Here is a 144,179-nt window from a genome sequence, read left to right on the forward strand (position 1 = left end):
TGTCTTGGCCGAAACATGTGAGCATGATTCTAGTTTTCTTCTAACAACTTAAAGCATGAACTTTTACACCATGCATAGTATAGCAAAATGAGACTCTTTGTAGACATAAATGAGATTCTAACCCTAATGTTCATTTCTTTGGCCGAAACCTAAAGATAAGGCTTTAGGTTTTTAAAGCAATATAAGGCATGGAAACTTAACCTAACAATATATAGAAGATCATACATCATGGGAAAGCATAAGCAACATAATTTAGGTCTAAAAACTTTCTCTAACCCTTTTCATTCCTTTTGGCTGAAACCTAAAGATAAAGTTCTAGGTTTTTCAAGTAATATAAGTCATGGAAACTTAAACTAACATCATATAGGAGATCATACATCATAAGAAATCATGAACAAGCATAGTTAGGTTTCAAAACTTTTCTCTAAACCTTTTCTCTATTCTTGGCCGAAACATAAAGGTAAGGTTCTAGGTTTTTCAAGCAATATAAATCATGAAAATTTAAACTAACATCATATAGGAGATCATACATTAATAGAAATCATGAACAAGCATAGTTAGGTTTCAAAATCTTTCTCTAAACCCTTTCTCCATTCTTGGCCGAAACCTAAAGGTAAGGTTCTAGGTTTTTCAAGCAATATAAATCATGAAAACTTAAACTAACATCATATAGGAGATCATACATCAATATAAATCATGAACAAGCATAGTTAGGTTTCAAAACTTTTCTCTAAGCCTTTTCTCCATTCTTGGTCGAAACCTAAAGGTAAGGTTCTAGGTTTTTCAAGCAATATAAATCATGAAAACTTAAACTAACATCATATAGGAGATCATATATCAATAGAAATCATGAACAAGCATAGTTAGGTTTCAAAACTTTTCTCTAAACCTTTTCTCTATTCTTGGCCGAAACCCAAAGGAGATGGTTTCTAAACTTTTTAAGCAACAAGTAGCATGAAACTTTTAACAACCATAGGTAACCTCAAATCCTTATCTTGGCCGAAACTTGCAAGGCAAGATCCTAGGTTTTTCAAGTAACCTTTAAGCATAAAGCATACGAAAGCTACTTGTACTGCAAGTGAGGGAATACTTACTTCCTTTCGCTAAAGAACAATACCTTTGTTGAGAAGTTTGCCTAGGAAGAAGACCCCCCTTTAGCTTGGTTTCGGCAAATGAAGAAATGGCTTGGGAATTTCGGTGGGAGAAGGAAGGAGGAGGAAGAAAGGAGAAAAAAATGAAGTTTTCCTTTCCTTTCTCTTATTTATGTAAAAATGAAGGAAGAAGGCAAAATCATCTTCTCGTTGAGAAGGAAGAAGGAAACTCAAACTTTTCCTTCTAAGTGAACGGCCTTCACTTTCACCACCCTTAACTACAATTTTCCTTCTCTTCTTAACAGCACACCCCTGCTAGGGCCACTGGTTATCACTTGCACCCACTTAACAAGAGGTTCAAGGTTCAAACCTTGGTTATGCCTCTTTTTGGTTCCATTTTCTTTTATTTTTGAAAAATCTACATAAAGCCTATTCTAATCATGGGAAAAATTCATATAAAATTGTTAGGGATCCTATGGGTGTTACAATCCCCCATACCTCATAAAAGTTCATCCTCGAACTTAAAATAACTCCGGGTACTTTTGTTTCATATCGTCTTCACGTTCCCAAGTAGCTTCTTCGAATCGTTGATTCTGCCACAGGACTTTTACTTAGGGCACCTCTTTGTTCCTTAGTCTTTTAACTTCTCGATCTAATATCTGGATAGGTCAACTCTCATAACTTAAGTCCTCTTGAACTTGTACTGTCCGTGGCTCGATCACTTGGTCTGCTCGGGTAATGCACTTCTTGAGCATTGAAACATGGAACACGTTGTGAATAGCCGACGTCTCCGGGGGTAGCTCTAATTCATAAGCTACCTTGCCAACCCTTCTCAGAATCTGATATGGTCCCACGTAGCGTGGACTTAGCTTACCCTTCTTTCCGAATCTCATTACTCCTTTCATAGGGGCTACCTTGAGAAATACTGAATCCCCGACGTTGAATTCCAACGGCCTACGCCGCCTATCCGCGTAGTTCTTTTGCCGGCTCTGAGCAGTTTCTATCCTTTGGCGGATGTTCCGTATAGCACGGGTGGTTTCGTCAATGAAATCTGTTTGGAGTCTCATCTCCTTCTTTTCACCACTCTCGTACCAGCATATAGGGGACCTACATCTCCTCCCGTATAGAGCCTCGTAGGGTGTCATTCCAATAGTAGCTTGGTAGCTATTATTGTAGGCGAATTCCGCCAAGTATAGATATCAGCACCAACTCCCTTTAAAATCTAAGGCGCAAGCCCGTAGCATATCTTCCAGTGTTTGATTCACCATTTCTGTTTGTCCGTCCGTCTGAGGGTGGAAGGCAGTACTGAATAATAATCTCGTACCAAGGGCCTTCTGAACACATTCCCAGAAATGAGAAACAAAGCGACCATCTCTATCCGAAATGATGGTCTTCGGAATCCCATGTAATCTGATAATTTCCTTGGCATATAATTGAGCCAATTGCTCAGTCGAGTAGGTCATCTTGATTGCTAGGAAGTGGGCGGATTTTGTCAATCTGTCTACGATCACCCATATAGCATCGTATCTGTTCGTCATGTTGGGTAGTCCTGAGATGAAATCCATAGAAATGTCCTCCCATTTCCATTCTGGAACCTGAATTGGCTGCAGTATTCCTCCAGGTCTCTGGTGTTCTGCTTTGACCCTCTGACAAGTCAAGCAGGTACTGACATACTGAGCCACCTCTCTTTTCATACCTAACCACCAGAATTTCTTTTTCAGGTCTTGGCTTGGTGGATCCAGGATGCATCGCATAGGGTGTTGCGTGAGTTTCCTCAAATATACTTTTTCGTAACTTCGGATCATCGGGAATATATAAACGATCTCTGAGGTATAGTACTCTGTTGTCAGCAATACGAAATCCCTCATCCTTTCCTTCTAGAACCTCTTGCTTGATCCTTTGGAGGCTTGAGTCACGAGCTTGCTTCTCTAATATATCATCGAACAGTGTCAGTGCTATTGTCAGGGTAGAGAGTCGCTCGGACATAATTTTGACCCCATAACCCATACTTTCCATTCGGTTTCCAACAAATTCAAACATCGGTTCTGCTTCCGGCCGGAAAACCATTTTTCTTTTACGACACTCTATGGAAGCACCGTACTTGCTCAGGAAATCCATGCCCAATATAACATCATAATTCTGCATGTCGAGCACTATCAGATCACAATAGAGCTCTCTGTCTGCGATTCTGATAGGTGCGGCTCGCAGCATATGAGTAGATGTCATCAGTTCTCCCGAGGGCAGTGTCGTTAAGAACTTACACTCTAAGGCTTGTGGTGACATGTCTATCTTCTTTGTGAAAGGTGTAGAGACGAACGAGTGCGTTGCCCCAGTATCAAATAGTACAGTAGCATGTTGACTGAAAATAATTATCTGACCTGTGACAACTGTAGAAGCATTCGCCACGTCTTCTTTGGTGAGGGAGAAAATCCTAACATTCGTTGTAACTGGCGGGGCTTCCAATCTCCCTTGGCTTATCGAAGTCCCTTCTATTGCAATCTGCATTTGGTGTAGCTGTGGGGGAGCACCTCTGTTCTGGACATACTGCTGAGGAGGTGTCTGAACCTGACCAGGGCAGTCTCTGGCTCTATGCCCTTCCAGTCCATAATTGTAGCACCTATTTGTGCCCATACGGCATACTCCAGGATGCTTCTTTCCACATATGGTACACTGAGGGTACATAGGTTGCTTGTTCGCAGGACCACCCTTAGTGGCATTCCCTTGCTTTCTCTTGCCACTGTGGTTTCCTTTCCAGCTGGCTCTGGTGCTTTGAGATTTCTGTCCTCCCGACTGGGCTTGACTCTTGCTCTCGTTCAGCGCCTTCAAGTAGTGTTCGGTGATCAGGGCACTGCTGATTAGCTCTTCTACAGTCTGCGGTCTATTAATTCCGCCGACCACATTCAGAGCTATCACGGGTCTGAGCATCTTCAGCATGAGTCTGACCCTTTCTCTTTCTGTACTGACCAGCTCTGGGCATAGGCGTGCTAATCGGTTGAATCTCTTCACAGCTTCATTAACTGATAGGTCACCTTGCCGGAACTCAGTGAACTCGTCATAGTGCTTGTTTGTCACACGCATGTGGAAGAATTCTTCGAAAAATTCAGTTTCAAAGTCTGTCCATCTCATTTGATTCACTTGTCTCTTTGCTTTAACTCTGTCCCACCACATTCTGGCATCTCCCATAAGGCAGAACGATGCACACTTAACTTTCTCGTGTTCAGGCCAGCCCAATAGCTCTAGTATACTCTCTATAGTCTTGAACTAGGTTTGAGCGTCCCATGGTTCACAATTTCCAAAGAAAGCTTCCGGCTTCAGCCTCTGCCACTGTATCAGGTATGTCTCCTGTCGGACCACTGGGGCAGGGCCCACGGTTGGTACTGGTGCTGGTGGTACTGGTACAGCCGTAGGTATGACTGGCATCGTATTCTGATTCACTGGTGGGGTAGCGGGGTTCCCCTGCTGATTCATCAGAGCAGTAATCACCTGTTGCTGTTCCGTAACCTGACGCTGGAGCTTGGTAACTACATGCATCAGATCAGGTGGGGGTATTGTCTCATCAGCTCTGGTATTGCACCTTCTAGCCATTCTTATCTTTAACAACAACAACAAGGCTAGCATAAGATTACCATTCTAACCCATATTCGTGCATACTTAGACTAAAGAAAACATATGCCACTCATATGGTTTCAAACTTTATCAAATGGATGTAAAATCGACATTCCTTAATGGGTTTATTAAGGAGAAAGTCTATGTAGAACAACCCCACCTGGGTTTGAAACCATAGCTTACCCAAATCATGTTTATAAACTTAAGAAAGTCTTATATGTGTTAAAACAAGCTCCCTGGACTTGGTATGAAAGACTCTCATCTTTCTTAATTTCCAAGGACTTTAGAAGAGGAACAATTGACCCAACTTTATTTTTAAAATCTAAGGATGAAGACATTTTTATTGCACAAGTTTATGTTGATGACATCATTTTTTGTTCAACAAATAATGAACATCTTCATGATTTCATTAAACACATGGAAAGTGAATTTGAAATGAGTCTAGTTGGAAAATTGAGTTTCTTTTTGAGATTACAAGTCAAACAAACTAGTGAAGAAACTCATGTCTACCAAACCAAATCGCTAAAGAACTTATCAAGAAATTTAGATTGGAAAATGTTAAAGAAGCATCTACTCCTATGGGAATTAATACCAAGATAGATAGTGATCAAGAAGGAAAATTAATAGACCCAAAGCAATATAGGAGTATGATTGGTAGTTTGTTATACCTAACCGCCAGTAGACCGGATATACTATTTATGGTAGGTATGCGTGCAAGATACCAATCTTGTGCCAAAGAATCTCACTTAGTAGCGGTAAAGAGAATCTTGAGATACATCAAGAACACTCTTAATGTAGGTCTTTGGTACCCTAGGGCTTAGAATTTTGACTTGATTAGGTACACCGATTTCGATTATGCGGGTTGCAAATTAGATAGGAAAAGTACTAGTGGTGGATGTCAATTTCTTGGATCCTCCCTAGTAAGTTGGAGTAGTAAAAAATAACCTTGTGTTGCCTTGTCTACCACCGAGGCCGAATATGTAGCTATGGGTAGTTGTGTAGCCCAATTACTTTGGATGATGCATACCTTAGAAGATTATGAGATTCACTACTCCAAAGTTAAAGTGTTGTGTGATAATGTAAGCATCATCAACTTAACCAAAAATCCGGCGCACCATTCTAAGACAAAGCACATTGAAGTGAAACATCACTTCATTAGAACTCATGTGGCAAGAGGAGACATTGTACTAAATTATGTTGACTCTAAGTCAAATCTTGCCGACATATTTACCAAACCACTATCCGAAGCAGAGTTCACCTCTCTTAGGAGAGAACTTAGTATGTGCTTTGTAGAATAATGAGTATAGCATTGCATGATCCCATATAACATCAAGAATATATACCTCAACGCATCTCACAAATGACCTAGGAAGCTCTGCTTGTGTATTTCTTCACTTAGACATTATGTGAGATGTTAGGATGATGTATTTGGTTCATTATGTTCATTATGGTACATTACCTTGAGCCAATATGACATCTAGCAACATTAATCCTTAATTGGACCAATCATTGGGAAGGCTTGTGCAAAATTAATGCGTACATAGCTCCTTGAATATGATTGGAAATTTACCTCAATGGCACAAGTTTCATGCATGTGAATTAGGATGAGATGCATAAATACCATACAAACAAATGCAAGGAATGCATTTTGCTCCAGTATAAATTGAGACACTATAAGGAAGTCCGAATTAGGATTTTTGCTCAAGAATATCCTCCTTAGCTAATTTTGAAACATTGTGTCAAGCTTGGGCGATTTTTAGAGGTCCATATATATATTTTTACATATATTTTTTTCAAATAGACACTGCTAAAACACACCTCTCCACAAAGTTTGACAATTTTTAGAGGTCCATAGAATTCTTGGTATATTTCTGAAATCATTTTCGTTTTACAGAGTTAGGCTGAAATAGGGTACCAGTCAACTAGTGCAGATATCAGTCGACTGGTAACAGTGATTTTTGTGAACAGAGGGCTTCTGTGCATTTTTGTTTCAGGTATCAGTCGACTGATAGCTACATCAGTCAAATGTAATCGCAATTTTATAACCTTCCGCGCGACAGGCGACCCGATGAAACCCCTAGTTCCACCAGCTGCATGTTGTCACCCACGACCCAGAGCGTCTCCTCACCGCCTCCAGTCACCTCCATCCACCTAAAACCCCTCTACTTCCTCGATCTACCTCCTATTTCCTTCTTTATCGAGTTTGGCTTCCCGTTTTGCTTCTCGGCGTCGTAGGCATCCGAGACACTGCGGCTAAGACTTTTTGTAGCTAACTCATCTCTTCTTCGCTTCTTCTTCTAGTGATGATTTTTAGACATGCTTCTTAGATTCCAGTTGGTGTCGAGATTTTTTTTTGGCATAGACATATTCTCTCTTGTTTATGTCGAACACTATTATCACTATTCTAGTATGCTATTTTTCATGACTGTGCTAGTTGTATGTTAGTTGTATGCCTCCTATGACATTGTATGATAGCTATGCATTGCGGTAGTTCTTATCATTTGCCTATAGTTATCTATATCTTTCTCTCTTGCTTATTGATAAGTACGCCTATTTCAGGATATGACTTATTTGGTTGTTTGCATTCTTTCTGACTCTTAATCTTGGAAGAAATTTTGGATTAAGGGGGAGTTTAGATTCATGCTGGAGTATGTTTTCTCTATCTTTTTGTTGTGTGTCAAAGGGGGAGATATGGATAGTTTAAGTTAGATACTCTATTATGCTTATGCTTCATGGATATTACCATATTACTATGCTTTATGGTTGTTGCATATTTAAAGACCTAACTTAAATAATTTGCCAAATATCAAAAAGGGGGAGATTGTTGGAGCAATCTTACTCTAGACATTGCTCACTGTTGATGTTTGGTTAAATAAGTTTAAGTTAGACATTATTTGTGATCTAACATAAATGTTGAGTAAGCAAGTACGAAGAAAAGACCAAGTATGAAGACTTGGCAAGGAAAGTCCAAGAAGATAGTCTTGGCAAATGAAGTCTCGGAGGTGCGACCTCTTGGCAAAAGGAGACTTAGCATGACAAAGCCGAAGGTAGCACTTGAAGGCAAGCACAAGGATGAGGAGCCATGGAAATGGAAGCATCCTAAGGGCGCAAGGCTGATGGAAGATGCTTGAAGGCATAAAGTCTAGGCTAAGGGAATGGTTCAAGTGTAAAAAATAAATATGTAAGTGTTGTAAATCTTAGGTTGTAAAATGCTGTAAATCTCAAGCTATAAGGTACCAGTCGACTGGTACCAGATAACAAAATGAATAGAGAGCAGCCAGACGGATTGCAGCCCAGTGCCAGTCGACTAGTACCGGTACCAGTTGACTAATAAGTGACCATTATGGAATGACAGTAGAAAATCTCACCAAATCTTAAGTACCAATGAAGCCCATCAGTCGATTGATTGGTACATCAGTTGACTGATGTTGGGAAAAACTATAAAAATAATTCTTATAGCTTGGAGAAAAGACTTACTGTTCTAATCGAAAGTGCTCTCCAAGTGATTCTTAAGCTGATAGAATCTTAGTCTCCTTCTCCTAAGCTTAGCTCTTATCTTGTAAGAGGAAGAGATAATCGTGTAAAGGTTTCTCCACCTTCGTTCTTGGTTCAAAAAGGAGAAAGTCTTAGTGAAGCTTGATCGTATGGATGTGTGCCTTGGATTAGTCATCTCAAGGAGGTGGAGACAAAGTAAATCAAGGAGTTAGCATTGTTTTCTTACTATTTCACTATTTCTATTCTATTCTATTTGCTTCCGCTAACAAGTTGTAGGTGAAAATCAAAGAAAAGCTATTCACCCCCTTAAACGGACGCAAAAGTCCTATCAGTTTGGTTTAAGCATCACACATGTACGAGAATCCGCAGGACAAGGAAGTATTACTTGAGCTAGGTGTAACATAGTCAGCCTAGTGGGGACTAACACACAGACCATGTCCTAAACTAAGTGGGTATAAGATCAGTGAAATGAATGAGACACAACTGACTGTAGCTGTTGAAGGATTCAGAAGTGGTTCTTGAATCAACTTAATTTTTCAATCAATTGGGGATCATAATATACTATTAGGTGTCACTCATGATCGTTTCATAATTAATGATTAATTATGGATGACCAATATAATCAGGAACATATAAGGTCATATGCACTATGGGTTTATCTTAGAGACTTAAAACGAGTTTGAGAATTGAATTCTCAAATTGAGAGAGAGAGAGAGAGAGTTTGGTTGGACTAAACGAAAAAGAAAAATATGGAAAGATATTTATTGGAACAGAAGCGCGGATGGCTCATGACTATTGTAGGAGATATCTATTTATTATGGTTTAATAATAAACCAAAAGAGTTTAGTTTAATTATGAACCAAGATGACTTAATTTTGAACCTAACTTAATCTTAATGGTAATGGATCGAGTTGGCTTTATTTATTGTGTTTGGGAGATGACTTGCTCCCCAAGTCATGTAGAGGTGTATAAATACCTCAAGTCGTCGGTCAAGCTCTTGCCGCCCAAGAGTTACCTTCGGCCATCTCCAGCCACCGAATTCGATGCCGACGAATTTGGTCCTGACGAATTCAGTGCCGACAAATTCGATGCTGATGAATTCAATGGTGATGAATTCGGTGCCGATGAATTCAGTGTCAACTATTTCAGTGCAGATGAATTGGTGTCGACGATTTCGGTGCTGTGCTGCCCACTAAATCGTGTCGTGGGAGTTCTCTTGGATTACTTCATCTTCAAGCCCAAATTCCATCATTTATGCATGTTTTGGAGCCTTCGAGTATTTTTTTTTACTATTTTTAGTAAGTTACGTATTTTGGGTATTTATTTTATTTTTGGTATTGTTATCTTGCAATTAGGGTGTTCAGTCTATTTAAGCGTCTTGTTTATATTTTTAGTTGTTGTCTCCTTTATGGAACAACGAGTTTTCCCTTCTTCCTAGTATTCTTTCTTCGAATGAATTGGGATCAGAAGTATCTATTTTGGTATTTGTGTGTGAATCAATGGAGTTGATAGTATTTGCTCATTCGCACACGAATATTGGAAGTGACTATCAATAACTATCGAATATGTTAATTCGCGTATGAATAATGAAAGCGATCTTCTAAACCTGTTAATTTATGCATGAATACCAAGAAATAGGTATCCAAAAACTAAACAAAGATTTGGGGAAAAGAAGAATAGCATGATTGAATTGTTATTATTGATCAAAAAATACCCTAAATTTCAAACTCGATAAAAAATAATAAAATCACATTTTCCATTCCTGCATTATTCTCCCCAAAATAGAAAAAAAATCATCCTCAAATTTAAATTAGTATTAGGTGGTAACCCAGGAGGAAGTTTATTTAGCCTCAACTCGACAAAAGTGAGAGAGCTACTATTAGACATTGATGCTAACTGATTCTGCTACAATAAGTGAGATCCATATGTAAAAAAATTCATTGCCTGATGAAATAACCCACACTTTACAAAATCTCAGCATATTTGTTTGTTAGCTTCAGATAAAACCTTCAAAATAAGCACAACTTTAATCTGAGATGGATATGGTTCAACATATGCAGAAAATGTTAGCAGCAACATCTTGTTTGTTTGAAACAATCTTAGGGTTCGGTGTAACCATGAGTTTTAATATTTGGGCAAAGAGTTTAAGTTAGGTTTATCCTTATATTTGATATGTGTATTTGAGTTGTATAGGTTTACAGGATACACATATAACTTAACTCGATGGCTTCAGGTGTGGTGAAGGATGGAGTATTGGTGTAGTTAGCACTAATGATCAAACCTAAGTTTTGATGAATGATAAGTGAATTAAAGTTAGATGTATTATTGATCTAACCTTATTACCTAGTGCACAGGGTTGACTAACTTGACGGGTCAAAAGGACCAGACACCAGATAAGAAGTCCAGTTGAGATGTGTGACTCCTGATTGACGAAATCCAGATGTGGGATTCTAGCAGGAGGTCGGGGTGTTTGATTCCTTATGGGTTGAAGTACAGATGTGCAATTTTGGTAGGAGGTCAGGATATTCGATTCCTGATTGGCGAAGTCCGGATATGTGATTCCAGTAGGAAGATCTGGTGGGTCAAATTGGATGTCAAGGATGTAACTTGGCATTTGATAAGTGGAGGTAAGTCACTAGAGGAGAGTGACTCAGTGAGGACATGCCCCATTTGAGGGGGCAGTAAGCGTTGGTCCAGTTTAGATCTATTTAGAAAACCTAAACCAAGACCATGACTAAATCTGGGTTTGGAGAACATGATCTAATTAATACTATTTTTATTATTCTAACTTCGTCTTGTAAGGTATACTATGTTTTGTCAGACTAACACATCTTGCAGGACGAAAGGAGCATAAAATACCTCGAATGAACAGTACCCGAAGCGTCTTCCATGCAAAGGAAGATGCCTTGAGTAGGGCTATGGAAGGCGCCTTTAGTTGAATAATGCAGAAGACCTCAGTGACGATAAGAGCTAGTTTTTAGGGGATAAGAGTTGGTATTGAAGGCGCCTTCAATGGTGTTGAAGGCGCCTTCCATCCCCTTTAAAAGGGTTATTCGACCAAGGCTTTACACACAACTCTTCTACAAGCTTCAACACATTCATTCAATGTTTCGACTGCTCCAACTTCATGCTGCTACTATGCTATGACACTACTGTGTCCGACTACCATTGAAAAGTTGTCCAATACCAAGCTCGATCCATAAAAACTACAAGTGTTGGGTAACAAAGTTTCCTTGTATACTTAATTACTGCTTAAAAGAAAGTATAACTTGTTATACTTTTCCTATTCTTTTTATTGTACTTAATCCCCTCTTTCGATGGTTCCATAAGAAGTCTTTAGTGGATTACCCGTCAATAGATTCGCGGGACCTAGCTCTTGGAGTAAGAGTCACCGAAGGCTTCGAACTAAGTAAAACCGATCGAGTTTACGTACCTGTATTTTTGCTTTCTATTTCTATGTTTAATTCTGCTACATACATTTGATTTAAAAAGAAAAAGATAAGTTTTCTAAAACCATGTGATTCACCCTCTCTCACATGAGTAATAATCCAACAAGTGGTATCAGAGCCCTGTTAGCACTGAATTGGTGCAACCACCAATCAAGGTGAGGGAATTGTTCTAGTTTTTGGATTTCACTTTTTCATATTGTATTTGAACTGGTAAAAATTAGCACTTCAAATAACTTTTCTTGTTCAGTTTTTACTCAAAATTGGTGTAACATCACTCGAGTCGTCAATATTTTCTTTTTCTTTAAACTCTACTAATCCAAGACCTAGCCTTGGGACATTCTTTCTGATTTTTTTTAGATATTTGAAATGGCATAAATTGAAGGGTTTAGTACCGCCCACCCACCTCTCTTCAATGGAAACGACTTTCTATATTGGAAGAAGAAAATAGAGGTCTATATGAAGACTGACATCGAGTACTGGTTCACCATCCTACGAGGATACAGGGTGTCGGTAGATGAAGCAACAAAAGTACCCGTCGACCCAAAAAGATGGAATCAAGAAGATAAGAAGAAGGCCTAGATCGACTCGAAGGTATGGAACACGATCCAGTGTGGACTCACGAAAAAAGAACTCAATTGTGTCGGCCCGCACAAGAACGCAAAGGAGCTATAGGACAAGCTCATTGAATTACACGAAAGAACCAATGATGCTAAGGTAACTAAACGAGACTTGCTTTTAAATAAGTTGTTTAACATTAAAATATTGGAAGGAGAAACAGTGAGTCAACTACATGCCAAGATCAAGGACATCCTCACCGGGCTCCACTTAATCAGCCACCAAATGGAAAATCGGGATATAATAAAGTATGCCTTAAATTCCTTTCCTCGAAATGAATTGTGGCATCTATAGTTGATGCCTACAAGGTTTCAAAAAATTTGTCTAAATTAAAATTAGACGAACTCTTTTGTGAATTTGAACTCCATGAGCAAACTAACTCCAAAATGTCCGAGAAAGGTGTTGCACTTCTTGCATGCCCCTTAAAAGAAGTCAAGAACAAGAACAAACTTGAGCCAAAATATGAGTCTGACCCAAACTCAGATAAAGAGGAACAACTGGTAAACATGGTAGGAAAGGTGTTTACCATAAGAAAGAAGAACTTCAGCAAAAAGAATATTCAGAAGATGATTAAGTCAAATAAATCAAGCATCACCTGCTATGGGCGTAACAAAAAGAGACATTACAAGCACGAGTGTCTGAAGCTGAAGGAAGACAAACCCAAGACTACCAGAAGAAAGAAGGCATTAAAAGAAACTTAGGATGAATCATCCTCCAAAGAATTAGACGCTGAAGAACCAAAGAAACAGAACTACCTCATGCTGATGGCATCCAGACCGGAATCAGAAAGCGAAGCTAATGAAGATGACGAGTTAGAATACAAGTGAAGCCACGAGTCCGTACTCATTTTCGAAGGTCTCAATGAGGTAAATTATAACCTAACTGCCAACATTTTCAAAATCATTACATGCTTAAACAAAAAATTAGGAAAATTAGAAACTCAAATTAATCAACTTCTTAAAAAAAATCAAAACCTAAAAGAACAACTTAAAACAAATCCAGTAGCTAAACCAATTCAATCTAAAATTCCAACTCAAGTCCTAAAACTTGAGGAGACAAAATTTAAATTGAAAAATAAAGTAATTGAACTAAAAGAACTTTTAGAAAAATTCACAACAATATCCAAGTACTTCGACATGATATTTGGATCACAACAAGTTATGTACAATAAATCTGGACTCGGATATAAGTCCAGCTCAACAAATAAAATATTTATATCACTTATAAGCCAAATTTCGAAAGCTTGTCTAACCAAGCAAGTAGGACTCAATCAATACTATATACCTAAAAATAAAATATGCTACCTAAAACCAAATAAAAATAAACTAAATAACTCAATCTTAATCTCAAAAATTAAACCTTTTAAGCTAACTTTAAACCTAAAAAATAAAATGGAATCAAATAAATCAAAAACTAAACTTAAATTAAATAAATATAATCAAGTTTATTATAAATATAAAATAAATCGACACAGACCTAAAACTTAAACCAAAGTTTAATAATTCAGGAGAAGACATCAAATTAGTTGACACCCCCAAAATAATAGTTTATCTCGCTGGATAATTATGACTAGTTAAATTAGAGACTAATTTAACTTGACAAATAGTACTAGAAAAGTTTGGGATGATAGTATGTCACGCCCCCCTGAGGAGTCCCTACCGAAAAATTTTGGCAACATCTCCCCTGTACCGGTGACAATCCAAAGCATACATACAACAAATATACATCAGCCACATACGGTTGGAACATATATACACAAAGGTAATCAACAACCACGCAGTTAATATTCACAGCCTACCCGGCTGGATCAAAAACACAACGGAAAAACGAAGAGGAAATCCGCAAATGCAAAGTCCACATAACATCACAGATATGAAATCCGTAGTACAAGTATCAAAACATAATCGGTACTCAAAATACAACGAATATGAAGTGTGGGTAGGGAGAAACAAAACCAAAACTCATCCCTCGGATATGACACGGGAAATAGGATCGGCTGGCAATATACTCCAAGCATCTCCATATCATCTATCTACTCCCTGAAAATCAAAATGGTATAGACGGGGTGGTGAGTACAGGTAACTCAGCGGGTAATAGACAGAATAAAGCATGGTCTACATAATGAGATAGGAATCAAAGAATACAGTCTCCATAAATAATGAATAAGAACATGTTGTCATAATATAACTCCTCTAACCATATCTGATAAAATAACTGTGCATGAACATACCTGACACAATCAATGCACATAACTGACTAGAATCAATGCTATGATACCCTAATCAGAAACTCACCAGATCAACCATAGATCTACTCGTGACACCTATGCAATATAAATACGACTGCATATACATGTAAAATAAATGACATGTATGCAGCACGACATCCATATGCAACAATCATATCTCAAACAAGTGCAACACATCACAATCACATGCAACTAGTATCTACTAGGCATGTATGCAAATATATATCCAAAGATGCACCGCGCATCATATGCAAAAAGTGCATGCATGCTCCATGGTCACCCCCGCCACCTCTCTAGACACCACGACCCCTGTATGGCCGAGAGGCTTGGGTCTGTGACGACTGTACTACCCTCCAGGGTCCCTGACTATTCACAACGCCGGATCTCACAAAACCTCATGACCGGGTGGCACAACAGGACAAGCGGCAACTGCTCCAGCTACCACTACCCATGAGTGGCTGAGTGTGCGGCGCTAAACCAAACCAACTGATGACTCTCTCAACCACAAGGGAGACAATGGTCATCAGATGCAATGAATGATGAACATAATATATATATATATAATCATCATCCACGCAACAACCCCAAACCTCATAAACACCTCCAATAACCACAACAGACATAACTACATATACCACTATGCAGATGGAATGTCAATCATGTAGAACCCACAACACATACCTATCACAACCTAGATAGATATAGACCACAAATATCCAATACAGTCATCCCTACAACACTCTACATGTGTATATACAATAGAATTCCAGATAACATGGATCGAGACTGTAACAAATTAAACTAGATCATATCAAAGATCAAGCAAAAGTGATAAGCAGGAAAGCAACAAATAATCAGATATAAGGAATGCAACCTAATTATCCAAATATAACCATGCTTTAAAGTTCAAAGAACTAAATAGAAATTAAGGAAGAAATACCCGCCTCAATATATCTCGTATCAACAGAACCACCCACGTCACGCGGCACATCGCCGATCAAGGTCCTGTATCACATATAAAATTTTATGTAACTAAATATGTGTACACTACAAATAGGTGAATTACCTATAAATAAATAGCCAACTTAAAAGTGATAGCTACTGTGACTACTACCCTTTTTCCATTAGTAAAGCTAGATTAAATTTTTAACCTAGCTGAACCCATCCAAGAACTAGATTCCCTTTAGATCCTTAATTATCCCTAATCCTTCCCTTATCACCTAACAAGAAGCAAACCTAAACATCATGGAATCCATATCAAATTTTAGGTTAATCTACATTTGCAACCTCTAATTAACCAGCATAGCAAATCTCACATCATTGTTAACTAATCTTGTTCAACACTGTCTACAGAAATTCCAGTAAACATAGTACACTCAAAGTCTTCCACAACTGAACAACACAATTCACAACTATTGATTCCATCATTGATCTAGGTCAAGGAATACACTGGACTTACTGCAACTAAGGTTAGATCAAGAGAATAGAACAAGAACTAACAGTGTATCAATTTCCTACAAGCAGTAAACTACACAATGCATCTTCACTGGTCGGATCAAGAAAAGAACAGTGAGAATTCCCTAAAAATCTATTAACAACAATAACCAACTGATCTTCTTACCTCTACTTCTTCAATCGCTGGAACGATGGAGGAAAGAAATCCCTAACAGAGCTGTGGTGGCCGGAAATCAACACCAGTCTCTGCTTTTCAAACAGATCACCTGTATCAACACTAGAAAGAGAATCGGAAACCCGAATTCACAACCAAAACCAACCGCTCACCTCCAAAACCCACGGCTAGGGCACGATTTGGTTCTTGGCGATGAACAAAGAAAAATATCGATAAGAAGCCAGTGGTCGTTACCTCACCCAATCGGTCGGCGCTGCCCAGATCCAACACCGGTGCCCTCGATTCCCTTCTGACAGCAGGCGAAATCCACCGATCGAGGATTCGTCGCCGCTGTTCGCCGAGACCAGAGAAGGGAAAGGTCGGGAAAAAGGGTTGGGTTGTAGCTAACCCTTTCCTCTCAACTTTCCCAGATCTGCTCCTCACCGGCGACACCGAGGGATGAAGGAGAGAATCGCCGATCATCGGGTAAGCGTCGGTGTCGGGGGCGATCGCGCGAGAGAGAAAGAGGAAGAGAAAAGAAAGGGATCGGGTCACTGTGCGCGAGAGAGTAGGAATATAAGAAGAGAGAAACGGGTTATCGGGTGCGGGTGAGTGAAGTAACCCTTATCAACATAATCCACTTAGGGTTAAGGAAAATTAATGTCACGCCCCGGAGGAGTCTCTGTCCGAAGAAATTTCCACAGCATCTCCCCTGTACAGCGGACAATCTGAAACTTTTCTACAAGCACTATATACCTCAGCCACATGCGGCTGGAATAATAACACAAATAAAAATAATCACCACGCAGTTTATATAGATATTCAGCCTCTGGCTGTCACAACCACGCAGTTAATAATAGTAATCACAAATAATAATACTCTGACTCGAAATCCACCCTACTCAACTACACTCGTAAAACTCAAATCCGACGAACTCACCTCTTCTGCCGTCCAGGCAGGCATGTAGTAGAATAAAATCCAAATCATACCAAAAGTCCATTAAACGAAAAGATTCCATACAATATCCATATGTAAAATCCAAAACAAGACTAAAACAAAGTCTGATAGAGAAAAGCTAAAATAACATAACAACTCAAAAACCAACAGATGGGGACCAGCACTACGGGCTGTGGGGACCAGCGACTGGAACTGCTCCGGACAACCTCAACCTGAAAATATATCAACAATGGAGGCGGGGTGAGTCCAACACTCAGCAGGTACAACTGATATGCATAATAAAACAAATAACAGACAACACTAATCATGCGTATAGTCTTCTGAATACGAGAAGGATAAATGCAACTGAAACGAAATCAGGAGATAACTGTACTAACCGGGATAAAAGTACAAAGGTAACAGGGTCGTTAGACCGGGGAAGTCATAATCCTGTATGCATGTCAATCATATGCATCCATATAAATGCAGCAAGTAAATGCAGCAATCACAAACAATAAATGCAATAAATGCAATGGTGACCGTGCACTCTAACATCACTGCTCCTGCAGAGCGACCGAGTGGGAGCTCAATGCTCTCATCTCCCGGTATACGATGACGGGGAGGATTTCTCTGCCGGCTACCACGCTGAGTCATCTGACCAACGGAACCAAACAGAGTCCACCATCTGCCGGCTACCACGCTGCTACACTAAATGCCAACGGAGCCAAACAGAACGGAACTGACTGCCGGCTACCACGCTGAGTCACCAGACCAACGGAGCCAAACAGCAGACCCGCCACACACCTGCCTGATATACCACTAATCCATGGGTGGTGGTGTGTGTAGTACATGTAACTGGCGATGCACTCACAATAATGGAGCAGACAACCGCACAGCATGCAATCATGATAAATGATGCATGACTCTAAACATGGCAATATCATGAATAGCATAGCAAGATCCATACATAAATAAAAGGTGTACCACAAGTCAATGTATCAGATGGAAGGTACACAAACAGATAGGGTATCATATAAACCCTAGGTCCTGAACATGATGTATCACGTGGTTGGGTCACTACCGAAAGCATGTATGGTCAGATAAATAATAACATGTAGTACATAATAAATAAACAAACAACATGTAACAGATCATGTAGTGACCAACCGAATCAAATGGAAAACACAATCATTGCTATATGTTAAACACTTTATTATGCATATCAAAAGACATAAGTCAAAGTACCCGCCTCCGAGAATAAAGATCCAATCCGATACCGAGATACTCGTCTCGCGTCAAGGTCCTGTAATACATATACAGATTTAGCTAATTACCTATAAATTAATTAGCTAAATCGAATCTCAAACTAAATATAATCCATACCTATAAATTACCACTAAATGATCAACACACTCTTAGCAATGACTCCTACATTGAATTCAATATCCCCCTAAGCATTCTACCATCAAAATGAACACAAAAACTCACCAAGAAATAGGGATTCCTCAGTTGATCAATGTCGGAGGTCTACGTTGTGATACCGATGTCCAATCATGGTTAAATGTCCAAAAATTAGCAATCCATCACCCAACACCCATTTCAGCAGCTAGGGTTAACGCTACCTCAACTCACAGCCAAAGTGATCGCTGCGGAAGAAGTAAATGTTGGCAACCCTCCTCACTCACTGAACCCTACTGAACAGAACGGAAGAAGATCAGGAATACGACCATAGTACATAGTTAGATCCCAAACTTCAACTAAGAAATCCTTACCTTCTTGATCGTCGGAAATCAGAGGAAGAGAAGGTCGTCGGCAGTGCTAGGGCACCGCAAAGAGATTCTGTGCGTCTGCGCGATGAAGCCAGAAACAAAGAGGAGGCTCGGCAGAGGAGGAAGTTGGCCGATGATTTAGGGCATCGGCGACGGCTCTATCGATGGTGGTGACAGTGGCGCTAGGGCCCGGATCCGGTGGCCGGCGCCGGAAACTCCACAGCGAGGGGCGCCTATGCACGCGTGGGAGAGGAGAGGAGAGAACCGCCGAGTGGTGGCGGTTAGGGCAAGCCGTCGGCGCCGGTTAGGAGGAGGAGACGGCGTCGAAGGACTTAGGGCATGACACGCGCGGGGAGAGGAAAAGAAACGGAGAGGAAAAGAGAAAATAAAGGAAAAAGAAAAAGGAAATATAAAATAAACATTTCCTCGCTTAAATGGGTCGCCTAAACAGGCTTTTCCCCGGACCCCGTTTTCATCCCCGTTAACTCGTCCATACGAGCTCCGAAAAATTCCCGAAAAATTTCCAAAAATTCCAGAAAATTTCCTTATTAATATTCGCCTATTTTCCGGTATTTTACATTCTCCCCCACTAATAAAAATTTGGTCCCCAAATTTCGTTATCTACCATCAGCAAGTACTAACAACAGATATATAGTATAAATGCTGAACGATAAATAAATCATATACCTCAAGTGAAAAGATGGGGATATCGAGCTCGGATAGTATCCTCGAGCTCCCAAGTAGCCTCCTCATCCGAATGATGCTGTCATCCGACTTTAACCAGCCGGATAGTCTTGTTCCGCAATTAACGCTCTTTCCGGTCTATAATCCATACCGGAATCACCTCATAAGTTACGTCAGGCTGAACGGGAACTGAGATATCTGTCAGCACATGTGTCGGGTCAGGTACGTATCTCCTCAGCATAGATACCTAGAATACATCGTGGACGCCTGCCAAAGGCGGCGATAGTGCCAACCGGTAAGCTACCGCTCTAATCCTTTCCGAGATGTGGAAAAGTCCAATATATCGCGGAGCTAGCTTACCTTTGAGGCCAATCTCTTCACCCCTTTTGTGAGTGAAACTCGCAAAAATACATGGTCGTAAATGGAGAACTCTAAGAGTCTCCGACTCCGGTCAATATAACACTTCCAGCAGTCTTATGCCTCTGTCATCCTCTGTTCGATAGTAAGGACCACTCTGCCTCGCTGAGCTCTATGAGGTCCCAACAACTGGGCCTCTCGGATTCTCATCCTGATCGACGACTGAGCAATTATGGTAACAAGACTACCCTGCTCGGTCTGTCCCTGCTCCTCAAGGTCTAACACAGAGAAACCCTGAATCAAGTCTATAACCACAACTCGTAGCAAGTTAAAGTCCCTCTGGACTTCTGGCTAAGTGCATCGGCAACCACATTAGCTTTTCTCGGGTGATAGCTAATGGTACACCCATAATCCTTCAGGAACTCCATCCATCTCCTCCGTCGAAGATTAAGTTCCTTCCAAGTAAAACAGACATTTGAGATTCGATGATCAGTGAGAATCTCAATGTAATATCATACAGGTAATGCCGCCAAATCTTCAGGGCAAAAATAATAGCGGCCAACTCCATATCATGAACTGTGTATTTCTTCTCATGCTCCTTCAACTATCGAGAAACATATGAGAATACTCTACCGTGCTGCATCAGAACAGCACCCATACCTTGTAGAGACGCGTCGGTGTAGAGGACAAATCCGTCCTCTCCAGAAGGTAAAAACAAAAAAAAAATCAAAGCCGACACTAGTCTCCGCTTCAGCTCCTAGAAGCTGGTCTTGCAATCCTTAATCCAAGTAAACTTCACGCCTTTCATGGTCAAGCGTGTAAGTAGCATAGCAATCCGTGAGAAACCCTCAACGTATCTCCGGAATATCGAGTCAAACATAGGAAGTTACGAGCTTCTTCTATAGACTCCGTCTACTCTCAACGGTAATAACCTCGATCTCCTGTGGAACTACGGTATACTCCTACTGGTGACCGTATGTCTCAAACATCTCACAGAAGACAACCAAAATATGCACTACTGATCTTCACATCTAGACATTTCCATCGAAACACCTCTAAAACTATGCAAAGATGATGTGAGTGACTCACCGCTGATCCGAAATAGATCACAATATCGTCAACAAAGACAATGAAAATCGATCCCAACATCCTGGAAATACCAAAATCATCAAGTCTCTGAAAACATCTAAGACTCTGGAAGCCTATATGGCCAAAACCAAGACACATAATGTCCGTATCACAGACATTTCTAACCATAAGATCTCCGATAATAAGTCGTAAATCTGATCATCAATAACATAAATCACCAAAGAATAAATCCTCCCGTGTGAGAGCAACGCTCCATCACAGAAAACACCACATATGTGGGAGCAACGCTCTACCACAAGAAATCCTCAATATGTGGGAGCAACACTCCACTACAAATAATCTGAAATATGTATCGCAATAAATATATGAGCAATGCTTCGCTACCAGCAATCCGTAATATGTGGGAGCAACGCTCCACCACAAAATAATACATAAGTACCCCAAGGCACCTAACTATCCAGCTAGAGACTGTACAAGATCTCTCTATCATAAATCACTGTGGTTAGCCTAGGCTATAACAACCTAGTAAACTAATCAAATCCATCATCAACTCTATCAGCATCCTAGTGGGTCTTCCACTGATAGGAGAATTAGTTGATGAGTTAATCCAACAAATGACATAATGCAGTCACTCCACATTCTGCATTCAGCATAAGTAGAATTATCATGCTGCTACCAATATATACTTGGCACACGTGCTCACACAACATATGTATGATCGACATAATCCTCCAATTAGTACACACTAAACATACTCACAACATAGGTATAAATCATCGTGATATCTCCAACAATGCATACCGAACCCGTGTACAAAATCAACATAGGTAAAATCAACAATACACCTCAAACCACACTCACATGACATATCTTCACCTATGCCAAGAGTATATCCAACATATACTTCCAATAAGGCATACTAAACCCAGGTGCACTCACAAATCAAACATAATCAAAAAGATACCTCAGATACCACACCAAACACATATGTACATATCACAACTCAGATTAAATCAACAAAATGCCTCCATCAAAACACCACCGATGTACTTATACTACAACTCGGATTTAATTGACAAGATATCTTCAATAATACATCCAGATACATACACCGAACTACATATCTATGATCCACAAGGAACCTTCAAACCATATCAGAACATGGACACATATACTACTTGCAAATGGACAGTCTACCATAGGACTCCCACAACACATAACAAATCATAATATACATGCAACATAGACATGCAAAATCAACATACCAGCTCAACCAAAGAGACCAACCTTATGCTACCAACACTCATGGGTTACAGGTATATCTAAACAAAATTCATGCATATGTATCAAGCATGAATACATCAATCAAAAGCAACCCAAAATAAAGCAGTCTAACCATCCAATAATAACCCTGCTCCAGGTTCAAAGGAACTAATATCGGACAAGAAAGATATACACACCATGGTATAACATTGCAAGTCAATGTCATACACTACCAAGACCATATCTAATGGGAAAAATTTTATCATCATAAATCCAAATGTACTCTCCCAGTATACACTAGTAACGATTGTATCCCATAAGTGTTAAGCAATTAGCTCTACACTTCCTTACATCAGCAGGGTCACATATCCCAATGCACCCTCTAAGTTATCCCACCAGGTATATACAGTCCACGGTCAAAGTCTTCATGGAATATGATACATCGATCCTCTATAACCTATCCAAGCCGTCAGTGATATATGGCTAAATCAGTCCTTTCCACGTCAGTACAAAACATGTACTCAAATGTGCTTTAGATACATAACTAAGCACAAATATCCTAAAGGTTCGAACCTCTAAAAATAGAGTATGGCAATCCTCTACTGATCAACCAACAAAACTAAATCATTCATCTACTAACTAATCAAGAATACCTTAATCCTCCACAAGCAACTAAGGTATATCAAACCACAACTACCCAACTCGACAAACATAAATCAGTCTTCTACTGACCGATTTAACAAGAGTAAATCGATATTTACTGACGAAAATTAACTAAGATAAAATGGTATACAACATTGTCAAATAACTAAATCAGTTCATGGGTCAATTCAACACTAATTACATCAACTCAAACTAGAAAATGTCAACCTACATAATATCATATGTATAAATGGGTACGACCCAAAAGACAAAAGTCAGAATTCAAGAACATCAAAACACCCTCATTTTTTTTTATCCTCAAAAATATCAGCCCAAACAATATCAGGTGAATAAGTCTCTACTCCCCATAAGAGCATATTAGCATTCAAAACATCGATCATTATTTATCCACATAGTCCAATATCAGAGGAAGCATATATCAATTTTTATCATCCTGTTAACTAACCACAACTAACCAGATTCATTAAAATTTCATGGGCACACTCAACCGTAAACTCTCTAGCACCCAATTTATAATCTGAGCACCAACTATAATCATCAAACCTGTAAATATCATACATGACACTCATTATGTCACCATCAACGACATCCTAAATATAAATCATCAAAATAGTTATCCACTAATAGATCATCAAAACAAATATCTAGTAATACTCATCAGACAACCACATAACATTTATCCTCATAAATCATTAGAAATCAACATATCACAATACCTAATCTCACAATATCCCTCAACCTCAAACCATTCTCAACAATGATCAAACATGATAACCCCCAATGACCAATACCCATCGTATCGGGTACCCTAAAATCCAAAAGGTATGAGTATAAAAACTCTACTGGCTAAGTCAACAGGAGTCTGTAGGTATCATCCACTACTCAGCTAACAATAGAAGAGGCAAGTATGTGCCTCCATCTCCTACGAGTAGTAACAGAAGCTAAAACTACTTATGGTATGATATGAAAAATCACCAGAGACTATAATCCTTGATCTCTATTAGGGTCGACCAAGATCAGTGGCTAACCCATCACATATAATATGGCTACAACAACCAGACAGGTAATAAAGATAAAGTGCTAATAGATGTCCTAACTATCATAAAATAAACATCATACCTATTTGCCGTCTGGAGATGTTCCATCGCTGTCCAGTCCCCAACTTCTGACCTCAAAATTCCGAACGAGAAAATCGCCGGAAATCCATATAATCCGAAACGGAAGTCCGAAACATAACCATAACGAAAATCCGTACAAACCGAAATAGACATCCAAAAATTCAGAACACCAAAAGCAGGTATCCATGACCTGCTCTGATACCAAATAAATTGGTATCAGATAAATCTCGAAAATCCAAAACACGAAAATCCAACAAGCGTCGCCGAACTTTGGTGCTGTGATACCAAGTAAATAAATTGGTATCAGGTTATCCCAAACATCAAAAATACGAAAACAAAAGATCGTATAACTTGGCTCTCAAAAATCCAGAACACATAGCAAGTATCGTAAACCTGGCTCTGATACCACTAAATTGTAACGCCCCGGAGGAGTCTCTGTCCGAAGAAATTTCGGCAGCATCTCCCCTGTACGGCGGACAATCTGAAACTTTTCTACAAGCACTATATACCTCAGCCACATGCGGCTGGAATAATAACACAAATAAAAATAATCACCACGCAGTTTATATAGATATTCAGCCTCTGGCTGTCACAACCACGCAGTTAATAATAGTAATCACAAATAATAATACTCTGACTCGAAATCCACCCTACTCAACTACACTCGTAAAACTCAAATCCGACGAACTCTCCAGGCAGGCATGTAGTAGAATAAAATCCAAATCATACCAAAAGTCCATTAAACGAAAAGATTCCATACAATATCCATATGTAAAATCCAAAACAAGACTAAAACAAAGTCTGATAGAGAAAAGCTAAAATAACATAACAACTCAAAAACCAGCAGATGGGGACCAGCACTACGGGCTGTGGGGACCAGCGACTGGAACTGCTCCGGACAACCTCAACCTCAGCTAGCACTAATCATGCGTACAGTCTCCTAATACAAGAAAGATAAATACAACTGAAGAATACAGGAGAAAACTGTACTAACCAGGACCAAGGTATAATGATAGCAGGTCGTCAGACCGAAAGTGTCATAATCCTGTATGCATGTCAATCATATGTATCCATATAAATGTAGCAAGTAAATGCAGCAAACACAAATAATAAATGCAATAAATGCATATGGTGACCGTGCACTCTGACATCACTGCTCCTGCAGAGCGACCGAGTGGACGGGATGCTGTCGGAGTACTCCTGTCCTCTGACCCCAAATCATAAATGGGGGAGCTCAATGCTCTCATCTCCCGGTATACGATGACGGGGAGGATTTCTTTGCCGGCTACCACGCTGAGTCATCTGACCAACGGAGCCAAAAAGAGTCCACCATCTGCCGGCTACCACGCTGCTACACTAAATGCCAACGGAGCCAAACAGGCGGCTACCACGCCGAGTCACCGGACCAACGGAGCCAAAGAAACACCGCCCGATATACCACTAATCCATGGGTGGTGGTGTGTGCAGTACATGTAACTGGCGATGCACTCACAATAATGGAGCAGACAACCGCACAGCATGCAATCATGCTAAATGATGCATGACTCTAAACATGACAATATCATGAATAGCATAGCAAGATCCATACATAAATAAAAGGTGTACCACAAGTCAATGTATCAGATGGAAGGTACACAAACAGATAGGGTATCATATAAACCCTAGGTCCTGAACATGATGTATCACGTGGTTGGGTCACTACCGAAAGCATGTATGGTCAGATAAATAATAACATGCAGTGCATAATAAATAAACAAACAACATGTAACAGATCAAGTAGTGACCAACTGAATCAAATGGAAAACACAATCATTGCTATATGTTAAACACTTTATTATGCATATCAAAAGACATAAGTCAAAGTACCCGCCTCCGAGAATAAAGATCCAATCCGATACCGAGATACTCGTCTCGTGTCAAGGTCCTGTAATACATATACAGATTTAGCTAATTACCTATAAATTAATTAGCTAAATCGAATCTCAAACTAAATATAATCCATACCTATAAATTACCACTAAATGATCAACACACTCTTAGCAATGACTCCTACATTGAATTCAATATCCCCCTAAGCATTCTACCATCAAAATGAACACAAAAACTCACCAAGAATTAGGGATTCCTCAGTTGATCAATGTCGGAGGTCTACGTTGTGATACCGATGTCCAATCATGGTTAAATGTCCAAAAATTAGCAATCCATCACCCAACACCCATTTCAGCAGCTAGGGTTAACGCTTACCTCAACTCACAGCCAAAGCTGACCGCTGCCGGAAGAAGTAAATGCTGGCAACCCTCCTCACTCACTGAACCCTACTGAACAGAACGGAAGAAGATCAGGAATACGACCATAGTACATAGTTAGATCCCAAACTTCAACTAAGAAATCCTTACCTTCTTGATCGTCGGAAATCAGAGGAAGAGAAGGTCGTCGGCAGTGCTAGGGCACCGCAAAGAGATTCTGTGCGTCTGCGCGATGAAGCCAGAAACAAAGAGGAGGCTCGGCAGAACCTAAGGCAGAGGAGGAAGTTGGCCGATGATTTAGGGCATCGGCGACGGCTCTATCAGTGGTGGTGACAGTGGCGCTAGGGCTTGGATCTGGTGGCCGGCGCTGGAAACTCCACAGCGAGGGGCGCCGATGGCTAGCTAGGGCTCGGCGCGCGACCGTGGTGGCGCCGTCACTCGCTTATGCACGCGTGGGAGAGGAGAGGAGAGAACCGCCGAGTGGTGGCGGTTAGGGCAAGCCGTCGGCGCCGGTTAGGAGGAGGAGACGGCGTCGAAGGACTTAGGGCACGACACGCGCGGGGAGAGGAAAAGAAATGGAGAGGAAAAGGGAAAATAAAGGAAAAAGAAAAAGGAAATATAAAATAAACATTTCCTCGCTTAAATGGGTCGCCTAAACAGGCTTTTCCCAGGACCCCGTTTTCATCCCCGTTAACTCGTCCATACGAGCTTCGAAAAATTCTCGAAAAATTTTCAAAAATTCCAGAAAATTCCCTTATTAATATTCGCCTATTTTCCGGTATTTTACAATTAAACCCTAAGTAACTTTCTAATTGAATTCCGATAAAGCGTATTCTAAACAGATCCCTACTCCTATCCCCTCGAAACTAGTCATACGACCTCCGTAAAAATTCAGAAAAATTTCTAAAAATTCCAAAAAATTTTGTAAGGTTATTCCATGATAACCCTAAGAATAAATTCACATATCTTACATAGTAGGTTAGTGAAGCTCTGTCTATACATATCTAAGAAGAATCATATGTGTTCGACCTGGTACATTTGGCTTAGTGGAACTAACTAAAACTACCTCTTATCAATCTAAACTGGTTATACTAAAGTTTTGTACTAAATTCTTTAAGCTGGACTATTTGAAAAATCTTGAAGCACGTGGTTACTCTAATGATGCCCGTGTGACTCACCACAACCTAGAAATTTATTCAAAGAATATCTACTTGATTAACCTAAATCTAAACTTGAATCTAACCCAAGTTAAACCAACCATTAAAAATCTAACTTAACTCATCTCATAAAATGATAGGATATCTTTGTCTAAAAACTTAGACTGGGTAAAATGATTAAAAAATTAAATTAAATTAAACTAAATTAGAATTAAATTAGAATTAAATTGAATTAAAATAAAATAAATTTAAATAAAATTAAAATTAAATTAATTTCAATTTCAAATCAAAATTAAAATAAATTAAAATTAGATTAAATTAAAATTAAAATTAATTAAAATAACAAATTAAATTAAAACTAAAAAAAATTAAATTAAAATTAATTAAATTTAAATAAAATAAAATAAAATAAATTGAAATTGAGTTAAAATTTAAAATAAATTAAATTAAAATAAATTAAAATTGAACTAAAAGTAAAAGTAAATGTAAAATATAATTAAAATTAAAATTAAAATTTAATCTTAAAACTAAAATTTAAAATTTAAAATTAAACCTAAATTTAAAATTAACTTAAAAATTAAAATTTAAACTTAAGTTAAAATTAAAATCAAAATAAAATAACTTAAATAAAGTTATGTTAACACTTAAGCTAAACTTTTTTTCTCCTACTCTTTGTAGGAATCTAAATGGATATTGGACAATGATTGCTCCCTACATATGTGTTGGTGCAATTTGTACTAATGATCCAACTCATGTTTTGATGAATGACAAGGGGTTTAAAGTTAGAGTATTTTATTGTCTAACCTTTCTACCAAGTCTGCAGGAGTTGACTAATTTGAAGGACCTGACACTAGGCTGAAATCCAACTAGGTCTGCGGGATCGAATAGCTAGTACGAAGTCCAGATATGTCAACGGATTGACCGGATATCTGGTAGAAAGTCTGGTTAGGTCTGCGAGACCGGACAACTGACAGAAGTCCAGTTGGGTATACGGACCGGACAACTAGCATGAAGACCTGGTAGGTTAAGAGGCTAGTCAACCAACAATAAATTGGTAAGTAAAGGTAAGTCACTGAAGGAGAATGACTAAGTGAGGGCGCGCCCCGATTGAGGGACAATAGACGTCAGTTCAAATTAGGTCCATTTTGGATTCCTAATCTGAGACCTTGACTAGTTCCTGGTCCTGAGCGGACAGGAGCTAATTATTACTACTTATTATCATTGTGATCATCTTATTTTGCAAGTTAGATATTTTAGTTTTGGACTAACACAACTTGTAGGGCAAAAGGAGTGAAAATTCTTCGGATAAATAGTACTCGAAGGCGCGTTCAAGCAGTGAAGGCACCTTTAATGGCTTGAAGGTGTCTTCCAATGGATAAAATTTGGACATCATCACAGATAAGGCGCAGCGAAGTCGACATCAGATTTCTCACATCGAATGCACCTTCAATGCCTATGGAAGATGTCTTCCATGGCCTTTATAAGTCAGTCTTGACCAAGCTTCTCATTACAACTAATATACGAGCTATGTGCATCCATTTGAGGTTCAAACTGCTCCAACTCCCTATTGTGACTCTACTGCGAAGCTGCTGCGCCCAATAACTGCTTCGAGGACTTTTGATCGTGGCCGACAGATCGACACGGACACATGAGCGCTTTCACTTTGATCCCTAAGTGTCGGTAACGAAGTTATTTTTTTGTATTTAATTACTGAAAAGGGAAGTGTAGTTTGTTACACTTATCCTACATTCTTTGTACTCGATTCCCTCTTCTAGAGGTACCGGAAGAGGAATTTTAGTGGATTATCCATCGATAGGTCCGCAGGACCTGGGTCTTGGAGTAGGAGTCGTCGAAGGTTCCGAACCAAGTAAAATCGACTGTATTTTCTGGTGTTTTTTTACTTAATTTTTGTTTCGTACTTATCTTTTACAATTCAAAAAGAATGAATTTTTAAAACCATGTGATTCACCCCCCCTCTCACGTGCGACTCGATCCAACAACATGACCGGGGATCAAACAATGTTCACAAAATTGACATTCGAAAGATTTTAACTTAGAATATAAAAATGTAAAAATCCTTATTGATAATATCAATTCAATCAACTTAAAATCTAGTGCATCATTCAAGAACCAAACATATTGAAATCAAACATCACTTTATTAGAGACCACGTAGCCAAAGGAGACATTAAACTCAACTATGTTGAGTCCAAGTTAAATCTAACTGATATCTTCACTAAACTACTGCTAGAATATGAATTTAGTAACTACGAAGATGATTGGGAATGTGCACGATAGACTAGGACTCTTATTATCAAATAAAGTTTCAAGTGATTTTCAAATTCTAGGAAAATTTATTACTTATATTTTCTAAAAATCCCTATTTTCCTAGTATTTTAAAATTTATTTTGGCCTTAGTTTAGGATAAATCCCTAGGAAGTGTGGTCCTATAGATCTAGATAACAAGTATCTCACAAATACACTAGGTTTACCTTGATTATGTATTCAAAAAAACTTAGAATGTGGTGAGATGCATAGGCCTTTTGCCTAGACTTCAGATGCTTATATTAGTGCATCATTATAAATCTGGGGGAAAAAATATAATAGTACATTGATTAAGTTAAGTAGTAATTTTTCAATAAATTTCTAACTGAACATTATTACTAAACTTGACTAATCAAGTGAACACTGCTATCTTCTGATAGTTAGTTAGTAACTAACGATTAAATATTTAAGGATAATTTTTAGATGAATATTATTTAAAAAAAAAATAATATTAGGTTCAGAGGGAGGATATTTGCAAATTACTTTCAAAATATCTTATTTCAAAAAATTTTCTCTTCTTGTTACTTTTTGCTAACTGGTAGTTTAAACAAAAAATATTTTGAAACTTACTTAGTTTTTTTTATTTGTTTGAAAAATATTTTGAATAGATATTTCAAAATTTACTTTAAAAAATCTACTTTCAAAAGTTGCATTGAAAATCAAACTTTAATAATTACATAACTTAATCTTTGTGAACAATATTTTGTAAACTTTCTTTTAAAACTTTCAAAAATACTCTTATACTTTTTCAAATGTCTATTTTAAAAAATAAATAAAAATGTTTTGAAAAATACTTTAAAAACTTCTTTAGTAGAAAATATGTTGCAAAAATATTTTGAAAACTATTTTATCACCTTAATTTAAAAAAAAAATACTTTGAAAATATTTTTTAAAAAATAATTTAAAAAAACTATTTTCAAAAGTTGTTTTGCAAAATCACACTTTAAAAGTTACTTTTGACAAGTGTTTTGAAATTTTTCTTGAAAAATGGGTTATAGAATTCTTGTAAAATTTAGCTTTTAAAATGTTTTGTTTTTACAAAATTCAATTTTCAAAATTTTGAAAACTTTTTGTAAATTTTGAAAATTCCTTTCAAATTACTTTGAAATTTTTTCTTATCATTAACTCCTCCCTACAATAAACCTACAAGTTTTTATGCTTACTTTGACACATTTATTACTTGATATACTTACTTGTGTATTTCAACATTTCGTACTTTGGTGCATGTTTTTTTATGAATGCCAAAGGAGGGGGGGTTTAGTGTTTAAGTAAGAAAAACAAACAAAAATCTGAAAAACTTAACCCTAAAATGATCAGGAGAATAAAACTTACTTGTTTCATGTTAGATTTCTCTTAAAATTAATTTCTATATATGTTTGTATATTTTTTCTAACTTTAACACAGGTTGTCATTGCATCAAAAAAGGAGATTACTGGTGCAGTTAGCACCAATGATCAAACCTAAGTTTGATGAATGACAAGTGGATTAAAATTAGATGTGTTGTTGATCTAACCTTGTTACTGAGTACGTAGGGTTGACTAACTTGACGGGTCAAGAGGACTAGTCACCAGGCAGGAAGTCCAGTCAGGATGTGCAATTCCTGATTAACAAAGTCCAGATGTGGGATTCTGGCAGGGGGTCAGGATGTTCGATTCCTGATGAGTTGAAGTCCGAATGTACGATTAGCAAAGTCTGATGTGTGATTCCGGCAAGAAGACCTAATGGGTCAGATTGTATAAGTATCCCATGGTAGTTTTGATATAATCAACCAAGCCAAGTTAGGATCTATTGTCTTTTAATCCTTGTATCTAAGTATATAGGAACTTAGGAGTACAAGAAGTCAAGCGAAAGAAGTAGCTTTTGAGAAGGATGACACGGGAAGCAGTCGATAGGCTTGGTGCGTCCGAGGGACGAGGTGCTGTAGAAGAGTATGCTAGCGGACTAGAAGAAAGCGCGTGATATTTCTGAGGGACAAGAAGCCGAAGTGGAAGATTGATCGAGAAGGCTGAAAAATAAGTTCGAGTGAGCCCAATTCTAGATGGTCGAAATCACCCAAATAAGCAAAGCCAGAGCGGAAACCCGAATTAAAAAAGTCAACTATGAATTGACTCTTGTCTAGACACCTGGAGCTATTTCGGGTGCCCGGACCACTTTGGTGCCAGCTAGGGTGCCTCGATGTATAGATGCTGTGGATTAGCATCGGCAACAGTTCGAGTTCCCGGAGCGAGACCGGGCACCCGAAGCAGGATAAAATTTTATCCTTTTGCCATTACATAGCCATTTGTGAGAAGATAAGATTTGTCATGCTGGGGGCGCCAGGAGAGGGTCTGGGCACCCGGACCATGCCACGTCAGCAAACGGTCAGTTTCTACTAGTGGACTATAAATAGAGCCCTAGTCTTCTCATTTTCGAATAACACACTCTGTACTTTGAAATCTATTTAGTCTTTAATTTCCGAGCTTCATTTTCTTACGAACTTTCTCCGCCTCCAAAATTTTGTTCGAGAAGGAGATCTTCATAGTAAGTTTATTTTCCTTGGAGTAGCAATCCTCTGATTACCAACCAAGTAAATTATTTGTCTCACACTCCTTTTAATTCTGTAATATTTCTTTAAGTGTGTAATCGTTTAAAGCCCGATTGTTTGAGAAAGGTGTTCTATTTTATTTTATTTTGTAAGGCAATTCACCCCCTCTTATCGGTCACAAGGGACCAACAATTGGTATTAGAGCCCAACCACTTCTGAAGGACTAATCGTTGAATGAAGCACAAAAGACGATGGATGGAATAAGCATCCACCTGCCGAAGTTCGAGGGAGACTTCACCCACTGGAAAAATAAAATAGAGGTATATTTTAAAACTAATTTTGATATATTTATAATCTAAAAAAATGGTTTTGTAGTACTTACCAACAGCAACGGTGAGTTAAAGAAAGAATAAAACTGGACAAAAAAGGAACAAGCCAAATTTGTGGCAAATGGAAAAGCAAAATTCCATCTACTAAGTGCGCTGCCACCACAAAAGGTAAACAGAATCAGAGTCTATAAATCTATAAAAGATCTCTAGGAGAAATTTCCGGAGCTTCACGAAGGATCTTCTGAAGCCAAGCTCGCAAGAGAAAATCTACTTCGGAATCAACTAACGAATCTGCGACTAAAGGAAGGTCAAATAGTCCCTCGACTACACGCCAAGCTAAAGAACTGATCACCGAACTCACAAATCTCAGAAAAAGGTAATCAACCAAGATTCATTAAGGTATGCGCTTAACACTTTTCCTAGAATACCTGAATAGTCAACTCTAGTAAATGCATATTACATCTCTAGAGACTTAGAGGTAAGTAATTTATAAGAATTATTTTTTACTTTTGAAATTCATGAGTCTAGATGTGTAGATCTAAAGAAGGAGTCAAAGTAGAATATTGCCTTAAAGGTAAAATTGGATGAACCAAATTTCGAAACATCTCTCAATGATGATAAAATGATATTTATGGTAAGAAAGTTTAAAAAGTTTTTTATAACTAATAAATTCAATCAAGTGCAGGACAAAAGAAAAAAAAAGAAAGTGAGATGCTATCACTACAATGAAGAAGAGTATGTCAAAGACTATTAGAACTCCAAGGTTATTTTAATGTGATCAACAAGTTAAGTTAGGTCCTGTGGTGTTTTAACCTTGTGTCTAAGTGTGCAGGAGCTTAGGAGCACAGGGAGTCAAGCAAAAGACGTAGCTAGCGAGAAGGATGGCACTGGAGAGAGCCGACGGACTCAGTGTGTCTGAGGTACGAGGTGCTGCGGAAGAGTACGCGGGCGGACGAGAAGGAGGCGTGCGGCGTTTTTGAGGGGCGAGAAGCTGGAGCGGAAGGTTGCTCGAGAAGATTGAAATTAGGTTCGGGTGAGCCTTATTTCGATTGGCTGAAATCACTCAAGCGACCTGAGCCGGGGCAGAAGACCCGGACCAAGGCGAGCAGCACTGGAGTAGAGGGTCCGGACCAAAAGTCAACTAGGTTGACTTTAGTGGTCCGGGCACCAGGACCCATGGGGGCCCGGAATTGGATTTTGACTGGATCGCAGTCAAATGTGATCCGTTATGAAGGGGATAAAATTTTATCCCCCCTCCCTGGCACCTAGAACCATCCAGGTGCCCCGACCAAGGCTATAAATACAGCCTTAGTCCAGAAGCTATTCATTTCATTCAAGCAATTCTTGCATTCAACATTTGTGTGCTTCCTTGTTAGTTTAGCTTCTTTCTTTTTGCGCTTTCACTGTTGTAAGAGGCTTCTCCGCCTGAAGGAGATCTTTTAGTATGCAATTCATTCCTTGGATTAACAACCTCCTCGGTTGTAATCAAGTCAAGTCTATGAGCCTCTTCTTTTAGTTTATTGCTTTCTTTATTTAATTATATGGAAGTGTTTAAGTTATAAGTTCAAGAAGGGTGTTTTGTGTTTGTGATTTTTTAGGGCTATTCAACCCCCTTCTAGCCGGCCAACGCGCCCCAGCAAGTGGTATCAGAGCCAGGACGCTTCAGGAGGACTAAGTGCTGATCGAAGCACCGAACAAATGGTCAGACCAAGCATATACCCACCAAAGTTTGAGGGGGAGTTCGCCAGCTGGAAAATGCGAATGCGGATATTTTTCAAAACTGACTTTGATTTACTTTTAATAATGGAATTCAGTTTTGTAGTACCGGAGGGCAAAGAAAAATACAGTGGACGAAAAAAGAGCAGGCCAACTACGTGGCAAACGGCAAAGTAGAATTCTAACGAAGGGACATCCGAAGCCAAGCTCGCAAGACGGGATTTACTTCGCAACCAGCTCACCAGCCTGAGACTTGAAGAAGACGAAACAGTTGCGCATTTACGCTCGAGAATTAAGGAGCTTATCACCAGACTTTCGAATCTCAGAGAAAAGGTAAGTAATCGAGATTCGCTAAGGTATGCACTCAATTCATTTCCTAGAAATACTAAATGGGCATCAATAGTAGATGCTTTTTATATATCTAAGGACTTAGAAACTATTTCCTTAGAAGAATTATTTTCCACATTTGAAGTGCATGAATCAAGATGTGCATGTACGAAGGAGCCGAAGCACAACATCGCCCTAAAGGCATCGAGAGAAGAACAAGAGTTAGAATCCTCTCTCGACGATGAAGAAATGGTAATGATGGTAAGACGATTTAAGAAATTATGTAAATCTAGAAAAACTAACCATCCACAGGGTAGAAAGAAAAGGATGATCCGATGCTACCACTGTAATGAAAAAGGGCACGTTAAGGACAACTGCCCCAAGCTAAGAAACAAGGACAAAGGAAAGAAGCCTATCCAACTGAACAAATTCAAGACAATAAAAGCGACGTGGGACTATACGTCATCCGAATCGGAAGTCAAGACCTTCTCCGGACTTGCATTAATGGCAAGTCATCAAGACGAGGACTACGATTCAAGCTCGTCCGAAATGAGCATCGAGAGCATCGATGAAGGGGGAGCTACATCAGAAGAAAATAGTAGTTCAGGAGGAGACACAGATAACGAGATCGACAAGGAAAGTTAGGTACAATCCCTTTCTCCCGATAAATTATTTAAGTTTGTTAAATTGTTAACTAAGGATCGCTGTAAGTTAGAAAAAGAGATTAAAAATTTAAAAGTAATTCTAGCTAAATCTTGCCCATTAGAAGAATTAGACAAGTTAAAATTAGAAAATAAAAATTTGAAAAGATAAGTAGATAACTTAAAAAATCATACTTGTTCATCAAATACAAGCTTTAGAAATTCACTAATCTAAACTGGTATTTAGATATCACAAGGGACAAATTAGGAATATTTCAAAAAAGTATGTCCCTAAGAAATTCTTAGTTAATTCAGTTGGCTCGAACCTATATTGGGTTCCAAAGTCTTATTTGAACTAAACTCTAAATTAGACTTAGCGCTTTTAGTGAGAAAATTAGACATTAAATTTCTTTATGAGTCTTTATCTAAGAAAGTGGTTATTGCTCCAATAACCAAGAAGGCCTATTGTCTCGCCACTGCTTGGAAGCCAAAATATTGAAATAAAATATTTAATTAACTTTTGATAAAGCATTAAAATTGAAAATAAATAATGCTTTAAAAAGTTATTTTTCAAACATTTTTTTCTAAAAATTTCTTAAAATTCTTTTTAACCGTAGAATTTTTAACTTAGAAAATTTTCTTGCTTAAATTTTTTTTTTTACTTAGAAAAGTTCTCAAAAATATTTTAATTTTTTTTGCTTAAGTTATTGCAAATTTGTGATGATATCAATAATTTTAAAAAATTTTATTTTTTATAACCCTTAGATTTTTCTAGGAACCCCATTTTTTTATGTGATCAAAGGGGGAGAAAGAAAAGGTTAAGTCTAGGGAAAGGTAGATGATCAATTTTTTATTTTTTTTGTACTTTATTGCAATATTATCTGTTTTACTTTTATGTCTATTTACCCTAGCTTAACTTAGGTTGCTTACATCAAAAAGGGGAAGATTGTTGGAACCCAAGGTTGTTTTGATGTGATCAACAAGTTAAGTTAGGTTCTGTGGTATTTTAACCTTATGTCTAAGTGCGTAGGAGCTTAAGAACACATGGAGTCGAGCAAAAGATGCAGCTAGCGAGAAGGACGGCACTAGGAGTGTCAAAAATGAACCCGACCCGACGACTCAACCCGAGTTAACTCGAAAAAAATCATATTCGGGTTGAGCATTTTTGGGTTCGGGTTGGAGGGTTTGAGAGTTAAAAATTTTCGGGTTGGGTCGGGTCGGGTTCAGGTTGACCCGGGTTGACCCAAGTTGACTTAAATATAGGGTTTAGTGGGTTTTTTGGGCTTAAATCGAATTTTATTTTGAAAATTAAGATATTTTTATGTATATTAACATCATGTTTGTATGGTAATGATAGAGTATTGAGATAAAAGTGAAGAATTATAGAAAAAATAGCCCAAAAAAGTCGTTTTGAATTGGATTTTTGGGTTATCTGGGTTGGGTTCAGGTTGATCGGATTGGTCGGGTTCGGGTTTAGGTGTTTTGGGTTGAACTCGGGTTTGGGTTAGGTTCAGGTTGAGTTAAAAAAAAACTCAACCCAACTCGACCTACCCGAATTGACACCCTTAGACGACACGGGAGAGAGTCGAAGAGCTCGGTGCATCTGAGGTACAAGGTGTTACGGAAGAGTACACGGGCGGACGAGAAGGAGGCGCACGACGTTTCTGAGGGACAAGAAGCTGGAGCGGAAGGTTGCTCGAGAAGGCCGAAATTAGGTTCGGGTGAGCCTTATTCAGTTGGCTGAAATCACCCAAGTGAGCGGAGCCGGAGCGGAAGCCCCGAACCGAGGAGAGCAGCACCAGAGCAAAGGGCCCGAACCCATTTCGTGTAACGACCCAATTTTCCCTATTTTGAGTTCTGAATATCAATAAAAATATTTGAAAATACTTTTAAAATATTCTAGAGATTTTAAGGGATTTTTAGAGTATTTTTATGCAATTGTTGGAGTCCGTTTGGTATTTTTACCGAGTGGAGAAAGTTTAAAATAAAAAAAGAAAAAAAAACACAAAGTGCAAGAGCTAGGATTCGAACCCAGCTTCTCGGGCCCAAGCAGTAATCGGGCCAACCAACCGAGCTGAGCTCGTTTTATTAACTAAGTGTGTGAACAAATATATTTAAGTTATAGGTGGAACCGAATCACCTAGGTTATTAAAGGAGGTTAATTTCTTTCCCAAAACTTAAAAACCCAAATCTCTCTCCCTTCTCACCCACGCGGCGCTGTCTTCTCCTCTCGGGTGAAACCGCAGCCAAGGCTAGGGTTTCCTCCTCTCGACGTCGGCGAGGTGTTTTCCGGCCGGTCTCCACTCGTGGGTGATCATTCCGGCAAGGGGAGCTCGGGAAATACAAGGAAAAAGGTGGAATCGAAGCTCCACCGAAACCCTAGAGCATTTCTCTTCGGTTGTAAGTCCAAGAACCCGATGTAAGTGCTTCTCACCTGCGGTAGGAGTAGCTCTCGGGTTTTTATCTTGCGTTTTGTTGTAAAATGATAACAGTAGCCTTTCATCCTAGCATATGGTTTCGGATTTGACCCTTGTTCTAGCCAATTCGGTTTAAGCTGATTTCAATCTGTTGATGTGTTTTATTTAGGGCACGAACAGAAGTTTTGAGGGTTTTCCTTGATTACCACAGCATGCTAGTTAGGTGTATTTACCTTACACTTCAAGCATGTTTAAGTAGATATAAATTTCTTCAAGTTATAGTATGATTGCATGATTTTTAGGAGTCAAGAATAAGTTAGTTTATACAAGCTTGAGATGTGAAAACTTTTACTGCCATGAGCCTAACTAGGGAAAACTTTTCCATGCAGTTTTGTTATGGACTGTTAAAATTCGGTCTGCAATATACCATGTTACTTACCAGTAGTGCAGTTGTTTTTAAAACTCTGTGGAGATTAGTTTGAATAAGTACTGGCTTATATTAGTGATATATGCTTTAGAATCTCTTGTATAATGAATAAGTGAGAGAAGTGCAAGTAAAGAAAGACTAAGTCACAATCTGATCCTAAATTCCAGAATTTAGAATCAAAGCACACTAAGTGCTTAAATCAATGCCAAGGCATTTTATTACAAGAAGTATTTTAAGAAGGATATAAGGAAAAGTATTTTACTTTTAAAGGGCATGTACCGGACACAATGTCCAAGGGATGGGCTCCAAGTTGCCCCTAGACATAAGGTCTAGAAGTGTCTTAATGGTTTTGGGATTAGCTACCTCGATTCTCATTAAGAAAGGCGTGCAAAGTGGTACAATGTCGGGCCCAAGTAAAGTTGAATATTATTTTAAAGTATAAAAGTATTAATTTGGAAACAAACAGAACAAGCTCTTTTATCTCAGTTGCAAATTCTAGCAAGTTAAATGGTTGTTTCCTTTAGAGATGCATGATGTAGTTCTATTTTCTATTTTCATGTTGAGCATGTACTCCCTGTTTTCTGTTATGCTTATGCATTCCTTATCGGATTTTGTGAGTAGAAAGCACTTACTAAGCTTTTAGCTTATAGATACTACTTTACTCCTACTGCAGATATAGATAAAAATAAAGGAAAAGCTAAAGTGGTGTAGAAGAAGGCGACAAGGAGACGTTGATGATGTGTGTGTGTGAGGCTGTTTATGGAAGCTTGGGATTTTTGCTGAATTGTTATTTCTGCTAATGTTCTTTTAGTTTCAAAAAAAAAAAAGAGAATTATTTTGAAATGCTAAGTTGTGTTTAAATTGCTTCATTTATGTGTTAGAATCAATAAATTGGTAAATGCTTATGCTCATTACCTCTTCTTACTCTGCTGAAATGTTAAACTGCTGGAATGTTAAGTTGCTGGAATTATTCGGATGGTTAAATGCTCAGAAGTCTTTATGCATGCTGGAAATTTTATATAGGTTTGTTTTATGGAAGAAAATACATATGAAAATTCGGTTTTGACTGCTCAGTAGCCTTATGTGATTGCTGGTATGTTGTATGAGTTTGCTCTATGTAGGAAATTGGCATGGGATGATTCGGTGGATATAAGATTAGTATTTTTATGTGCATATTGGTATCTGATATGAGTTTAGCTTGAATGGAAATCTGCCATTAGCAATATTCTGCTGTAGTATTAACTTTTGCTATCCAGTATTTATTTCTGCTGTAGTGAAGATGATTCAATGTGTGCTGTTCGGTTCTTGTTGAAAGGAATGAGAAGTAGGGTTGATTAATTCCTTTTCATTCCTGTTAAGATATAGAATGAAATGAATGCAAGATAATTAAGGAAGTACAAGAAGTAGAGATACTTAAGTTTCATTTGTCTATATGTTATACTTGCTTGATGCTTCACTTATTTGTATGTTTAAATAGTAAAAAAAAAAAAAGAAAAAAAAAATTAAAATATCAGAGCAGTTTAAAGTTCTATTAGATATGTGATATGTTTTATACAAATGGATTAAAGCATTTCTAGTGTTAAAAGTAGGTAGTACCAGTTATGTGTAGATAGTAGAATCAGTAGCGGTCACCCTCAGAGTAGTAGTAAGGAGGGTGGTCGTTACAGTTGGTATCAGAGCAGGTCCATTCTCCACCAACACACACACATCAGCATCTACCTTGCCGTCTTCAAGTAAGAAAGTATTTAAGTTCTTTCTTTAGTGCTTTCCTAAATTATTATTATTTGCAGTATGGATTGATTGTTTATAAGTGATTAAGTAAGATAAGAGTTTTTAGCTATTTCCTTTCTTAATATATAAATGTGTATGTTTAGAAAGGGTAGAGAAATTATTAAATTTTCTTATTTGTTTAACTAGATGTCGAGAAGAGGACGTCCCCGTACTGCTCGTACTGAGGACCAAGTTCAGGAGAAAGAGGGGCCAGACTCAACTGAGCCCAATCTTTCTGAAGTTGTTGCCCAACTTCAGAAACAAGTAGCTGATCAGCAGCAAGTAATTGCCAATCTGATGGCAAATCAACAATCAGTTCCTCCCACACCTCAAACAGTAACTGTGGAGACTCCAGTGGTAACCAAGGTTCCACCAGCTGCCCAAGGAGTCGTCACAGCACCCCAGAGACAAGAATCCTACCTCATTCAGTGGCTGAAACTGAAACCAGAGAGTTTCTCAGGCACAACTGAGCCCTGGGATGCCCAGGCTTGGTTCAAAACACTGGAGAGCACCATGGAGCTTCTTGACTGGCCAGAAGTCGAGAAAGTTAAGTGTGCCTCCTTCTGCCTGACTGGAGACGCACGCATGTGGTGGGAGAGAGTAAAGAGCAAGAGGGCAATCAATCAGATGAAATGGATTGATTTTGAGACAAAATTCTACGACGAGTTCTTTCGCCAAAAGATCACCAACAAGCACTACGAGGAGTTTATGGAGTTCAGACAGGGGGATCTGACAGTGGAGGAAGCAGTTAAGAGATTCAACAGGCTAGCTCGTCTCTGCCCAGAACTAGTAAGTACAGAGAAGGAACGAATCAGATTAATGCTCAGGATGCTGAAGCCTGTGATATCACTTAATGTGAGTAGTGGGACTCATCAACCCCTGACTGGAGAAGAGTTGGTTGGTAGAGCCTTAGTAGCTGAGCATTACCTGAATAGCATGAAGGCACAACGAGAGCAGCACAAGTCAATCAAGATAGAGACCAAGACTGGGGGAAATCAGAAACCCCAATTGAATAATCAAAACTGGAAAGGCAAGGGTACAAAAAGAAAGCAGTGGGATTCAGGAAGTAACCAGAAGGGAGGACCAGAAACCAAACAGACTAAGCTCCTTCCCTGCCCTAAATGTGGGAGAACACATCCAGGAGCCTGCCTCTTGGGTAAGACTGGATGTTATTCTTGTGGTCAAGAAGGATACATGGCCAAACAGTGTCCTAACAAGTTCAAAGCACCCCAGCCACAGCCAATACAATATGGAGCCAAGCCTCAACTACATTATATGCCTGCAACTCTGGAAGGACCTCAGATCAGTCAAGGAAGGTGGGAAGCTCCACCAGTTCCAGCCTTTGACAATGCCAGAGTATTCTCCCTTACCAAAGAGGAAGCTGCTAGTGCCTCCACGGTCGTAACAGGTCAAGTAGTTATTTTTCAGCATATAGCTACTGCACTATTTGATACTGGGGCGACCCATTCTTTTGTATCCATACCTTTTGCCAAAGAATTACAGGTACCTACAGAAAGCATGAATTCCAAGTTCTTGACAACCCTACCTTCTGGGGAAGTCATGGAATCTAGTCAGTGGCTTCGGTCTGTACCAGTCAGAATTTCAGACCAAGAGCTATGTGTTAATCTGGTAGTCCTCGCTATGCAGGATTTCGATATCATTTTGGGTATGGATTTCCTTAGCAAGTACAGTGCTTCAGTGGACTGCCGCAGAAGAAAAGTGATCTTTAGTCCAGAAGGTGAATCATCCTTTGAATTTACAGGAGTGCCAAAGAGGAAGACTCAGAAATTTCTCTCTTCCCTCACAGCTCACCAGATGCTAGCTAAAGGGTGTGCTGGTTTTCTTGCATTCATTGTGAGTACAGAAGAAGAAGAAAGACCTAAACAGGAGGAAGTTCGGGTAGTCTGTGAGTATCCAGAGGTATTCCCAGAAGAGCTACCTGGACTACCTCCCAATAGAGAAGTAGAGTTTGAGATTGAACTGGTTCCTGGTACCGGTCCAATTTCAAAAGCTCCATACCGCATGTCCCCAGCGGAGTTGAAAGAGTTACAAGAACAACTTCAGGAGCTGCTTGACAAAGGCTTCATCCGCCCTAGTCATTCACCATGGGGAGCTCCTGTGTTGTTTGTCAAGAAGAAGGATGGATCTATGCGGATGTGCATAGATTATAGGGCTCTGAATCAAGTGACCATCAAGAACAAGTATCCACTGCCCAGGATCGATTTATTTGATCAATTGAAAGGTGCAACAGTGTTCTCCAAGATAGATCTGCGCTCTGGGTACCATCAGTTGAAAGTGAAGGAGAGTGACATACCCAGAACAGCTTTCAGGACCAGATACGGACACTACGAATTCGTAGTCATGCCTTTTGGTGTGACTAATGCACCTGCAGTCTTCATGGACTTGATGAATAGAGTGTTCAGAGAATACCTCGACAAGTTTGTCATTGTGTTCATCGACGACATTCTAGTCTATTCCAGAACTTCAGAGGAGCATGACACGCACTTGAGAATAGTCCAGCAGACCCTTCAGCAAAAGCAGCTCTATGCTAAATTCTCAAAGTGCGAGTTCTGGTTGGAGCAGGCGGCGTTTCTAGGTCACATCGTTTCTAGAGAAGGCATTCAAGTGGATCCAACCAAAGTAGAAGCGGTCAGCAAGTGGAAGAGACCCAAGAATGCCAGGGAGATCAGAAGCTTCCTTGGTTTAGCTGGGTACTACAGGAAATTTGTGGAGGACTTTTCCAGGATAGCCTCTCCACTTACAGCCCTCACCAGGAAGAACAAGAAGTTTAAATGGTTAGACAAATGTGAGCAGAGTTTTCAAGAACTCAAGAAGAGACTGACCAGTGCTCCTATACTGACTGTTCCAGAGAGCGACAAGAGTTTTGACATCTACAGTTATGCTTCCAAGATGGGCTTAGGAGCTGTACTCATGCAGGAAGGAAAAGTTATAGCTTATGCTTCAAGACAACTCAAAGACTACGAGAAGAACTATCCCACTCATGATCTAGAGCTGGCAGCTGTAGTCTTTGCACTGAAACTCTGGCGACACTACTTGTATGGAGTCCAGTGCAGAATCTTCACAGACCATCAGAGTCTTAAGTACTTCTTCACTCAGAAGGACTTAAACATGAAACAGCGCAGGTGGTTAGATTTGGTCAAAGATTATGACTGTGAAATCCTCTACCACCCAGGTAAAGCTAATAAAGTAGCAGATGCACTAAGAAGAAAATCCAGTGCATCCCTGATGTCCTTGACCTCATTAGCCCTGCCACTACAGAAGGAGTTGTCAGATTTCGGACTTGAAATTATTTATGGGCAACTTTCTGCATTGACCCTAGAGTCAACCCTGCTTGAGGATATACAGAAAAAGCAAAGCGAAGATCCAGATATTCAAAAGATCAAGCAAGGGATACAAGAAGAAGGAAGTTCAGAATTTCGAGTATCAGACAGTGGAATTCTTTATCAGGGAAATCGCCTTTATGTTCCCAATGATGAAGAGCTGAGAAAGAAAATTTTAGAAGAAGCCCATAGTACACCATACTCCATGCATCCTGGTTCTACCAAGATGTACCAAGACGTGAAACAGAAGTTCTGGTGGTCTGGACTCAAAAGAGATGTAGCTAAATATGTCAGTACCTGCCTGATATGTCAGAGAGTCAAAGCAGAACACCAGAGACCAGGAGGAGTTTTACAACCTCTTCCAATACCAGAGTGGAAGTGGGAAGACATATCCATGGACTTCATAACAGGTCTCCCAAGAACCACAAATGGATATGATGCGATATGGGTGATAGTGGACAGATTGACCAAGTCTGCTCATTTTCTAGCCATCAAAGTGTCTCACTCTATAGAGCAGTTAGCACAGCTGTATGTTAAAGAGGTGATCAGACTTCACGGAGTTCCCAAATCTATTATTTCTGATAGAGATGGGCGCTTCACCTCTCACTTTTGGGAGTGTGTACAGACTGCACTAGACACCAAGCTCAAGTTCAGCACAACCTTCCATCCTCAGACTGATGGACAGACAGAGCGAGTAAATCAGATCCTAGAAGATATGCTTAGGGCTTGTGCATTAGATTTTAAAAGCAGTTGGTGCAAGTATCTGTGCTTAGCTGAGTTTGCCTACAACAACAGCTACCAAGCCACCATCAGGATGGCACCATATGAAGCATTGTATGGCAGAAAGTGCAGATCACCTATCTGCTGGCAAGAAGCTGGAGAAAGAAGAGAAATGGAAGTAGAGCTGGGCATTCAGACTGAGATGATAGAAGAAACCACTCAGGTTATTCAGAAGATTAGACAGAGGATTGAGACTGCCCAGAGTAGATAGAAAAGCTATGCTGACACACGTCGAAGGCCACTGGAATTCCAAGTAGGAGATTCAGTCTTTCTCAAGGTTGCTCCTATGAAGGGAGTGATGAGATTTGGCAAGAAGGGCAAATTAAGTCCTCGCTATGTAGGACCGTACCTGATTTTAGAAAGGATTGGTAAAGTAGCTTATAAGCTGGACTTGCCACTGGACATGTCAGTAGTACACAATGTGTTTCATGTCTCCATGTTAAAGAAGTGTCTTCATGATCCTAGCCAAGTGATTGAACCTCAGTCAGTGCAGATCCAAGAGGATCTTAGTTATGAGAGTAGACCTACACAAATAGTGGACAGAGCAGTCAAGAGATTAAGGAACAAAGAAGTGCCACTAGTGAAGGTCGTCTGGCAGAACCAGAAACACGAGGAAGTCACTTGGGAACGAGAGGACAGCATGAGGCAAAAATATCCAGAACTATTCTAAGTTCGAGGACGAACTTTTTATAAGGTATGGGGAATTGTAACGACCCAATTTTCCCTATTTTGAGTTCTGAATATCAATAAAAATATTTGAAAATGTTTTTAAAATATTCTAGAGATTTTAAGGGATTTTTAGAGTATTTTTATGCAATTGTTGGAGTCCGTTTGGTATTTTTACCGAGTGGAGAAAGTTTAAAATAAAAAAAGAAAAAAAAACACAAAGTGCAAGAGCTAGGATTCGAACCCAGCTTCTCGGGCCCAAGCAGTAATCGGGCCAACCAACCGAGCTGAGCTCGTTTTATTAACTAAGTGTGTGAACAAATATATTTAAGTTATAGGTGGAACCGAATCACCTAGGTTATTAAAGGAGGTTAATTTCTTTCCCAAAACTTAAAAACCCAAATCTCTCTCCCTTCTCACCCACGCGGCGCTGTCTTCTCCTCTCGGGTGAAACCGCAGCCAAGGCTAGGGTTTCCTCCTCTCGACGTCGGCGAGGTGTTTTCCGGCCGGTCTCCACTCGTGGGTGATCATTCCGGCAAGGGGAGCTCAGGAAATACAAGGAAAAAGGTGGAATCGAAGCTCCACCGAAACCCTAGAGCATTTCTCTTCGGTTGTAAGTCCAAGAACCCGATGTAAGTGCTTCTCACCTGCGGTAGGAGTAGCTCTCGGGTTTTTATCTTGCATTTTGTTGTAAAATGATAACAGTAGCCTTTCATCCTAGCATATGGTTTCGGATTTGACCCTTGCTCTAGCCAATTCGGTTTAAGCTGATTTCAATCTGTTGATGTGTTTTATTTAGGGCACGAACAGAAGTTTTGAGGGTTTTCCTTGATTACCACAGCATGCTAGTTAGGTGTATTTACCTTACACTTCAAGCATGTTTAAGTAGATATAAATTTCTTCAAGTTATAGTATGATTGCATGATTTTTAGGAGTCAAGAATAAGTTAGTTTATACAAGCTTGAGATGTGAAAACTTTTACTGCCATGAGCCTAACTAGGGAAAACTTTTCCATGCAGTTTTGTTATGGACTGTTAAAATTCGGTCTGCAATATACCATGTTACTTACCAGTAGTGCAGTTGTTTTTAAAACTCTGTGGAGATTAGTTTGAATAAGTACTGGCTTATATTAGTGATATATGCTTTAGAATCTCTTGTATAATGAATAAGTGAGAGAAGTGCAAGTAAAGAAAGACTAAGTCACAATCTGATCCTAAATTCCAGAATTTAGAATCAAAGCACACTAAGTGCTTAAATCAATGCCAAGGCATTTTATTACAAGAAGTATTTTAAGAAGGATATAAGGAAAAGTATTTTACTTTTAAAGGGCATGTACCGGACACAATGTCCAAGGGATGGGCTCCAAGTTGCCCCTAGACATAAGGTCTAGAAGTGTCTTAATGGTTTTGGGATTAGCTACCTCGATTCTCATTAAGAAAGGCGCGCAAAGTGGTACAATGCCGGGCCCAAGTAAAGTTGAATATTATTTTAAAGTATAAAAGTATTAATTTGGAAACAAACAGAACAAGCTCTTTTATCTCAGTTGCAAATTCTAGCAAGTTAAATGGTTGTTTCCTTTAGAGATGCATGATGTAGTTCTATTTGCTATTTTCATGTTGAGCATGTACTCCCTGTTTTCTGTTATGCTTATGCATTCCTTATCGGATTTTGTGAGTAGAAAGCACTTACTAAGCTTTTAGCTTATAGATACTACTTTCCTCCTACTGCAGATATAGATAAAAATAAAGGAAAAGCTAAAGTGGTGTAGAAGAAGGCGACAAGGAGACGTTGATGATGTGTGTGTGTGAGGCTGTTTATGGAAGCTTGGGATTTTTGCTGAATTGTTATTTCTGCTAATGTTCTTTTAGTTTAAAAAAAAAAAAGAGAGAATTATTTTGAAATGCTAAGTTGTGTTTAAATTGCTTCATTTATGTGTTAGAATCAATAAATTGGTAAATGCTTATGCTCATTACCTCTTCTTACTCTGCTGAAATGTTAAACTGCTGGAATGTTAAGTTGCTGGAATTATTCGGATGGTTAAATGCTTGGTTAAATGCTCAGAAGTCTTTATGCATGCTGGAAATTTTATATAGGTTTGTTTTATGGAAGAAAATACATATGAAAATTCGGTTTTGACTGCTCAGTAGCCTTATGTGATTGCTGGTATGTTGTATGAGTTTGCTCTATGTAGGAAATTGGCATGGGATGATTCGGTGGATATAAGATTAGTATTTTTATGTGCATATTGGTATCTGATATGAGTTTAGCTTGAATGGAAATCTGCCATTAGCAATATTCTGCTGTAGTATTAACTTTTGCTATCCAGTATTTATTTCTGCTGTAGTGAAGATGATTCAATGTGTGTTGTTCGGTTCTTGTTGAAAGGAATGAGCAGTAGGGTTGATTAATTCCTTTTCATTCCTGTTAAGATATAGAATGAAATGAATGCAAGATAATTAAGGAAGTACAAGAAGTAGAGATACTTAAGTTTCATTTGTCTATATGTTATACTTGCTTGATGCTTCACTTATTTGTATGTTTAAATAGTGTAAAAAAAAAAAAAAAATATCAGAGCAGTTTAAAGTTCTATTAGATATGTGATATGTTTTATACAAATGGATTAAAGCATTTCTAGTGTTAAAAGTAGGTAGTACCAGTTATGTGTAGATAGTAGAATCAGTAGCGGTCACCCTCAGAGTAGTAGTAAGGAGGGTGGTCGTTACATTTCGAGCGTCGGGACCAGTCCGGGTGTCCGGAATGATTCCGGGCGCCCGAAACTGGATTTTGATTAGATCGTAGTCAAATGCGATCCGTTGTGAAGGGGATAAAATTTTATCCCCCTCCCAGGCACCTGGAACTATCCAGGCGCCCCGACCAAGGTTATAAATACAGCCTTGGTCCAGAAGCTATTCATTTCATTCAAGCAATTCTTGCATTCAACACTTGTGCGCTTCCTTATTAGTTTAGCTTCTTTCTTTTTGCACTTTCACTGCTGTAAGAAGTTTCTCCGTCTGAAGGAGATATTTTAGTGTGTGATTCATTTCTTGGATTAACAACCTCCCCGGTTGTAACCAAGTCAAGTATGTGAGCCTCTTCTTTTAGTTTATTGCTTTCTTTATTTAATTATATGCAAGTGTTTAAGTTATAAGTTCGAGAAGGGTGTTTTGTGTTTGTGTTTTTTAGAGCTATTCAACCCCCTTCTAGCTGGCCAACGCGTCCCAGCAACAACTACCCAAAACTGAAGTACAAGGAGAAGGACAAAAAGCCAACTTAGACAAAGCACATAAACCTAAAGGCGACGTGGGATAAAACGTCGTTAGAGTCGAAGATTGAAGCCCACGTCAGACTTGCGCGAATGGTAAGTCACCAAGAAGAAGATGAAGTAATTAAGCTTTTCTGAAATGAGCATTGAAAGTATCGACGAAGGGAGAGCAATGTTAGATGAAAGCAACACTATCGGGAGAGTGTCAGATAATGAAATCGACAAGGAAAGTCATGTACGGTCTCTACCTCATGACCAATTATATAAATTTATTTAAATGTTATCAAAAAAATTCTGTCAACTAGAAAATGACAATAAAAGATTATTAAAGGAAAACAAAGAGTTAAAAGGAATTTTAGCAAAATCTTGTCGACTAGAAGATTTCGATAAAGTAAAAATAGAAAATTAAAAATTAAAAGACCAAATAGAAAATTTGAAGAATTCTGCATGTTCAAATATTACTATTTTAAATTTTAGAAATTATCAATGATTGAATTGATATTTTAGATATCATAAAGGCTAATTTAAAAATTATCATGAAAATTTATTCCTAAAAAGTATTTGGTTAATCAAGTAGGAAGGAACCTATATTGGATTCCAAAATCATGCTTAGATTAAAATCTTTAGGCATGTTTTATTTTTTTTTAATTTTTCTTGCTTAGAAATGTCTATATAAATTGTTTCACATAATTTATGTTTGAAATTAATTTGATTTTAATTTTTCAAAAAAAGAGGATTTCATTACTTATCTGTAGAAAAAATTTTAAAATTTTTTTATCCATTATATTATTCTTTATGAATTTTCTAACAAAAAATATTTTTTTAAATTTAAAATTATTTTACAGAGTTAAATTTTTTTTTTGTGATAAAAGATCTTGTTTTCTATTAAAGAAAATATTTTCGAAATTTTCTGATCGTTATTGAATTTTCTATGAATTTTTTATAAAAATACTAATTTTTAATATTAAAAATTCTTGAACATTTAAGTTTTGAAATTTTTTTTTTTTTTGCAAAAATACTTACTCTATTACATTCTCAGAAAATTTTTCAAGATTTTTTGAGCTTAGAAACTATTTTTAAGTAATTTTTAAAGAAACTACATCTTGCTATAGAAAATAATTTATTACTGCTTAGATTATTTTCATTTTTTGTGAAAATTTTATCACTACTTTGGGCATGTCTGTTTAACCGTTATAAAAATTTTTTAAATTTTTTTAGAAATTAAAAATAATTTTAAAATTATTTTGTCCAAAACTACTTTATAAATTGAAAAAGTTCAGATTTTTGAAATTTCCACTTCATTATTTTTCTGGATGTTAGTCAATTGTGTTCTTTTCTTTTATAAATTATTTTAGATTTATTTCTTAATTCTTTTCAAAGATTTTTCTTATTTTTAATGTGATCAAAGGGGAAGAATTAGAGATTAAATCTAGGGGAGGGTACATTTTGATTTTGCATTATATGTTATTAATTGCAAATTCTGTACTTTTTATTTTACTATTATTTATTTTTGATTTACCCTGACTTAACTTGGGTTCACTACAAGAAAAAAGCTGATAGACAACACTTTAAAAGTGTTGTCTATGTAGCTGAAAAAACGTTGTTAAAAGCACTGTTGTTAAAACTCTGCTTAAAGACAACGCTTTAAAAGCGTTGTCATTTGTAGCAAAGACAATGTTTTTGCAACGCTTTAAAAGCATTGTCGTTTTTTGCAAAGACAACGTATAAAAAGCGTTACAACGCATAAAAAATATTGTCTTTTTTAGTAAAGACAACAGTTTCACAACTCATAAAAAAACATTATCTTTTTTAACAAAAGACAAGAGGTTTTAAACTATTATCTTTTAATACCAAAGATAAATAAAAGATAAATAAAAACGAATCTATTTCAATCAACAACATATTATTAGATAAACAACCAAGATAAATATACAAATTATTATCCTTACACTTCTATAACAAACATAATTACTCGCATATAAAGAAATTTTAATTAGGAGACATTCAAAGCTACTCCTATCGACTACATCTTATTACATGAACTTAAAGGATCTTGATAGATGTTACTTATCCTCTTGATTTGAATGTTCTTTACTTATTGGCTTTAACCATCTTCTCGCTTAAATCATAAAGTCTTCTTGATAGTTCTTCATCGAAGTACTTCTCAGTCACACTCCTGAGGTTCTAATGCAGTACCACATAGCATGTAGTTGTTGTTCTTGTAATCATCCATACCCGAGCTATTTAGCTGGAGTTCCTGAATACCTCCATTCACCTTCAAAATATCTGAAAAAGGTACTGCATGTAAAATTTTTACAATCTCAACATTTAATGAAAGGCAACATGAATAAGCAAACGACATGTAAAATTTCCACAATCTCAACTTCTATCATCAAAGAAAACCTTATTCTAAAAAAGTCAAGAAATTGATGCATAAGAACAGAGTCAACTGAAATAAAACTATCAACTAAACATAAAGATAAATGATCCTGTCCGAAGGCTGAATCAATGAACGCTGGGTACGGAGCGCTCTTCGACTACTGACGTGGCTCTTCAACTGCTAGAACGAAGCTCCGGCGAACCTGCACAGAAGTCGAGCCGGGAAGGGGGTTCCCGGCGGCGACCCTCCGACGCTCAAGTAAGGTAAGCAACGATGAAAAAGGTGGCTCCCAAAGTCTCAGAATGCGTACCTCCGGCGAAGTCTGAGGCTCTTTATATAGAGTTGTGAAGGGTTAGGGCACGCATTCCGAGGTGCATATGTGTCCTCTGTCCTTTCCTCGGTATGCGGTTGTCAGAAAGCTCACCTGACCCATACCGCTACAGTCAAAGCATGTCCTCGATGGGACAGCAGAATCCCCTGTCACAAGATTTGGAGCATGGCCTACACGTGAAACATACCTGCTGTCAGAAAAAGACCTCCCTTGTCCTTTTCCCCTTTGCTCCAAATCTAGCGTCCGGGCGGACAACTCCCTCAACATCCGGTCGGACATATGCGGTGGTTTACTTGGGGAGATTCTCCATCACATGCTTTATGGGGACTATTAGCAGTGTTACCTTATGGCTTTGGCCGAGCGTGGGGTCCGCTCGGCCCACGACCTTTTCCCCTAAGCGCCGGAACCCTGCTTTCGACAGGGCGCCTTTAACCATCAGCCGTATATCGTCCGGTCGGCAAGCCGATCGGACCCATCCCTCTCCGGGCGTTCGATTCCATCGGCCGGTCGGACGTCCGGTCGGACCCTGCCCTTTCCGGACGGACGACTACCACTATGGCTTCCACGTGGCGTTGACTTCCCATGGCGGGGCCCCCTGCTCTTACTACCGGATCACTTGCCTCTCCTTCAAGTCTAGTCGAAGGAGGCGAATTGTCCGACTGACTGGACTGCGAATCTAGCCGGGCAGCTCCTCCGTGCTAGTATCCTCCGATCGGCCTACCGCAGAGATGGCCTTGAACAAATCAACAATGGCATTCGCCGAATCTCCTTGGGTTTTGCGCCAATCTCCGACATTAAGGTTGAGCATGCTTTCATTAAATGCTCTGAATGGTAGAATGCCACGTGGCGCAATGCCATCAGCCTACGACGGCGGCGGCATGGTGTTTTGATGCGATCGAAGCGATTCGAAATGGACGACGAGATGCAATCTTTGATTCCCGTGACCTGATCCACGGTTCGGCCGCTCGGCCCTATAAAGCCTTCGTCTTCTCTCCTCATTTGCTTCCGTCCCTTCATTTCCTTTGGAGTAGATCTTGTCTTCCGACGCTCTCCGGCGCCTTTTTCGCGATCCCTTTCCTCGCAGAAGATTTTATATCTTTCCTTCCTCCTTTTCGGTGTTTCCTCCGCGTTTTTCCTCAGTTTCGATCCTTGAAACCTCCTTTCGCTTTTCTCCTACCTTTTGCCTTTTGATTCCTTCCGATCGCCCATGGCTAGTTCTTCAAATCCCGAAGACCTCCCGGCCCATGGTACACCACCATGCGCCTCGATTCGAACGGGACTTTGATATTTTGATCGACAATTTCAAATCCGGAGGATTTCAAATTGCTTAGGGTCCTTCCGCCGGCCTCATAGACGCGGAGCTTCTGTGTCTTCGAGACCGCCATCACGGCCTCTTGCATCCTTTCATCATAGATGTCTGCAATTTTTTGTGCCGCTCGGCTCTAGTACCCAATACCTTCCGTCTCCTTTGCGGTGTTGTCGCTTTGTTTAAGATTCACAACATCCCCTCCGACCGGAGGTCTTCTTTATTTCTATTACCCCAAGCAAGCCGAGCCAGCACCTTCATGTTCCAAGCTCGACCCGCCTTGGTCTTTTTCAACAACTCCTTCTTCCAATAAACATTGGAAGGATTATTTTCTACATCCGCATGCCCGATCGGGCACCTTCCGACAGTGGCAAGTCAGTCTGCCCCTACTCCCGAGTGAAGAAGTTCAAGACCGATCGACTACCTCCACCATGCAAACATACTAGCCGGTCCGCAACTCGACATCAATAAGCTCCTTCATGAAGGAGTGATGTATATCTTCGAGTCTAATCCGACCGTCTTCGGTAAGAACTTTACTTGGACATTTGCTTTGATCGCTAACCGATTTCCTTTCTTTCTTTTGCAGCGGACATCGCCATGGATTCGGTGACCGAGCGCTGAACGACCCAGCCGTGCATGGACGGGTCAGCAAGCTGATCTCAGAGGCAGAGCGGAAATCAGCTGAGTCGGCCGCTCAGGCCTCTCAACAAAATGTGGCCAGTGGAGCCACCCCTCCCCAAGAACGAACTGCACCCGAGGAAGGTTCCGCTCGGGAGGAGGAGCAGCCTCTACAAAAGAGGCGCCGAGTGGAGACTCCTCTGCCCTCGGCCACGTCAACGGTCCAACCGTCCGAGCGAGCAACCGCCGCCGCTCGAGGCAAGGCGCCAGAGGTCGAAGCCATTTCGTCCGACCGGACTCCTTCTGAATGGGACGAGCCGGAAGCCCCCATTGAGGCTATTCCGGTCAGCACCCGCTCACCCGCTCGGCATTCGGTTAAGAGCTCAACTATCCATTCGCAGTTTTCTGCGCCGGCTTCTGATCCCGGTCGGACGATCCCTGGTCACGGCCGCACAGTACGGGTCACCCTTCATCTCCCGACTGAAGAATTGCTACCAGAAGCCGACCGGCCAACCGCGCCCGAGCATACCATCACCTTGAAAGGGCCCCTGGCCGAGATGTGGGCTGACGCTCGGGCGCGCATTGCAATGATCCCCCTCCGGAACTTGGCCAATAGCCATATGCAGGAGTCCACGGGGGTAAGTTTTCTTTTATTAATCTTCACTTGCATTTTTCCGCTCGGCCTTTGACAATTTCGCCTTTTTGCCTCAGCGATGGGTGGAAGAGATAGCCGTCTCCAACCGCCTGGCTATGGTGGACGAGGAGCTGAGGCAACTGAAGGCGGCAGGCGGTCCGTCCTGCTCTCAGGGCCCGTCTTACTCCGAGCTGCAAAAGGAGCTGAAGAAAGCTCAAGATCTGTTGGCGGCCGAGCAAAAGAAAACGGCCGATTAGGCCCACGCCCTGGCCGAGTCCGAGCGACAAGTCAAGTCGCTCGACACAAAATTAACCCTGACCACCACCCGAAAAAATACGGCCATCTCCGATTTGGAGAAAAAGAACGTGGAGGCTCGGGGCCTGGAGCTTAAGGTAAAAGAGCTGATGGAGCAGCTCGACAGAGAGAAGGTGGGCCGCTCGGCCGACGCGGCAAAGCTTCAGAGTCTGAATGAGGCCCTCACTGGCTCCCAGGCGGCCTTCAAGCTCGCCTGAATTCTCGGAGAAAATCTGCGAGTGGATGTACACAGCCTTCGACTTGGCTATGACCGCGACCACCAACTATCTGAAGTCCAAGGGTCTTCTTCCAGAGTCCACTACCATTCCGGCCGGCGATCAAGTGGCGCTCCTGGAAAGCATTCCCAAGACCCTTTACGATTACATAGAGTAACTTTTGTAATTCGGCCACTCGGCTAGATATGATCCTTTTTGTACTTAGGCTGCCCGGCCTAAAGTTTTAATTTGAATGCAGTGTTTTCCTTTTGCACGCTGTCCTTTTAAGTTAGCATGTGTGTCGTCCACTCGCCTATTATCACTCTTCTGGCATTCGAAAGGGAGTGTAGCGAAGTACTTGGAGTTACCTTTCCGCTCGGCTATTTATTTCGAGTGCGTAACCTTCCGCTTAGGTAGCAGAGATCGCTCACTAGAAGCCGACAAGTACCTTTGTGCTCTGAGCCGAGCAGGACGTGGAGTCGGTTTTATCGATATTGAAGGCGAGTTTCCGGAGGAATTGCATCCTTCTTATTGGCCTCACCCACACGACGATCTTCCAATCGGGCGTTTATAGACGTCGGCTCGTCTCTCGATATTTAACGTCGGAGCTCGACGATCTTCCGCTCGGAGGGTTTATAGACGCCGGCTCGTCTCTCGATATTTAACGTCGGAGCTCGACGGTCTTCCGCTCGGAGGGTTTATAGACGCCGGCTCGTCTCTCGATATTTAACGTCGGAGCTCGACGATCTTCCGCTCGGATGGTTTATAGACGCCGGCTCGTCTCTCGATATTTAACGTCGGAGCTCGACGATCTTCCGCTCGGATGGTTTATGGCCCGCTCTACCCGCTTAACGCTCGGCAGCTCGACGATCTTCCGCTCGGATATTGTGCAGTCTGCACTCGCACTTGGCAGAAACTAGCCCTCGCTGACGAATGATTATCAGCTCAGATTATCTTGACATAAGTTGGCTCGATATTTAACGTCGGAGCTCGACGATCTTCCGCTCGGATTATTTATAGACGTCGGCTCGTCTCTCGATATTTAACGTCGGAGCTCGACGGCGCGGATATTTATAGCCGGTCGGCGCGGCTCTCGATCTTTAACGACGGAGCTCGTCGGGCTTTTAAGCCTAATTTTGGACAACGTTTACCTGGCCGAACGACACAGGGTCTTCGGAATTGAGCCTTTGGCTCGTACAATATACCTCCGGCTTAGCAGCTCAGGGCCTTCGTTGTCGAGCGCTTGGCTCAGATAATTTACCTCCGGCCGAGCGGCACGGGGCCTTCAGATACTATACCTCCGGCTGAGCAGCTCGGGGCATTCGTTGTCGAGCGCTTGGCTCAGATAATTTACCTCCGGCCGAGCGGCACGAGGCCTTCATTTTCTCGTCGACGATGCCTTATATTTGTTCTCTTGATTTTTCATTTCTGCATTTCAAGTATTCAGTTGAAAAAAGTGCACAGGATGATTTACATTGGCACACCTTTCACCCCGCCCGGTAAGGCTGGAGGTGGTTCGCGCTCCACGGCCTATCTAGCTGCCGACCATCTTCATCCTCCAGATAATACGCGCCCGAGCGGAGTTTTTCGATGACTTTGAAGGGACCTGCCCACGGAGCTTCAAGCTTGCCGACGTCGCCGACCGGCTTGACTTTCTTCCAGACCAGATCACCGACCTGGAATGATCTGGGAATGACGCGCCGGTTGTAGTTTTGCTTCATCCGTTGCCGATACGCCATCAGCCGAACGGATGCCTTGGCTCGCTCCTCGTCAACCAAATCCAGCTCCATGTTCCTCCGCTCGGCGTTGCCTTCATCGTAACTTAGGACCCGGACGGACTCGACGCCGACTTCAACCGGAATGACCACTTCGCCACCGTACACCAGATGGAAAGGTGTGACGCCAGTTCCTTCCTTAGGAGTCGTTCGGATGGCCCATAAAACGCCCGACACTTCATCTACCCAACTTCCTCCTAAATGATCGAGCCGAGCGCGCAGAATACGAAGAATTTCCCGATTGGCTACTTCGGCTTGACCGTTGATTTGGGGATAGGCTACAGATGTGAAGTGTTGTTCAATGCCGAAGCTTTGGCACCAATCTTCGAGAATTTTGCCTGTGAATTGCCGTCCGTTGTCGGAAATCAGTCGACGAGGGATGCCGAACCGACATATGATGTGCTGCCATATGAATTTTTTAACCATCTGTTCGGTGATCCTGGCTAGCGGCTCGGCTTCCACCCACTTGGAAAAATAATCAACCGCCACTAGCAAAAATTTCCGCTGCCCGGTCGCCATCGGGAACGGACCAACGATATCCTTCATTTCCTCTGCCGGTCGGTGGTAGGAATTATGGTACTTCTGGCACGACAGACATGTTGATACGGTCCGAGCGGCGTCTGCTTGTAGGGTTGGCCAAAAGTATCCAGCTAGCAAGATCTTCTTAGCCAATGATCGTCCGCCCGGATGACCTCCGCATGATCCTTGATGTACTTCTTGGAGAATGTAAGCTGAGTCTTCCAAACTTACACATTTCAACAGCGGACGTGAGAATGCTTTTTTGTAAAGTTGATCGCCGATGAGTGTGAACCGACCGGCTCTCCTTCTTAGTAGTTGGGCCTCATTCCGGTCGGCCGATGTAGCTCCCGAGCGGAGGAATTATATGATGGGTGTCCTCCAGTTGCTTGGAAACGTGAGGCCTTCCATCCGGTCGACGTGCGCCACCAGCAATTGGTTGGAATCGGCGTTATTGAGCTGCGAGTTTAGCTAACTCATCGGTTGCTTGGTTTTCCGCTCGGGGACAACTTCTCTGAAATTAGCTTTAAGTTTTCCAAATGCATCAGCATAGAGCTTGGCCGTCTTGTTAATTTCAAATGCACCGAGAGTTGTGATTCGAATCGCCAAACATCTTTGGCCGCGTATGAGGCAATCGGTACTACCTTCATTGTTGGTAGCTTTATAATCCAACCGACGGATAGATGCATCTTCTCTTCTTGAGGTGAGAGCAGCAATACTATTCCACTCGCAGTGGACGACCCATCCACATATATTCTCCACATAGCTTCCGGCTCTGGCCTTTGCACTTCGGTCACAAAATCAGCCAAGGATTGCGCTTTGATCGCCGAGCGGGGCTGGTATTGGATGTCAAATTCACTTAGTTCTATCGTCCACTTGATGAGCCGTCCGGACGCTTCTGGATTCAACAGTACTCTTCCCAGTGGACTATTCATCCGGACTATAATGGTGTGAGCCAAGAAATATGGTCGAAGGCGCCGAGCGGCTAGAATAAGAGCGAAGGCCAACTTCTCGAGCCCAGTGTAACGAGATTCAACATCTTTTAAAATGTGGCTCAGAAAATACACCGGCTGCTCTTCGCCGCTCTCCCTCACAAGTGCTGAGCCTACAGCATGCATTCTTCATCCCACGAACTTAGTGTTGGTGCAACCTTAGGTCAAGGTTGACTGGTTGACTCGAGTTGACTTGACTCGAGTTGTATTTTGATGTTTGACTTGGGAAGATTGTTGATGCAACCTTAGGTCAAGATTGACCTAGTTGAGTTGCATGTTGATGTTTGACTCTTGTGAGAGAGTTCTATTCTTGATATGGGACAAGAATAGATGTTTGGGAGATTATTGGTGCAACCGTAGGTCAAGGTTGAGGTTGACATCGGAAAAGTCCAAGCATGGAGACTTGGCAACGGAAAAGTCCAAGCAGGGAGCTTGGCACTAGAAAAGTCCAAGTATGGAGACTTGGCACGGGAAAAGTCCAAGTATGGAGACTTGGCACTGGAAAAGTCCAAGCAGGGAGCTTGGCACGAGGGAAAGTCCTAACTAGGATGTTAGGCAGTTTGGAAAGTCCCGTGAGTGAAGCCGGAGTGGGAAAGTCCTAACTGGATGTTAGGCAAGATGGAAAGTCCCGTGAGTGAAGCCAGAAGGGAAAGTCCTAACGGATGTTAGGCGGTTGGAAAGTCCTGGTGAGTGAAACGGTAAGGAAAATCCAGATGGATCGGGGATGATCGGACTTCGGTGTTGGAAAGTCAAGTAGGTCAAGAGAGTGATCGGATACTTGGCACGAAGAGGAAAATCCAGATGGATCGGGATGATCGGACGTCTGGTGGGTCAAAGGGATTGACCGACACTTAGCGGGAGTGCTAGTAGGTCGAGGGAGGACCGATGCTAGGTATGATATACCAACAGTCAAGGTTGACCGGATGTTGGTGGAAGCCTTAGGTTTAGGGTGAGAGTTTGGATCGGCGTGACCGATGATCTGCGTTGCCCCGATCGGTCCGGTGATCATCGATCAGCGGGCGACGATCGATCGGAGAAAAGCTGATCGGTCCCCTGGACCGATCAGTATGCTGATCGGCCACGACCGATCAAGACGAAAGTATTCTGCTCGTGAGAGAGAGGGATCGGACCGATCAGATGGCCGACGAGTACGCATGGTCTCAGGATCGGTCCTGGGACCGAAACGATCGGTCCACGCACCGATCGAGCTCGATCGCGACACCGATCGGTCCGCGATCAGATGGGGTTCTAGCCGCTGCATTGCAACGCTAGTTTTCGCTGTCTTCTTCGCAGTATAAAAGGATCGAGGGCATCTTCTGTGCGACCTCTCTCCTTCCTGCTGTTCTGGTGCTTGAGTTTTGTTGAGCTCTTCTTCGTAAGGTTTTTGAAGCTGTTGTTTCATCCGGACTCCATCGACGAGAAAGCAAGATTGGTAGAGTGCTTGTGTATTCTTATTGTATTTCTTGCTTACTCTTTGTTCTTGTACTCTTTGTTTGCTGTTGCAAACGTTTGTGGCGAGGTTTCTCCACCCACAAGGAGTATATTGACTGGACTCGTCCACCTTACGGACACGCCGAGGAGTAGGAGCCCTAATCTCCGAACCTCGTTACATCCTCGTGTTAAGGTTTGGTTTTCTTCTCTTTCGTTTCTTTGTATTTTCCACTGCGCTAACGAATTGTAGGAAGAAACGCGAGAGATTCCCCTCTCTAGCCGTACAAAGGATCCTAACAAGTGGTATCAGAGCGAAGGTTCGCTCTTCATCGGATCAACACCCGTGGGAGCAAAGCTAGAGAATGGATCTCTATGGAGAAGATGTCACCATTCCACCCTTCTACGAATGCGGCGACTTCGCGTATTGGAAGGTAAGGATGAAGTATTTTCTTATGACTAACATAATGAATTGGTTTTGTGTACAAGAAGGATTTACTCCTCCGGTGGATAAGGAAGGAAAACCACTTGAGAAGAAGGAGTGGACAAGAGAACAAATTCACAAATCCGAAATCAACAAAGAGGTAACGAAAATAATTGAATTTTCATTGCCTACTAACATCTTGTGTAAGATAGGTTACAACAATGCCAAGGAATTATGGGATAACTTGGCCAAGTACCATGAAGAGAGCTCCACTTCAAGCCATGAAGAGGAGCCTAGTGAGCCAAGTAGCTCACATCATGAAGAGAGCAAATTGGAAGTTGAGGGTTACTCAACATCTAAAGAAGAAGAGGAAGTGAGTTCTTCTTCTTCAAGATCGGAGCACGAAGAAGAAGCTTCTACCTCCGGGAGGGATGAAGAAGAGAGCATCCATTCATCCTCAACCCTAGGTAACTCAAACACCTTAAGTTCAAGTAAATTGCATATAATGTGTTTTGAGTGTAGGGAATTTGGGCACTACAAGAGTAAGTGTCCAAAGAGGGTAAGAAAGACTCCACCGGCGCCAAAGGTCAAGGAAGCCGGAGTCCCGAAACGCAAGGGCAAGGAGCACGTGGTGTGCTTCCAATGCAAGCAAAGTCACAAGGGCAAGAGACCGAGCACTTCTATAGGGGGAGCTAAGGCAAACCCTAAGGTATCATTTAAGTCTCATTCGTGCAATACTAGTAAGATGCATGCTAGAAATTTTATTGCACTAGTCAATAATGATAAGCATGATAACATTAGAAATCAATACATGTGCTTAGGTGCTAAACATGTGAGCCTAGATAAGGATAACACTAGGAAAGCCAACCCTAGAATTACCTCATCTAAGGTTAAGGAGAACCTAGGTAGGAATCTCAAATCAACTAGACACATGCCTAGGAATGCCTCAAAGAAAAATGACAAATCAAAAATTGAGGTACTAGAGAAGGAGAATCAAGTCTTGAGGTCAAGACTTGATACTTTGAAAAATGCTCTTAAGAACTTGGAGAAGTCATCTCTAGGGTTTAAGGGTCAAAAACCAATGTCCAAGGACAAAAAGGGTTTGGGTCACAAACTTAAGTCCCAAGTGGTCAAGCCCACTTATCATAATGTTCCATTCGATTATGGAACAAAACCTAGGGCTAGGAAGACCACTACCAAGGTCACAAGGGGAGTCGCCCCTATAGTTGACCTTGATGAGACCCAAATGACCAAGGCTTCAAAGCCTAAGAGGGTCATTAGGAGGGTTGCTAGGGAAGTTATCCCTAGTGAATATTTAGTGTACCCAATGAGCTCTAATAGGTATTGGGTTCCTAGGAGCATCTTCTCTACCCCATAGATGGGTTAGAGAGTGTCAACTCCAATTAGAAGGGTAGTTAACCCAACTTTGAGGAAATTGACACTCAAGGAGCATTTTCAAGGTTTTGATAACCTTTGAAAATGAAAAAGAATTATTATTTACTCCTTAAAGAGTAAATTGTGTCATATTTGAAAAATATCGATTTCAATCTTATTTGGCACAATTTAAGAAAACCTAGAGAAATACCATAATTGGGATTTTGATTTTCTCTTAGGGATATATGGGCAATCTAGGGTTAGATTTTAAGTTAGCAAAGTGGTTAAGGATACTTAGATAGGTAATCTAGGTATATTTATCTATGCTAAATCTTGCCATGATTGTTTGCCCTCACATGTCATGACATCATATTTAGTCTTATTATCATTTGAAATGTCATGATAATACTTAGGCTAGTTTATATGTCATGTGTTAGTTTAGTTTCAAACTTTATGCCATGACATCATGACATTGGCACATGTTCTCATTTATGATACCATTTTATGCCATGTCATCATCTCTTGCATTAATAATCAATTAAATTGATTTAAGGATGAAAAACACATTTTGATATTGAGATCAAATTTGTGTTTAGAAAATGCATGAGACCTTAGCCTAAGATACCTAAACCCATATCTCACATCAAAATTGACATGGATGTGCTTGATACACTCTAGATGTGTGTGAGATATTAGGATCATGAATTAGGATCAAGGTGCATAGCTCTTGTACCTAGATGAGCCTAATTCAAGATATGGGGGATCATAGGGAAAGCTTGTGTACAAGTCATGTACATATAGCCCTAAGATTGTGGTCCCAAATTAAAGGTTTTAAAAGCATTTTAAAATTGATTTGAAAAACCTTGATGAAGCTTTCCTAGTGATAGCATTCATCATTGGACATTGTGATACAAAATTGACTTAACTTTGAACTATTTCAAAGTTTTCGAATTTTGTATCAAGATTTGAAAATAGAAACTATTTTCATAGAAAACTATTTTTCCATGATAGTGTATGTTATGAGAAATGTATCCTCAAAATTTCACGATTTTGGAATTTTTCTGAATTTATTAGAGTTTCGATTTCAAGGAAATCGAAAATGATCAGTAGCCCTCTCTGCGTATCAAGATGATCTGATCGGTGTTCGGACCGATCCGAGATTGTTGATCGCACCGATCCAAGGAGATCCGTGAGCTTGGTGCGATCGGCGAAGGCCCGATCGGTGCCCATCGGTGACGATCGAAGCATGGATCGGTCCGGGACCGATCCATGGGGTTCCCGATCGACCGATCATGCGTGATTCGATTTTCAAGTTGGTCTGAAATTTCAAGCTGGAAGTTGGGTTTTGTGGATTTCTAAAGGTTTGAAACTCTCCAAGACATTGTTGGTGCAATGGTCAAGGGGGAGTTGACCTTTAGGGGGAGTTTTTACCTAATTGTCAAGGGGAGTTGACTTTTAGGGGGAGTTTTTACTCCTAAAGACTTGAGTGATATGGAATTATCACTAAGTTGGTTGTTGAGTTTAGTATCAAGGGGGAAATTAAGAGTTTCAATGAAAGGTATGGGACTTTCATTAGGAAGAAACTCTTGACCCTGATATCCTCCTTTTCTTTTTGATGTGTGTCAAAAAGGGGAGAGTGTTCATTGGAGAATTATTGGAGGACCCAAGCTAGGTTATCGGGTTAACCTAAGCTAAGGGAAGAATGTCAAGGAATATTCGAGGAAGAACATTGGAATACTTTTTGATGTGTGTCAAAAAGGGGGAGAATTATTGGAGAACCCAAGTTAGGTTATCGGGTTAACCTAAGGGGAGAATGTCCAGAGAATGTTCAAGGAAAGAACATTGGACATTGGAAGATGGTTGGAAAACCTAAGTTAGGTTATCGGGTTAACCTAACTTGATTATGGTTTTGTCAAACATCAAAAGGGGAGATTGTTGGTGCAACCTTAGGTCGGTTGACCTGGTTGACCGACTCGAGTTGACTTGACTCGAGTTGTATTTTGATGTTTGACTTGGGAAGATTGATGATGCCCTTAGGTCAAGATTGACCTAGTTGAGTTGCATGTTGATGTTTGACTCTTGAGAGAGTTCTATTCTTGATATGGGACAAGAATAGATGTTTGGGAGATTATTGGTTGACCAGGTTGACCTGGTTGACTGACTGATTCGGAAAAAGTCCAAGTATGGAGACTTGGCAACGAAAAGTCCAAGCAGGAGCTTGGCACTAGAAAAGTCCAAGTATGGAGACTTGGCACGGAAAAGTCCAAGTATGGAGACTTGGCATGGAAAAGTCCAAGCAGGAGCTGGCAGAGGGAAAGTCCTAACCGGGATGTTAGGCAGTTGGAAAGTCCGTGAGTGAAGCCAAGGCGGGAAAGTCCTAACTGGGATGTTAGGCGATGGAAAGTCCGTGAGTGAAGCCAGCAGTGGGAAAGTCCTAACTGGGATGTTAGGCGGTTGGAAAGTCCGTGAGTGAAACCAGCAAGGGAAAATCCAGATGGATCGGGGATGATCGGACTTGGTGTTGGAAAGTCCAAGTAGGTCAAGAGAGTGATCGGATACTTGGCACGAAGAGGAAAATCCAGATGGATCGGGGATGATCGGACGTCTGGGTGGGTCAAAGGGATTGGATTGACCGGACACTTGGCGGGGAGTGCTAGCAGTCAAGGAGTGACCGGATGCTAGGTATGATATACCAACAGTCAAGGTTGACCGGATGTTGGTGTGGAAGCCTTAGGTTTAGGGTCGAGAAGTTTGGATCGTGGTGACCGATCCGGATGATCCTGCGTTTGACTCGATGCCCGTGATGATCGTCGGTAATCGCGACGCAGCGGCGATCGAGCGGAGAAAGCTCCGATCGGTCCTGGACCGATCAGTGTATGCTGATCGGTCTCCACGACCGATCAAGAGAGGCGAGTGCGATTCTGCCCTGCGTGAGAGCCGGAGGAGGCGGATCGGTCCGGGGACCGATCGTGAGCCTGATCGGTCCACGCATCGACGTAGGAAGGTACGCACGTATGTTGTGATCGATCGGGGCCGGGATCAGTGAAAGAACTGATCGGTCCAGCCGATCGAGCTCGAGTCCGATCGCGACACTCGATCGGTGCCGGACGATCGATGAGTTCTATTGCATTACAGGCTAGTTTCTCGTTGTCTTCTTCGGTATAAAAGGATCGAGGGCATCTTCCGTGCGCTCTCTTCTTCCTCCTTCGCTTTAAGTGCTGCTGTGCTTGAGTTTTGTTGAGCTCGTCCAAAGCTTCGCGTGAGCTTCCCCGACAGTTTTCTAGACTGGCTTGCTTCATCCGGACTCCATCGACGAGAAAGCAAGATTGGTAGAGTGCTTGTATTCTTATTGTATTTCTTGCTTACTCTTTGTTCTTGTACTCTTTGTTTGTTGTTGCAAACGTTGTGGTGAGGTTTCTCCACCCAAAAGAGTATTATATTAGCCGGTTCTCCGGGGACTCATCCACCGACGGATTGACTGGACTCGTCCACCTTACGGACACGCCGAGGAGTAGGAGCCCTAATCTCCGAACCTCGTTACATCCTCGTGTTAAGGTTTGGTTTTCTTCTCTTTCGTTTCTTTGTATTTTCCGCTGCGCTAACGAATTGTAGGAAGAAACGCGAGAGATTTGGGGTCGGCTATTCACACCCCCCTCTCTAGCCGTACGAAGAGATCCTAACACTTAGCGGCCTTGCGCAGGATCTTGAAGAATGGTAGGCTCCGGTCGGCGGTTTTGGAGATGAATCTGGACAAAGCAGTTATCCGACCGGTCAACCGCTGCACTTCTCTTGTATTTCTTGGAGGCGGCATATCTTGTAGAGCTTTCACCTTGCTGGGATTTGCTTCGATTCCCCGTTCGGTCACTATATACCCCAGAAAACGCCCTCCTTTTGCTCCGAACAGGCACTTCTGGGGATTTAACTTGACTCCATACTTACGCAGCGTTCGGAAGGTTTCCTCCATGTCCTTGAAGAGATTGGCCGCTCGGACGGACTTAATGAGAATGTCGTCCACATAAACTTCTAGATTCCGCCCGATCTGCTCTCTAAACACTTTATTCATCAAACGTTGGTATGTGGCTCCCGCATTCTTCAGTCCGAACGACATCACATTATAGCAATAGGTGTGGTCGTCCGTGACTTTTCTTGATCTTCACAGCGGCAGCCTGGTGATAACCTCGGTAGGCGTCGAGCATACTAATTACGCAACCAGTAGAATCCACCCGTGATCTATTCAGGGGATAAAAATCTTTGGGGCATGCTGCTTAAGTCCCGAAGTCGTCGATGCATCTCCACTTGCCCGGCTGAGACTAATACTACGTTAGCCCAGGAACCGCCTGAACTTGATTTCGATATGGCTGCCTCCGAAGTTTCTCGACTTCCGCGGGATGATGGCATTCGCTTCGACCGAAATCCTTTCTCGCTTATGCTGCGTCGGTCGGTCGGACATGCAACTCACTGTCGCGCTATGCTTCGAAATTCGAAGCATCATGTGTCGACCGGACGAAGACATCATGATTCTTTTGGAGGCATTGGATCGTTCTTCTTCTGTTTCTCCTCCAGATCGGACGCAATAAAAGTCGTGGACCCAATCGGGGATGAATCAGCACTTCCTCTTTTCTTCATAAATTAAAGAGGGTGGCTTTTCGGTGATGGCATTCACCTCGATTCGGGCGCCTTTCGAGCGGAGTTGGATTCGGCTCCGACCATCTCGATGTAGCATCGCGAGCGCCTAACCGATCTCCCGCATTTTCCCACCTTGTCTTGACGGGAACTTCATCTTCGTGGAAGGTTGAGACGACGGATTGATCCGCCCTAAAATGATGTTGTAGGACGAGGAGAGTCGACCACCACGAAGTTTATTGTCCTGGTCCTCCCGAGGCTCTTCTCCCGGAGTAGCCAACCTGAATCTGCATGAACTTCATGCCTTCAAACCCGTGGGCGGGTCGTCATGGGCAATGGAGCTCGATCAATTGCGGTGATCAAACGCCTTCTTGAATATGATGTTGACCGAGCTCCTGTGTCAACAAATACACGGTGAATAGTGTAATTTGCTATTACCGCTTTAATGAGCAGAGAGCGGTCGTGAGCACTTCAACTCCTTCTAAGTCCCGGCCGAAAGTGATTTCGGTCCACTTGCTCGCTCCGCACGCAACCGATAGCGTGGATCGGAGACGCCGACGCCTTTGCCGTCGGTTGGAGTCACCTCCGGTCGGCCCACCAAGAATAACGTTGATCTCTGAAGTATTGCTCTATTTTCCTCTTCCGAGTGGATGGTCGGACCGATCTCTGACGTCGGCGATTCTCTCCCGTCTTGGAGATCGTGTCGATCGAAGCGCTCGTGATGTCGCTCTCTGCCGGTCCGGGTCGTCCTATGGATCCTTTGTCTCCGTCGATGGAAGGAGACCATCGTTCGGCACTCCTGGAATGGGATTAGCCACGAAGGAAGACTTGACAATCCCTCGTGTTGTGCGTGTCCGTCCGGTGGAAGGAGCGGAACATAGGGTCCATTTCTTCTTGGCTGCTCGTGCCTCTATTGCACTTGGGACCTCGCAACGAGCGGATTGTTCGCCCTTGGTCCTCTTTCTGATGGCAGGCGGTTTCCCTCGGCAGTGGAGCCCGTTCGGTTGGTGTTTCTTTTTTTCCTCCATTGCGCTCCTCCACGTTGATGTATTCATTGGCTCGGTGTAGCATGTGATCATAATCTCGAGGCGGTTTCCGAATGAGTATCGGAAAAAATCGCCATCCACCAGGCCTTGCGTGAAGGCATTCATCATCGTTTCCGAGGTGGCCGTTGGAATGTCCATTGCCACCTTGTTGAACCGCTGGATGTAAGCACGAAGCGATTCTCTCGGCTCTTGCTTGATGGCGAATAAGCTGACACTTGTCTTCTAATAACGCCGACTGCTAGCGAAGTGGTGGAGGAAGGCCGTTCGGAAGTCCTTGAAGCTTGTGATGGATCCGTCCGGCAGCCTCCGAAACCACCGTTGAGCCGATCCCGAGAGAGTGGTAAGAAAGACTCGGCACTTTACTCCATCTGTGTATTGATGGAGCGTAGCTGTATTATCAAACTTACCCAGATGATCATCCGGGTCCGTTGTTCCATTGTACTCGCTGATCGTCGGAGGTGTTAGGATCCTTCGTACGGCTAGAGAGGGGGGGTGTGAATAGCCGACCCCAAATCGATCGCGTTTCTTCCTACACACAACAGCGAGAAAAACAAACAAGGAACGAAACAAGAAGATCAAACCTCAACGTCGATGTAACGAGGTTCGGAGATGATACTCCTACTCCTCGGCGTGTCCGTAAGGTGGACGAAGCCTCTCAATCCGTCGGTGGATGAGTCCCCTATCCGTGGGTGGAGAAACCTCACCACAATCTGCAACAAACAAAGGAGTACAACAATAGAGACAACAAACAAGAACAATAGAAATTGTAAACACTTGCTTGCCTCTTGTTGTCGATGGAACCTGATGACAGGCAAGACTTCCGGATCCACTAGAACACCGGGAAACTCACGCAGAGCTTGGGATGAGAGCTCAGAAAGTTCAAGCACACCAACGGCAGTCAAAGAGCGTAAGCTCAAGAAGAAAAGAAGAGTTCACAAGACCCTCCCCTCCTTTATACTGCGAAGGAGAAGAAACTAGACGTCAGGAGAACTAGAACTCTCGATCGGTCTACGGACCGATCAGACTTTGTCGGTCCCCGACCGGACGTCGATCGAACCGGCCGATCGTAGCCGACCTGCGCATGTACTCGACTGCCTGATGCTCATGATCGACCTGATCTGGATCGGTCCACGACTCGATCCCAACTCGCTGGCGTGCTATGCTCGCGACATGGTCTGATCGATCGGACGTCCAACGATCGATGGTCGACCGATCACCCCGCTTCTCTTTCGCTGTTGTTGGCTGCGATCGGTCACCGATCGATCAAGGAATCAACAGAGTTGGAGATCGATCGGTCACCCCGATCGAGCAAACAGAGTATCCGATCGATCGTCGGTGATCGATCCGAGCTTGTTTTTGCCCAAACCAAGTCCCAAGACTTCCAACCAATATCCGGTCAACCTTGACCTATTGGTTCATCATGCTTAGCATCCGTCACTCCTTGACTCGCTAAGACTCCCCCCAGTGTCCCGGTCAATTGACCTACTTGGACTTTCCAACACGAAGTCCGATCATCCCGATCCATCGGATTTTCCAACACCGTAAGTCCGATCATCCCCGATCCATCCGGATTTTCCAACACCGGTCGATCATCCCGATCCATGGATTTTCCTTGCGGTTTCACTCACCAGGACTTTCCAACCGCCTAACATCCCGTTAGGACTTTCCCACCGCCCGGCTTCACTCACGGGACTTTCCACACCGCCTAACATCCGTTAGGACTTTCTCTGTGCCAAGCTCCTGCTTGGACTTCTCTGCCAAGTCTCCATACTTGACTTTTCGGTCAAGTCTCCATACTTGGACTTTTCGCGCGCCAAGCTCCTCTTGGACTTTTCATGCCAAGTCTCCATACTTGGACTTTTTCCGAATCAGTCAACCAGTCAACCTTGACCTACGGTTGCACCAATAATCTCCCAAACATCTATTCTTGTCCCACATCAAGAATACAACTCTCTCACGAGTGTCAAACATCAACATGCAACACAACTAGGTCAACCTCGACCTAAGGTTGCACCCAATCTTCCCAAGTCAAACATCAAAATACAACTCGAGTCAAGTCACCTCGAGTCGGGTCAACCAGTCAACCTTGACCTAAGGTGCACCAACAATCTCCCCCTTTGATGTTTGACAAAACTCATAATCAAGTTAGGTTAACCCGATAACCTAACTTAGGTTTCCCAACCATCTTCCAATGTCCATGTTCTTTCCTTGAACATTCTCGGACATTCTCCCTTAGGTTAACCCGATAACCTAACTTGGGTTCTCAATAATTCTCCCCTTTTGACATACATCAAAAGAATTCCAATGTTCTTCCTTGAACATTCCTTGACATTCTTCCCTAGCTTAGGTTAACCCGATAACCTAACTTGGGTTCTCCAATAATTCTCCAATGAACACTCTCCCTTTTGACACACATCAAAAGGAAAAGGAGGGTATCAAGGTCAAGAGTTTCTTCCTAATGAAAGTCTCATACCTTTCATTGAAACTCTTAATTTCCCCTTGATACTAAACTCAACAATCAACTTAGTGATAATCCCATATCACTAATCCTCAAAAGTCTTAAGGGTAAAACTCCCCTAAAAGTCAACTCCCCTGACAATTAGGTAAAACTCCCCTAAAGGTCAACTCCCCTTGACCATTGCACCAACAATGTCTTGGAGAGTTTCAAACCTTTAAAAATCCACAAAACCCAATTTTCGCTTAAAATTTCAGACCATGTGAAAATCGAAAAGCACGCGTTGATCGGTCCCGCATCGATCGAATCTCGATCGGTCCCCGACCGATCCACGCTTCATCGATCGCCTTTGGATCACGATCGGTCACCGGACCGATCGGGCCTTCCTCCGGATCGGTGGGACCGATCCGAATTAGATGATGATTTTTCGAAATTGAAACTCCTAATAAATTCAAGAAATTCCAAAATCGTGAAATTTTGAGGATACATTCCTCATAACATACACTATCATGGAAAATAGTTTTCTATGAAAATAGTTTCTATTTTCAAATCTTGATACAAAATTTCAAAACTTTGAAATAGTTCAAAGTTAAGTCAATTTTGTATCACAATGTCCAATGATGAATGCTATCACTAGGAAAGCTTCATCAAGGTTTTTCAAATCAATTTTAAAATGTTTTTAAAACCATTTGAATTTAGGACCATAATCTTAGGGCTAAATGTACATGACTTGTACACAAGCTTTCCCTATGATCCTCCTTTCTTGAATTAGGCTCATCTAGGTACAAGGACTATGCACCTTGATCCTAACTCATGATCCTAATATCTCACACACATCTAAGGTGTATCAAACCACATTCAAGTCAATTTGATGTGAGATATGGGTTTAGGTATCTTAGACTAAGGTCTCATGCATTTTCTAAACACAAATTTGATCTCAATATCAAAATGTGTTTTTCATCCTTAAATCAATTCAATTGATTATTAATGCAAGAGATGATGACATGGCATAAAATGGTATCATAAATGAAAACATGTGCCAATGTCATGATGTCATGGCATAAAGCTTGAAAACTTAAATAAAGCATGACATATAATAACCTAAGCATTATCATGACATTTCAAATGATCATAAATTAAATATGGTGTCATGACATGGCAAATGGCAAACAACCATGGTAAGTTAACACAAATAAAATACCTAGATTACCTATCTAAGTATCCTTAATCACTTAGCTAACTTAAATTCTAATCCTAGATTGCCCAAAGTGCTCCAAGAAAATGTCAAAACCCAAGTTGGCATTTCTTGATCTCTTGTTTGATTTATACCATTTAAAATTCTACAAGAGTAGCACTTCTAAGTTAAGGCCCGGATTGCCTTGATTACCTAAGAGAATATCAAAATCCCAATTTGATATTTCTCTAGGTTTTTCAAAATTGTGTCAATTTAAAGTAAGATTAATATATTCTCACTTTGGCACAACTTACTCTTCCAAGGAGTGAATAATAAAGATTATTCCATTTCATTTTCAAAGGTTCCCAAAACCTTGAAAATGCTCCTCGAGTGTCAATTTCTCAAAGTTGGGTTAACTACCCTTCTTATTGAGTTGACACTCTCTAACCCATCTATGGGTAGAGAAGATGCTCTAGGAACCCAATACCTACTTGAGCTCATTGGGTTCACTAAATATTCACTAGGATGACTTTCCTAGCAACCCTCCTAATGACCCTCTTAGGCTTTGAAGCCTTGGTCATTTGGGTCTCATCAAGGTCAACTATAGGGTGACTCTTGTAACCTTGGTAATGGTCTTCCTAGCCCTAGGTTTTGTTCCATAATCGAATGGAACATTGTGATAAGTGGGCTTGACCATTTGGGACTTAGGTTTGTGACCCAAACCCTTTTTGTCCTTGGACATTGGTTTTTGACCCTTAAACCCTAGAGATGACTTCTCCATGTTTTTAAGAGCCTTTTCTAAATTATCAAGTCTTGACCTCAAGACTTGATTCTCCTAGTACCTCAATTTTTGATTTGTCATTTTCTTTGAGGCATTCCTAGGCATGTGTCTAGTTGATTTGGGATTCCTACCTAGGTTCTCCTTAACCTTAGATGAGGTAATTCTAGGGTTGGCTTTCCTAGTGTTATCCTTATCTAGGCTCACATGTTTGGCACCTAAGCATGTGTATCGATTTCTAATGTTATCATGCTTATCATTATTGACTAGTGCAATAAAATTTCTAGCATGCATCTTACTAGTATTGCACGAATGAGACTTAAATGATACCTTAGGGTTTGCATTAGCTACCCCTATAGAAGTGCTCGGTCTCTTGCCCTTGTGAGGTTGCCTCCCCTGACAATGACTCCGATAATGTCCCCTTCGCTTGCATTGGAAGCATACCACGTGCTCCTTGCCTTTGCGTGTCGGGACTCCGGCTCCCTTGACTTTTGGTGCCGGTGGAGTCTTCCTAACCCTCCTTGGACACTTACTCTTGTAGTGCCCATGTTTCCTACACTCAAAACACATTATGTGTAATTTGCTTGAAATCACAGTGTTTGAGTTACCTAGGGTTGTGGATGGAGATGAGCTTTCTTCTTCAACCCTTCCGGAGGTGGAAACTTCTTCTTCTTGCTCCGAACTTGAGCAAGAGGAACTCTCCTCCTCTTCTTCCTTGGATGTTGAGTAGCCCTCAACTCCCAATTTGCTCCCTCCATGATGTGAGCTACTTGGTTCACTAGGCTCCTCTTCATGGCTTGAAGTGAAGCTCTCCTCATGGTACTTGGCCAAGTTATCCCACAATTCCTTGGCATTGTTGTATTTACCTATCTTACACAAGATATTAGTAGGTAATGAAAATTCAATTGTTTTAGTTACCTCATTGTTGATCGTGGATTGGTGGACTTGTTCCTTCGTCCACTTGTTCTTCTCTAGAGGCTCTCCTTCTTTATCCATTGGAGGAGAAAACCCTTCTTGTACACAAAACCAGTTCAACATATTAGTCCTAAGAAAATACATCATCCTTACCTTCCAATATGTGAAGTTGTCGTTGTAGAAGGGTGGAATCGTGATGTCTTCTCCGAATTGATCCATCTCTAGCTTTGCTCCCACGGGTGTTGATCCGATGAAGAGCGGCCTCGCTCTGATACCACTTGTTAGGATCCTTCGTACTCGGCTAGAGAGGGGGGTGTGAATAGCCGCCCCAAATCGATCGCGTTTCTTCCTACAATTCGTTAGCGCAGCGGAAAAATAAACAAGGAAACGAAAACAAGAAGATCAAACCTCAACGCGTCGATGTAACGAGGTTCGGAGATGATACTCCTACTCCTCGGCGTGTCCGTAAGGTGGACGAAGCCTCTCAATCCGTCGGTGGATGAGTCCCCGGAGAACCGGCTAATAATATACTCCTTGTGGGTGGAGAAACCTCACCACAATCTTTTGCAACAGCAAACAAAGGAGTACAACAATAGAGACAACAAACAAGAACAATAGAAATTGTAAAACACTTGCTTGCTTGTCGATCGAACCTTGATGAAGCAAGCAGCCTCGATCCAGCCTAGAACACCCGGGGAAACTCACGAGAGCTTCGGATGAGAGCTCAAGAAAGTTCAAGAGCACACCAGCAGCTCAAGAGTCGAAGAGCGTAAGCTCAAGAAGAAAAGAAGAGTTCACCCAGAAGCCCTCACTTTATACCGCGAAGGAGAAACAATGAAGAAACTGTGCTGCGTGGCTAGAACTCGATCGGTCTCGGACTTTATCAGATCGGCCGATCGGTCCCTTGATCGATCTTACGTAGTCGATGTGGACCGATCGATACCGATCGGTCCACGATCGATCCCAACTCGCTGCTTCCGCCGTCTCATCGGTCCCCGACATCATCGATCAGAGATCCGATCACCGCTTTTTCGTCGTTGGCGATCGGTCACCGGCCCGATCGAAGCCGAAGAGAAACTTTCTTGTATCGATCGGTCACCGCACCGATCGAGCAAACAGTATCACCGATCGGTGCGGTGACCGATCCGTAGCTTGGTTTTGCCCAAACCAAGTCCCAAGACTTCAAACCAATATCCGGTCAACCTTGACCTATTGGTTCATCATGCTTAGCATCCGGTCACCCTGACCTGCTAAGACTCCCACCAAGTGTCCGGTCAATCCTTTGACCTACTTGGACTTTCCAACACCGTAAGTCCGATCATCCCCGATCCATCTGGATTTTCCACTGAAGTCCGATCATCCCCGATCCATCTGGATTTTCCAACACCGTAAGTCCGATCATCCCCGATCCATCTGGATTTTCCTTGCTGGTTTCACTCACCAGGACTTTCCAACCGCCTAACATCCCGCTAGGACTTTCCCACCGCCTGCTTCACTCAGACTTTCCACACCGCCTAACATCCCAGTTAGGACTTTCTCATTGTGCCAAGCTCCCTGCTTGACTTCTCCGTCAAGTCTCCATACTTGGACTTTTCACAAGTCTCCATACTTGGACTTTTCGCGCCAAGCTCCCTGCTTGACTTTTCCGAAGCCAAGTCTCCATACTTGGACTTTTTCCCGAATCAGGTCAACCAGGTCAACCTTGACCTACGGTTGCACCAATAATCTCCCAAACATCTATTCTTGTCCCACATCAAGAATACAACTCTCTCACGAGTGTCAAACATCAACATGCAACACAACTAGGTCAACCTTGACCTAAGGTTGCACCGACAATCTTCCCAAGTCAAACATCAAAATACAACTCGAGTCAAGTCACCTCGAGTCGGGTCAACCAGGTCAACCTTGACCTAAGGTTGCACCAACAGGAGGCACGTAGTGCTTGGGCAGAGGGTCTAGTAGAATAGCCTCCAAAAATTGGCGATTGATCCGCCCGGGGGATGCGTCCGCTCGGGGGGCTTTCCCCTTTCTGTCATCTCGCTTAGGCATTTCATCTTAAGAAGATCCTCTATCTCTTCGAGCTGGTACGGCTTCAGGGGTGCGAAATAAGACCCGATGGAATGCAGGAGTGGCTTGAGGTACTTCCGCTAGACCACCCGACGCAGATGTTGCTTGTTGCTCCGGCCGCTCGGCAGATGCTTTCTGTTTTTGCTCCACAAGTTTGGCGGCCCTTATCTCGACCAGAGCGTCGAGTTCTTCCGTCGAAAGCGTCACCGTGTGTTGTCGTCCAGCCTCATCCATTGTTTCCGGTCGGATGCAGGAGCGTTTCCCACAGACGCTCTTCGACTACTGACGTGGCTCTTCAACTGCTAGAACGAAGCTCCGGCGAACTTGCACAGAAGTCGAGCCGGGAAGGGGGTTCCCGGCGGCGACCCCCCGACGCTCAAGTCAGGTAAGCAACGATGAAAAAGGTGGCTCCCAAAGTCTCAGAATGCGTACCTCCGGCGAAATCTGAGGCTCTTTATATAGAGTTGTGAAGGGTTAGAGCACGCATACCGAGGTGCATATGTGTCCTCTGTCCTTTCCTCGGTATGCGGTTGTCAGAAAGCTCACCTGACCCATACCGCTACAGTCAAAGCATGGCCTACACGTGAAACATACCTGCTGTCAGAAAAAGACCTCCCTTGTCCTTTTCCCCTTTGCTCCAGATCTAGCGTCCGGGCGGACAACTCCCTCAACATCCGGCCGGACATATGCGGTGGTTTACTTGGGGAGATTCTCCATCACATGCTTTATGGGGACTATTAGCAGTGTTACCTTATGGCTTTGGCCGAGCGTGGGGTCCGTTCGGCCCACGACCTTTTCCCCTAAGCGCAGGAACCCTGCTTTCGACAGGGCGCCTTTAACCATCAGCCGTATATCGTCCGGTCGGCAAGCCGATCGGACCCATCCCTCTCCGGACGTTCGATTCCATCGGCCGGTCGGACGTCCGGTTGGACCCTGCCCTTTCCGGACGGACGACTACCACTATGGCTTCCACGTGGCGTTGACTTCCCATGGCGGGGCCCCCTGCTCTTACTACCGGATCAATAAATATAGGGAAAATAAATACCTTGCTGATGACAAAGCATTGTCTTTTTTAAAATACAATTAATTGGATGATTCTATTAATTGTTCAAAGGAGTGATATCTTAACTCACAATAATCGTGTGGTGAATATACATGGGAAGAAAGCATTCTTATTTTAACTAGTCACCACTAACTCTGAATAAAATCTGTCTATCACCCAATAGTTAATGTTTTCAGTAGCATAATTACATAGACCACTCTCACTTTTAGCAAATGGTATGTAAGTTCTAAATTGAAAATAACAAGTTAGCATATTTAGGTTATTGATGAAATATGATGTAACCATACCAGCTAATGCGGAGCCTTTCAGTTAACTGCATATGTAGTTCAATTATGACCATATTACAATGCCTTCTAGAGTTCTAGATGCACAAACATATTTACCTGAGAGTGCAAGCACTTCGACCAACGTCTTTAGATGAAAAGTTCAAACCACCGAATCTTTTGTTGCTCACGACCCATAAAAAGAAAATCTGAAATGTTATAGTATTTGAATCATACTAAAGTTTGAGAAACATAAATGATAACTTCCTCATGCTAACTCCTTATTTATCATACATCACAATTAGTATTAGCAAGAATTATATTTTAAAGAGCAAGTATTTTTTTCTAAAAGAAAAAGGCATGTGAACTAATTGTTTTTACTCTAAAACAATTGCTATTTATTGTGTCCCATGATTTATGATAACATTATTTTACATATTTGTCAAAGTTTTCCATATATTCCGCTGCTTCCTCCCGGTTTGACACACACCCCTCTCCTTCTCCCCTCTCTCCCTGCCAAAGGACGCATGTAGCCTCCTCTTCTATTTTTTTTTATTTCATTTAATTTTTATTTAGTTTTAATTTTTTAATTAATTTTGTTTAAAAATAACTCTCAGTATATTTTAAATTTTATTTTTTAATTAATTTAATTTATTATTTTTTATCAATACTTATTTTTTCAGTTTTATATAAATTTTATTTAGTTTTTATTTTTTTAATTAATTTAATTTATTATTTTTTTCATAATACTGCTATTTTTTCAATTGATTTTTTTAAATTTTATTTTTTATTGATTTTTTTTGTTAATCAATTTTTTTATCAGTTTTATTTTTTTTAACAATTTTTTTATATGTTTATAATTTGTGTTTATTTTTAGTTTATATTTAAAACTAATAAAAATGTTAACAATTAATAGTGAGCACATTCATAACTTAGAAACAAACATAATTTTTTCAAATGAAGAGTACATGTAATAATACAAAAAAAAAAATAAAAATATATAAAAATAGACATCTTAATCAATATTGTCTCCAAATTCTGCTCCCGACGCGTTTGGTGGTGGTGTACCTATCACTTCATACCACAAATAAACACATGTCCTGTAACGAGTTGCCCATCCTTTAGCTTCATACGATCCTTTAGCTTCATACGATGAATGTTGCCACCACCAAGTTGAAATGGGTGGTACAGGATAATGAGGATGTAAGAAAACTTGTACGAAGTGATTGCCAACATGAGCAATAGCTATTTCTCGACGCTCTTGGTTTGAAACTAGAGGAGTTCTTAATGGCAAGTGAGTAAAACAACTCCTAATATTCTCACCAAATGTATGAAGTACAAGATTGTACCTTGATGCGATGACAATTCCCAAAGACATAGCGTCCATCCAATATATTTCTGGTGCCCACGGCTCAAAATAATTCAATGAGAATAATAGATTGGTTACCAAATTTGGATCGGGATAAAGTTGATCATATAGATCCTTATTTTGTTGAATCTCTTCTATAAGCTCAAATCGTACTTGAACCCAACCTTCTTCAAAAATAATAAATAAAATTGATTAAAGAAATAAAACTAAATAAATATTTAAAAAATAATAAATAAAATTAATTAAGAATAAAATTTAAAAAATATAAGTATTAATGAAAAATAATAAACAAAATTAATTAAAAAATAAAACTAAATAAATTAAAAATATATATAAGTATTAATGAAAAATAATAAACAAAATTGATTAAAAAATTAAAATTAAATAAAAATTTAAAAATATATAAGTATGGATGAAAAAATTAATAAATTAAATTAAATTTAAAAATAAAATTAAAAAAAATAAAAATAAAATAAAAAAGATAAAGGGGTAGAACGGACATTTAAAGGGGGGGAGAGAGAGAAGGGAGGGAGGTGCGCGTGTCAGGGGAGGGGGTAAAGAAATTTCCATTCCACTAACATACTTTGTGTTCTCAGTATGTTTTCTTTCTCTAACCAGATTAATCATTACATGTGTATGCTTCATACTTTTATTAATAGAACAATGTGTTCCGTGTATCACAAGAATGATAACCTTTAAAAAGAATAGATAAATAAATATTCATAAAAATCATGCTACCTCAGAGTATGCCATGTCTTGAAGAGCAAAGACACAATAAACAGTGACTGTAGAAATCTGCCAATTCCTAATCAAGCTTTGCTTAGCTTCCACGTACCATAGTTTCTTCAGTTTCACCACTAGTTTCTTTTGCCTCGTACCCAATCAAGGAAGCCTCTAGATCATCAACTTTTTCATGGTGCATGTGCAAAGTCTCCTGCAAAAGAATGAACCATAAAATACAAAGATATATTGAGATGGATAAAGCGATCCTCTAATGATACATTCTCAGCAATAAAATGGAATCAGAGATGAGCCAAAAGCACCAACTTCAATAAGATTGATCATCCCCTAATGAAATGAACTCAGTTTGTCATCCCTATTAGGTCATAAAGGTTCTTCACAATTATCTGGTCGGATCAAAATCCCTCAAGTATGTCAAACAGAATGTGGTTCTGACAAGAAATTCCCAAGCTCCATCTTGGTCAGGTAAATGAATCTAGACAACCATTATTTATACTCCTTGATTATGTGATCTTGATGCGGCGATGCAGTTTTGACGCCCAGCACCGCCTCGTCTTCCTCGGAGGATGCTGCAATTGCAAGCTAAGGTGTGCATCGTCAGATGCTGGTTTAGCACTGTCAGAGTGCTTGGCGCCAAAGCCACTGTCAGAGTGTTCGTCAGCCGTCGAAGAGATGGGGAAGGCAACACCTTAACGGTGGGAGCGATAGAAGAGAGAGATCACATGGTGTCATTGAGGGCTTCGACGCCTGCTTTGAGCTCTTAAACGGAACGAATCCGACCACAAAATCGTGGCTTTTCGACTTCGAGCAATCAATCTCCTTCTCCTCCGTGAGATCAGGTTTTTCATTTCTTTGTAACCAAAACCAAATTATTTATCTGTTAAAAAAACATCAAATCGGAGAAAACACCTCTCAAGATTCTTCTTTCATACCTAATCCGCAATGCTTTTGCCATCATCGCCGACCTTGTTGTTGGCGGTAGAATTAGGGCTCCAGAGTTGGGTGGAGCTCATCTAGTGTGTCTTATCCTTGCAATCTGCTTCAAGCTTCATCCCATTCCCACCCTCCTCTTCGTGATCGCTCCAAATGGATATGAATTCCTTGAAGTTGTGCCTGAGTCGCTCTCCTGAGCAGCGTTTGAGCTCCTTCCGGAGGAGTGGCAGAGGAGGTTAGTGAGGGCGGCGCGGAGGAGGGTTTTGGCGAAGATGCATTTTTCATGGACTTTTGGTGGAGACAGCTATGGAGGCTAGGTTTTCGTATAATCTTGAGGGAGGGGAATCGTTGTAACATATACTAAAAATATTATTATAGACAACGTTTTCTTGATAAGTGTTGTCTTTAATCTAATAAAAATACCAATAAACAACAGTTAAGTGAAAAAGGATATAAAATATAGACAACGCTTTTAGTTAAAAACGTTGTAAAATAAAAAAAGACAACACTTTTTTAAAAAGATATTGTCTTTTAAGTGTTGTTAAATCTCAATTTTCTTGTAGTGGTTGCTTACATAAAAAAGGAGAAAATTGTAATTACTCTGTGGTAGTTTTGATATGATCAACCAAGTCAAGTTAGGTCCCCTTGTCTTTTGATCCTTGTGTCTTAAGTGTGCAAGAACTTAGGAGCACAAGAAGTTGAGTGAAAGATGTAGCTTTAGAGAAGGATGTCACAGGAAGGAGTCAACGGGCTCAGTGCATCCGAGGAACAAGGTGCTGCGAAATAGTACGTTGGCGGACGAGAAGGAAATGCATGACATTACTGAGGGACTAGAAGCCGGAGTGAAAGATTGCTCAAGAAGGTCAGAAGATGGGTTCGGGTGAGCCCAATTTCGGATGGCTGAAATCACCCAAGCAAGCAGAGCCAGAGCGGAAGCCTAGACAAAAAAAGTTAACTATGAGTTGACTCTTGTTCGACCTCCTAGAGCTATTCCAGGCACCCAGAGTCTGGACACTCGAACCACTTTAGTGCTAGCAGGGGCGCCTCGACGTATCGACGCTGTGGATTAGCGTCGACAATGGTCCGAGCGCCCGAAGCAAGATAAAATTTATCCTTTTGTTGTTGTGGCCGTTTACGAGAAGATAAGATTTGCCATGCTGGGGGCACCCGGAGAGGGTTCGGGTGCCCGAACTGTGCCACGTCAACAAATGGTCTATTTTGACCAGTGAGATATAAATAGAGCTCTAGTCTTCTCCTTTTTTGAATAACACACTCTATACTTTGAAATCTATTCAAAGTTTCATTTCCAAGATTCATTTTCGTATATGAGGCTTCTCCACCTCTGACACTTTGTTCGAGAAGGAGATCTTTATAGTGAGCTTATTTTCCTTGGAGTAGTAATCCTTTGATTGCCAACCAAGTAAATTATTTGTCTCGTACTTTTTTTAATTCTATAATATTTCTTTAAGTGTGTAATAGTTAAAAGTCTGATTGTTTGAGAAAGGTATTCTGTTTTGTTTTATTGTGTAGGGCAATTCACTCCCTATTGTCGACTACAAGGGACCTACAGATTGGACGTCAAGGAGGTAACTTGATATTTGGTAAGTGAATGTAAGTCACCAGAGGAAAGTGACTCGGTGAGGATGCATTCCTTTTGAGGGGATAGTAGGCGTCAATCCAGTTTAGGTCCATTTGAAAAACATAAATTGAGACTATGACTAGATTCAGGTCTAGAGGATAGGATCTAATTAATACTATTTTTATGGTGCTAACTTCATTTTGTAGGGTATATTATATTTTATGGGGCACACATTTTACAGGACAAAAAGAGCGCAAAATGCCTTGGGTGAATAGTGTTGGGGTTGCAAGGTTGCAAACATAGTCCCATATTGGAAACACATGGGAAAGATCATGGGTTTATAAGAGAAAAGATATCTTCATTGGCATGAGGCCTTTTGGGGAGAGCCCAAGAGCAAAACCACGAGGGCTTAGGCCCAAAATAGACAATATCATGCAATTGTGGAGATATCTAAATTCTTTTCGATCCAACAATTGGTATCTGAGCGAGGCACGCTTCAGGAGGACTAACCGCCGATCGAAGCAACAAGATGGCCGGACCAAGCATCGTCCCACCAAAATTTGAGGGGAACTTCGCAAACTGGAATCGACGTATGGAGGTATTCCTAAAAATAGATTTTGAAATTCGGTTTATCATGAAATATGGTTTTGTAGCTCCAATAGATAAAGATGGAAAAGAAAAAGAAGAGAGCGATTGGACAAAGAAGGAGCAGAATGAGTCGGTAGCAAACAGCCGTGCGGAACATCACTTGCTGAGCGTGTTACCGCCTCAAGAGGTCAACCGCATCGGAAACTATTTATCTGCTAAAGAACTTTGGGAGAAGTTCTTGGAACTCCACGAAGGCACGTCCGAAGCGAAGCTCGCTAGAAGGGACATCCTCCGCAACAAACTGATGAACATCCGTCTGGAGAAAGGTGAGAAAGTAGCTGGTCTACATGCGAAGGTAAAAGAACTAGTTACTTGTCTCGAAAACCTTGGTGAAACGGTAACAAACCGGGACACTATACGCTACGCGCTCAACGCGTTTCCAAGAACTCCGGAGTGGACATCAATCGTCTACGCCTACTACATCTCAAAAGACCTGGAGGTAAGTACTTTAGAAGAGTTGTTTTCTACTCTTGAATTGCATGAAACCAGGTGTGCAGGAACGACAAAGTATACAACCCAGACTATGGCGCTGAACGCAACCCAGAAGGATGAACTCGAGTCAGACTCCGAAGACGATCAAGAAGCATACATGGTAAGAAATTTTAAAAAGTTTTTTAGATCTAATAAATTTAAAATCCAGAATAAAAAGAATCAAGATAGAAGAAAGGTACGGTGCTACCAGTGTCAGAAGGAGGGACACCTAAGGGAAGACTGCCCAGAACTCAAGAAGGTCAAAATGAAGACACCCAAGAAACACAACCTAAAAGCAACTTGGGATGACACTTCTTCATCTGAATCAGAAGCTCAAGAATATGCGGGGATTGCACTGATGGCAAGCCATGAAGGACAAAGCACATCAGAACCCAACATCGATGAAGGGGGAGCGACGTCAGATCGAAGTAGCGAAGCAGGGGGAGATTCGTATGCCTATTACCCCGTGATGAACTTTACTTTGGTATCAAAGCTATGACTAAATCCATGTATAAATTAGAAAATAAAAATACCAAATTAGAAAATGAAATCTTAGAAACAAAGAGAATTTTGGCAAAATCATGTCTTATAGAGGATTTTGAAAAATTGAAAATTGAAAATGAAAAACTAAAAGAAGAAATAGAAAGATTGAAAAAATCTAATGGTCCAAATATTTCTACTTTTAGAAATTATAGAGGTTTAAATTGATATTATAGATTTCATCAAAGTCAAATTAGAAATATATCAAAAATCTATATACCTAGGAAATACTTGGTTAATCCTGTAGGTAGGAACCTCTATTGGGTTCCAAAAACCTATTTAATTTAAAATTAAAATCAGACTTAGCATTTTCAGCAAGTAAATTAAACAACTAATTTCTTTATGAGGCTTTGTCTAAGGAAGTGGTTGTTGCTCCAATAACCAAGAAGGCCTAGTGCCTCGCCACGACCTGGAAGCCAAGTATTGAAATGAAGAGTTTAATTGACTAACTGAAAAAGCATTAATTTGAATTACTTAATACTTTAAAAGAGTTATTCAATTTGTGTTTAAATTTCTTTTACTTAGAAATTTTTTATTATCTTAGAAATTTTTACTTAGAATTTTTTTTTTAAGTTATCTTAGAATTTTTCTTAAAATAGACTTAGAATTGTTTCTGATGAATATTAACTTAGAATTTTTTTAATTAGAAAATTTGTTTTGAATGTTGAGATAAGTTTCAAAACTTAAAATTTTTTTAACACTTATGACTGTTTTATCTGAAAAATGTTTTACTTAAATATTTTTCTTTCGAAAGAAAAATTCTGAAGAGTGTTTTTAAATTAAATTTTACTTGGACATTATTTTACACTTAAAGTTTTTTTTTTTTTTTTTTACCTTAGACTTATTTATAACCCCAATTTTTATGTGATCAAAGGGGGAGAAGTATGTTAAGTCTAGGGGGAGGTACTATAATTTTTCAATTAAATATTGGAATATAAATCATTTTTATTGCATATGGTTACCCTAACTTAACTTGGGTTGCTCACATCAAAAAGGGGGAGATTGTTGGAACCCCAAGGTGTTTTGATGTGATCAAACAAGCTAAGTTAGGTCCTGCGTTTGTTTAACCCTTGTGTCTAAGTGTGCAGGAGCTTAGGAACACATGAAGTTGAGCGGAAGACGCGGCTAGCGAGAAGGACGGCACGGGGAGAGAGCCGATGAGCTCGGTGCGTCCGAGGGACGAGGTGTCCGCGGAAGAGTACACCGGTGGACGAGAAGAGCGTGCGCGGCGCTCGAGGGACGAGAAACCGGGAAGGAAGGCTGCTCGAGGAGAAGGCCGGAACATGGGTTCGGGTGAGCCCTATTCCGGAAGGCCGAGATCACCCAAGCTAGCGGAGCCGGAGCGAACAGACCCGGACCAAGACGAGCCGAACTGAGACGAGTTGAACCGGAGTCGAAAAGTCAACTTATGTTGACTTTAGCTAACCATTCCGGCGCCGAACCGACCGGCGCCTGAACCCTTCCGGCGCCTGAATCGATTTTTCAAAAGGATCGAGTTTTGACTCGATCCAACCGTTGGGGATAAAATTTATCCCTCAACGGTTGGATCCAGGCGCCCGGACCAAGACTATAAATATAGCCTTGGTCCAGAAGCTTAAATACAACGAACTACTTGTAATCCAGTGCTTTCATTTGTGTTATTTCTTTCTGTGCTTTCAACGCTGTAAGAGGCTACTCCGCCCAGAGGAGAATCAATTAGTGCGCCTTCTTTGCCTTGGATTAGCAATCCTCTGATTGCAAACCAAGTAATTCCTCTGTGTCTACTTTCTGTCTTAATTAGTCTCTGCCGTTTTAATTACAAGTTCTTTTAAGTTAGTTGAATATCCGAGAAGGGTTTTTGGTTTTAATTTTATACGGCAATTCACCCCTCCCCTCTTGTCGGCCGTCAAAGGGACCAACAAGTGGTATCAGAGTCCGGACTGCCAGAAGGTTTAACCGCCGATTGTGCACAAGAGCTATGGTCTGATTGAGCCATGTGACTACAATATTGACCTCGAACAAAGAAAGTGGGGGCTCCTATGTTCGGATCAAGAGGACCAGACACCATGCAGGAAGTCCTAGTTGCGACTAGGCAAGGAAGTCCTAGTAGGTCGGGTGGACCGAGGGGCAGGAAGACCTGGTGGGTCGAGGATCGGACGTGGGAAGCCTATGGTCCTTTGTTTGAGGGGGGGATTGTTGGGGTTGCAAGGTTGCAAACATAGTCCCATATTGGAAACACATGGAAAAGATCATGGGTTTATAAGAGAAAAGATATCTCCATTGGCATGAGGCCTTTTGGGGAGAGCCCAAGAGCAAAACCATGAGGGCTTAGGCACAAAATGGACAATATCATGCAATTGTGGAGATATCTAAATTCTTTTCGATCCAACAAATAGTACCTGAGGCACCTTCCATGCGAAGGAAGGCTCCTTGAGCAAGGCTATGGAAGGCGCCTTTGAGAACTTAGAAGGCGCCTTCATTCAGATAACATAGAAGACCTCGACAATGATAAGAGCCAATTTTTAGGGGATAAGAGTTGGTATTGAAGGCACCTTCAGTGGTGTTGAAGGCATATTCCATCCTCTTTAAAAGGACTATTCGACCAAGGCTTTACACATAACTCTTCTACAAGCTTCCACATCTACAAGAAAGGGAAAAGACTCTGACCACATTATTGGACCATTGAGCAAACCTCACAATCAAGGGCAAATGAAAAGGTAATATCAATTTTGATCGATATGTTGTCTAATGATGTTGTGAGTTGTGTAGGTGAATACGAGAATGCTCATAATTTGTAGGGCAAAGTGAAGAAGGTTCTAAGTGAAGAACCTATGCCTGCACGCGAAGAGGAGAAGTCCAAGGAAAGGAATGTAATGGCTTAAGTGGAGGTGGAGCAACCGAAAATTGACTCATGTTCAACATCCAAGAAAGAGAAGGATGAGAAAATTCCATTCATAAGTGTGGATGAGGAAATGCCATTAAAGGTTGAAGAAGAAGCAAAGACAGATGAAGAAGAGGTCTTGGAAGTAGTCAACCTAGCTAGTACCTCCACTGAAGTGAAGTCAAAGGACTACATTATTTTCTTCAAGTGCAATGAGAAGGGATACTACAAAAGTAGGTGTCCCAATGGTAAGAAGAAGATAAATCCTAAACTCATTCAAGTTATTTTAGATACTAATCGAGGTTGTAGGAATGAAGAAGCTAAGAGAAGGAGAATGTGCATTGTTCATTTCACGTGTGGGGGAGAAAGGTCACTACCACACGAAGTGTCCTAAGAAGAGGGAAATCAAGAAGTTATCTCATTTAAAAAAATGAGAGAAGAAGAGAAACTTAAGTTGAGGGGGAGCTTCAAGGGTAAGGGAGGTATACCCTAATTTGAAATGTAATTCAAATTATTATTTTTCTCATGTATGTTAGGAGAAATGATTTTGTTAATCATAGTATGCCTGTGCATAATTTTGACTTTAAGTATCATAATAGAAGCATGATAAATTTTGAAATACCCTAAGGTACCTTTGCATGATAAACCTAGATAAGTTAGATTCTCATTACCTAAGGAGAAGAAGGTAATAGAGAACCTATACAAAAATCTCAAGAAGGGAAGATATATGCCTAGAACAATGTGTAGGTCTAGGAATGTCTAAGGTGGATAACAAGAGTCTAGAATTAGGAATATAGAAAAGGAAAATCAAGCTTTAAAGGCATAGATTGATAATTTGGAGAAAACCTTAAAGAGATTCAATGTTGGATCTAAGAGATTAGGTATAGTGTTAGGTAGCCAAAGACTCAACAATGATAGATCAGGTTTCGGATATGATCTAGTCCCTCTAAGGCCAAAAAGCGATCATATACTAGGGTGTCATATGATAATGACAAGGGAGGAGCAACAAAGGGCAAGGGAGAGTCATCCAAGGTCAATGAGAAGAAATATGCAAGAGTTACATATGATTATGGCAAGGATGAGGTATCGAAGGTGCACTATTGTGGTTTATCCATAGTGGAGAAATCATCTAAGAAGATGACTAAGGTTAAGAACTCTAGGGGAGCTCAAGGAGTCAATTTGGGACACATATCCAATGGATCTCAAGTGGACATTGCTTGAGATTCTAGATATATCATAAAATGTGCCAAAATGGTTTAGAAAAAGACTTGAGTCTCAAACCTAGAGAATTGACACATATGAGATGTGTTTCATGCATGAAATATGACATTGGATTCATATTACATGAAAATTTATTTTGGATGTATAGATTTCATATAAACTAATGCTAAGGATTCATTGTAGTTTAGTATGGTCAAAAATATTAAGAGGGAGCCAAAACTAGGACTTTAGGTCAAGTTTCAATTGAACCATTTAGATAGTTCTAAAATTTCTATCAGTCTTGGGATCTATGATATATATATTTCCCAAGTAGACACGGGTAAAACATATCTCTCCACAAAATTTAGAAATTTTTAAATGTCTGTGGAATTTATAGTACATTTCTGAAGTAGAGTCAAAAATGTTATTTGGGTTGAAAATAGGATGTCAGTCAACTGATGCAGGTATCAGTCATTGGTAACAATGTTCATCAAGCACAAGATAATTCTATGAAGTTATTTTGATAAGGGCAGTCAACTAATACATCTATGAAACTATTTTTCAGCATTGGGTTTGACCGGGACAACTTGTATAGGTGTATAAGATATTTGGGGATAAATACACGAGTTTAGAGTCAGTTTGGATGATAGATTTTGATAATTGTGATATTGTTGAAAGTTTTTTGATATTAGGCAAAGGGGAAGAAGTAAGATTTAAGTAGAAACCTTAAATACCTTTGTGGAAAAAATTCCTAGCTCAATGGGGAGCTTAGGTATAGGGGGAGTCTTGTGATAGGTTCCAATACATGTTGAATGTTTCATTAGCATGGTTGATTGCTATTATGTTTTCTCCAACTTAAACGTATTGTCAAACATCAAAAAAGGGAAAATTTTTGGAAGCAATCTTGAGGGTCCGGTGTGACCATGAGTTTTAATATTTGGGCAAAGAGTTTAAGTTATGTTTACTCTTGTATTTGATATGTGTATTTGAATTGTGCAGATTTGCAAGATACACATATGACTTATCTTGATGGCTTCGGGTTTGGTAAAGAATGGAGCATTCGAGGGATTGTGGACAAGACATCAAGGACAAAGCTGAGGGAAGCACACTTTGAGGCATACGCGAAGGACGATATTAGGACAAGCCGCCGACTTGAATGCATCCGAGGGACAAGAGATAAAGGAAGGAGACTTGAAGGCAAGAGGTCAAGACTGCGAGGAAGAGTTAAGTGAGTCGTGAGGGTCCGAGTGCGAGAGAAATGTACTCAGGAAGGGAAATCCTAGGTTTAGTAGGGTTTTACCAATCGACTGGTGTCTGGACCAGTCGACTGGGGCAGAGCACAGAATATTTCTGTGCTCGATAGCTGAAAGAATCAGTCGATTGATGATGATGTCAGTCGATTGGTAAAGAGTCATTGAAGTACCATTGGCCAACACCAGTAGACTGATAACGGTTTGCTGATTTTCCCAAACTCTAGATAATGGAGCTTGGGGCGACTGACCTTGGTTGACAGGACAGGAGTGGAAAACCCCTGTTAGTAGTCTACATTGAGCTATGATCGGAGTGCAGTGTATTGATCAAGATTGCACGAGGTTTACTCTACCGAGAAGGAGTTTGTACTAGCCGGAGGTTGCCGGAGTTTGATCCACCGAAGGATCAAAGGGATCGTCCATCTTACAGATAACCATAGAATAAGAACTCTAATCTCCGAACCACGTAAATAAACGTATTAACAATTTACTTATTCTTTGTTGCTTATGATACTCAGTTATCTCCCGTATATTAACAGTTTAATTTTTAATTATGGATTTTCTTAAAATTTGATTAGTCATCTCAAGCTACCAACCGGGAATGTCTTGTATATTTTTTATTATACTTATTTAGTTAATTCATAGTTGTATATTTTATATATTATCAAATATTAATTGTATATTTGGTCAATTATTAATTTAGTTAATTTGACTTCATGTTTTTACCCTTTCAACCTTTCGAGTTCATTTTCCGTTTTCACCATTCCCTACTTACATGAGATTGATTAGTTCATCTTTGTGACCCGTCCTTATTTCTCCTAGGGCTCCACTAGCGGTTTAATTAAATTTTGACTCGAGTTTATAATTGATTGAGTTTGAATCGGCTCATTTAATATGCAAATTCGAGCTGACCTCCAACCTATTTTATATCAGTTCCACTCGTCAAACTTTATTAAGTCAGGCTAATGTAATATTTTAATATTTTAAATAATTATTACTTTAAAAATCATGATAAGTTGAGAAGGTGTTTATAATCAGAAGATTCTATTAGATTTATTAATGGTCCAAGATTCAAACCGGCCTATACAATCGTACTCGAGCTGACCCAAATTCAAGCTGGGCTCGGCTGCACCACTAGTTACTATTTTTCTCCTTTTATGGTCCTTTCTCCTTTTATGCGGACAGTTAAATGTTTTATATGTACTTCATTTTACACCTCACCATTTTATTAGAATTCTTTTATAGTTAAATGTTCCTCTTTTTTAAATGTTTTATATGTATTTCAAATTTATTTTCTTTGTTAATGTTCATTGGAAAATTATCTGACATCGAATATAAATATAATATTAGATTACTTTTAATAGACCATCTGTTAAAATTATTTAAAGTTAAGTACCCTGTAATTTTAATTTAATGGGATTTTTTTAAAATAAATAAATAATTTTAATATTTAAAATATGTAAAGATCTTTTTAAATATTTTTAAATAGGTAAACACCTTTTAAAAAAGGTAACTATAATATTATTTTTAAAGGAAAAAAATCTGGTATTTATTGGGAGAAAAAAAAAAAACGAATCACCGATCTACAAAAATAAAGCCCCTTTTGCGGTTTCAGACGCTCCAGTCTCGGAGGAGAAAGAAAGGGGAAGAGTCAGTCAAGAAGTGCAGGATGTCATCCTCGAAGAAGGGCAAAGCGCCGAAGAGGAGCGAATCGAACCCTAACCTTAACTCCGCCAGAGCCGAGGAGACGGTGGCGGGCCCGTCGGTGTTTACCATCGACGGGGCCGAGGAGGATGAAGCCCTTCGCTTCTCGCGATCTCTCACCCGGGAGGAGGTGCTTCGCCGTCGCTCACGACGGTTGAAGCAACTGGCCTTATGTTATAGACGCCAATATTGGGCCCTGATGGAGGAGGTCCGGGTAAAGCACCGGGATTATTATTGGGAGTACGGGGTTAGCCCCTATGAGGGCGGGGATAAGGATGAGGAGGGGGAGGAGGTGGAGCAGGATAAGGGTGATGAGGATAGCCGGAAGAGGGGACGGGCGGAGGAGAATAGCGAGGAGATGGAGGCCAGGAGGTTGGGGTTTCGGGTTCAATTAGGGCTTGACGAAGGGGAGGGTGGCGCGGGGAACATAGGCCACAGGAAGCGATGTGCATTTCCCGGATGCAAGACAAAGGCGATGGCCTTGACGAATTATTGCCATCCGCATATTTTGTCGGAAAAGAGGCAGACGCTTTACAAGCCTTGCACTTTTGTAACAAAGAGGTATGGACTCTAAATTTTTCTCTTGTTTGGCAAATTAATGGGGTGTTCTTATTGCTTGGCATCCGTGGTAGTTGATTTTCTTGTTTTGGTGGATAATATGAATTTCCTAAGAAAAACAAGTTCCGAAGATGGTTTGCATTTAAGTGCTTGGTTAAGTTTTAACTACACGGTTTGTTTCTTTTGACAAGTTACTTCAAATTTCCTTATATTTGACTCTGCCGATATTTTTTCATGTAAGCATAAATTTGTGTACATGGGTATATGTGCCTGTAGTTTTCTTCAGTTTATTTATTATTTCAAGAAGTGTGTTTAATTGCATTTGTCAGCTTCGATAGCTTCGATATTTTGATACGAAACGTCTTTAAGAGCAAGAAATGCTACATTCAAATTTTGTTTTATGTCATGTGTGCTGACAACTCAGGGTGTGCTGTCATTGTTATTAGTAGCTATGACACTGGATATCTGCCTGCTTGAGAAATTTTGCACCAACAATTTCATTATTATTATTCTACTATTTACTATTTAAATCAAATGATATTGATAATTGCAGTGTTTATTTGACACAATAGGTACTTTTCTTGACTGTATTACTTTTAATAGTATCCATTGAGAAGAGAAGGCGAACAATATATGTAAGTAAAACAAAAGCCTAATCTTTGATGGTTTCTAAAGGACGCACATATCAAGTTTAGAGTGAAATTTTATCTAGGGTTGATATTATATTGCTCTCACAATTAGGATTGATCCCCTTTTCATCATAGGCTGCATCTTGTTCATTGCTCCCACAATAAGGAATTATCCCCTTATCGTATTCTGCATCTTGTTCAAAATGTTTAAGACAATGTCCTTGTTCAATAGTTTAAGCCTTGGGAACTGCCTTTTTTGCTTATAACTTTACATGTGGAACTAAATTGAGATGTTGCATATTCATGCACTTACCTTGATTAGTCTACTACATGTTTTCTTCTTCACCTATAGACTCTACAGCATGTGCTTTTGTACACTTTTGCTATATATCTTTTCAATTGTTATATATAGAAAATGTTGATGATGATAATTTGATGGTCAATTTAATCAAGTCTTTTCAATTGCTAACTCTTCACTTGAAGCTTCTTCTTTACTCGATGCTTCCTTGTCATCTTCAAAGGCCATGATTGTCATGTGTCGAGTGACATGACATAGTTCATCTTCATCCGATAAGTCAATGCTTGAGGTGTCCCATGTAGCTTGGGCCACCATGACCTCCTTCTTCTTCTCCTTCTTTTCCGTATCTTCTTACTTCTTCAATTTCGGACAGTTAGGCTTGATGTGCCCTTTCTTGTTGCATTCATAACAAATGACATTAGTGTTAAAATTTGAACTTTGACTACTTTTACCTTTTGAAGGTTGGAACATTTTCTTCACATCCTTCCTTTTGAACTTCCTTGTTCTTTCCATCAGCTTCTTGACATAGTGAGCCACTTCACTAACCGACATCTCTTCGTCACTATTCTATGACTCTTGATCGAACTCGAATGATGAAGATTCTTTTCTTCCCTTTTATTCTTCTCCTTTTCTAAAATAAGAGCTATGCTTTTCTCTTTCGAAGACACGTTAGCTTGTTCATGAAGTTCAAATTCACAAAACAATTCATCAAGCTTAACTAAAGAGAGATCTTTAGAAACCTTATATGCATCAACCATTGATGCCCATAAGGTGTTTCTAGGAAAGGCTTGAAGGACATACTTTACTAGATCCCGATTGTCAATTTTCTCACCTATCACGTGAAGTCCATTCACTATTTCCTTGAATCTACCATGCATTTGACTCACGGTTTCATTGGTCTTCATGGTGAAGGTTTGAAGTTGACTCACAAAAAGATCTCTCTTGGCTCTTCTTGATTCACTTGATCCTTCATTCAACTTAATGAGCTTCTCTCAAAGCTCTTTGGTGGAGTTAAATAGTCCTACTTTGTTTAGTTTCTCCTTAGATAACCCACATTGTAGAGTTGCTGTGGCTTTTGCACTGACTTGAGCATTCTTCGCAATTTCCTTTGTCTAATCCTTGGTTGAAAGAAGTGTTCCAAATTCATCCATTGGTTTTTCGAATCCATCCACAACACAAAACTAATTTTCAATGTCATTCATTAAATAATATTCCACTACCTTTCCAATATGCGAAATCGTTTCCATCGAAGAATGGTGGTCTAATGGTGCTATAACCCTCTTGAAATGTCATCTTGATGTTTTTGTTGACGGTGAGTTCTTCCAAGGCTAACCTCACTCTGATACTACTTGTTGGGACCTTTGTGTCCGACTAGAAAGGGTGAATAGTGTTTCTTTGATTTCTTGCCTATGACTTATTAGCAGAAGCAAAAGCAAGGAATGACAAAAATAAAAACAATAATACAATGCTAACCGCTAACTCCTTGTGATTTACTTAGCCTTCACCTTCTTAAGATGACTAATCCACGGGTCCACACACACACGATCATGCTTCACTATGCTCTTCTCCTTTTCGAATCAAACACGAAGGTGGAGAAACCCTTACAAAGTGATCTCTTCCTCTTATAAGATTAAAGAATGAATTTGGGAGGAAGAGATTGAGAATGCTTGAAAATCACTTGGAGAGTTTGAAGGTTAGAATAGCAAGTAAGTTATCTCTAAGCTCTAAGAATAGCTTTTATATTTTTCCCGACTCGACTGATGGGCTTCAACGACACTTAAGATTTTACGGGATTTCTTGCCGTCAGCATGTAACGGTTACTTACCAGTCGACTGGTGGTCGGCCGCAACTCTCTATTCGTTTTAGGATCGGGTTTCACCAGTCGACTGATACTTCTTAATATAAGAGTACAACACTTCAAGCATGATCTTTCATACTTGAAACATACCCTTAGCCTAGACTTGTACCTTCAAGCATCTTTCATCAGCCTCGCGCCCTTAGGCTGCGTCCAAGCCCTTTAAGTGCTTCCTTCGGCTTTGTCATACTAAGTCTTCTTTGCCAAGAGGCTGCAGTTCCTGGACTTCATCGCCAAGAGCCATGCTCCAGGACTTCATCCGCCAAGATTATCTTCTTGGACTTTCCTTGCCAAGTCTTTATATCTGGGCTTTCTTTTGTACCTGCTTACTCAACATTTATATTAGATCACCAACATTGTCTAACTTGAACTTATTTAATCAAACTTCAAAAGTAAATAATGGCTGAAGCAAGATCGCATCGACAATCTCCCCTTTTTTTATGTTTGACAAATTACTTAAGTTAGGTCTTTAAATATGCAATAATCATAAAAGCATAGACAATCTCCCCTTTTTTGATGTTTGACAAATTACTTAAGTTAGGTCTTTAAATATGCAATAATCATAAAAGCTCAACTTTTTAAAGTGAAAGTTCTAAAGGAAAGTGTAAAAATTTTGAGAAATTTAAGAACCCAAACTACCCCTTAATCCAAATGCTCTCGAAGTATGGGGGGACCGAATAATATGACGGAATAAAATATATTCAAGTCAGAGGGATTCGAGGTGTAAATTCAGAGGAGTCTGATTTCAATGTATCAGTCGACTGGTACCAGATTTTCAGCGGTGATGTGCGTTGTATTTCAAAGATGCAAACACACATGAGTGCACTACTCAAATACATAAACTTATGAATTTTAGGCATTTCACATACTGTGAAATAGACATAAACATAAAATTCATACACAAGTACTAATAGGCATAAAAGTTATATAAAAGCATAAGCCTATGCAAAGTCACAAAGAGACATAAACATGAAATACAAAGTGCTACAAGAACATCTATGGTGTTTTAGATGAATAGAGGGTGAACATGTCTAAGCCAAAAGTCTCTTGACACCAACTAAGAGCCAGGCACCGCGCCTAAACATCATCACTAGGAGGAGGAGCCTGGTACTTTAAATTTCAACACTGTATTATCTTGTACATGGCGATCTGACGCCGCTGAGAATCAGCCCAATCCTGACAAAGGCCTTGAATATGCTGACAAAACCCTTGAAACTCCTAACAAATCGTCTCCTCCAGGTTGGTAATCCTCTTGTTCGTAGTCATATGTGGCAACTCCGGAGCAGCAACATCCTCCTCGTCGCTAGAGTTTGATGAAGCCTGGTTACGACTCTAGACCATCACTCCCTAACGTCTCTCAATCCATGCCAGAGATAGCTACTGAGAATCTATTTGATCAAAGTCCTTGGATAATAGATGTTGCTGACCCTTGGTAACATCGATACTCCTAGATGCAAAGAATGTAGTCAAGACATGACTGAATGACATGTATACCTTCCTCAAGACGGGACCTGAAAAATACACAATGAACAAGAATACCTGGAGAGCAACGTATATGTCTAACCTTTGCTCTAGAGCATACATCATGATGAGATGAGGTAGCCGGATCTTCGATTGCCCTTTAGTGACAATCAGCAAGATGCATGTAATAACAACCTTATAAAGGATGTTACTGTCTGTCGACTGACATACGAGTGACCTCAAAAATGTGTTTGAGTGGGGGGTCTGGGAGCATTGAAATAATGCATATGGATCAGGTCAACAGACAGATGGGAGAATGAATCAGTGAAAGGCTCGATAATATTAGGAAATCATGTGAATGTGCTCTTCGACTTCCTACACCCTAAAAGACAACGGGCGACGACTGAAACTAGGGTTTCTAGTCGGCTGCCTGCGCATGGCGTTTTTATAAAAACGTAGGTACACTGATGGACACATCAATCTGCTACAGTAAAAAATTATATAAAACCATTATGTTTGTGAAGATCATTGTTACTAGTCCATTGGTACGCAAATTTAGCCTATTCGTGGAGCCAAATTCAGAGATGCACCAGAATTTTCCTAGACCTCAAAAAATTCTCAGTTTTTGTGGTCTGTTTTACTGTTTTCTACTTGGAAAAATATTCTTAAAAATAAATTAATCACGGATCCCAAGATAGACACAACACTCAAGACCCTCGAAATTGTTTAATTAAATATTGACCTAAAGTCCTAGTTTTGACTTCCTTTTAATGTATCCACTTATACCAATTCTCATTTATTTGAGAATTGGTTTGAGATGTATAAATACCATGTAAATAAATGCATTATGATTTTGTATAAGTGGATATATCAAAAGGAAGCCAAAACTAGGACTTTATGTCAAGTTTAATTGAATAATTTCGAGGGTCTTGAGTGTTGTGTCTATCTTGGGATTCGTGATTAATTCATTTTTAAGAATATTATTCCCAAGTAGAAAACAGTAAAACAGACCCCTCTATAAAAATTGAGAATTTTTGAAGGTCTAGGAAAATTCTGGTGCTTCTGAATTTGACTCTAGGAATTGACCCCTCCATTCAGTTCACCCCAGAGTGTTAGGTTCATTTTTAGGGTGTAGGGAGTCGGAGAGCACATTCACATGCTTTCCTAATGTTATCGAGCCTTTCACTTCATTCTCCCATATGTCTGTTGACCTTATCCATAAACATTATTTCAATGCTCTCAGGCTCCCACTTAAATGCATTTTTGATGTTACTCACATGTCAGCCGTCAGTAATATCCTTTATAAGGTTGTTATTACATGCATCTCGCCGATTGTCACTAAAGGGAAATCAAATATCCGGCTGCCTCATCTCATCATGATGTATGCTCTAGAGCAAAGGTTAGACATATACGTTGCTCTCCAGGTATTCTTGTCCATTGTGTATTTTTCGGGTCCCGTCTTGAGGAAGGTATACATGTCATTCAGTCATGTCTTAACTACATTCTTTGCATTTAGGGGTATCAATGTTACCAGAGGTCAGCAACATCTGTTATCCAAGGACTTTGATTAGATAGGTTCCCAGCAGTTATCTCTGGCATGGATTGAGAGGCATTAGGAAGTGATGGTCTGGAGTCGTAACCAGACTTTATCAGACTCTAGCGACGAGGATGTTGCTGCTTCGAAGCCGCCGCATATGTCTATGCACGAGAGTATTATCCACCTAGAGGAGATGATCTGTTAGGAGTTTCAGGGGTTTTGTCAGGATTGGGTTGATTCTCAGCGGCGTTAGATCGCCATGTACGAGATGATACAGCACTGGGATTTGACGTACCAGGCTCCTCCTCCTAGTGATGATGTTTAGGCGCGGTGTCTGGCTCTTAGTTGGTGTCGAGAGACTTTTGGCTTAGACATGTTCACCCTCTATTCATCTCGAACACCAAAGACGCTCTTGTAAGCACTTTGTATTTCATGTTTATGTCTCGTTATTACTTTGCATAGGCTTAGACTTTTGTACGACTTTTATGCCTATTAGTGCTTGTGTATGAATTTTATGTTTATGTCTATTTCACAGTATGGGAAATGCCTAAAATTCATAGGGTTATGTATTTGAGTAGTGCACTCATGTGTGTTTGCATCTTTGAAATGCAACGCACATCAATGCTGATACACTGAAATCAAACTCCTCTGAATTTACACCTCGAATCTCTCTAATTTGGATATATTTTATTGCGGCATATTATTCGGTCCCCTCGTACTTCAAGAGTATTTTGGATTAAGGGGTAGTTTGGGTTCTTAAATTTCTCAAAATGTTTACACTTGCCTTGCGGGGGAGTTTCTCCCTCTACCTTTTTGTTATATGTCAAAGGGAGAGAAATGGATAGGTTAAGTTAGTCCTAACTTAAACAATTTGCTAAATATCAAAAAGGGGAAGATTGTTTATGCGATCTTGTTGCAGGCATTATTTACTTTTGATATTTGGCTAAATAAGTTTAAGTTAGGCAATGTTAGTGATCTAACATAAATGTTGAGTAAGCAGGTACAAAGGAAAGCCTAGGTATAAAGACTTGGCAAGGAAAGTCCAAGAAGATAGTCTTGGCGGATTGTGTCCCGAGGCGTGGCTCTTGGCGGTGAAGTCCCGGAGGTGCAGCCTCTTGGCAAAAGAAGATTTATCATGACGAAGCCGAAAGAAGCACTTGAAGGCAAGCGTAAGGATGAGGAGTTGTGGGCTCGGAAGCATGCTAAGGACGCGAGGTTGATGCAAGATGTTTGAAGGTATAAGTTTAGGCTAAGGGTATGTTTCAAGTATGAAAGATCATGCTTGAAGTACTGTATTCTCATATTAAGAAGTATCAGTCGACTGATATTCACACCAGTCGACGGATACCTGATCCTAAAATGAACAGAGAGTTGCGGCTGGCTACTAGTCAAGTACCAGTCGACTTGTACCAAGTACCAGTCGACTTGTAAGTGACCATTTCATGCTGACAGCAGGAAATCCCGCAAAATGTCAAGTGTCGTTGAAGTCCATCAGTCGACTGATGTCAAGAAAAATATAAAAGCTATTCTTGGAGCTTGGAGATAACTTACTTGCTATTCTAACCTTCAAAGCTCTCCAAGTAATCCCCAAGTTTTCTCAATCTCTTCCTCCCAAATTCATTCTTTAATCTTGTAAGAGGAAGAGATCATTTTGTAAGGATTTTTCCACCTTTGTGTTTGATTCGAAAAGGAGGAGACCAAGTAAATCACAAGGAGTTAGCATTGTATTATTGTTTTATATTTTGTCATTCCTTTGCTTTTGCTTCCGTTGTAGGCAAGAAATTGAAGAAACCCCACCCCACCCCACCCCCCCCAAATGTCCCAACAGAGTCCATGCGCCCGAATGGTGCTATAAAAGGAGGATTCGATTAGCATCTTCAGAACATTAATTCCAAGAAGTTTCTCTCTTTCATGCGTCTCAATAGGCGCCCAAACGTGCTCCGACAACGACTATGCTCAAGATCTCTTTTTCTAAGTCGTCAGTATATTTTATTTTTCAGTTACTTGTACTTAAATTCGAATTGCTTTTGTAACAACTCGATTGATTAGTGATTGCCCAACGAAAGCACTATTTTCCCATCTATATTAGTTAGGTTTCTTTGATAGAAACCCATAAGATATCATAAATCAACCAAGGGAACTAGATTTTTTTTAGCAAGTTATGTTTTTAAAAGACATGTGATGACAACACTATTAGGTTAGTATGATCTTGAAAAGTGATGTTTGCTTATATTGCATAAACTGCAAGTTCTTGTTGTTTCACTTGGAGTCTAAACAGAAATAGGTGTTTGGTTAACCAATCTGGAAGAGGTTAGTAACTTTCTGTTTTGTGTAAGAATGCTACAATGGCTTTTGCAGTTGTATCAATTAAATAGATTGTTTGATTATGTAGCTACCAACTTCCTCCATTTTGAGAAAGGCCATTTTTGGGAAGAGAATTAAGTTCAAATTTATATATGAATTATGAGGTATTTCCATTGGTTATATTATTATTGCATAAACTCTCTTGTGTCTTCAACAAGAGATTATCCTTCAGTGAGGGTAATATTCGTTGTATTGTTCTCTCTGACATCAGATTACTTTTGTGGTTGATCTATTATTTTTTTAAAAGACAACTAATGGTTTCTCTTTGAATTACAGATATGAAAATGGTGAACCCATTATCTGTGCGAAGCCAATTCTGGTAGCTGCTGTACCTTCTCTTTGCCACATCCATCTGCAGAAGTATCATAGGGCCATATCTCAAGCTTTCAGAAAGACTGGAATAAACATGCCCTCGGGCAGGCTTGTTCCTAAAATTAGTGTTATAGTTGCTGTATCTGTAAGTCATATTCAAGCCAAAAGAAGAGAAGTATTGAAGAACTCTTCTAAAGATACTATGGATCAGAAGGATGAGGAAATTCAGAAGGGTGAGATTTGACCAAGTTATATTTCCTATTAAATGCATTTCATACCTTCTGCTTGGCCTGCATTTGTTCCTAAAGACATGTATCGTTCTGATCAGGACATATATGACTGAGACAGACTATACTTTTGTTCATCGGGTACATTCTGGGTATTACCGAAGGTATTCTAACAAATTTACTAAATAATGTCTACTTTCAGTAGTAAAGGGTTATCATTAGCTCTCCTTAGTTACGGAAAGAATAAAGGAAAGCATTTTTTCATTACATGGCGAAGGGTTGGGATTGGAAACCAACGGGTTGTAAATAACTTGATGTTTCAGTGTTGCTCATTTGAGTTTAAGACCACAAATTCTAGAAGCATGATTGCATAATTCTGCGGTTTAGACTATTAACATTTGATGTTCAAAGCATTGCTTTTTTGGTAGAACCAGCTAAGTGTGTTATTATTGTCCATCAAACATTTGATGTTGCATCTGTTAATTATTTTTTATTTGATGACTATGCTTTCATTCGATGTTTTTATGATGCTCCAAAAGGTCGTAATCTTTTGAACTGAAACTATGAGTTCTGATAATAATTTTAATTTAGTAATTCAAAATTTTGAATTATGTGGGTGATTAATTTTAAAAAATTTCTACTTAGTTAAGCTAGTGCAGTGCTCAAGGGTTATTCTAAGATAGATTGATAAGTGAATTGGGGAAACTATCCTTCTATAACGTATCAAATGCAACTTAGAAAAATTAATGAACCGATTATCAAATTATATCCACTTAAAAAAATAAGCAACTAAATTTTAATTCTATTTAAAATTATTTAAAGTTTATTATTTTCATTTAGATTTTTTAATAAAATTTATTTATTTTTATATTTCAAAATAAATAAAGGCATTTATAAAAAATTATTTATTTTTTTATTATGAGAATTAAAACTTTTATTAAAAATTATTTTCTTAAAACCAAACTTCTGTAAGGATTTGTTTGACAGGAGATGAGCATTTTCCTCTTGCCAATGCTTGCGAAGGGGGGCTTTATCTTCCGAGATAATTTTGAGATGGAATATTAGTATCTTGGTACACTTAGGTGTTGTTTTGTTTGGGATGTAATATAGGAGATTGAAAATGAATTTGATAGTAGATTGTAATATGAATAGATTTAGCTATTCCAATATTAATATTAGGTATGATTGTCAATACTATTATTTGTTTTGACAGAGGTTTGGGAATATAAATTTAACAATTATCATATTTACTCGTAAAATAAATCATAATATTCCTATAAGATTTTTATACATTTTATCTCTAAAATTACTTCTATGGTATTTTATAATTATTTTTATTTACTATTCCTAATAACTTAAAACATATTTTATTATTATTATTTTGAAATAAAATTAATTTTAATAATTCTGCTCTACTAACTCTTATACAAATCAAAATAAATTCAAATGGAGTAGACCGAATACTTCTAAAATAGAACCTGTAATTGGGTAGCTGAGCCAAATCATGAGTAATAGAATTCAACATCCTACTAACTCAGTACAAATAAGCTTTAGCATAATATTTTATAGGGTTGAATCGGTGTAGTATACCTATACCAAATTCCAATATCATATAGCGTACCCAAAAAATTTGTATAAAAAAATTTATATTGATATCGTATCAAAAATTTAGTATAACGAAGTTTCGATATATCAAATTTTCAGTATGGTATGAGTTTCATATCAAAATTTAGTACAATATATCATCTTTTGGTACGACTTGTCTCCTATATAGTTATAATAACTATGGTTTCACACAGTTGTAGCAGCTATGAAACTATAACTGTTACACAGTTGTAGCAGCTATGAAACCATAGCTGCTACAACTGTGTAGTTGCTACAACATTTATAGCAAACTTTCGAATACCATAATTTTTGACTCGGAAATCAGAATTAGACGATCTTTTATTTAATCAAAGCTCATCTATAATTCAAAAAAAAAATTATCTCATTTTGATATCCAAGTCAAAAATTATGATTTTCAGAAGTTTGTTACACAATTGTAGTAGCTACACAGTTATAGCAGCTACACAGTTGTAGCAGCTATGAACTCGTAGTTGCTACACAGTTGTAACAGTTATATATTTGTAGTTGCTACAATTGTGTAGCAAACTTTTGAAGGCCGCAGTTGTAGCAACTACGCAATTGCAACTGTTACAACATGAAAACCAATTATAGATGGCACGTTACGTACGTATTGACTATTGATGAGGTGGAGAGAAGAAAAGATAGTTTCCACAAAATCCAGCAAGACTATCACAAAACTTAGTATTGCTATCACAAAATAAAGCATAATAGCAATCCCCAAGATAGTTTTCACAAATCTAACAAGACCATAAAAACCAACATTGTTATCACAAAATTCAGCATAACAGTTATCCCCCAAAGTAACCTCCAAAAAATTCAACATAATTATCTATATATTTGGGGAGGGGATGAGTAGACTAACCATATAATTCCTTCACAGTTCTACAGGAAGATTAAACAACACATCAATCTTGTCCTTATCTATAGTGAATATATTAGCTGTTTTAAATATATCACCACTAGGAAGACTAAAGTTCATTAGCTTATTAACCACATCATTCATTCTTTTTGAAGTCATTTTTTCTCGCAAATTCTCTTCTTCCATGACATTTACAATGGTTGCAAAATTTGCATTAAAATCATCCACAAAAGTGCAAAATCCATTGTTCATGTCGTGTAGTTATGTCTCAATATCTAAATGTGCTAATGTTTTTTTTTTATTTGCAACTCTATCTCCAATTGTTAATGGTTGTTTTCATTTTGTAGCTGACTTTATCACATCAGTGTTGTGTGAAGCAGTTGGGCTTAATTCTGATTCAAAATACACATTATTGTCTTCTTCATAGTCATTTGAAGAATGGTAGAATGCGCTTAGAGTTTCGCCTCCACTTTCATCATTTTGATCAACTTCCAAATTGCAAATAACATCTACATGACCTTGAACAACAACACCATTAGCTCTAATCCTTCCATAGACTAATTCTAGTTGATTCAAATATAGAAATTTGAAATCCCACATTCCTTTTGTCTCTTTGTGAGTTTGCAAAATAGAAAATATACATGATTGAAAAAGCTTAAGGAAATATGAAATGAAATATTTGAGAGAGCAAAAAATGTTGGACACAATATATAAAATTACCTAACAATAACTATCAAACCATTAGTTTTCACATGCTATTTTTTTCCCACATCATTCCATTGACATCCACTTTGCCTACACATCTCATTAATAATATAAAATCTTGTCTTTAACCACTTGATTTTGACTCAAGATGAGGGGTAATTTGTTTTGTAAGAATAGAGATCTTGCTTAGCATTCTCCTATGCACCTCAGCCATATAATTGCCTTTAAAACCACCATCTATCTTCCATGAAGGATCATAAGCCATATCTTGAAAAGTTGTCGTTAATACTCGGACCTTATTCTCTGTCCAGAAGCATTTATTTCAACCACGCCCTCAAACACTTTGATCTTGCTTCATCATAACATATAGTAATATCAAATCATTTAAAGTAATGAGTAAAAATGGGCATGGTTACAAGAAACTGTAACTGTGATACCAAATTTATCAGGAAACAAAATTTATTTGATCATAAATAATATATAAATCAAAATAAAATAATTACTGAAATAAATGAATAACAATTACTTAAATAAGTTCACAAAATAATCATCTTCTTAAACATGACAAGCATGTTGAAACATTCATGAAAATGCAATAACAACATCATTAACATATCTCCTTGTCCCATAAATGATCAATGATATAATCTCTCTCAAATGATTAAACATTTCAAGTGTCAACGTAGTTCTAAAGTTGGTCCATTCTTTTGTTGGGGAGATACTGGACACATGTTTATTATCTTCAAAGTGTTCATCTTTCATATTATCTTCTTCAAGTGGTTTCAACTTCTGTGGATCAAAAGTCATGTACTTTCGAATCAGATTGTGTAAAAGGCAACACGCTAAAATAATGCACACTTGAGTTTTAATTGGGAAAAATAAGGGGGAAGCTAATATTTTCCATCGCCCTTTTAGCAAGCAAAAGTATCTCTCAATCACATTTCTGACCTTAGAATGTTTTATATTAAAATACTCTTTGACTGTATATAGTTGGTGATTGCGAAACTCATTCAGATGGTACTGTTGGCCTCTAAAAGGAGCTAAAAATTCATCCGCGTTATAATATCCAGAATCCACCAAATGATAACAACCTTCAAAAATACAAAAAAAAATATTTTACATTAATTATGAGTTTGAATAATGTTTTACATTGAAAATATAACTAGCTAGTTCAAGACCAATTGTACCTTGCGGAATTTTAAGACCATCATGCCTAATTATAGCATCTCTAAGTACATGATGATCATGTGTAGAACTCTCCCATCCAGGTAAAATATATATAAACTATATGTTTAGAAAGCAACACCCAATACATTCTTTGAAGTTATATTTACTTTTCTAGTGTGATGTCAGAGGTTTTGATTAGAAAGAGGTGTGACTTTGATCAATGTACTATCTAAAGCACTTAAACAACCCTAACATTTCAATATTTTGAAAAAACAATAAATAAGGAGTTTATTGGAAAATTGAAAAAACAATAAATAAGGCATTTTTTTTGTTTCCAATAAGTTATAATTTCAAGAAATACAAATGCAAAGTACCTTGAAACACCGTCAACAATCGTCTTAACAATCTTTAGTAATAGGAATTGGTTTCTAAGCAAAATGGAATATAATTTCAAGTTTGCTAAAAGTCAACTATTAAAATGACGACCAATAGTTTCTCTATTTCATAAAAATAGTAGTCTCAGTCTTTTTTTTTTGTAGTGAGTCAAAACATACACAAAAAAATAACTACTTCTTATAGAGACATATTTTTAGTGTCTTTTAAATCTCTAATATGTCTTACCATCTCACATAATATTCCAAAAGTGCATCTATTCATTCGAAACCCACTAATACAAGTAGTATCAAATTCTTTAGTGAGTCTAAACAAAAAAATTTATTCTCTCAAACTTTTTTTCTTCTTTGATTTTAAGTGGAGGTCTCATAATATGCAAATGTAGCAACAACAATCGATACCACATAACATATACAACACTGAACATGCTCACCATTAATGCTATAATCCAAATATTTTGAATTATTTTGCATCTTCTACTAGCAGTAGGAATACATGTCATTGTCTTCTACATGATAATAATGAGAAATTAATATAAGGGGTTACATTCAAAATTATTAATTAAGCTCATGCAAAAGTTCAAAAAACTAAATAAAATATTACAGAACCTAGGATTATATAACTCACATATATTAGAAGAGATGATATCACTAACATGATAAGTTTCTTAACAGAAACAAAACTCACATGTATTGAAAAAAACCACTAAAAAAATAAATATTCATTCTTAAATGCCTAGAAAACTCACTTAATTCAACCCAATCCCACTCATTTTGAATCCATCTATTATGTATAAGAGAAAATCAGAAAAAAAAAATACAATCTGTAATGAACATGCACATGGATATTGATGCTCTTGCTTCTGAGTTACCTATCATGAACATGTGACTAATGTGGCTGACGATATGCCTACCAATCGTGGAACAACAATGATTGACAAGGGTGCACTTTCTCTCCCATCCTCCCAGTTCTTAGCATGAAAGAGGAAAGAATTAGATGAACGAAAACCTCAAAGAAGGGAAAAAGGGAACATCTCTGGACACGGAACATCTCGATACCGGCCCCACTCGTGAGAAGAAAAAGAAGGGTAAAATGGAGAGCGGTAGCCGAATTAGGAAAGGACCGCTGCTTGCTGGTGATGCAATTCTGTGTCGATCGGCTTCATGTGGGCGACGCAACATTGGCATAAGAGAGGGCGCAGGAGAGGCCGAGGGAGGAGAGTGTTAGGTCTTTCGGACCGCAAAAACCGCTTTTTACGTTACGAAAACCCAGAAATCCCATGCCACCGGATCCGTGCGAATATTAAATTTTACATGTACAAGTTTTCTAATCCTAGATCTACACTAGATCTACATGGTAAAGAAGTTATACTTTTGATGCGAAGCCCTTCGCTTATCCCGCTCGTCCAAGGTTCGCCGGATCTCAAGGGTGTCAAGTGAACACCCCTCTATGTGTATCCACATGAACAAAAGATGGAGAAAAACACCTAGAGTGTGCTAGCACTCTTGGATGTTTCAACCAAGGAGGAGAGGGAGAGAAGAAGAATCAAGGAGGAATAATGATGATCGATTATAAAATAAGAGTAAAAAAATGGCTTAAGTATTTTCATCTAATGAAAATATTTAATGCTCATTAACACCAGCAATGAGCCTCATTAATGAGCCTTAATGAGTATTTAATATTCTTCATTAAATGGTCGTTTTTGAAACTCATTCGAAATTTGAATCTAAAATTCAAATTGAATTCCATTTATCATTGAATTCAAAATTCAATGAATATCATCATTAAGCCTCACTTGAGTCTAACTCAAGTCTAGCCTCACTTGAGTCTAACTCAAGTCTAACCTCACTTGAGTCTAACTCAAGTCTAACTCAATCGAGTCTTACTCAATTATTCTAATTTGGATTACTCTTAATTCAATTTGGTTCATCACATGAACCTAATCCTCTTGGTTCATCATATGAACCGAATCTCCATCTAATTGCCCTTTGTGTGTGTCCCTATAGGTTCTTGTAACGTTGGCAATGCTCCTAAACTCATTTAGAAACATAAGTAATGAGTGGTATCTAACAACACATCATTACTACCCAAGTTACAAGAATGTTGAGATCCAACATCACCTTGTAACTACTAATTGTGACTCTTCACAATATATGACAAGTGTCCTTCTATCCTTGACACCTAGATTGATTAATGTGAGGCATAGACCGTGGCATCCTCTAATCAATCTAAATCTTGAACTCTAAGTAGACTCACTCTAATCAAATGAGCTCAATATCTCATATTGACTCATTTGGGCATGACCATGAACTTAGTGGTCTCACTCTATCAAGAATAACGATGTCACTCCCGTTATATAGGAGTGATAGATCCCATCTACATCACTCACATCCCTCTGCATAATTTGTTATATACCCAGTAATCGCCTTTATAGTCCACCCAGTTACGGGTGACGTTTGACGAAGACAAAGTATGTAACTCCTTATGTAGGGAACCATGGTGACTTCAGGTCCAAGGACTAATAGTCATACTAATAACCACATCAGAAAGTATATGTCACTTATATAACGATCCATGATACTTTCTCATGGCGGGTCATTCAGTATACATTCTCCAATGCATACTCATGTGTCAATTTGATATCTCCATATCCATGACCTGTGAGATCAAGTCATCGAGTTGACCTACATGCTAGTCTCGTCGCATTAACATTGTCCCTGAATGTTAATACTTGACTAGGAATGATTAAGAGTAGTGTTCTCTATACCATCTCACTATCGATTCAACCAATCGATTGATATAGATAAGAACCTTCTACTCAAGGATGTTATTATACTTAGTTATTTGGCACCAATACAAGTAAGTATAATAACCAAAAACAAATGCCTTTATATACATAAGAATATGATACAATGAGTCCATACAATAATCATCATATGATTAGTTCTAGGGCTCTAACTAACAATCTCCCACTAGCACTTGTGCCAATTAGTGTAAGCTTTAAGGCCCAATGACTTAGTGTGACCATCATGCTTTCTCTTTGCCAAAACCTTGGTCAAGGGATCTGCGGTGTTAGCCTCAGTGGGTACTCTGCAAATCTTCACATCTCCTCTATCGATGATCTCTCGAATGAGATGGAACCGCCGTAGTATGTGTTTGGTCCGCTGGTGTGAGCGAGGTTCCTTTCCCTGCGCAATTGCTCCATTGTTGTCATAATAGAGCTCAATAGGATCTGCTATGCTAGGAACTATCCCAAGCTCAGTAATGAACTTGCGGATCTAAACAGCCTCCTTTGTTGCTTCTGATGCAGCAATATACTCGGCCTCTGTTGTAGAATCAGCGACTGTGTCCTGCTTCGAACTCTTCCAGCTCACAGCACCACCATTTATGCAAAACACGAACCCAGACTGCGATCAATAATCATCCTGGTTAGTTTGGATCACTGTAACCCTTTACAGCTAGCTCGTCATCGCCTCCATATATGAAGAAATATTCTTTAGTCCTGTTAGGATGTATACTAAAAGTCTAGCTTTTGGTATAAACATTTATCTAGAAATAAGAATCACATTGGTCAAATGTCTACATTTATGATAAATGTAGTTGTTCAATTAATTTATATTATAGATAACATGGTGTGTGGAGTCACACACAAAGGATCATGTTATCAGTACCTTATAAATTATAAACAGTAGCTCACGACCAAGATGGAAAGGAACAAACTATTAGAAGGTCGTAGTATAATTAGATATTAGTTTATCTTAACAATATAATTACACTAGTACACTTAGAGTGTATTGAGTAGGACCATTAGAGGTCGTTTCTTTTTATACTGACTTTATAAAGGAACAAAGACCTCAGTTATTATGGAAGTGTATGCCCTTAATCCTAATATAATAACAAGCACATATATTTGATATTTATTTTTTTAATTTATCAATGGGTGAGATTTAGTTCGATAAATCAATAAGCCCGATAAGTTGGGAAATGATATTACTTATAGTGTGTGTTGTTGATTATAGAAGGAAACTGTGTCCTAGTAATCTAGGTTGAGAATGACCCCAAGAGGAGCTCATAAGGATTGTCATGTTAAACCCTGCAGGTGGACTTAATCCGACATGACGATAAGGTTGAGTGGTACTACTCTTGAACTAAGATATTAATTAAGTGAGTTGTCAGTAACTCATTTAATTAGTGGACATTCATTATCTTAAACACAGAGAGACTATCACACTCATAATAAGGAGCCCAAAATGTAATTTGGGATTGGTGCAGTAGTTCAATAATAGTTCTTTAGTGGAATGAATTATTATTGATGAAATTAAGATATGTGTTTGGGGCGAACACTGGATGCTTAATTTCATCGGGAGACCAAAACCAATTCCTCCTCTCGGTCCCTATTGTAGCCTCTTGTATATAGAGATTTATACCCACCACATACCCACCTTCTTACCCATCCTATAGGGGTCGGCCAAGCCAAGCTTGAAGCTCAAGCTTAGGGTCGGCCAAGCATAAAGGTTGAGCCTTAAGGTGGTCGGCCAATTGCTTGGAGCCCAAGCTTAGGTGGCCGGCCACATCATATTAAAAAGGATTTTATTTATAAATTTTTCTTATGTGGATTCCATGGTTTTAAAAGAGAGTTTAAAATTTAAATCCTTCCTTTTATAGCTTTCTACAAAAGATTAAGAAAAGATTTGAAATCTTTCCTTATTTGTAGATTGAAAGGTAGATTTTAATTTTGAGAAAATTTTCCTTTTTTAACCATGTTCATGATTTAAAAGAGAGTTTAAAATTTAAATATTCTCTTTTATAAGTTTCTACAAAAGATTAAGAAAAGAATTGATATCTTTCCTTATTTGTAGATTGAAAGGAGATTTTAATTTTTAGAGATAACTTTCCTTTTTGGAAATCATCCACATGTTTAAAAGAAATATTTTAATTTATAAAATTTTCTTTTTATAATCCACCATGAAGGGAAAAATTATTGGAGAATTTTTTTATAAATTTCCGGAAACAAATTAGAAAGTTTAATTTTTGTTTTAATTAAAACTCTCCTTGTTTTGGGGAAATAAGTGGTCGGCCATATAATAATGAAAATAAAAATTGTTTTTAATTAAATAAAATTTTCCTTTTCATGGCAAAAGAATTAAGGAAGTTTTTAATTAAATTTTCTTATTTGCCAAGAGCAAGGATTATAAAAGAGGGGGTAGAGATGCCTTCATGGTGAACGACTTTATTTATTTTTCTCCTCTCTTTTTCTCCTTGGGTGTGGCCGGCCCCTCCTCTTTCTCTCTTCTCCATCTTGTGGCCGAACCTCATCTCATCCTTGGAGTCCTTGTGGTGGCCGGATCTTGCTTGGAGAAGAAGGAGAGAAAAGGAGGCGATATTTCTATCATCCCTTGGAGCTTGGTGGTGGCCGAACCTCTTCATCTTTGGAGGAGCTCTTGGTGGCCGAAACTTAGAAGGAAGAAGAAGGTGCTTGGTGGTTCTCATCTCGGAAGATCGTTGCCCACACAACGTCCGAGGTTAGAAGAGGAATACGGTAGAAGAACAAGAGGTTATTTTTGCTTACAAAGAAAGGTATAATTAGTAATTGTTTTCCGCATCATACTAGTTTTCTTTGTATAAGTTATTTTTGGAAATACTAAACACAAGAGGCATATGATTCTAGAGTTTTCGGATTTGTTTCAAAGTTGTGTTTCTTTTCTTTTATTTTTCGAATTTGTGATTCGATTGTTCTTTTTGGTTAAACCTAGAGTTATTTAAGGAAATTAAATATTAGCTTTCCTTAAAAGGCTTTGTCTAGGCGGTGGTGGTTGCTCCCATATCCAAGAAGGCCATGTGCATCACCATGCAGTCCTGAAAGCCAATTTTGAAAATTAATTTTTAATGAAATTAATAACATAGGTGGATTTGAATCAATAGTGTTAAGTTTCGCTTGCGATTCAAATCTAAACCATTAAGAACAGATAAGTTAAATTTGGAATCAATGATGTTAAGTTCCGTCTGCGATTCCTAATTTAACTTCTAAAGAACACAATAGGTTATTTAAGGAAAGGTTCGACACTTGTACAAAAAATTTTTGTATAGTGGAACCGATACGATTTTCTTAGGACTAACCAACAAGTCCTTCTCAAGTACTTAAGAATATTCTTGACCGCTATCCAGTGACTTTCACCTGGATCTGACTGGTATCTTGTCGTCATGCTCAAAGCATACGAGACATCAGGACGAGTACATAGCATGTCGTACATAATAGATCCTATAGCTGAAGCATAAGGGATCTGATCCATGCGGTTTCTCTCCTCTCTAGAAGAGGGACTTTGAGTCTTCGAAAGATTCATACCATGTGACATCGGTAGAAATCCCTTCTTGGAGTTCTGAATGGCAAACCGTAGTAGTACATTGTCAATATATGTACTCTGACTTATGTTAAGCACTCTCTTAGATCTATCTCTATAGATCTGTATGCCTAGAATATGGGCTGCTTCACCTAAGTCCTTCATTGAGAAACAATTCCCTAGCTAAGTCTTTACAGACTGCAGCAAAGGGATGTCGTTCTCAATGAGTAGTATGTCATCCACATGCAATACAAGGAAGACAACTGTGCTCTCTACAACCTTCTTGTAGACACAAGGTTCATCTTCATTCTTGATAAAACCAAACTGTTTAATTGCATCATCGAATCGAAGATTCCAGCTCCGAGAAGCTTGCTTTAGTCCATAAATGGATTTATGCAGCTTGCATACTCTACCAGTATGCTGTGGATCTACAAAACCCTCAGGTTGTGTCATGTACACATCCTCGAGCAGGTTTCCATTCAGAAACGCGGTTTTGACATCCATCTGCCAGATCTCATAATCATGGTATGCTGCAATAGCAAGCATGATCCGAATGGACTTAAACTTCGCGACTGGAGAAAAAGTTTTATCATAGTCAATACCATGAATTTGCTTAAAACCTTTTGCTACCAGACGACCCTTATATATAAGTCCATCCATGTCAGTCTTTCTCTTAAAGACCCACTTACACCCAATGGGTTTTACCCCTTCAGGTGGATCAACCAAAGTTCATACTTGGTTGGTGTACATGGATTCCATTTCGGATCTCATGGCCTCTAGCCATTTCTCAGAATATGGTTTCATCACAGCTTCCTGATAGGAGGTAGACTCATCCTCAATGAGCACAACGTCATCATGGTCAGACAAGAGAAATGAATATCTCTCAGGCTGACGACGTACCCTATCAGACCTGCGAAGAGGTAGGTCTACTTGAACTGGTTGTTGTTCCTCAACTCCTTGTGGAACAACATTATCCACAACACTTTGTGGTTCCAGTTCAACTTCCATCGAGGCTTCAGTGCTATGGTTCACATCTTGAACTTCTTCAAGATCGAACGTACTCCTACTAGTTTTTCTAGAAACAAAGTCCCTTTCTAGAAATACCCCGGTCTTTGCCACAACTGCCTTGTGTTGACTGGGAATGTAGAAGTAATATCCCTTAGTTTCCTTGGGATATCCAATAAAATAGCACTTATCGGATTTGGGTCCCAATTTGTCCAAGACTTGACATCGAATGTAAGCCTCACAACCCCAAATCCTCATAAAAGACACCTGGGCATCTCTCCCAGTCCATATCTTATATGGTGTCTTTATCACTACTTTGGATGGAACACGGTTGAGTATGAAGGCTGCAGTGTCCAGAGCAGAGCCCCAAAGAGATGTAGGAAGATCTATGTGACTCATCATAGATCGCACCATATCTTAAAGGGTACGAATTCCTCCTTTCGGATACACCATTCCACTGTGGTGTTCCAGGAGGAGTGAGTTGAGATAGAATCCCACACTTAGCTAGATAGTCACGAAACTCATGGCTAAGGTATTCTCCACCTCGATCTGATCAAAGTATCTTAATACTCTTGCCAAGCTGGTTTTGTACTTCATTCTTGAATTCTTTGAACTTTTAAAAAGATTTTGACTTATGTGTCATCAGATACACATAACCATATCTACTAAAGTCATCAGTAAATGTAATGAAGTACCTATAACCTCCTCTGATAGTGACAATGAAAGGGCCACATACACCACTATGTATAAGTTCTAACAAGTTAGTCGCTCTCTCGTTGTGTCCACTAAAGGGAGTCTTGGTCATCTTGCCCAGTAGGCATGACTCGCATGTCTCATATGATTCAAAATAAAATGAGTCCAGCAAACCATCTTTATGGAGCTGGGATAAGCGTTTGTCATTTATATGACCTAAGTGACAATGTCATATATAGTTTTGGTTCATGTCATTTGACTTGAACCTCTTGGTACTTATGTTATAGATAGGGTTCTCTATGTTTAGAATATAGAGTCTGTTCATCAGAGGTGCACTACAATAGAACATATCATTTAAATAAACTGAATAACATTTGTTCTTTATTATAAATGAAAAACCTTTCTTGTCCAAACAAGAAACTGATATAATGTTCTTAGTAAGAGCAGACACATAACAACAATTATCTAATTCTAGTATAAGCCCAGAGGGTAGAGATAGAGAATAAGTCCCTACAGCAACAGTAGCAACCCGTGCTCCATTGCCTACGCGTAGGTTCACCTCGCCCTTCGTCAATGCTCTGTTATTTCTCAGCGTCTGCACATTAGTACAAATGTGAGAAGCACATCCGGTATCTAATACCCATGATGAAGAAATAGATAGATTGACTTATATAACATATATACCTGAAGTGGAAGTCTCACTTCTCTTCTTCTTAAGATCTTCCAGGTACACTTTGCAATTCCTCTTCCAGTGTCTGGTCTGACCGCAGTGGAAGTAGGTAGCATCCTTGGTAACCTCTCCTTTGGGTTTCAGTGCCTTGCCTTTGGCCTTGGCTTGGGACTTTCCCTTACCTTTAGGCTTGCCCTTATGTTTTTGTAGCATCAAAATGGAGTTGGGCTTAACCTTCTTAAGGTTGAGCTCAGCAGTTCTCAACATGCTAAGCAGGTCGGGCAGTGACTTGTCAATTTCGTTCATGTTGTAATTCATGACAAATTGCCTGTAGCTCTCTGGCAAGGACTGCAAGATCAAGTCAGTGGCCAGCTCTTGGCCAAGGGGGAATCCCAACCTCTGTAGGTTTTCTATGTACTTAATCATCTTGAGTACATATGGACCTACGGGAGTCCCGTCTTGCATCTTGCACTGAAACAGTGCCTTAGAGATCTCAAATCTCTCGTGCCTAGCTTGTCCTTGATATAGTTGACGAAGATGTTCAACCATATCATAAGCACCCATCAACTCGTGTTGCTTCTGAAGCTCAGAGTTCATGGTCGCGAGCATGAGACAGGACACTTCTAATGCGTCATCTTGATACTTCTTATAAGCATCATGGACAGCTCGTGTGGCAGTGGCAGGAGGTGCCTCGGGAATGGGTGTCTCCAGGACGTACAGTTTCCTTTCTTGAGTGAGAACAATTCTCAGGTTCCTGTACCAGTCCAGGAAGTTAGCTCCGTTGAGCTTGTCCTTATCAATGACAGAATGCAGGGAGAAGGAGTTCGTGTTTGACGACATGACAATCTACAACAGAAAAATGCAAAAAAATAAATATCATATTCCACTAATCATTTAATTAGGCCTTTAATTAAACGATGCTCCCACTAAATTATAGAATTTTTGTAGAATCAAGTCATGGACATGGTCAAACCACACTTACTAGATTCTAGCTATAATTCGTGCAGGACAAGATCCACATCATACTACGCCTTGAGTTAGCTTTGGCTAAATCGCCCAAGACTTAGTATGATCGGTAGGTAACTAATTACCAATTACATCTCTATGCAACTCTTGTTTATAGGTTCAAGATCCGCATGTATATTAAAACTTGAGTTAGCTTTGGCTAAATCGCCCAAGAGTTAATATAAATGTGATTTTGACTTATTTACCAACCATTGGAAAATGCCTATAGTTAAATCTGATCCAATTGAGTTTAACTAGTTTTACTTAATCTAATTGAGTTTGTACTCACCCATGCATTGATAGGCGGGCCAAGATTGTCCCTCCGCACCCTACTAAGATAATATGCGTTGCTCTGCTTTGGCAGATTCAACAACATGTGATCGAGGTAATGATGGATATCACGGCATGGTAGGCATTTTGAGTTGACGCGATTAAGATCTAATCTAATCATTGATGTGTATCATATACACGATTTAGATCTAATCTAATCGTGGTGCATCATATACGCGATTTAGATCTAATCTAATCGTTAAGACACTAATTAATTTCTCTACTCTAGCATGCATCACATACACACAAGCAATTAATTAAATTTAAATTGTGATTAGTCATGGCCCTACTACGATCTTCTCAAGTCAATGAGAAGATCGGATGGTCAACCTAGGGTCAACAGCTTCTTCAAGCTCCTCCCTTTGACCGCCATGTGTTGCCCGCACCCTCCTCATAACTCCGTCTCGAGTGGACCTTCCCTCGCTCCAATTTTGTACATTACAAATTTGAAACTCGAGTTACATTCGAGTATAAACTATTTACAATAGGAATATAAAATAAAGGAAGGCACGACACGCAGGTCGCGATCATATACAACACGCATAAACACACAAAATGACACGCAAGTCATATTATGAATTACAATACAATTTTTCCAATCGAATTGGGTTTTTGGGCCATGACCATCACAAAATTATACATAATTCTAAATTATATATTTTCCATAAATTTTTGTAATTTTTACTACTATTTTTATAATTTTATGAGTCAAAATTTCCCGGCGGTCCCGTTTAGCGATTTTCGGGCGCGATCGCGGGACAATGCCCCTTGCGGGGTTAGGGGCAGCACCCCTTCTCGTGAAATGAATATCACAAGTGTCTTACGACGATCTTACAGTGCCTTAAGGTGCTGTCCCAAAATGATTTGAGCAAAACCTTGCCATTTCAGAAAAGTTTTCTCGGTAGTCGAAGCCTACAAGTGTCCAAACACTTGTTGCTTCGCCTATACGAGAAAAATACCCATAAAATCTATAAAAATTGTAAATATACAGAAACTTACATATCTTAATGTTTTTCATAAAAACAAAAATGAAACTCGTACACGCTTCGCACGTGGCTCTGATACCACTGTTGGGTCTTTAAGGCCGCAAAAACCACTTTTTGCGTTGCGGAAACCCCGAAATCCCATGCCACCGGATCCGTGCGAATATTAAATTTTACATGTACAAGTTTTCTAATCCTAGATCTACATGGTAAAGAAGTTATACCTTTGATGCGAAGCCATTTGCTTATCCCGCTCGTCCAAGGTTCGCCGGATCTCAAGGGTGTCAAGTGAACACCCCTCTATGTGTATCCACACGAACAAAAGATGGAGAAAAATAACTAGAGTGTGCTAGCACTCTTGGATGTTTCATCCAAGGAGGAGAGGGAGAGAAGAAGAATCAAGGAGGAATAATGATGATCGATTATAAAATAGGAGTAAAAAAATGGCTTAAGTATTTTCATCTAATGAAAATATTTAATGCTCATTAACACCAGTAATGAGCCTCATTAATGAGCCTTAATGAGTATTTAATATTCTTCATTAAATGGTCATTTTTGAAACTCATTCGAAATTTGAATCTAAAATTCAAATTGAATTCCATTTATCATTGAATTCAAAATTCAATAAATATCATCATTAAGCCTCACTTGAGTCTAACTCAAGTCTAGCCTCACTTGAGTCTAACTCAAGTCTAACCTCACTTGAGTCTAACTCAAGTCTAACTCAATCGAGTCTTACTCAATTATTCTAATTTGGATTACTCTTAATCTAATTTGGTTCATCACATGAACCTAATCCTCTTGGTTCATCATATGAACCGAATCTCCATCTAATTGCCCTTTGTGTGTGACCCTATAGGTTCTTATAATGTTGACAATGCTCCTAAACCCATTTAGAAGCATAAGTAATGAACGGTATCTAGCAACACATCATTACTACCCAAGTTACAAGAATGTTGAGATCCAACATCACCTTGTGATTACTAATTGTGACTCTTCACAATATATGACAAGTGCCCTTCTATCCTTGACACCTAGATTGATCAATGTGAGGCATACACCGTGTTATCCTCTAATCAATCTAAATCTTGAACTCCAAGTAGACTCACTCTAATCAAATGAACTCAATATCTCATATTGACTCATTTGAGTATGGCTATGCACTTAGTGGTCTCACTCTATCAAGAATAACGATGTCACTCCCGTTATATAGGAGTGATAGATCCCATCTACATCACTCACATCCCTCTGCATAATTTGTTACATACCCAGTAATCGCCTTTATAGTCCACCCAGTTACGGGTGACGTTTGACGAAGACAAAGTATGTAACTCCTTATGTAGGGAACCATGGTGACTTCAGGTCCAAGGACTAATAGTCATACTAATAGTCACATGAGAAAGTATATGACATTCATATAACGATCCATGATACTTTCTAATGGCGGATCATTCAGTATACATTCTCCAATGTATACCCATGTGTCAGCTTGATATCTCCATATCCATGACTTGTGAGATCAAGCCATCGAGTTGACCTACATGCTAGTCTCGTCGCATTAACATTGTCCCTGAATGTTAATACTTGACTAGGAATGATTAAGAGTAGCGTTCTCTATACCATCTCACTATCGATTCAACCAATCGATTGATATAGATAAAAACCTTATACTCAAGGGCGCTATTATACTTAGTTATTTGGCACCAATACAAGTAAGTATAATAACCAAAAATAAATGTCTTTATATACATAAGAATACGATACAATGAGTCCATACAACAATCATCATATGATTGGCTCTAGGGCTATAACTAACAGAGAGATAGGCAAGGAGAGGGAGAAGAAGAGAGGAGGAGAGAAAGCCACTCACCGCTGATCTCTATCGAAGCCACACAAGAGTTTGGGGACGGGACATTGGCAACGTGCAAGTTCGCCAAGGGAGGAGACGAGAATAAGGGTTTGGAGATGGGAATGAATTCTAAATTTCTAAAATTGTTATTCTCAAACCCATTAACCAAACACTTAGTGTTGCTACTTGTCTTCAAAATTGTCTCCTTCCCACATATAAGCTACTAATATGTTTTTCCTAATGATAGTTCCTCACTAACCTTAACGACACCATCCACTAAAATTTATTCCTTTTTAATGTATTTACCTTGCAAAATCTAAGGTTTTTGATGCATACAAATATTTTAATATTTTTGTTAGAATGTAACTAATAGAATACTAACATTTGCAGATGTATGTTTGAGAAATTTTAAATATTAAATTTTGTTTTATTGTGTTTCAGGACTGCTAATAATATTAAATGGGTTGGATCTATATCAAAGAGGATCTACTCGATGTCCTATAGTTAAGAAAAAATTCTAAATTAACAATCAAATTAATGATCTAAATAAAATTTTGATCACAAATTAAACAATGGAACAATTTAGTTCGGTCATTAATTTTTTTAAAATTTATATTCTATCCCTAATTTAGCAATCGATATATTATATTCAATTGTTAATTTTAGCGACCAATAACTCTATTACATTTTAAAAATTAACAATGAAAAAAATAAATACCAACCATTTCTATCATTAATCGGCCGTTAAATACTAATTAGCGATAGAATATTCTGCACTAAGGTGCGTCTCATGTATATTGGAACGTTTTCATCCATAATAAAAAAAACTTGATTTGTGTTCCTTTATTAAACATTTTAGACCTAGGTGACATGGTGCACAAGGATCAATGGATCATCATACAATTGGCTTGATTTTTTTCTCTTTTTGTTTCAATGTCACAATTTCAGACATGGATGTGAAAATTTGTAATTCTGGTATTTTTTGGATAGTGGGGTTGCCCATTGTCGGACAGCGGCCGGAGTTCCCTTCTACTACACTTGGGTTTAATCTAACCTTAGATTTGATTATACTAAACTTAACTTTAATCTATTTATCATTTATTAAATTTAGGTTTGACAAGAAACAATAATATAGAACTTGAATTTCTATTTTATTCTCTTGATCATTTTAAGGTTAAGATTTTCAGATTTTCTTAATTTTTCTTAAACTCTTATCCTCTTCTTTTGACATTTATCAAAAATATATACAAATCAGTATACCAAAAATATGAAACATGCAAACAAACCAAGTAAATTTATTAAGCACTAAAGATAGCAGGTTTATTTCATAGAGGAGTTTAAAAATGTTTATTTAAAAAGCCAAGAATGTGTTGGATCGTGAGCACATGAAGGGACCATGTGTTTTTAAAAATAGAGTTATTTTAAAATTTTAAAATAAAATTGCAGCAAAAAGTTTAAACTGAAAAGAACACATAGAAAAACTTGGTCGGCTTTACTTGGTTCGGAGCCTTCGATGACTCCTACTTCAAGACTTAGGTCCCGCAGACTTAACGATGGATAATCCACTAAATGTCTTTCCCAGAACCGTCGAAAGAGGTAATCGAATACAAAGATAGGGGCAGTGTAATAGCTTACACTTCCCTTTTAAAAACAACAATAAAAAAAGCAATACTTAATTAAATTTTGCCAACTTTATGGTTGTACGTGCTTGTGTGTTGCTGTCAGTTTGCTAAAGATGGTCGGATGACTCAAAGGAGCAGCTCAGTAGATTCAGAAGGTTTGTAGCACTTAGAACTTGAGTTCATTATTGATGAGTGAGAAGTGCTACTCCAACCCTCCTTTTATTGGCTGTTGAGGGTGCCTCCAATAGCCTCCCGGGCGCCTCTAATCGTAGCCTTCATCCCTTCTGCTTCGAAGTCGATAAAATCGACTTTCTATGAATTCTATTATGTGGAAGGCGCCTCTAACCGTCTTCAAGGTGCCTTCAAGTGCCAAGCTTATCCCGCTCTTAGCTATGCTCTTATCCTGTGCGAGGGTGTAACGCCCCACCTCCTACTGACTAGTCTGTAAGGCCGGGGGTTACAATCGCTGTGCTAAACTTTAGCTTGGGGGTGCGGAAACTGGACTAATTTAAAACTCTATGCTATTTGCTATAAAATCTGAAATTTATATTCAGAATACATTCCTAAGGTTGTACACCTACTAAGAGGGGAAACCAAACTTGCTATCTGATCAAAAACCTAAAAACAGACGCTTTTGGCTGAAATCAGACATTCCAATCGATCGGCTGATCGATTGGAGGGGTCAGATCGATCCATTGATCGATTCAACGTGCTACTGTGCACGGGGTCAATTCTGGATCGATCGGCTGATCGATCCAGCCTGGCCAATCGATCTGATGATCGATTCAGAGGCTCTCTGTTCGCGGGGTTAAATTCCCGATCGATCGGCTGATCGATCCATGGCCGATCGATCGGCTGATCGATCCATGGCCGATCGATCGGCTGATCGATCCATGGCCGATCGATCAGCTGATCGACTCATCAGTTCTCTGTACTGCGCAGATCGCTTCCCAATCGATCGGCTGATCGATCGAGGGCTCCTCAATCGATCAGCTGATCAATTCCATAGTGTTCTGTACGCGGGGACTTCTTCCAATCAATCGGCTGATTGATTGAGGACTGCTTAATCGATCGACTGATCGATTGGGTTTCCGATTTCTGCATAAATCAGACCCGACCTCGTACATAATCCTCAGAAATGCAACTACAAACACAACACTACCTTTAGGCTTGTCATTACTCATGGTTAGCTATCTAACATCCAAACAATAAGCAATCTAAGCATAACTTGCATGATTTAAAGCACTTAACATCCTAAACTGCAGAAAAGTAACAACATAAGGAAATGCTAAGGTTGAAGGTTTGCTAGTTTCTCCAAGGTGTTCATTCCAAGTTCCTTCCCACACACATCTTCATCGCATTGCCTCCAACCTCCCTATTCCATCTTCCCTTTACCTTTATCTGCAGCATAAGGAAAAAGGGAAACTATAAGCTTGAGAGCTTAGTAAGAAACTAACTACCTCACAAAACATGCATTAAACGAAATCATGTTTTCTTTTAAAATATGTTGTGCTAATAAACATAATGAGAATCATTCTAGAATACGGAAACATGGCAGTCAACTTCGAAACATGACTATTTGTGTATCAATAAGAACTAAACTGATACATGAGCTAAGCTAATCATCATCACAATAAGAACTAACTGAAACTAAGCTGTATTCATATATTTGTTTCGTGAGGTTTGGAAACTATTTTCATAAGTAGATAAAAATACTTAACATGCTGCTGATGGGCCCGACAACTATACTTGCTGTGCGCGCATCCCTAACTAGGTCCGAGGTAGCAAGTCCCGAATCTAGTAGGGTACTAGGTTATCTAAACCTAGGGACGACTATGGGAGCCCAACCCATGGACAACTGAAGTCCAGTACAGTGCCACTGATAAAGTAAAATACTGATTCATAGCTAATATATCTTATCTTGCTTTTACTAGGGTATCTGAACCTAGAACTAGGTTATCTGAACCTAGAGGCGACTGTGGGAGCCCACCCAATGGACCGTATTCCCATATAATTGAAGCAAGATTATGTATGTTAACGAAATACCTCTATGGCATTTAACTGTACTATTAAAAATGCCCACTGTGGTATACGACTATACTAGTCATTTTATCGAGCACCTGGTGTGCCCTAATTCTGCATACGACTACACTAAGGTCATAAAAGCGATCTAGAATCATAAAAGCATGCGAATCGCTACTTATGCTGCAGGTGAGGGGTTACTTACATCCTGCGCTAAATATTCTTACAACCCGATCGCTAGATTTCTGGAGACGATGATCGTGTCGACGATCTTCTTACGTCTATGCTGTCTTCTCGCGGAGGGGGACGTCCTCGTGCCGGAGTTGTCATCGGAAGGTGTTCCTACGCTCCTAGGGATGATACCCTAGGTCTCCTTGGCCTTGGGCGTGAAGAGAGGGTGCGGGAGAAGAGATGGCGTCGGGTGAGGGTGAGGGGAAAAGAGAGTTGTCGTTTGGAAAAATAATAACTCCTCTCTTAATTCCCTATTTATATTAAGTGCTTAACACCATCCAACTAAATCTTAAATAGAATTATTTTCCTCTTCTTTCAGCACACCCCTGCTGGGGCCCCTTGGTTACTAGAGTCATCTATAAGGCGTAGAGTCTAATAGGTCTCGGGTTCGATTCCCGTTTAGGTTTTTTTACGTTTTAATTTAATTTTGCTACTTCGGCTATTCTAAAAATTCCAAAAAAATATTCTAAAATTCCAGAAAAATTATAGAATATTTCTAAAATTACTTTGAGAATTTTCGGGCGTCACAATCCCCCATACCTTATAAAAAGTTTGTCATCGAACTTAGAATAACTCTGGGTACTTCTGTCTCATACTAGCTTCTGTCTCCCAAGTTGTCTCTTCTGTTGTGTGATTTTGCCAAATAACTTTTACTAATGGTACCTCCTTGTTCCGTAATTTCTTAACTGCTCGGTCTATTATCTGAATAGGTCGACTGTTATAGCTGAGGTCTTCGCGGACTTGTACCGACAGGGGCTCAATCACTTGGGTGGCATCTGGAATATGCTTCTTCAGCATAGAGACATGAAATACGTTATGGATAGCTGACATCTCTTGGGGTAGCTCTAACTCATATGCTACCTTGCCAACTATTCTAATGATAAAGTATGGTCCCACATATCTAGGACTCAATTTGCCCTTCTTCCCAAAACACATTACTCCCATCATGGGAGCCACTCAGAGGAATACTGTATCCCCAACTAAAAACTCTAAGGGTCGGCGTCGTGTATCAGCATAGCTTTTCTAGCGGCTCTGAGCTGTCTCTATCCTCTGGCGGATTTGCTGTATAGCTGTTGTGGTATCTGTTACTAGATCTGTCTAAAGTTCTAGCTCTTTCTGTTCACCACTCTCATACCAGCAAATTGGAGATCTACACCTCCGCCCGTAGAGAGCCTCGTAGGGTGCCATACCGATAGTGGCCTGATAGCTATTGTTGTATGCAAATTCTGCTAAACACAGATATTTACACCAACTTCCCTTGTAGTCTAGGGCACATGCTCGGAGCATGTCTTCGAGTACTTGATTTACTCGCTCTGTCTGACCATCTTTCTGAGGATGGAAAGCTGTGCTAAACTTTAGCTTGGTGCCCAATGCTAACTATACACACTCCCAGAAGTGTGACGTGAATCTATTGTCTCTGTCTGAAATGATGGTCTGTGGGTCTCCATGCAGTCTGACAATCTCCTTGAGATACAACTGAGCTAGCTGCTCCATAGAGTAGGATATCCTGATAGCTCAGAAGTGGGCTGACTTAGTCAATCTGTCGACTATTACCCAGATGACATCAAAACCATTCGTGGTTTTGGGTAGTCCCACTATGAAATCCATGAAAATATCCTCCCACTTCCATTCTGGGATCTGAATAGGCTGCAGAACTCCTCCTGGTCTCTCGTTTTCTGCCTTGACCATCTGGCAGGTCAGACAGGTACTGACATATCTAGCGATGTCTCTTTTTATCGCAGGCCACCAAAAATGTTTCTTTAGGTCTTGGTACATCTTGGTGGAGCCATGATGCATCGCATAAGGAGTCCTGTGAGCCTCATCTAGGATCTTACTTCGTAGTTCCTCCTGATCCGGAACACATAGTCTATCACCAAAGTATAATACCCCACTATCAGATACTCTGAACTCTCCACTTTTTGATTCTGCTAACCCTTTCTTGATCTTCTGAATTTCAGGGTCTTGATCCTGAGCTGTCTGGATGTCACCAAGCAAGGTAGATGCTAGTGTCATAGTAGAGAGTTGTCCAACTATGAATTTGAGACCGAAATCTGTAATCTCCTTTCGTAGGGGTGGTGACATGGCTGCTAGGGATAGTAAGGTAGCACTGGACTTCCTGCTAAGTGCGTCTACCACCTTATTGGCCTTTCCTGGGTGGTAGAGGATGTCTATGTCATAGTCCTTGACCAGCTCGAGTCATCTGCGCTGTCACATATTCAGATCCTTCTGAGTGAAGAAGTACTTCAGACTCTGATGATCTGTATACACTCTGCACTGAGCTCCATACAAGTAATGTCTCCAAATTTTTAGGGCGAACACAACTGCTGCAAGCTCAAGGTCATGAGTAGGGTAGTTCCTCTCATAGTCCTTGAGTTGTCTGGAGGCATAGGCTATCACCTTACCATTTTGCATCAGTACTGCTCCTAGTCCCAATTTAGAGGCGTCACTGTAAATATCAAAGCTGTCTGTGTTTTCTAGCAGAGTCAGAATGGGTGCACTGGTCAATCTTCTTTTGAGCTCCATGAAACTGTTCTCACAGTCCTCTGTCCACTGATATTTTCTGTTATTCCTGGTGAGAGCTGTCAGTGGGGAGGCTATCCTGGAGAAATCCTCTATGAATTTTCTGTAATATCCTGCTAGTCCCAAAAAGCTTCTGATTTCACTAGCGTTCTTAGGTCTTTTCCAGTTACTCACAGCTTCTATCTTACTGGGGTCTACCATGATACCATCCTTGGAGATGATGTGACCCAGAAAGGATACTTGATCGAGCCAGAATTCACATTTCGTGAACTTGGCGTATAGCTGGTTCTGCTGAAGGGTTTACAGTACTATCTCCAGGTGCTCTGCGTGTTCTTCCTGAGTCCTGGAGTAGATAAGAATGTCGTCGATGAACCAGATAACAAACTTATCTAAGTATTCTCTGAATACTCTGTTCATAAGGTCCATGAAAGTAGCTGGAGCATTCGTCACGCCAAAGGGCATGACTACGAACTCATAATGTCCGTATGTGGTCCTGAAAGTCGTCTTGGGTATATCACCTTCTTTAACTTTCACCTGGTGATATCCTGATATGAGGTCTATTTTTGAGAACACTGCTGCTCCCTTTAGCTGATCGAACAGATCATCTATCCTGGGAAGAGGATACTTGTTCTTGATTGTGACTTGATTTAGTGCCCGGTAGTCTATGCACAGGCGCATGCTCCCGTCCTTCTTCTTTACGAACAATACAGGCGCTCCCCATGGTGAGTGACTAGGGTGTATGAAGCCCTTGTCTAGCAGCTCTTGTAGTTGCTCCTGAAGTTCCTTCAGTTCTGCTGGAGCCATGCGGTAGGGTGCTTTGGAGATGAGATTTGTACCGGGAATAAGTTCTATCTCAAATTCAATCTCCCTGTCTGGTGCTAGGCCCGGTAACTCCTCAGGGAAAACTGCTGGTTAGTCACATACAACTCGGACCTCCTCTAGCTTTTGGTCCTTGCCCTGACTAGTACTGACTACATGTGCTAAGAATCCTGTACATCCTAAATCAAGTAGTTTCTGTGCTTTCAGAGCTGAGAGAAACTTCTTGGCCTTCCTCTTTGGTTCTCCGGTGTACCCAAACTGTACTCCTACTTCAGGTTGGAATACAACTCTCTGTTTACGGTACTCTATAGAGGCACCGTACTTGATCAGAAAGTCCATTCCCAAGATGACATCGTAGTCAGTCATATCTAGCACTATCAGATCACCAAAAAGCTCTCTGTCTGCTATAATGACTGGCACTGCTCGAAGCCAGTGCGTGGATGCCATGATCTCTCCTGAAGGTAGTGTCGTCAGAAATTGACCACTGAGTACATCTGGAGGTATTGCTAACTTTTCGGCAAATGTCCTGGATATATAAGAATGGGTTGCCCCAGTATCAAATAAGACAGTTGCACTTTGCTGTAAAATAGTAATCTGACCTGTAACAACTGTCGAGGCATTCGCTACTGTTGGATCATGAAACGTCGATAGAGGGAGGGGGGTGAATATCGATTCGAAAAACAACGAGTATAAAAGAGTTAAGCGCAGTGGAAATAAAACAGCTTAGACAGATGAACACAATGTTTTTACTTCGTTCGGAGCCTGTGACGACTCCTACTCGAAGGCCCGTACTCCGTGAGTACTTTCGTTGGGAAATTCACTAGCAATTCGAAATAATGATTACAAAGACAGTACACGGAATGCTAATGAAAATTAAAACAAAGCTATACCGATAGAAAGAAAACCACAAGGACAAGAGAACGTTGTCGGAGCTTCGTTAGCGTCGTTGGAGCGCAGAGCAAGCAGTTTAAGAGTTCTGAGTTAATTCTGATCTCTGCCTCCACCCCATCTTTTATATGAAGCTCGGGGTGCCCTGAATCCCTTCCAGGCGCCCTGGTGAGACGTGACAAGTCCAACCAACGAGCTCCAAGTGGCGACGCGCGGTCAGGATAATTTTTGCCTCTAGGGCGCCCGGGTGCCTCCCGGGCGCCCGGATCCCCTCCGGGCGCCCGGACCACCTTTTTCCAGCGAACAACTTTCCTGCAAAACAAGGTTAGTCCGAGACAAAAATAGATCCTACAAAATAAAGTGTTAGCACAGTTTATGAGTTTAGTATAAGAAGTATGACTTAGCAAAACAGAGTATGACCTAGATTCCGTCTTTCTGAGAACGGAATCTAGTCACGATCTCAACTTAGATATCCGAAATGGATCTAAGCCAGATCGACGCCTAATGTTCCCTTCCCGGAAACGCGTCCTCGCAGTCACTCCCCTCCAGTGACTTACCTTACTTACCTGCCAGACGTCCGGCCAGCCCTTCGACCCGTCTGGACTTCTCGCCAGCTATCCGGTCAGCCCGTCGACCTAGCTGGACTTCTCGCCAAGCGTCCGGTCAGCCCGTCGACCCGCTTGGACTTCTCGCCAGCTATCCAGTCAGCCCGTCGACCTAGCTGGGGTTCTCACCAAGCGTCCGGTCAGCCCGTCGACCCGCTTGGACTTCTCGCTAGCTATCCGGTCAGCCCGTCGACCTATCTGGACTTTTTCTGCACACTCGATCAGAGTGTTAGACAACAACAAGCTAACTTAACCTGATTTGTCATTCATCAAAACCTAAGTTAAATCGTTAGTGCAAACCGCACCAACAATTTCCCCCTTTTTGATGAAATGACAACCTGGTTAAGTTAGTGTAAACATATGCATAAAACAACATGCATTTAATGTGGTTTTTAAGTTAGTTTGTATTTTCAAATGGGTTTAGCTAACTTAACCACCTAACCCTCCCCCTTTGGCATTCATCAAAAATAAGCATTGATTAAGTAAACATAGATTTTTGAAATGTCAAGATAAGCAGATAAAGAGAAAGAATGTCATGATAATCTGGGGGATTTAAAATTTTTGAAAAACTTGTTTAAAGCATTAACTTTTAGATTTTAGAGAAATAGCAAAAAAAATCTCAAACACAAGTGTATAAGTTCTAAATTTCAAGACCAATTTTAAATATTCAAAACTAGTTTCATCTTTGAAATGCTTTTCAAATAAGTTTTTAAAACTTAATTTGTAAACTTTATTTGAAATGCTAAAAAAAATTATTTTTCAACACTAAGTTTGTAAAAGATTCAATTAAGACAATGATTTTGAGAAACTTAGGTTTTGAAAAACTCTAATTTCGACAATTTTCAAAGCAATTTTGAAAACTAAAATTTAATTTTCAAATTGTCAAACTTAAGTAAAATCAAATTTTGAGAACTAGATTTTTGAATTTAAAAACGAAGTTAAATCTAATATTCAAAATTAATTTTCAATAAAAAGTGAAACCCAAAACAACTTGATTGTATCAGAGTTAGTTTGCACACATAGTTTTAAAATATTCAAAGTAGACAAAGGAGTTTTCAAAATGATTTTGTAAAATTCTTTTTCAGAATCAACTTTTTTAAAAAATATTTAATCAATTTGAGTCAAAAAAAAATTTTAAAGTTTAATTTAAAAAACTGAAGTAGTTTTATTTCTCCCCTGAACCTGACATTAAATTTTGAAAATATTTGCTAAATATATTCAAAGTAGAAAAAAAATTGAGGTAGAATTTTCTAGAGAAATTTTAAAGAGAAGATAAAAAAATAACACTTAAGGAGATAGTTAAAAAATAAACCTCCCCCTGAATTTGATACTCCTTTAATTTATTAATCCTCCTTATTTATTACTCCCCCTTAATATAAAATTTTACAACCGTAACATATTTTCGTACCTAAGTGTTTTAGGCGATTGTATAATTATCTTTATAAAATTGTTCATTTAAATTTGACTAAACGTAATTAACGTTAGATTCAGTTGAAATAAGTTAACCTTTAGTGTAATGTCATGTAAGATAAGTTGTTATTAATTCAATAATTAATAATTTATTGATTAAATTTTGCTTGATTCAATAATTTAATATAATCTAAATTTTGTATTAATTGATGAAGGTGTTAGTTATAATTTAACTTTTCATTTACTTCCTTTTAAGTTGGATTAACTTAGTTTAAAGTTGGTAGTAATTTGAAGTCAAACTCGTTATTAAACAAGGTTAAGTAAGGTTCAATTTAAGTCAAACTTTAATTATGTTTTAATAAAAATAATTAATATTTTAAAGGTTGATAAAAAAAAATGACTTAGAGTAATTTTAATATTTTTACTAAGGTTAAACCTAGGTGCTAATCAAATCAAGCTTAGTTCTCAAATAAAGTTAAACTTAAATAGTTAAGTTCTACTTATTAATTACATAATTAAGTTTAAAGTTAAAGTTAACGACATTTAAGTTTTTAAGTTAGGTGTCTAAGTTTTAAATGAATTTAAAAGAATTATTATTATTATTATTTTTAAGAGATTTCTAACAAGATTTTAAAATGATTTTTATAATTATTTAATGGCAATACGTTCAATTCAGTTTTGATTTTAGATTTAAATTAATATCAATGATTAATTTAGGTTTAAGTTTTAAGTTTAAGTTAAATTTTTAAATTTTAATTGTAATTAAGTTTTAATTTAAGTTTTAATTTTCAGTTAGGTTAAATTAAGTTGAAAAGTAATGTTTAAATTAAGTTTTAATAAGTTTTAATTTAAGATTAAAATAATGTTTAAGAAAAAAAATTTAAAATCTAAATAATAATTTTTAAAGTTTAAATAATCAATAAGAATAATTTTTTGTAAGTTAACAACATTTTATCAAAGTGAACAATAATCTTAAGAAGAATTTTTCAAAATGATTTATTAAAGATTTAATTTTTAAAAGATTTTTTTTATATATATTTTTACTGATTTTTGAAAGAGTTTAAAAAGTAATTTTTAAATAAATTTTAAAATGGTTTAAAATAATTTTTAAAAGAGTTTTTAAAATAATTTTTCAAATGTTTTAAAATAATTTTTTAAAAGAAATTTTAAAATACTTTTTAAAATAGTTTTAAAAGAATTTTGAAGATAATTTTAAAATAAATTTTAAGTTTAGAATAAAGATTTTAAAGTTAAATATAAAATTTTTAAAGTTAAATTTTTAAGTTAAATAATTTTTAGGTTAAAAGAAATTTTTAATTTAAAATAATTTTTAGGTTAAAATAAATATTTAAGTTAAAAAATAAATTTTTAAGTTAAAATAAATTTTTAAGTTAAAAAAAATTAATTTTTTAAAATAGAATTTTTTTAAAAAAATTAATTTTAATTTAATTTAATTTAATTTAAAATTCGAAATTTAATTTTAATTTAATTTGAAATTTGAAATTTAATTTTAATTTGAAATTCAAAATTTAATTTTAATTAATTTTAATTTAATTTGAAATTTGAAATTTAATTTGAAATTCGAAATTTAATTTTAATTTGAAATTCAAATTTTAATTTTAATTAATTTCAATTTAACTTGAAATTCGAAATTTAATTTTAATTTTAAATTCAATATTTAGTTTTAATTTGAAATTCAAAATTTAATTTTAATTAATTTTAATTTAGTTTTAAAATTAATTAATTTAATCCTTATTCATCTCACCCGATCTAGATTATCAATCAGGGAATCCTATAATTTTGTGAGATGAATTAGATTTAATTACAAAGTTTGGTTTAACTTGTGTTAGATTCAGGTTTAGCTTTGGTCTCAACAAATAGGTATTCTTCGGATAAACTTCTAAGCTTGGTGAGTCACTTGGACGTCATTAGAAGTAACCAACCTTTCGAGGTTTTTCGAATAGTCCTATCCACGGAGCTTAGTACTAAACTTTGGTCTAACTAGTTAGGATCCATTTAAAGGTAGTTTCGGTTGGTTCCACTTGGCCAAATGCACCAGATTGAATTCATATCTTTCTAGACATGCGATGCTCAAGCTTTCCCAACGTACTATCATCAAAAAACTTCACCAGTACTATGATTCAAGTTAAACTTGAACCCTCTTTAACTAGTCCTAATTACCCTGTCGAGTAGGTTTGTTGGGGTTACCCTTTTCGGGTAGATTAGTTTTGGAGGTGCCAGCTATTCTGGAGCCTCCCCTGAATTATTGGCCATTAATTTAAGATTTTTGTATAATTAGAGTTGGTTTTAGTTAAGTTTTTGTAAAATACCGAAAATAAGCAAAAATTAATAAGGGAATTTTTCGAAATTTTTGGAAATTTTTCGGGAATTTTTTGGAGCTCGTACGGACGAGTTAACGGGGATAAAAATGGGGTCCGGAAAAGTCTGTTTAGGCTACCCTGTTTTAGTGAGGAAAAGTTGATTTTTATTTATATATTTTCTTTCTCATTTTATTTCCTCCGTTTCTTTTACTTCTCCTCTTCTGTCGCCGTGCCCTAAACCCCCCCCCCCCCTGCGCCTTCTCTTCCCCTCACGCGTGCCTAACCGGCGCCGCAAACCGCCATTGCTTCCCTCTCCTCTGCCCGACGCCGACGACACCAGGGAACAGAGAGTCGGCGACTATCTTCTTTCTCCCTCTTCCTTTCTTCTTCCCTGTCTCCGCCACTGAGGTCGGGACGCGCCGCCGCCCCTCTCGGCCGGAATCTACCTCCAAGCCGAAGCCCTAGCCGCTGTGAGGTCTGAGCCCCTCCCCACTGCCGCCAGCGATGCCAAGCATCCCTGCACAGTGTCGTCGACCTCCCTTCTGCCCTAGCCGACCACCACAGTGCTTGCCGACGCCGCCGTCTCTCGACCCCAGCGCCGACCTTCTCCACTTGACCGTGCCCTAGCCTTTCTTCTCCAACTCAGCGTCGGCACCCTTCCTCTCTTTCTCTGCGTTCTGAAACTGACCCAACGACGACCACCGTCTGTAGCTATGCACCGTCGACCCCACAGTAGACCACTTATTCCTGGGTTTTCCTTCGGGATGGTGCCTTAGTCATCACCACCTGTACTGTCGGTGAGTGGTTGTATTGAGCAGATTTTCTTCCTCGCTGGGACTAGTTTCTCTTGTGTGTTCTTGTCAGGATGAGCTCCAACAGCGGCTTCACGGTCACGTACTCATCATCCATTTACCTTTGTTTTGGTTGTGAGCTTGATCTTGCATCTACTGCCGAATTGATTTTTAGATTTACAAGGAGCAGTTCCATCATATCACTGATGAGGTAAATGCATCAAATCATTTCCCCTTTGTTGGCTTGGTTTCGTTGCAAGGTTGCCCTCTTATGATTTTTATGTTAGATTATTTTGTTTGGATTAGGAATTCAATTGGGCATATGGAATGTGAAGATTTTGGATCAGTATTGGGGATATTGATTCAAGGTAAGTTGTGTGGAGTTTTGGTTGTATTTCTATGAGTATTTGGAGGATAAGCATTTGTATCGGATTATGTTGGAAATATTGTAACCTGCAGTTGCTAGATTAATTGTGGATTTAGGTAAGTTATGATGGATTCATGTTTAACTTAACCTAATGTGATTATGGAAGGCTTAATCTATTGTAGTTGTGATGAATTAAGTACAGTTGATTTATGTTGGATTAGATTTAATCCTTGGATTTATTAGAGATGATCATATTGCTAATCGTAAGTTGATCAGTGAAAGGAAATGATTGTGTTGATTGAGGATTATTGATTAAGAAGATTAATTCAAGTTAATCATTAATTAGGATTAATTAATGATGGATCGATTAGGAATTTTCCTAATTAAGTTGGGTTGGATTTAGCTAGTTGTTGTTTATAAAATTAGCTAAATTGTATATCACGTTATCTGCAGGACTGTGATTCGAGACGGGCGTCTCGACATTGGATTGGTTTGATTCGATCTACATTGGAGGCGGGTACCTTGACTTATCTTTTTGATATGTCATGTTGATATGTCTAGTAGGTTATTGCCTTTAGTAATAATTATGTTCGTCCTTGTTTCGGTACGTCACTACCGGATACCTATTGCATGCTTGTTTGCTCATCTGATATGCATTTTATGCTAGTACCCACATGATTATTTATATATATATGCTCAGAGAGGTAGTGACATACCATGCTTGTTATGTTCAGGACCTAGGTTTTTGATATCCTATCTGACCTGTGTACTTTAGGTCTTCGTATTTGACCATTGATATTACGGTACTCATTTTATATAAATGGATATGGTTATGCTGATCAGTTTATTGCTATGCTTAGTGCCATGCATCATGATTGCATGCTGCGTGATTGTCGGCTCCACTATGGTTGAGCACATCTCCAGTTACATGTACTGCACACACCACCACTCATGGATTAGTGGTATATCAGGCAGGCGTGTGACGGTTCTGCTGTTTGGCTCCGTTGGTCTGAGGACTCAGCGTGGTAGCCGGCAGATAGTTCTGCTCTGTTTGGCTCCGCTGGCATTTAGTGTAGCAGCGTGGTAGCCGACAGACGGTGGACTCTGTTTGGCTCCGTTGGGCAGGTGACTCAGCGTGGTAGCCGGCAGAGATACCTCCCCGTTATCGTATACCGGGAGATGAGAGTATTGAGCTCCCCCATTTATGATTTGGGGTCAGAGGATAGGAGTACTCTGACAGCATCCCGTCCACTCACTCACTCATCAGGTGTAGTGATGGTAGAGTGCACGGTTGTCACAGCCCTACCCACTCGGTCTCACCATTGTGTGTGAGATGACTGACTGGAGTCAGGGGTGACCAGGACACATCATTGACATCATACGCATTTATGCATTTGCTACTTGTGTTTGCTGCATTTGGATGGATGCATATGTTTGACATGCATACAGGATTTATGACACTTCCGGTCTGACGACCTGATTATTCTGATAGGTGGACCTGGTGAGTACAGTTCTCTTCAATCCTCTTCCATTATGCATTACCTTCTTTTGTTCACGAGACTGTACTCCATAGTTATTACTATTTGTTATAGTTTACTATACATGTCAATTAGGTATCTGCTGAGTTGTTGAACTCACCCCGTGGACACTATTTTTTTCAGGTACTAGGTTGTTTATGGAGACGCTTGGAGTATCCTGGCTGCCGGTCCCCACATCACATCAGAAGACATGTCTACGCGTTTGTGTACTTTTACTTTGGTATTTATAATTGGTGTATTTAGCTTTGTGTTCCGATTTTATTTCTGGAATTGTTATATTGTTGTGTTGTGTTGTTATGTGTTGTAAGCCTAGCCGGCTAGCAGTGATTTATTTGGTTTTGTATGGGCTAGTATTTTATGTTTTTCCGCTGTATTGGTTTTGATTTTAGCCGAGTGGGCTATTTAAAATATATATAACTGCGTGGTTGTTGTTATACTTGTCCAGCCGTGTAGGCTGAGATTATTAACTGCGTGGTTGTGTATATATTCTAGCCGCATGTGGCTGATGTATATTGTATTTGTAGAAATGCTTCAGATTGTCACCCGTACAGGGGAGGTGCTGTCGAAATTTCTTCGGACAGGGACTTCCTCGGGGCGTGACAGTTTTAATGTTTAATTTGTAATTTAAATTTAAGTTTTTAATTTTGAATTAATTAAATTGATCAAATTATCTTTCTTTAAGAGAGTGTATTTAATATTTGAATTTTCTTTCAATTTCAATTTTATTGGGTTAATTGAATTATCTTTCTTTAATAGCTTATTTTTAAAGTTTAAGTTTTTATTTATTTTTAAATTTGAATTAACTAAACTGTTTGAATTATATTTTCTTAACGGTTTATCTTTTAGCTTTTTATTAATTATTAATTTTAAAATTTCTAGATTATTTTTGTTTAATTTGTTATCTTTAACATTTAATTTTAAGTTTGTTAAATTCCGTTTTGATTTTATCAAAGTGTTTGATTTTATCCTTATATTTTCTTTGCCTTTTAAATTGATATGGTTATTGTTCTATTTGACCAAGTCAAGGTTGATGCCAAATTGATCAGAGTCTTGATTGACTTGATCAGAGTCTAGATTATTTTGTGATTTTGAATTTAAATAATTTAAATCTAGATTATCATGCACCATACTTGGACTAATTTCATACTTATCATCATGCTGATTATTTAAACTACTATTAGCAGGGGCATTTTGATAAATATTACTAACCTTGAGCGCAACCCCTAATTCAGTAGGCTTCTCCGTTGGATTTGACTCGATTCCATATTTGACTTTAACTTGATCTTCTAGCTCCATCGGCGTCTCGTGAAGCTTGATCAACTGGGTCCACAGCTCATATGCATTCTTGTACTTTTCTAATCTGCATAAAATATTGTTAGGTAAAACATTACAAATAATGTTACTTACCTTTTTGTTCAGTTCCGAGTTTTGAGAAGATTTCCTCAAAATTAGCATATAATCGATGTCTACGCTTCCTAAGAAGCATTCCATTAATCGCTTCCAGTAGTTGAAGTCTTCATGATCGTAGGGTGGTGGTTCGCAGGGGTTCCGTCCTTCTAGAAGAGTCATAATTTCTTGCACACAGAGAAACAAACAAAAGATCCCAAGACTTGGTCTTGGATTAGTAGTGCTGAAAAAATAATATTTCACTATGAAAAAACTAATAAAATATTATTAAAATATTAATAAAAAATATTATTTCAAATTTTTGAAAATGTAATATCTTGTCAATGCTAAGCAATGGTGAAGAGATGGCAATGTAATTTTCAAAAATAGTTTTGGAGGGAAAAAACGAAAGGCGTGAAACGTCGATATTTTAAAGACAAACGATATCTAATTTTTCTTTCAAAAAGTCTCCCCTTTGCCTGATTGGTGGTTGCACCAAATCAAAGTGGTACCTGCTCTGATACCACTTGTTGGATCGTGAAACGTCGATAGAGGAGGGGTGAATATCGATTCGAAAAACAACGAGTATAAAAGAGTTAAGCGCAGCGGAAATAAAACAGCTTAGACAGATGAACACAATGTTTTTTACTTCGTTTAGAGCCTGTGACGACTCCTACTCGAAGGCCCGTACTCCGTGAGTACTTTCGTTGGACAATTCACTAGCAATTCGAAATAATGATTACAAAGACAGTACACGGAATGCTAATGAAAATTAAAATAAAGCTATACCGACAGAAAGAAAACCACAAGGACAAGAGAACGTTGTCGGAGCTTCGTTAGCGTCGTTGGAGCGCAGAGCAGCAGAGCAAGCAGTCTAAGAGTTCTGAGTTAATTCTGATCTCTGCCTCCGCCCCATCTTTTATATGAAGCTCGGGGCGCCCTGGATCCCTTCCAACCAGCGAGCTCCAAGTGGCGACGCACGGTCAGGATAATTTTTGCCTCCAGGGCGCCCGGGTGCCTCCCGGGTGCTTGGACCTCCGGGCGCCCGGATCCCCTCCGGGCGCCCGGACCACCTTTTTCCAGCGAATAACTTTCCTGCAAAACAAGGTTAGTCAGAGACAAAAATAGATCCTGCAAAATAAAGTGTTAGCACAGTTTATGAGTTTAGTATAAGAAGTATGACTTAGCAAAACAGAGTATGACCTAGATTCCGTCTTTCCGAGACCGGAATCTAGTCACGATCTCAACTTAGATATCTGAAATGGATCTAAGCCGGATCGACGCCTAATGTTCCCTTCCCGGGAACGCGTCCTCGCAGTCACTCCCCTCCAGTGACTTACCTTACTTACCTGCCAGACGTCCGGTCAGCCCTTTGACCCATCTGGACTTCTCGCCAGCTATCCGGTCAGCCCGTCGACCTAGCTGGACTTCTCGCCGAGCGTCCGGTCAGCCCGTCGACCCGCTTGGACTTCTCGCCAGCTATCCGGTCAGCCCGTCGACCTAGCTGGGCTTCTCGCCAAGCGTCCGGTCAACCCGTCGACCCGCTTGGACTTCTCGCCAGCTATCCGATCAGCCCGTCGACCTGTCTGGACTTTTCCTGCACACTCGATCAGAGTGTTAGACAACAACAAGCTAACTTAACCTGATTTGTCATTCATCAAAACCTGGGTTAAATCGTTAGTGCAAACCGCACCAACAGCTACATCCTCTCTGGTGAGTGAATAGATCCTCGCGTTTGTTGTGGCTACGGGGGCTTCTAGTCTGCCCTGACTGATGTGTGGTCCATCTATAGCAACATGCATCTGATGTAACTGCGCTGGGTTACCTCCGTACTGAATCGACTGTGGTGGAGGGACACTGGTCTTGTTCGGGCATTGTTTCGCCATATGCCCTTCCTGGCCACATTCGAAGTATCCTCGTGTGCCCTTGCGACAAACTCCTGGGTGAAATTTCCCACAAGTAGAGCACTTGGGGTAACTAGGCTGTTTACTAGCTGGTCCTTCTTTTGGGTAACTCCCTGGTTTACGTTTGTTTCTGGAGTTCCCTTTCCAGTTAGAGTTGTGGCTCTGGTGTTTCTGAGTACCCAAGCCTCCTTGGCCCTTAGACTCTGAGAGGGCTTGCTTCTGCTGTTTAATGATGTTCTGGTAATGTTCGGTGGTCAGAGCACTACTTATCAGTTCTTCTGTGATTTGCGACCTATGAACGCCGCTGGCCACGTTCATTGCTATTTCCGGCCTTAGCATTTTGAGCATCAACCGGACTCGTTCCCTTTCAGTGCTGACTAGTTCAGGGCATAGACGAGCCAGTCTGTTGAATTTCTTCACGGCCTCCTCAACTGAAAGGTTGCCCTGACGAAATTCAGTGAACTCGTCATAGTGGCGGTTTGTGACCCGCATGTGGAAGAACTCTTCAAAGAATTCTCTCTCGAAGTCGACCCATGTCATCTGGTTCACTGGGTGCTTCACTTTAATCCTCTCCCACCACATACGTGCGTCTCCTGTCAGGCAGAAGGAGGCGCATTTCACCTTTTCATACTCCGGCCAGTTCAGAAGCTCCATCGTACTCTCCAGTGTTTTGAACCAGGCTTGCGCATCCCATGGTTCACTGGTGCCTGAGAAATTCTCTGGCTTGATTTTCTGCCACTAGATCATATAAGCTTCTCTCCTTGCCCCTGCTGCTGGGGCTACTGGTGCTGCAGGTTGGACTGGTGGAACCTCTATCACTACTGGGGTTGCTGGGTTAGGTTCTGGAGTGACAGTGGGAGTGTTCTGTTGATTAGCCCTTAGGGTGGCTATCTCCTGTTGCTGTTCAGCTAGTTACTTTTGTAACTGAGCCACTACTGCTACAAGGTCTGGGGGAGGCACTGAGCTGTCTGCCTCATGCTGGGGCTCAGTAGTTGGTGTCTTTCTAGCTGGGCGTCCTCGTACCATTTTCTAAAGAAGTAGAGGGCATATATCACTAATACAATCATAGGTACATAACTACTATTACCATGTTAGATGTTGTCATACATAAACAAGCTTTAGTTTCTATAAGCATGGAAGCAAACGAACATAAATAAAGTGAGAGGTATTCTTACTTGGAAGCTGCAGGTTCAATGCTGATGTGTGTGTGGAGAAAGTATGGAACTTTGCTCTGATACCACTCTGTAACGCACCACCTCCTACTGACTAGTCTGTAAGGCCGGGGGTTACAATCGCTATGCTAAACTTTAGCTTGGGGTGCGGAAACTGGACTAATTTAAAACTCTATGCTATTTTCTATAAAATCTGAAATTTATATTCAGAATACATTCCTAAGGTTGTACACCCACAAAGAGGGGAAACCAAACTTGCTATCTGATCAAAAACCTGAAAACAGACACTTCTGGATGAAATCAGACATTCCAATCGATCGGCTGATCGATTGGAGGGGTCTGATCGATCTACTGATCGATTCAACGTGCTACTGTGCACGGGGTCAATTCTGGATCGATCGGCTGATCGATCCAGCATGGCCAATCAATCTGATGATCGATTCAGAGGCTCTCTGTTCGCGGGTTTAAATTCCCGATCGATCGGCTGATCGATCCATGGCTGATCGATCATGGCCGATCGATCAGCTGATCGACTCATCAGCTCTCTGTACTCCGCAGATCGCTTCCCAATCGATCGGTTGATCGATCGAGGGCTCCTCAATCGATCAGCTGATCGATTCCATAGTGTTCTGTACGCGGGGACTTCTTCCAATCGATCGGCTGATCGATTGAGGACTGCTCAATCGATCGGCTGATCGATTGGGTTTCTGATTTCTGCAGAAATCAGACCCGACCTCGTACAGAATCCTCAGAAATGCAACTACAAACACAACACTACCTCTAGGCCTGTCATTACTCATGGTTAGCTATCTAACATCCAAACAATAAGCAATCTAAGCATAACTTGCATGATTTAAAGCACTTAACATCCTAAACTGCAGAAAAGTAACAACATAAGGAAATGCTAAGGTTGAAGGTTTGCTAGTTTCTCCAAGGTGTTCATTCCAAGTTCCTTCCCACACACATCTTCATCACATTGCCTCCAGCCTCCCTATTCCATCTTCCCTTTACCTTTATCTGCAACATAAGGAAAAAGGGAAACTATAAGCTTGAGAGCTTAATAAGAAATCATCTACCTCACAAAACATGCATTAAACGAAATCATGTTTTCTTTTAAAATATGTTGTGCTAATAAACATAATGAGAAGCATTCTAGAATACGGAAACATGGTAGTCAACTTCGAAACATGACTATTTGTGTATCAATAAGAACTAAACCGATACATGAGCTAAGCTAATCATCATCACAATAAGAACTAACTGAAACTAAGCTGTATTCATATATTTGTTTCGTGAGGTTTGGAAACTATTTTCATAAGTAGATAAAAATACTTAACATGCTACTGATGGGCCCGACAACTATACTTGCTGTGCGCGCATCCCTAACTAGGTCCGAGGTAGCAAGTCCCGAATCTAGTAGGGTACTAGGTTATTTAAACCTAGGGACGACTATGGGAGTCCAACCCATAGACAACTAAAGTCCAGTACAGTGCCACTGATAAAGTAAAATACTGATTCATAACTAATATATCTTATCTTGCTTTTACTAGGTTATCTGAACCTAGAGCTAGGTTATCTGAACCTAGAGGCAACTGTGGGAGCCCACCCAATGGACCATAGTCCCATATAACTGAAGCAAGATTATGTATGTTAACGAAATACCTCTATGGCATTTAACTGTACTATTAAAAATGCCCACTGTGGTATACGACTATACTAGTCATTTTATCGAGCACCTGGTGTGCCCTAATTCTGCATACGACTACACTAAGGTCATAAAAGCGATCTAGAATCATAAAAGCATGCAAATAGCTACTTATGCTGCAGGTGAGGGGTTACTTACATCCTGCGCTAAATATTCTTACAACCCGATCGCTAGATTTCTAGAGACGATGATCGTGTCGACGATCTTCTTACGTCTATGCTTTCTTCTCGCGGAGGGGGCGTCCTCGTGCCGGTGTTGTCGTCGGAAGGTGTTCCTACGCTCCTAAGGATGAAACCCTAGGTCTCCTTGGCGTTGGGCGTGAAGAGAGGGTGCGGGAGAAGAGATGGAGTCGGGTGAGGGTGAGGGGAAAAGAGAGTTGTCGTTTGGAAAAATAATAACTCCTCTCTTAATTCCCTATTTATATTAAGTGTTTAACACCATCCAACTAAATCTTAAATAGAATTATTCTCCTCTTCTTTCAGCACACCCCTGCTGGGGCCCCTTGGTTACTAGAGTCATCTATAAGGTGTAAAGTCTAATAGGTCTTGGGTTTGATTCTCGCTTAGGCTATTTTACGTTTTTATTTAATTTTGCTACTTCGGCTATTCTAAAAATTCCAGAAAAATATTTTAAAATTCCAAAAAAATAATAGAATATTTCTAAAATTACTTTGAGAATTTTCGGGCGTTACAGAGGGTGCCTCTAACACTTCTAAGGCACCCCAACCCTCGATCTAGGGCTCCTCCAACTGCCAGGAGGCACCTCAATGCCTTTTTCTCTAGGGCGCCTCCAATCGCCAGGAGGCACCTCTAGCACGGTTCATCCAATGCTTTTTGTGCTTTTTCACCCTTGCAAAATGTGTTAGTCCAACAATAAAGTATACCTTGCAGAATGAGATTAGCAAAATATAAAATAAGAGTATTAATTAGTTTATACATTTCCAAGACTAGAAATTAGTCATGGTCTCAATTTAGGTGTCCCAAATGGACCTAGACTGGATTAATGCCTAAAGTCCAAACTTGGACTCGTCGTCACTGGAATTCTCTCCTCCAGTGACTTACGTACATTCACTTATCAACTTGCAGTCTATTGACTGACCTCTTGACCCACCAAGTCTTCTCACCAATTATCAGGTCCACAGACCAAACTGGACTTCGGTCAGTTGTCAGATCTCGCGGATCCAACTAGACTTCCTGTCAAATATCAAGTTGGCTCTTTGACCTATCTGGGCTTCGCATCAACTATCGGGTCTTCAGATCTAGTTGGGTTTCAGTCTGGTGCCAGGTCTCCTAGACCCGTCAATCCCTGCATACTCGGTAAATACATTAAATCACAAAAACACCTAACTTAACTCGCTTGTCATTCATCAAAACCTGAGTTAGACCGTTAGTACATATTGCACCAACAATTTCTTTCTTTTTGATATAATGATAATCTGGGTTAAAGTTAGGGGAAATAAAATAGAAGAAGTAAATGGAAGAATGATCTAAGAATGTTAGATTTTTAATTCTTATTTATTTCTTGATCATTTTGAGGTGTAGAGTTAGGTTTGAGTTTATCAACTTAACCTTCATTTGTTCCTACTCTCTCCCTTGACATTCATTAAAAAAAACATGTAAGAAAACAAATAAATCATATGAATTAGAGTTAGGGAGAGTCAGAATTTTCTTGAGTGAAAAGTAATTTTTAAAGGATAAAGAATTACTAAGTAAAAAAATATTAAACTTATTTAAACATTTTGATGAATAATAATTTTACAACAGAAAAGATTTTTCTAAATAACGATTTGTAAATATTTTCCATTAAGTGATAATATTTTCAAAGTATTTTTTAAAGTAAAATGATTTTAAGTAAATATTTCAAAAGATTTTTAAGTATAAATTTTTCTTTCAAAATTTTTTTAAGTAACAAAAATGATTCCCAAAACATAATTGTCCAATAAAAATAAAAAAATAGTTGGAAAATAATTTTCAACCTTTTCTTTGATTTTTCAAGGAATTACTAGGTAAATAATTTTTAAAATATTGTACAAGTGTGTATTTTTCAACGATTTAAGGTAAACGTGTTTCTCAATTGAGAAAATAAAGATTTAAAAGAAAATTTTCTAAGTATATATTTTCTTAAAACAAGTTTAAATAAAAAATTTAAAAAAAATATTTAAGTCAACAGTTAATTTTTTAAAAAGTTTTATTTTTTAAGACCCTTGAAAATAAATTTTCCTTTTGAATTTGACATTCCCTCTAAATAACTAGGGTTTGGGTGTGTTAGTTAACTTTGATCAATATATTTTCTAAACACCTTCTTCCCCTTAATCTAACATTCTAGTTTTCAGATATACAAAAATATTTATAATTAATTTACTAAAATTTTTATAGGTTTACAAGTTTGAAAGTATTAATGATTAATTTTAGATTAATTTATAAATTATTAATCTTTAATTATATTAACTCATATTAGAGTTAAGTTTAGTTAAATTATTAAAGTAACAATAAGTTTAAATTAAGTTAAACTATGTTGAAGTTAGTATTAGAGTTAATTAGATTGTAAATTTGATTAAGTTAAAATTTTATTAAGGTTTTTAATTGAAGATAGGTTAATGGGTTTAAAGGGATTAATGATTGAGTTAATAAATTTAAATTTCAAATTAATTATGAGTTGGAATTTAGTATAATGTTTGAAGTTTAATTTAATAAAGTTTTAATTGTTTACTTATTGATTATTTAATTAAGTTTTAAGTTAATTACATTTTAATTGTTTTAATTATTTATATAATTAATTTTTAAGTTTAAAATTAATTATTTAATTAAATTAAATTTTTAACGTTTTAATTCAATTAAGTTTTAATTGTTTACTTATTGATTATTTATTTAAGTTTTAAGTTAATTAAATTTTAATTGATTTAATTATTTGTTTAATTAAGATTTAAGTTTTAAATTAATTATTTAATTTAATTAAATTTTTAACGTTTTAATTCAATTAAGTTTTAATTGTTTACTTATTGATTATTTATTTAAGTTTTAAGTTAATTAACTTTTAAATGATTTAATTATTTATTTAATTAATATTTAATTTTTAAATTAATTAATTTCATTTAATTAATTTAAGTAAATTTTAAAGTTTTTATTTTAATTTTGAATTTTTTAGGTTTATTTTTATTTTAATTATTAATTTTTAGGCTTAATTTTAATTTAAGTTTTAATTTAAATTTTAGGATTAATTTAATTTAATTTAATTTAATTTGATTTAATTTAATTTAATTTAATTTAATCTATTTTAATTTAATTTATTTTAATTTAATTTCATTTTAATATAATTTGATTTAATTTAATTTAATCTATTTTAATTTAATTTCATTAAATGAACATTTGATATAATTTATTCTAATTTATCCTTATTCATCTCACTAGTTTAAATTTTTAGACAAGAGGATCCTATGGTTTTTGAGATGAGTTAAGTTAAATTTTAAGGTTTAATTTAACTTGTATTATATTCAAATTTAGCTTTGAGTTCAATATGTCACGCCCCGAGGGTAAAGTTGTCCAACAAAAATTAGATAACACCTCCCCTGTAGCAGTGACAAATGAAACATGTATATAATACCATAAGGCTACTCACAAACTATCAACAGCCTACACGACTGAAACATACACAACCACACAGTTCTATACACAACCCACACGGCTGTAATAAAAAGAACATAACCACGCAGTTATATAATAAACAGCTCACACGGCTGTACTAAAAATACAACGGAAGACAAATAATACACAACCTACACGGCTGGTACAAACACAAAACCATGTAAGATAAAAGACTATCTACATGTCGGTATGACTTACACCGTAATAAAATCCGAAAATGAATTAAAGTGGCCAAAAGGCTCAAAATCATATACAAAACAACATAACACAATACCAAATCCAAATCCAAAATACAAATAGCACAAAATGAAATAGTAGTGGAAAACTAATCTCAGATGTGACGTGGGCCTTGCAACAGGATCCCCCAAGCAACTCCTCCATCATCTACCTATTACCTAATGAAAGAAAAACTAGTACAAGGGGTGGTGAGTGCGGGTCACTCAGCGGATAATAAGAACATGATAGTGCATGGACAAAAGTGTAAGATGATTACAAATATACAATCTCAATAGGGAAATAAGAACATGATCGTATATGACATGATAAACACACATACCAGTACCGGTCTAACACACATTGCATAACGATCAGTAAATCACTAGGGATCAACAATATATCTGCTTATAACACCTATAAAATATATATACAATAGTATATCTATGTATGATAAATACACATGTATGAATCATGACAAGATCTCAAATATATGCAACATACGTCTACAACATAAGCAATATGAGTACCCAAAGCCTAAGCATGTGCCAGTACATATAACATTAATAAACCATTAAATGTGAGAGCGACGCTCCATCACAAGAATACATCATATGTGGGAGCAACGCTCCACCACAAGTAATTCATCGTATATGGGAGCAACACTTCACCACAAGCAAGACAATATATGTGGGAGCAACGTTCCACCACAAGCAAAACAAATGACCAAGACATCTAGCTATCTAGCTAGGTACTATGCGAGAACACTCTACCACAGATAACCAATGGGTATTCTGAAATGTCAAGGTCCCTGTCTAAGGAGAACACTCTACCACAAATAACCCGTGGGCAGACAAGATGTAGCTATCTAGCTACAGGCTGCCGAGAACACTCTACCACAGATAACTCGTGGGAAGCCTAGGGTATAACAACCAAACAAGCATATCATCACCACTGTCAACTCTCTCAACATCGTAGTGGGTCACTCACTAATAGGAGACTTAGTTGGCATATCACTGTCAATTCTCTCAACATCATAATCGGTCATCTACTCGTAGGTGACTTAATTGACAGGGTATACATATCACAATCATTGTTGATTGGCTTTGACCTCAACCAACAACGGGGTGGGAGTCCTGGTTGATAGGATACACAGATAATGACACAGTGTAGTGTTACTACATAGTAATCGACTACATCAACAAGAGTATCGACTCTATGCAATGATACACAATCATGCCTAGCATGATAATCAACGGTATATCCAGAACATGATCTCATACTCACATATATCTTTATATATGAAAAGATCTAACAGGTGTCCACCAGACAACATATACAATCAGTAACAACACCTATAGTTCACACGAGACATGTGTGCACACAATAACATAGGTATAATCAATATGATATCTCCAACAGTACACACCAGACATGTGTAAACATTGAACATAAGTTTAATTAATAAGATACCTCCAATAGTACACACTAAACATGCGTATACACTATAACACAGGTTTAATCGACAAGATACTTCTAATAATATACACCAAACTCACATGCATACACAACAAAGGTATAATCAACAAGATACCTCCAATAATACATATCAAACACATGTGAACAGTCAACATAGGAATAATCAACATGATCCTCCAATAGTATGCATCAGACACACACACAACACAGGCGATCGATACATGAGATGGAAAGATCAGCCAACAGTGTGCAGATCCACGCTGTCATAATCGGGATGGTGGCATCAGAGAGATGAGAGGCGTTAGGGAAGAGAAAGGGGGATCGGGTGATGATGAAGAGATGAGAAGAAACTATATGCATATACACTTAGTTTTAATTTAATTATACCCTAAGTTGATTTCACAATCAACTCTTATTTATGTGATATTCTAAACAGGTTTTCTCTAAGCCTAATAAATTTATCCCCCTAAACTTGTCATACAGACTCTAATTAAATCTAGAAAAATTTCTAAAGCAAGCGAGGTGAAGAGTTTGTCCTCACCCCCCTTCATCAACTCCACCCTCCTGACAACAAGTCAAAGCTAGGGCACAGACTCGGCGTCGAGTGGAAAGAAAGGGAGATGGTGTCAGCTCCAGTGGATTGCAAGGAGAAGACGGAGTCTGTGCCAGACCGCCAGCGTAGGGGATCGACGGTGATAGTGTCAATTGGCCGAGAGGAACAAGGGTCGATGGTAATCTCAAGACAGTGGCTTCGGCCAATCGAAGCAGGACGACATGGATTGGGAGCTAGAGTAAGGGATCCAGATGAAAAGCTCGGTTGGGGATGATCGGAGAGGCCACATGCCGATAGTGGTAGTCGGCGGTGATGATGAGCAGAGGAGTGAGAGAGAGAGAGGGTCGGCGGAGATGAATTCAGGAGGGAAGAAGGAAGAGATTGGGAGAGAGCTCCGATTAGCTTTAAGCTTGTATATATATATAGCTTAATTAATAAAACTTAGGGTAAGTTAATCAAATTCTCAGTTTACATTTCAATCAACTCCCAACTAAAATGGGTATTGCAAACAGGCTTTCTCCTAGCCTAATATGTTCATCCCCTCAAACGTGTTATACAGACTCCATTTAAATTCTGAAAAATTTCTGAAAATTTCAATAACGTTATTTCTCCAATAACACTTATTATTTAATTGTCGTATCTTACAATTTATTTTCCTTATTGTCAAGCATTACAAATTGTTGCTTCTAAATTAGGTAATTTTGGTAGTCCTCTAACTAGTCCATTTAATTTAGTGAGGTTTCTAAAGTTAGTGTGATATATATTCTTCTATGCCATAACTAGGTTTCCTCTTTTTGTAACAAGTGACACTTAAGTAAGGAACTAGCTAGGTTAATTGTATAAATATTAATATATCTAAATCCTTTCAATTTTATAGTAGGGTTTTTATGTGTTTAATTAAACATTCTGATGATGAGAATCTGACCGTATAATTAAAATAGCACAATTGACTGATACTAAGCAAATTAAATTTGAAATTTTCAACAAGTAAAACTTTGCGGATAAAGAAATTAGACTTGAGTTCAATATTACATATTCTAATTATCTTAAGTTTGTCATTGTTCCCAAAAGTAACTGTTCTTAGGCATTTATATTTTAATTCGGTGAATTTAGTGTGATCCCTAGTCATGTGTCTAGAGCAATCACTATCTAAGATCCACTTAGATTCTTGCAAAAAAGTTGGAGTCAAGATTAAGCTTAGTTAAGTTTTCATTGATTTTGATTAAGTTTAACTTAAGTCCTAAATTAAGTTTTAATTAATTTTGGTTAAGTTCAATTTTTTTTTAAATTTAATTTAATTTTAATTAAATTTAAATTTAAATTTAAATATAATTTAAATTTACATTTAATATAATTTAATGTAAATTTAAATTTTAGTTTTAAATTAAATTAAATTAAATTAAATTTTAATTTTAATTTAATCATCTCACCTAGTCTAGTTGTTCAACCAAAGTATCCTATAGTTTTGTAAGATGAGTTAGTTGATTTTTTATTTGAAGATATTTTGACTTTGTATTAGATTCTAGTTTAACCATTAGTAATTAAATGTACATTTCAAAAATTAGCTTCTAGGCTATGGCAAGGCACAAGGGCCTTCTTGGGTATCAGAGCAATGACCACTTCTAAACAAAGCCTTTTTGAGAAATTGAACATTTAATCTTTCTATTGATAAACTTTCATCTAACTAGTCTAGGATATAACAAGGTAGCTTCAGTTAATTTCACTTAGTTAAGTAGACCAAATAGGATACGTCTTAACCTACCTGACCCCCTAGACCAAGTTTTCCTAATGTATTATCATCTATCCCTACCTTGGTACTAGGTTGGACAAGAGTTAAATTATCCTTTTAATCTAGTCCTAATTACCCACCGAATAGACTATTATTTTGGAGGTGCCAACTAGTTTGCTGTCCCCCCCCTAAATTATTGAACTTGAGTTTTATTTTAAGTTTTAGGTTTATGTCGATTTATTTTGTAGTTGTAGTAAACTTAATTATATCTTGTATATGGATTTGTTTTGTTAGAGTTGAATTTGTGGTTTAGTTTTGGGTTTGATTTGTTAGATTTAAATTTGTAGTTTGTGTTCGAATTTGATTTATTAGAGTTAAATTCGTAGTTTAAGTTTGGATTTGATTTGTTAGGTTTATTTTTTGTTTTTAGATAGTGGATTTTATTTTTGGATATGTAATATTAGTTTGGTTATACTTGCTCGGTTAGACAAGCTTTTGGAACTCAGACTTTGAT

The 144,179-nt window shown here is 39.2% G+C and overlaps 1 protein-coding gene and 1 long non-coding RNA gene across 2 annotated transcripts; one reads left to right on the plus strand and one right to left on the minus strand.

Moving 5' to 3' along the window:
• Positions 1 to 49,728: 49,728 nt before the first annotated feature.
• On the minus strand, positions 49,729 to 77,000 carry LOC122053434. Its single transcript, XR_006132208.1, has 3 exons — positions 76,698 to 77,000; positions 74,711 to 74,799; positions 49,729 to 50,205 (listed from the first exon to the last, which is right to left on the minus strand). It is a non-coding gene; the product is annotated as an uncharacterized LOC122053434 (long non-coding RNA).
• A 10,764-nt stretch (positions 77,001 to 87,764) lies between these two features.
• Positions 87,765 to 97,649, plus strand: LOC122053439 (INO80 complex subunit D-like). Its single transcript, XM_042615495.1, has 3 exons — positions 87,765 to 88,446; positions 96,864 to 97,132; positions 97,228 to 97,649. Exons 1-3 carry the CDS (start codon positions 87,851 to 87,853, stop codon positions 97,236 to 97,238), a joined length of 876 nt encoding a protein of 291 aa, XP_042471429.1. The 5' UTR covers positions 87,765 to 87,850; the 3' UTR covers positions 97,239 to 97,649.
• Positions 97,650 to 144,179: the final 46,530 nt, after the last annotated feature.

The sequence above is a fragment of the Zingiber officinale genome, chromosome 1B (genome assembly GCF_018446385.1).
Source record: "Zingiber officinale cultivar Zhangliang chromosome 1B, Zo_v1.1, whole genome shotgun sequence".
NCBI lineage: Eukaryota > Viridiplantae > Streptophyta > Magnoliopsida > Zingiberales > Zingiberaceae > Zingiber > Zingiber officinale.

Excerpts from the sequence above, each read along its gene's own strand:
- LOC122053439 (XM_042615495.1), top strand. The coding sequence starts at position 87,851 with ATGTCATCCTCGAAGAAGGGCAAAGCGCCGAAGAGGAGCGAATCGAAC. Across the intron at positions 88,447-96,863 it reads TGCACTTTTGTAACAAAGAG|ATATGAAAATGGTGAACCCA; the intron begins GTATGGACTCTA and ends TTTGAATTACAG.